Source organism: Diospyros lotus, chromosome 7, assembly GCF_014633365.1.
Source record: "Diospyros lotus cultivar Yz01 chromosome 7, ASM1463336v1, whole genome shotgun sequence".
In the NCBI taxonomy this organism is placed as follows: Eukaryota; Viridiplantae; Streptophyta; class Magnoliopsida; order Ericales; family Ebenaceae; genus Diospyros; species Diospyros lotus.
The window spans coordinates 19,064,243-19,184,157 of record NC_068344.1 but is presented as its reverse complement, the minus strand read 5'-3'; the positions used below and the strand labels follow the sequence as shown (position 1 = coordinate 19,184,157).

General features: G+C 36.9%; 3 protein-coding genes across 4 annotated transcripts; 2 read left to right on the top strand and 1 right to left on the bottom strand.

Moving 5' to 3' along the window:
* The first annotated feature begins 11,408 nt into the window (after positions 1 to 11,408).
* On the top strand, positions 11,409 to 91,170 carry LOC127806212 (protein GLUTELIN PRECURSOR ACCUMULATION 3). Its single transcript, XM_052343351.1, has 16 exons — positions 11,409 to 11,687; positions 11,787 to 11,884; positions 23,282 to 23,420; positions 23,522 to 23,550; positions 23,748 to 23,844; positions 23,933 to 23,988; positions 24,085 to 24,192; positions 24,719 to 24,775; positions 27,834 to 27,925; positions 47,035 to 47,119; positions 68,889 to 69,041; positions 69,639 to 69,736; positions 72,244 to 72,423; positions 72,494 to 72,606; positions 89,261 to 89,351; positions 90,839 to 91,170. The coding sequence occupies exons 1-16, from the start codon at positions 11,626 to 11,628 to the stop codon at positions 90,896 to 90,898; spliced, it is 1,518 nt and encodes a 505-aa protein (XP_052199311.1). The 5' UTR covers positions 11,409 to 11,625; the 3' UTR covers positions 90,899 to 91,170.
* On the top strand, positions 47,126 to 49,675 carry LOC127806213 (uncharacterized). The gene is made up of 2 exons (XM_052343352.1): positions 47,126 to 48,938; positions 49,099 to 49,675. The coding sequence occupies exons 1-2, from the start codon at positions 48,545 to 48,547 to the stop codon at positions 49,209 to 49,211; spliced, it is 507 nt and encodes a 168-aa protein (XP_052199312.1). The 5' UTR covers positions 47,126 to 48,544; the 3' UTR covers positions 49,212 to 49,675.
* Positions 91,171 to 91,228: 58 nt separating the features above from the next.
* On the bottom strand, positions 91,229 to 93,519 carry LOC127806214 (uncharacterized). 2 transcript variants are annotated; one of them, XM_052343353.1, is made up of 4 exons: positions 93,275 to 93,519; positions 92,768 to 92,878; positions 92,243 to 92,323; positions 91,229 to 91,901 (listed from the first exon to the last, which is right to left on the bottom strand). In XM_052343353.1, exons 1-4 carry the CDS (start codon positions 93,467 to 93,469, stop codon positions 91,827 to 91,829), a joined length of 462 nt encoding a protein of 153 aa, XP_052199313.1. In that variant the 5' UTR covers positions 93,470 to 93,519; the 3' UTR covers positions 91,229 to 91,826. The 2 variants fall into 2 exon arrangements, with proteins under 2 accessions (XP_052199313.1, XP_052199314.1); XM_052343354.1 differs by lacking the exon at positions 92,243 to 92,323.
* Positions 93,520 to 119,915: the final 26,396 nt, after the last annotated feature.

Here is a 119,915-nt window from a genome sequence, read left to right as displayed (position 1 = left end):
TTATATATTCATAGCAAAATTGAATATTAAGAAATGTAAAAAGAGAGCTCACTTAAAAATTTAAAGTGTAAATTATTAAGCAAGTAAATGATATGCAAAGAATGAAGAAGAATGAACACACGAATTTTAAAATGGTTTGGTGCCAATTGCTTACGTCCACTATCTTGACTTCTTGTCAAGGATTTGAACACTTATCATTGAGTACCTATTTAAAAAGTCGAGCGTTATCCTCAATTATACGATAGCTTTTACTTGGCTCAGCTTATAACCACATATGTCTTTTTCTAGGGCTTAAGTGCTAATCCTTACAGCAAACGATTAGAGATTAAGAATAGCTTGGAGGCTAAGCTCACAATACAATCACTGTTTTCAAATATATACATGAAAATACAATGTAAGTGAGAACACTTTAGGATAACACAAAGAAAAGAATGAGGAAGATAAAGACAAATTGTTTTGTATGTTCTTTTTTACAAGGAATGTTTTGAATTGATAATCTCTTCTCTTTTTGAATTCACTTAGGCTCTATTCTCTCTTTTTCTTGTCTTCTTCTATGTTTTGAGGTCCACACAATATATATATATATATATAACTTACCTTGAGTTTCAAGTGGAGACAATTAGTACTCAAACTTTTCTCTGCCTCTTTGAAAATAGACAAATTCTTTTCTATAATACAGATTAGGTTAGAGCGAATAATCATAGGTAAAGCAAGTATATTTCCATATAATATTATATATAAAGATGTTTTATAGCATTTATTACTATTCAGGTAGCATTAAATGTATTTTTGATAGCATTAATGGTAGTCCAACGACTATAAATTTTGAATTTTAAGTTTTTTAAGCTATCTTACTAAAGTATTGAGAGAGGATTACTTGAGTAATGCACATAATAAATTTGACTTTCTCATTTGGAGCCAAAGTTACTTAAATAGTATGTCTGGGTTACTCGAGTGAGATTTTAAGCATATTTTGAACATTTTTAGGTTACTCGAGTAATATATATATGTTAGTTAAGTAATATTTCAAACCTTTTGATTTCTCGATGGGTTACTCGAGTAATATATACCTGTTACACGACTAAATCTTTGAGACTCAATTGCTTTGCAGGTTACTCAAGTAACAAATACTTGTTACTTGACTAATTCTTTGAGATTCTTAGTTTCTTTGCAAGTTACTCGAATAACTAAGTTTGGTACTCAAGTAATGTTCTGAGTGTAATATTAATCTAACTTTTTATGTGCAATACTTGACTAACACATTGCCAAACACTTAAAACTTCTATTTTTATTCAAGTATACTTCGACACATTTATTTATTTTGACTCAAGGATACAAGTGTAAACACTTATCGTGGGTTTTGTTGAGCATTAAAATATTGATTCGCAAATCATGCAATGAATTCAACAAAATGTCCTGATACTTTTGGATAGCACTTTTACTGCAACAAACATCCTGATACCTTTGGATAGTACTTTTACTACAATTTCTAATGTTCTTATCAACAAATTTCTTATGCGCACGAGGAATGAATATTACTAGAATAGTCACTAACACCCATGGTGTAGGAGAGAGAGAGAGTTGTACGTTAAACTTACGGGATGAGACCTTTATTTATAACCAATAAGTGATAGAGATTAATAACTTTTTCACTTATCCCAGATAAGTGAGCATGTAATACCTCAAATCAAAATAAGTAATATCACATATTCTATGATGTTAGAAGAGTCAAGTTCAAAGATCTATAAGGTAGTTTAATAATTTTAAACAGCCGAATCAATGGAATAGAGTACCCAAAACGTAAATGTCTAAAGAAAATGATATATCATTAACAAATGCCTTGAAATAAAATTTATGACGCTGAAAACAATCAAAACGAGGATAATTTTTGGTACAACTAAGATACAGCCTGAAAAAACTAAATGGTTGTAAGAGATTTCTGGAAATTCAACAGAACCTTGAAGGGGCTCTGATTTTATTTAAATATTAACCCTGAAGTAGTTTCGAGATGAAACAAAGATCCTGTGAGGGTGTACAGACGACACTGTACTTATCGAGTAACTCGGAGTTATCAATCTTGAATTTTAAGTATCTCGATGATTATTAATTCGATATTTGAAGATTGTGCAAAGCCTAAAATGGGATTATGAAGTTAATTAAGGTTAATTTTGAGGGTATAATCTTGGTTAATTATGAGAGGTAATGAGGTGAGGTGTTATAAATGGAAAAAAGTAAGAGGTATGGTGAGAAGTAATGAGGTAAGGTGTTAGGAATGAGAAAAAAAGTAAATTAGTACAAGTAATCACTACAAGAATTTTGAGTTTTAACAACGAAAATATTCCATCGCTAAACCAATTTAGTGACGGACTTTGTTCATCACGAAAGTCATCGTCGCTAAATTTTTTTGCGGCGGATCCGTTGCCAAATTTTTTGCGACAGAGCCATCACCATTTAGCGACGAATTAGTGACGAAAATATTTTCGTCGTTAAATGTAATTTTTAAAATTTAGCAACGAAACTATTTTCGTCGCTAATACTATAATTCTTTTAAAATTTAACGACGAAAATTTTCGTCGTTAAAAATATTAAAAAATAAAAATAATTATTTTATTAAAAAATTAAAAATTATTTAGCGACGAAAATTTTCTTCCCTAAAATATATAAAAAATAATTATTTTATTAAAAAATAAAAAAATATTTTAACAACAAAAATTATTAAAAAATAAAACATTGAGACTATTGAATTTAACTTTACCTACAAAAAAACTAATAAAAACTTAAAAAAAAATCTAAATTATGAATATTTCTTAGTCAAGAATACTTACTTGCAAAGATTAAGACCGGACCAAATAATCTCAAAATTAATTATATATGAATTGCACAGTAATAATACAAGAAAAATAAACCATTCTTTTTTATTCTTTCTTTTTCTCACCACTTTCCACTTACACACAAATTATATATGAACTGCAAAGTAATAATACAAGAAAAATAAATCAAACAATGGGGTGGAGCTAATTGGAAATAGCATTTCCTTTGAGTCGGTACCTTACTTAAAGAAATCATTGAACTCATTTATTTGGAATTGAAAAAAAAAAAAAACTTTGCCTCTATCCTCTCATTTTAAGAATTGATAGAATTCATCTAACTTGTTCCATGTCACCTTAAGGGAAATAATAGACCTATTCCACCTAGGAGTGTTCAAAAAAACCGTTGAACTACGGTTTCCGTCCGAATCGAATTGAACCAGCCGATTTTTTGAATTAGCGGTTCGGTTTGGTTTGAAAAACTGCCAAACCGCGCGGTTCGCGGTTTGGCAAACCGGCAGTTCGGTTCAAAACCGAACCGCCTGCATAAAATATATAATTAAAAAAATAAAAATTATAAATATAAAACCCGCCTCTCTTCGTCTTTAGCTATGAGCTACCTCTCATCTTTCTCTTCATTTCCCCCCAACCAAACCCTAACCCACCCACCTGCTGCATCGTCTTTCTCTCCCCCATCCCTCGGACATCGTCGATCGACACCAACCCATTGGCAGCCCCCACGTCGCAAGCTTTAGTCATGGCTGACGCACCTCAAACTGAGCGTTCCACTCGCCTTCTTCCTCCTCCCATTCCGATCACCGGTTGCGGGTATGTCGAGTCTCTCTCTCTCTCTCACAATTAATGTTTCTGTTGTTTACTTATTTTGAGTCACAAAATGATTTTGAGGAAAAACTTTCAGCGGCTGTCGATCCTTCCTTTCAGCAACGTCTTGTATTTTCTGCATTTTTACTTATTTTTCAAAAAATGCTATAGCGTGTATATCTGTATTAGCTTGGATTTTTGATTTGTTTTGTTAACATTATATTGTTCTGGTTATTTGTGTGTCTGTTAAGTGCCTTGATCTAAATAAAGTAGTCTAAATCTGTTGTATTGAGAATGCATTTTGCAGTGACTTTGTTCAGTGAGTTGATCCTTGTGCTGAAATCGCTGAAACCAAACCGAACCGAACCGCAAAATGCAGTGCGGTTCGGTTCGTTTTTTCACACCAAATCAAACCGCTCGATTTGATTTGGTAGCAAACCGAGCCTACGATTCGGTGCATTAAACCAGCTCAAAACCGGCTAAACCAAACCGCGAACACCCCTGATTCCACCTCACACCAAGTTTCACCATCTTCGCTTTCTTCCACCCAACACCACAATTGCTTGGGAAGCAATACCACATTCTTATTAATAATTATGTCATTCTCATCTTTCACGGTCTCTCGCACGCTGTCATCTACAAGTTCTTGATGAATAATGTTCCGCTTCTAGCAGGCATGCATAAATAATTCAAAAAATTTCAGTTTGCTTCACAGATCACACAATCATAAAAATCAAACCACTTCAACTGCGCCTAGCTACCTACACAATAAACTAAATTAATACTTGAATGTGTGAATATATATGCTTATATTTAAACAGTAGGATATATAGTAAATTCTAAGTTGAGGCTAAGGCTACTGGGGGTGGTGTTGTAATATGGAGATTCTAACTCATTTGTCATGCAAACAAGCTTGGTTTAGCCTCTTTACTTTGCCCTTTTCTTTATGTTTTTTTGGCAGTAGCAACAGAATTGTTACCTAGCCAAACCTTTATGCATAGTGTGACCTAAAATACTAACAAAAATGAAAATTATCCTTGCACCAATACCATTCATGGCCCTCGCCCCACCTTACAAAAATGAAGAAGCCTCTCTCCCCTTTCCATTCTTCAATCAGCCATCATTCAATTATTTACAAGTTTGGTTTTCGGGATTTGACAACCTCCCCTTTCGAGATTAAGTTTACAGTTTCACTATTATGAAAAATCTCTACTTTTTAATAGAATCTAAGTAACATTAATACAATTTGTACCTTTTATATTAAATTAACAGCCTTATTTATATCCGGCTAACAACCTAATCCAACTCTTTACTTTACAAGAACTTAAACTTGTGATTAAAAAAAATAATAAAAATATCCCTAACTGTAATTGTGACTAAATACAACTAAAATAAATTACTTACAACACTTCTTTAATAAATTAAAGATGAATATAGAAAAGCTTTTGAGCACCAATACTTCTCCTATTTTCTTTAACAATGAGATAACTAGTAAGCCAAAAATCTCACTTACTTCTATTAGTTTGATTTTGATAGTGTTTTGATGATAAATGTTTCAACACAAAACTTTAATAAATGATGACTAAATCTTAAATTACTCTAAATGATATTTAAAAATGGCTTTTAAAAATAATGAGCCAAGGATTAATATATTTAAACAATACTTAAAATTGATAAATTACAAAATGTAGCCGAAGTTTAAAATGCAAAGGAAAAACTGTCAACTACTCATCAATAATTGAGACATAACTCACTTGCCCAGCTCCTTCTGCCACACAAACAACAGCTGATTCCTTTATCTCAATTAAGTACTTCATATGCCTCAAGACACCATGGGGTCCATGTAAATTAAAAGGTACTTGAAGTGCATGCAAACATCAAGTAAATATCTAAGCTCAGGTAAAAGAAATTTTATTAAATATCCTGATTAAGTACTTCTGGGATCAAACATATATCAATTTGTCCACTAGCAAACATGGTATGCATGGCTATAAATCCACTACTACACCCCATCAATTTGACTATGCCAATACCATGATAAGCACTATGGCCGTTGGAAGATTGAAAGAAAACTCAGAAATTAAGGTACTAATACTAGGAAGGATTGTAAACTACAGGTACATAACTCCAAGAAATGAAGGATGATTTAACAATTACACCAAATTCACAACAAACAAAATAAGGGCAACAGTAAGAATTAAAAGCAACTTGCACCAATTCACAACAAACAAAATAAGAACTAAATGAAACTTGCACCTCAATGTATGTTGAATTTATTACACGCTGTGCTTCTTCAACAGCAGTATCAAAACCAAAAGTTTTATCCATCAGCAGAATATCATTATCTATGGTTTTTGGCACACCAACTACTACCACTTTCAGTCGTCTTTCCCGACACTAAAAATCATAATGAAGAAATTAGATTATGCAAACAAAACAAATAATGAAAAATGTAATACTGGCAGTGGCGAATAGAGGCAGAAACGACGACGAGGCCTGAGGGCGAGCAAGTGAGCGAGAACGAGGGCGATGGCGAGGCAACAGACGAGCCGCGAGAGGCAAGAGCGAGGGCGAGGATGAGCCACAAGAGGCGAGAGCGAGGGCGATGTAGCGGGCGAGGGTAAGGGCGAATGGTGGGAAAGAGGGAGATCGAGAGAGATGCAGAGAGGATGAGGGTTTTTTGGGGGAGTGGGAAATGGGGGGAGGGAAAGAGGCAGTGTGATTCCCGCCTCTTTAATTTAATATTTAATATTTAAATAAAAATAATTTAAATTAGGACAACTATTAAATAATTTAAATATTAATTTATTGTAATAGTTTAAAATGTCATAATAAAACAATTTATTATAATTGTTTATAAATAATATTTACATTAAACAAAGTAAAATTAATGAGACAAAACTTATAAAAAAACATCTATAGATTAAGGATAGATCTCGAGTCTCACAAAAAAAAATGAGACAAAACTTGTAAAAAACAAAAATAAAATTAAACACTGAAAAAAGAATAAATTTCAAAAACTAATAATGTACCACATTACAAAGAAGTCAAACAATTATCAACAAAACAACGAAGAGCCCGACGCACAAATATGAACATTTAGAGAGTTTAGAAATTGTTTTAATAATACTTCCATAAAAAATAAGAAGACATTTCTTGAATTTATTCTTAAAAATAATTTATCTCTAATAAAAATTGCATGTTCGAGTTAAGTTTTAAGAATCATTATTATAAGTTGAATTTACACTATTATTGTTAAGATATAATAATGATTTTTTTTTTTTTGAGATAATGGCTCGATCAAGATACAAGAGAATTATCCCTTGGCACATCCAAAAGGCTTGCAAAGAGAAAATTAAATTAATGGCAAAACTCATTTGATCAACACGATGGGTTCAAGATTGTTGAATTTCATCTAATTGTTTATTATGAATGACTTAATTGTGTTACAATGTCTACATATTAGATAGTGACATATGATATTGTTATAAAATATAAAACACAACGTCATCCATCATATATTATGGTTTTTAAACTTTTTAACTTTGCAAAAAATTCTCCTATTTATAGAGGGAAAGAGATTGGCAAAATAGCTTTTAGACTCATTTCCATATAATGTAATCCCTCGATATTGTTTCATTCTTATGATTCTTAAAATTTAAAATAATGAAAATTTTAATAATATTATGGTTTAATATTGTTAAAATTAAACCATTTAATAAATATTACAGATAATTAATATTACAAATATTTATTTAATATATTTAATAAATATTATACATTTATTAAATTTTTATTTCATGCACTTGAAATATATTAATTATTATACACATTTAATAATTAATTATTATACATTTTGCACACATTTAATAAATATTACAAATAATTAATTATTATACATTTATTATATTTTTTATTTTATGCACATGAAATATATTAATTGATATATTTAGAATTTAACAATATTATGGTTTTTAAACTTAATATATTTATTTAAATTTTATAAATTAATTTTTTTATATTCATCTCAACTTTAAATGTATATTTAATTTTTAAATATATATTAATATATTACATTCTTTATAAAATTTAAATATTTAAATATTAAATATTTAAATATTCATCTCAAATTTAAATATTTATAAATTAATTGAATAAAAAATAAAAAATAAAAATGTTAAAAATTACAGATTGAATATTTTGTCGCTAAATCAGCAATGGATTTTCAAAATCCGTCACTAATTTTAATTTTTAAATTTAAATTTTTTTGTTATTTAAATTAATATTAAATTTAAATTTAAATTTTTTTATTATTAAAATTTAGTGACGGAAATAACTTTACGTCTCTAAATTTATTTACATCGCTAAATTTTAATAATAAAAGAATTTAAATTTAAATTTTATTTTTTAGTGATAGAAATAATTTTTCGTCGCTAAAATTAGCGATAGAATATTAAATTCGTCGCTAAAATTAATTTTTATTTTTTGTTATTTAAGCTAATATTTAAATTAACTTTTTTATTTTAAAATTTAATGACTGAATTTATTTTCCATCGCCAATATTTGCGACGGAATTTATATTCTATCGCTAAAATTAGTGACAAAAAATAAATTTTGTTGCTATATAAAAAATTAATTTTTATTATTAAAATTTAGCGAAGGAAATAATTATCTGTCACTAATTTTAGCGATGGATTATTTTTTTCCGTCACAAAAAAAGTATAGATATATTTTTTTTTAGAGACGAAATTTTTTTCTGTCGCTAAATTCCATTGCTAATCCTCACCAAAAAAAAAAAAAAAATTCACAATCCGTCACAATTTCGTCACAAAATAGTAAGGGAAATTTTTGTCTCTAAAAATTCGTTGTTAAATTTAGAATTTCTTGTAGTGAATGATGGCATGAATGTATGGTGAGGAGGTGAGGTGTTAGGATTGGGAAAAAAGTAAGAAGTATGATTGCGGATTTGAAAAGTTATTCAATTCTAGTTTTGAATCATTTTGGGGTCCAAGCTTATAAATACGGTCATGGGGTTGTTCTCAAGACCATTCCATTTGAGATCCACTTGAGAGATTGAGATGAGAGATTTGTACTTGAGAAAAATGAGAGAAATCTGCAAAAAGGAAGAGGAAGGTTAAAGCAAGATCGAGGAAGAACGAGCCTCGTTGGAGTTTTCGAAGTATCGCCGGAGTTAGTGCCAAATAATCAAAAAAATACAAGGTAAGTTCTTTTTTTGTTATATTCCTGTAGAGGGGGAAGAGGTGGATCTGTAGATTCAAACGAGGGTCAAATCAAAGTTAAAACGAGAGAGTTATGATCGAAATACAAAAAATACGCAAAGTTGTGCATTTTTAAGGGAGGGGCGTGTAGTTCACGAGTCAGGAAAAAGGTTGCGTGTAAAGGCATCTGGGCCACTTTCCCAAGGCGAGTGAGGCACGTGTGGGGCCCCCTTGCCCTATAATTTTTCAGTTATGCCCCTTATTTAATGTCATTCAACTCTATGTAAAAATATTAGAGGTTTGGTTTACCGAAACTAGTGTTTTTTTGTAGAAATCTAGGCCCACTTGCAGTGAAATAGTAACTTCCAATGGTAAACCTTCAAGATAAGTGGTTCGACCTTAAACTCGATTTTTATGTAAATGGTTTTATCATGTTGACATGCCTTGTTATGTTATACATCATGCATAATGCATTCACATGTATTGATGATGAAATACACATATGTACACGATGATATTAATGGTTATGCATCGCATGGGTTTGAGATTAGTGATTGGCATCGCTATTCTACCAATTGTGCTTTCATACCCCTCGACTTAGTAAGGAGATCGTAAAAATGGAGAGTAGTTGTTCTGGTGCGATCGATTCAAACGAAAGAAATGAGGACATTTTACATTTTGCATCCATGCACAAAATAGTAGAGATTTTGTTCCTTTACTTAGATGATTCATCATCTAACTTGGACTTTGTCCCTAAAATATTTAAACGTTGCAGATGGAGATTGTAATAGAAACGAACATGAAAGAGGCATATAATGACATTTAACAAAGTGCATGATGTATTGGCTGTATGTGTTATGTAGTCTATGTATTTAAGTTTTACTACTTTGAATTCTGAACATTTTGAAGAATGATGTATAATCTCATTATTGGTTAATATTAAAGTTAAGCTTCGATTCTTGCTTCTGCTATCGTTTAAGTACCTAGTCTAACTTATATATTGTATGACTTTTCATGCTAGCTGGGTAGATGAAAATTTTGGAGAGTTTTGTATTATGTTGAGATTGTTTCTCAAAAAAAAAAAAAAGTCTATAATTTCTTAAGTTATGATACACCTAGAAAGTGAGGTGTTGTAGAGTAGGTGAATCATATTTTAGATAAAATATAACATAAATAATAATTTTCAAATATCCTAGATAAGAGAGAGAATTCAATAATTTATCTAATCTCTATTTATTTGGTACAAATATAAGATAATTATCACTAATAGATAATTAAATCCATATGGACTTATTATGTCTTTCTAACATTAACAATATGATAAGAAGTTGAAGGATTTGTGTAAACAATGACACTTCACACTCAAGAGAGAGGGTGAATTGAGTATTTTAAAAATTTATCGAAATTTACAAAAAATTTTTAAAATGAGATTTTAGTGTAGTAGAACAATAAGTATAAAATAATGTTTGCAAAACTTGAAAAACTAGAAATCAAGATATAATAGACACAACAAATTGGCTGACAATTTTGAAAAATTAACATAATGAAGTTGATGAAACAAATAATCAAGAAGAAACTCAAAGTTTGATTAAAAATGATGACTCTATTTTTGAGCTAAAGATATTAGACAAATTATTATTTAATCATGTAAAATGATGCTCGCATATGATAATGGAGAAAAAGAGAAATACTCTATTTTCTATAGTATTTTTGCATGGTTTTGGCCTTTTTTAATCAACATAATTTTTGTCTTAAATTATAATTATGTTATTCTTAGATGTCTTTTTAATGTTTACATTTAATTTTTTAAACTCCAATAAAAATGAAAATCGAGTATTAAATACTAAGATTGCGTTCTCTTTCCTGTTTTCAAGTCATTTTTAGTTTTCAAATTTCTAAAATAATGAAAACGCGTTCTCTTTACTGTTTTTAAAAATACATTTTTGAAAATAAAAAAAAAATTATAAAGAAAACTCAAAACAACAAAAAGTTATTTTGAGTGTTTTCATTCAAAACAAACTTAAAACTCAAAACACATTTATTTATTTATTCATATTTTATTATTATAATGAAAAAAATATTACGAAATTTATTAACTTTAAAATGTAGATATTTTTTTAATAATTTATAAACATTAAATATTTTTAATTTACTGAATAATCAAATTTATTGAATAAAATATCATTAAAAAATTATTTTCAAAATTTCAAAGAGAACGCGTTTTCTAATTTTCTGTTTTAAGAAATAGTTTTTCAAAATGATAAATAGAATGCGTTTTCAATTTTCTAAAAATAGACTATCAAAATAAAAAACTAAAAATGAATTCAAAACTCAAAATTAAAAATTAAAAAGTAAAGAGAACGTGGTCTAAGTTTGCCAGAGAAGATTCTTACCTTTGAATATTATTTTTTCATTCATAAATAATACAAAGTTGGTGACCTCTTTTTCAAAGAAACCCTTCAATTTTTATTTTAATTTCTCTATTAACCCCTTACCCCACATCATTATACACGCTTCTATAATATTTATTGAAGGGGTGTCTACGGTATTGTACGAAACCACATAAGGTTAAGGTGCCATCGTGGGTTTTGGGTCGGGTTCGGTTTGAGCTACGGCCGCCCCATTTGAAGTTTGCGGGATCTCTGAAATCATGATCTCGACGGCAATGCCTCCATGGGATCACTGATCAGTAAGGAAGAGAAACAGGTCCCATTCTAGAGAGAGAGAGAGAGAGAGAGAGAGGGAGACAGAGAAGCGAAGAGGAAAAAGAAAAAGAAATGCATTGCTGGATTCAAGCTTCGTCTTCTGATTTCAGCGGAACACTTCCCAAGCCTCGAAGGTAATAGCAATTCCATCTCTCTATATCCGAATCACTAGTTTTCTTTGGTTAATTTCTTCGTAATCTGATCTGCTTAGACCGTGTTTACTTGAATTTCAGCGGCCACACCACTGTGAATATTGGGAAGTCTAAAGTCGTCGTTTTCGGTGGCCTTGTCGACAAGAAGTTCCTCAACGACATCGCTGTTTACGATATCGGTACTCTCTTTTCTGTTTTTTATTTTATTTTTTTCCTTTTATCCTCAAGTCACCGAGTCACTATCAGATTAAGGGAACCTTCTCGCTTGTTCTTGTTTCATCTGCTTGGTGTCTGTTGAATTCAGGTTTCTTCGATTTTAGAGTACTTTTTTTACGGCTTAGCCTTTCTATCCTTCTCTGTTTGGAACTTGTGGAAGTGAAGGAGAAGGAAGAGACAAATATAGAAAGCGATTATTTTCCTCTCTTTTGACCATAAAAAAACGCATACAGAGAGTATTGTTGGATTTATTTGTCTGAAATCCTGGTTCTAATTGACGAAAGAAGGTGCCTAGAAAGTGATACTGGTTAATGATCATAAGAGGACTCTTGAAAAGTTTTGAACCTTGAACTTGTTATTAGCTACATACATTGCCTTCACTATGTTAGAAGGTGGAAATATTTTGTTTCTGTAGCAGTTTGGATGCCAATTGCCAAATGCATTATCAATTTTGCTATTTACTTTTTGTAGATCCACTTTCCATTGCTATATTTGTTCAGTTATTACAGCAGAGCATGCTAGAATTTCACAATGAATTTGAAATATAGACTCGTTTAAAAGAAAGATTCAGACAATAAAACTTATAATTTTTTTAGAAGTATAGCAACATGTACTATAGGACATTAGATTTAGTGATTTGCAATTATGGATATGGAAAAACTTGAACAAAGGAAAAACTACTCCATTGGATTCCTTAAAACCATCAGAAAAAATTACATCAATTTTTCACACACTTCTGCTTGAGAAAATTATTTAAGATGTTATATGCAATTTGGTAATACATGTCCAAATCCACTCAAGAAAGTGAGTATCTTAAGAAAGAAGTAATTTGTTCCTTCTCTATTCTCATCCAAGTGTGCACACAATCATGATGATGTGCTTTGAAAAATTTAAACTTATGTTGTTTCCAACCTATGTGGAGGGTATGACTTGCCATGTCTTCAGGCAAAGAAAATTTGCGATGCTATGTTAGCATTCAATAAACACAACAAGCAGAACCTCTCTGCACTCGCAATATAAAATAATAAGGGTACTAGGTACTCTAAGATATTGGATGAGAACAATGTAGAGCATGAGAATCCATGACATCTTATTCTAAGTTCTTAAGAGATTTGAAGATGACTTGATGCATCTATTTTTTTTTTCTTCCTCTACTTATCATCTCACCCAATCGATCCCATAACCTTGTTCATATGCATTTTACTTGCATTTTATTAGTTACCTCTTTCTCTATTTCATGCTTATTGAATATGACATCCTAGCAGAAAATAGAGGAAGTTTCAATTGCTCCAGTTCCTTCTAAAGACCAGTTTATCAAGAATATATGCAGAAGACACCGTGTGGTAGTACTTACAAGCAGTGTTGACTACTCCTTGTTGCAACATATAAAAAACCACACTTATCAAATTATTGATTGATCAAATATTTTATTTTTTGCATTGCTTGATCTTATCCAACACATGATTTGATGCTATTCTAAATACGTAAATCCATCTAGTTTGACAGGTCAACTAGAAAGGTGGACTCGTTTTTTTTTTACCCTCCTAGATGGTTCACTCATTTTCTTATCTTTTTTCTCCCTTTTCAAATGATAATGATGGTGCTGCTTATTGGTCCCTTATAATCTTCATTTTTTGAACTTTTCTCTTGAAAACAATTGTTGTCTTGACGTTTCAGTTAAGTAAATAATAAACTATGATAGAGAATTCTATTGAGAGCAATTAGTGGTGCATTGAAATGTTGCCTTGACCTTTTGTGACAGTATAGTACAATAATCTAGTAAATCGTTCTAAGAATTTGATGATACCGATCTTCTAAAAGTAGATTTTGGCCACCAACTCATGTGAATGTAGCAACTGGCTGTTTAGTTCACATATAACTATTGTGGATCCCAGCTGGAAAATATTGGATGCTAGTGCCCTCTATCTGGTACATGAAGTTGGCAAGCACTGTGTGCAAATTACATACATTTGAAGTAGATAGGTAGTAAGAATGATTGCTCTTGCCAGTTTATGGAGATAGACTAGTTCAAATATTAACTATAGTTTTCTGGAATCATTGTATCTCATTTAGAGACCTGATAATGACAGCATGAATGGTACAAAATCCAAGCAGAGGTTGAACATAGGGTCTTGAGAAGGGACACGAGGGAGCCAAGGGTCTATAGTTTTCTTTCTTTCTCAGCATATTTAAAAGCTTTTTGCTACCGCCACCTCTTGTTTCCATTGATTGGCTGTGTCTATAGTTTCCTTTTTCTCTCGGTATATTTAACAGCTTTTGGCTACCTCTTGTTTCCACTGATTGGCTGTGAAAGAGCAATATTCCCTGTGCATTTCCTGTGGGACCTATGGATGTTTGAACTATTGAAGCACAAATTTGCATATAAAACAGGCCATGGAAATTGTTATTAGGATATTTGATAGGGCTGGAGTTTGATAAAGGCTAGAAGAGCCTAGAGATGCATTCACAAGTGGCCCCAATGCTTGATTTAAGCTCCAAAACTAACCTTTATGGATGGAGTAGAAGGTATATGGATGAGCAAACAAACTTCCCCTGGTTGGTTGGAAAATTATCTCAAGAAGCTGCAGACTAGAGTTGTTCAAAAAAATATCCATTCATCTTTGGAGCCTTAATCTACTCATCCTAGAGCTCACAGTCCACTTCAGTCTTAGCCTTTCAGTTTGTTAGAATTATTAGTATAATTGTATATATTGTAACTATTATATGTGTGTTTTATTTGTAATTAGATTAAGCCCATAGGTTAAGCCCGTAGGTGTTTAAGGCTCGTTATGCCTATTATAAATAACAAGTTTAGAGAGTCTAATCTCTTAGGTTTTTCTCTTATAATTATTTTCTCACATGGAATCAGAGCCACCGGTGAGAAAAACCTTAGTCGTCTTGTGTATCTTTTTCCAGCAATCTTCAAACCCTAGCCATCACTGTCACCGTCACTGCCCATACCGGAACCCCACTATTCGGCCACCACTTGCTAACATCGCCAACATCCTAGGGTTCGCCACCATCAGATTGCCCCCATGCGCTGCCTCCGCCTCCACGCGCCGGCGCATCCGCCAGTCAATTCTCTTCCGACTTTCGTCCCTGCTCGACGGGTGGGTCTTGCAGTCAAGCTCCCTTCTGCCTTTGCACTCGAGGGCCAATCTCCGTCCGGCCCGAGGAAACCTTTGCACGCCTCCGTTACCTTTTGGGAGGCCTACGCCCCGTAGAAATTGTCTACCTGAGACTGTGGCTTCTCCAGATTTGATCCCCGACGACCCCTCAAGCTATTTCCGATGTCAAAGTCCTCGCCATGTCTGATCTTAGTGACGCTGTTTCTGCCGGTGCTACTCCTGCTCCGGCATCTGTTGTCCCTGCTGCCTCTCAATCCTTCACTATCTCCAATCTTGGGACAACCAATATTACCACTGTGAAGTTGATAGGGTCTGCCAATTATCTCTCATGGGTAGCCTCTGTCAAAATGTGATTCAAAGGGTAAGGCCAACCGGATCATCTTACCACAAAGGCTAAAAGCATGCCAGAAGCTAATTGGGCTAGATGAGAACAAGTTAATGCCCGGTTATGTAGCCTCCTATGGCAGTCTATTGATCCGTCCATCATGTAACTCTTTCGCCCCTTTGAAACTTGTGTTGATGTGTGGAAGGAAGCTGAAGAGTGTTATACATATGACATCCAATGTTTGTACATTGTGGTCTCTAATATCAAGAATCTCAAGCAGGTGAAAGCATATTGTATTAGCAGTAGTTATTTGCTTTATTTTACTTTGCTGTATTTTTTTTTTATTAATTCATTAAGCTCAGTAAGTTGCTAAGTCAGTGTAAGAGGCTTGCTGTTATAAATATACAACAACGCGCTCCATTTGGGTTGGTTGTTCAGTTTTAATGAATTACGAAGTTAGTTCCTCATTCGAATTCTCTCTCTGCTCTGTTTGTAGTTTGCCCTAGAGTTTCTTAAGATCTTTTCATGGTATCAGAGCAATAAACGAGAGTCATGGCATCCAATCCTTCTCACAGTACCTCTTATTCTCTTCCTCCTCCTTGATCCTCCTCCTCTCTTTCTACCACTTCGCAATCTGATTTTGGTGCAATTGCGAAGGCTCTAAATTTCGTTCCGATTAAGCTCGATTCAGGAAATTATATTTTTTGGAAAGCTCAAGTGTTGGCTACCATTTGATTGTTTGATCTAGTACCGTTATTGCACAAATTGACTCCTTCTCCTAAGTCTATTGTTGATCCGGAAAGCAGTAATGCTAAGGCTACGAAATTGAACGAGGATTATATGAGTTGGTTGAGATCTGATCAACTTTTACTTGGCTGGCTATTTTCAACTATTGAACGAAAAGTTTTGGCTCAAGTAATTTAGTGCGAATCAGTTGTAGAGGTATGGTCTACACTAGAAAATTTATATTCTAGACAGATAATTGCAAAATCTTTTCAATTAAAGCAATAGTTACGTTCCATCAAGAAATCAGATCTCTCCATTAATGACTACATATTAAAGATCAAGACAATAGGTCATTCTTTAGCAAACAAGGTGTGGTCTCCTTGACTTTGTCGATATCCCATTGACAACATTGCTTTTGTAAATCTATTAAATCAAGCTCTGGGGGATTGTTTTAACCCATCAAGTGCCTTTTTGAATCGACATACCTTTTTGTTTGTATCAATGTCAAATCCCAAAAAGCAGACCATGTAAATTTCTTCCTCTAGATCCCTATGTAGGAAGGCATTCTTCACATCAAACTGATACAAATTCCCGTCGAAATTTGTTGCCAATGATAGCAAGAGCCTCACGGTGTTCATTTTAGTTGTTGGTGCAAATGTGTCTTGGTAGTTAACACCATGTGTTTGAGTGCAACCCTTTGCAACTAGTCGAGCTTTGTATCTCTCCAAAGACCCATCTACCTTGTATTTCATAGAGGACACCCATTTGCATCTAACTAGTTTTTTTTCTCTCGGTAGATCAACCACATTTTATTTTTTTCTAGTGTATCCATTTCCACTTTCGTGGCATGTCTCCACTCCTTACTTTCTAGTGCCTAAAACAAAACACAGTTCATGGTATCTTGATTGAGTTAAGATGGGTGAGGAAACTTTTATGTGAAGGTGACATTCTATCAGTGTTCTAAAACACAGCTTGATGTGAATGGTAAAGAAGCAAAGGCAAGGGTTGTCCAAGAGCGTGTAAGTCTTGGGCCAATTACTCGTTCGAGGGTTAAAGAATTTCAAAAAGAACTTGAGTTATTTATTGGAAAGACTCTAGCCCATTTAGAAGAATTGGAATTCAAAGTGAAAGAGTTAAAGCTCAAATTAATCACATTGCTTGTTTGCTTGGAAGCCTAGGACCAAAATGCAATCTAGACACTCCATGATCGAGCCCAAGTAATCTGCCCATCTGCCAGGCCCAAGTCTTTCCAACAAGCCCAAGTCTCATAACTGATGTCACCCTTCATTTATCTTTATGTTTGAGAGTGTTTTGTCTTGTTTGTATCATTGTGTTTTATCATCATGACTCCATTTGTCAAAAGTGGCATGATGATGTTTTTCTTTATGCTTTTGGTTTGTCTTTTATCATCATTAGCCCCATTTTGTCAAAAGAGGCAATCATGATTCCCTTTGTCAAAAGTGGCATGATGATGTTTTACTTTATGCTTTTGGTTTATCTTCTATCATCATTAACCCTCTTTTGTCAAAAGAGGCAATGATGTTATTTGTCTTTAATTATTAGGTTTGTCTTTAAGATTAGTATTTATATGTGTGATCTTGTAATGTTTTGGTATGAACATTTTTATGAAGAAAGTGCAGAGAGCATTTTTATCCTAATTCTTATATAAGCAATTCATTTGTTTAGTGGCGAATTTACTTGATTCTTATCACTCTTCCTTCTTCTATCTTAGAGTGTGGCGAATCGAAACTAGTATTTTCTTATTTGTGTCGAACTTTCATATCAAACAAGGGGTGCTAGTATTTCTTTTGTATTTTGGGCACATCACAACCTAAGCCTCGCCGAGGCGTTAGGCGTCCCCTGGCCGCCGTGATTACATGCAAATTGGCACCCCTAGGCACCGAGCTCGATTAATCGGGCCCAATTGGCGCCTAGTCGCCTTGGTCGCCTAGACGTGCGTTTGGATTTCTCTCTCGTGGACTTGTCAATTTCTTTCTGTTGTTGTTGCCACCGCCGCTAATCGTCTCATCGCCGCTGTTGCCAATCGTTTCTTCGTGCGTTTGGATCCAATGCCTATCTCCTTGCTGGTTCTCGATCTTCTTCCTTTGGTACGATTCGAGAGCTAGCTTCGCTTTTCAGCTCTTTCATCTTTTGTTTAGCTTCTTTCATCGAGAAGCTTCGATTTTTAGCTCTCTCTGGGTTTGAAGCTTCTTTCATCATTTTTGCAACTCTTCTCAAGAAGCTTTGATTTTCAGCTCTCGCCCTAGAAATTTGTGTTTTGATAGGATTCTAGGGTTTGTAGCTAGTTGTTGTATATGTGCACAACTGAACTTGCAATTGGATTCAGCTGGGTGTAAATAATTAAGCATTGTTTGAGATTCTTAAAGTTAAAAAAGGGCAGTTTTCGTAGGCCCCACCTAGGTGCTAGGTCCCAATCTGGCGCCTAGCGTGTTTTAGAACATTACATTCTATCAAAGGTCACAAAATGAGACAAGGGGTGGCTTGTGCATTTCTGGTTGCCTTTTATAAGAGCAATGGGAAGATCAAGATTACTCTCATTGCTGTGTGGCTCTACGAGGGCAAAACATGGTTAGAATCAATAATAGGAGGAGGAGAAGTCCTAACTTCTGTGTTTATCCCAAGGTCGGAATTCGATTCAGATAGTTGAGTGGGCTTTGGTGAAGTCATGACACTCTTTCTTCTTGAATAGACTGACTCAATAGGTGACCTTTGTTTCGGTTTCAAGAGAGTTGATGGTTGGGGATCAGACTCGAAGTCGGTCTGGGTTTCAATGCGAGTAGGTTTTGGAGAGGCTAATGCTAGTGATTCAGGTTGTTGGGTTGCCAAACTGGGTAAGGACAAGAAATTAATCCTATCGTGGTCTTCCACAGGTAGAGGCTCCCCCTAAAGACCACGATTGTCAAAGAATCGCTCATGTTCAACAAAAGTAACATCAGCGAGACAAAGGTTTTCCCAGAGGAAGGGTGGTAACTGTTATGGTCCATTGCAAGGTATGGGACTTGTCCCACATTGGAAGTTCAAGCTTCTGGTGTAGGGTTTATAATCTCTTGGGCACCCTCCCCTTAACAGTTAGCTTTTGAGGATGAGTTCTACCCGAGAGTTGTAATAGTAACATTTGTAGCCCTTATGAGTAGAAGAATACCCAATGAAGACACATTTGAGAGCTTAGGGGTCAAGTTTGCTACGATTATGGGAGTGAATATTGACGAACATAACGCAACCAAAAACTTGAGTGGGTAAGAAGGTAGAAGCAGTGAAATGGGGATAGAACTGGGAGAACACTTGCCAAGGACTCTAAAAACTGATAGTATGAGAGGGTGTGTAGTTGATTGAGTAGAAGTAAGTACAGCTTCCCTCCATAGATAGTTGGGGACTTTGTTTTGGAACATCAGGGCATGTGTGGTGGATAGCAGATGGCCATTTTTTTGTTCGACCATGCCGTTTTGTTGAGGGGTATCAACACACGAAGATTCATGGATGATGCCTTTGGTGTGAAGTATGAAGATAAAGTTTGATTGAAATAATCTCGTGCATTATCCAACCTTATCTTTTTGATTTTCACCCCAAACTAATTTTGAATTGTATTGTGAAAGATTGGAAAAATAACACCCATATCAGATTTTCTCTTTAAAAGATAAACCCAAGTTACATGAGTGCAATCGTCAATAAAGGTAACGAACTAAGTAGCGGTGGAAATATTGTGCAAATGAGAGGGTTTCCAAATATTTGTATGGATTAGAAAGAAAGGTAGGGATGTTCTTTTATGACTAAGAGGAAAATGCACACGTTCGTGCTTGGCAAGCTCACAAGTATCGCAATGAAGTGTGTCGACATCAACACTTTTAAACAAAGATGGAGACATGACTGGAAAAATCTTGAATGAAGGGTGATCTAAACGATGATGTTGCAGTCAGATTTGACTTAGAGTGGAACTATTGGACATCAAAGAAATAGAATAGTGAACTATATTGAACCCACTGATTTTATCTGCCTCTTCAAGATAGTAGAGCTCATTTCTTTCCTTAGCATGCCCAATCGTCCTCCCTGAATTTTGATCTTGGAAAACATAACAATTGGGAAGAAAGGGTTGCAATTAGAGTTATGAAGCAGGTGGTGAACGAAGATGAGATTGGTAGTGAGTTTTGGAACATGTAATTCATTTTTTAAGATGAGGGAAGGACTAAGATGAATGTCACCAATCCTTGTCACGGTGATGGAAGATCCATCATGTTATGGTCTACTGCAAGATATTGGACTTGTCTCACATCGGAAGTTTAGGCTTTTGGTGTGGGGTTTATAACATCTTAGGCACCCTCCCCTTGACAACTAGCTTTTGAGGGTGAGTTCTACTCAAGGGGTGTAACAGTGGTATCAGAACCGGTCCCATGTTTCTCAGTTGCAATCGTGCGGCGACGGAGGTGACGTTGGCATTGCAGTGTTTGTCCGGAACTAGCCGTGGCTAGTGCACAACCTGCCGTCGTGGGCGTTGGACTGCGGAGCGTGGTGGTATGTAGGTATAGGATTTGCCCAACATCGGAAGTTTAGGCTCTTGGTGTGGGCTTTATAACCTCTTGGGCACCCTTTCCTTGACAACTAGCTTTTGAGGGTGAGTTCTACCCAAGGGGCGTAACACATCAATTGAAATAATTTTCTGTGAGCTGGAACAGGGAGTGTAAGTGGAGGAGTAGGACGAAAAAGTCACATGATTGGTCATGTCGTAATCAATTATCCATGAAGAGGATTGACTTTTGTTTGAAGCTCTGTAACCATGAGAGGCAAGAGACATACCTAATTGTGCAAATGAGCAAACATCGGGGTTGGTGGAGGATGTACCTAGGGTCTTGAGAAAGGCCTTCAGCCTCTCAATGTCCTGTTTGTCGAGCCCATTGTGCTAGAGGATTCCGGGGATTCCAGCTCCTCCTTTGGCTGAGACAGCTCCTTTGACTGGGACAGGTTTACCTGCCCCTTCCGTTGGCTGCCATATCCTATATCAGCTTCTTGGGGTCTACCATGAAGCTTGTAGCATTCATCCTTAACATGCCCCTTCATCTTGCAGTAGTTGCACACAGGATTATACCTATTATTCTACTTGGATTCAGACTTTTTACCTATTGGCAGCGAAGCAATTTGCTTGGCTGCAGGATTATCCTTGTAGCCCCATATGGTTAACGTTGATCCTTCCACTGCTTGGTCTTTAAGCATCACCTCCCTCTACTCTCCTCTGCTCGGATAATGGCAACAGTCTCATTCGGTGGTGGTAATTCTTCCTTGCCAAAGATCTTAATCTGAGCTCGATCATATTTAGGTCAGCGCCCAGCCAAGAAGTCATAGATGTGATCCTTTTCTATAAACTGCTGTAAAGTGGAAGCATCATCTTGGTCTTTCATTAGAAGGGATCGATAGTAATCCATCTCCTACCATAGGTTCTTCAGCATATTTGTATACTTGGTGACAGAAAGGTTACCTTGCTTGGCAGACATCAACTTGATCTTAATTTCGTAAATCTAGGCTGAGTCATTCTTCTTGAAGTATGTTTGTTGGATGGTCTCCCAAAGCTCCTTAGCCATGGATAGGAACATACATGTATCACTGATTTTCGGATCCATTGCGTTCCAAAGCCACACCATAACCATCGAGTCATGTTTGTCCCATGCTGTGAACTTAGAGTCATAGGATTTTGGTCCCGTACCAAGGAGATGGCTGAACTTTCCTTTTCCTTTGAGGAATGTGCGAACCAGTTGTGACCACTTCAAGTAGTTCTTTCCATTCAATCTGTAAGAAGAGTAGAGATTTTGTAACTCTCCCGAAGATGTGTTGCTGATTGGGTCGTCAGTCAGAATTGGGTTCACGGGACTGCTAGTGGCTGAGTGGTCAGTCATAGTGGCATAGGGAGGTTGAGCAATCAGGTTTGACTATTGAGGTTACGACAGCAACAAACACCGTTGTCGACCAGCGGCTTGGACGAGGATGGTATCCTGCGACAGCAATGGCGACAAGGCCCAGTGATGGGATGGAGTGCTCCGCAGGACTTCACGTGGATTGAACTTTGGACTGTGGCTGTGGTGGTCAAAGTTGACAGGGAGAACACTAAGAAGTCCTACAACTGATGAGGGTAGGATGGCCGGCCTGCGATAAAGGCTGGAGAGGCAGAACAAGCCGAGATGTAGGGTGGTGGAAAACTGAAACAAACTCCCTAGGAATGTGGCTCCGATACCATGTGAAGAAAGATGATTTCTCACTTGATTGATTAAAAGACTGTACCTGCATTGAATATATACACAAAGGAGATGTAAACATATCTCTAAACTAGGTAACTCCTAAGAATCTGCAATCAGCCTAATCAAAGAAATTTGGAAACTATATATTCTTCTAACTCTACATTGCCTAAAATAGGAGGATCTTGGAATATTATAACAGTTTGTTATTCCCATCTTGGAGGAATGTCGTCCCTGTGATGCAAGGCTAATCTAATGTTATCTTAATGAGAATTTCACCACAGGCATGCCAATGGGCTTCATGAAATAGAGATAGACAAAATGGATGAAAGTGAGAGAAGATAGAAATCGTAAAAGCTAGGGACCAAAGACGAGAGATTTGGATAGAAGGAAGATAAGACAAGACCCTTCAGTATTTAACTTCTATGCATCCTGAAAGAATATAAGACGTGTGGAGTTGAGAGGAAATTACCTTTTCATATTTAATTTCTATCTGTCCTGAAAGAATACGTTCATTTTACATCAAGACCTTTTCATAGGCATTGCAAGACTTACAAGTAGATATTCTCTAAAACTGAGCCTACTTATATTTCTGACTTAATCTTCTAAGAGATAATAACAAAGTATAATATGATTAAACCAAATACCTCTTGTATGAGATTTATCACCAATACTGCTCATCTTCTTCCAGGTCCCACATTGTTTGGACCATATTGAGTATTCACCTGGAATAGCACCATATAAGTGAGAAGCTGCTTAAATTTTAAATGTCTGATTGCTTAATTGTTTGCTTGGCCAACTGTCATCCACCTGCACAGGTTGCTCTTGAAATTTAGGGTTGTGCAGAGACAGCAGAATACAAGAAGTTGTGTTCATTCTACTTGCACCATGATTTTTCTGGAAGATGCGTAATGGTTATGAATTTGAGCTTTTTGAATGTTTCAGAAAACAAATTATGGTTTCAACCAGAGTGCACTGGCAGTGAGGCAGATGGGGAGGTGGGACCCAGCCCACGAGCATTTCACATTGCTGTTGCAATTGATTGCCACATGTTTATTTTTGGTGGGAGGTCTGGTAGTAAAAGGTCTGTGTATGTCTACAAAATATGTGTCCTTGCAATTGCAAATCAATGTTTCATTGGCAATACCGGATGTGTGCCACGTTGCTGACAAACTCTATTTTCAGGTTGGGTGATTTTTGGGTCCTGGATACTGGTAAGAATCTATATCCTTTATGTATTAACTACTTCCATGTGATGTCAAAGAAATATGACTAAAATTTTTATGATTAGATATATATGTATCTTTGAAATATGACGTATGTTGTTATGATTGGATATTTTGTATATATGTGTGTACCGTTTTTCATCTTCTGCTCTTGTTGAAGAATAACTAAACTTATATATGTTTAGATATATGGCAATGGTCTGAACTTACCAGTTTTGGTGACTTGCCTTCACCACGAGATTTTGCTGCTGCTTCTTCTGTTGGAAACCGCAAGATTGTGATGTGAGTATTGATAGATTTTGCATATTCGATGACATCCTTGATACAGGTTTGTTTAGCTTGCGAATCTTAAAGGTTAAATTATATGCAGGTATGGAGGCTGGGATGGTAAAAAATGGTTGTCAGATATCTATGTCTTGGACACAAGTAAATTTCTTTCCTCAAAAGTGCTAGGGATATTTTCAATTTAATGTCATATTATAATTCTATCTCTGTGTTAAACCCTTCTTTTGTTCTAAGTAGTATCACTTGAGTGGACGGAGCTATCAGTTTCTGGAACCTTTCCGCCACCTAGATGTGGGCACACTGCTACTATGGTTGAGAAGCGGTTACTGGTTTATGGTGGCAGAGGTGAGATACTTACCTCCAATTTTCTTCTGCTGATGTCCCAATGTTTCTTCACTTGAAGAAGTCTTAATATATCTACAAAGCACCTTTTCCTAGTTGCATAAAAACGCGGTAGTGTCAAAAAATGTGGGGGTAAAAATTGAAGATGGTTGATATTTCGCAGTTAAACCCCCCTCCCCCCCCCCCCAAAAAAAAAAAAAAAAAAAACACACACACACACACACACAAAAAGAAGCAAAAAATAATTCCAGTTCAGTTTTGATGGTGTCTTTTTCTAAGGTTTTGTTTTGAGGAGGAAATGACAAGTAGGTGGCATTCTGTATCCTTATATAATGCTTGGTATCTGCTTACAGATCTTATTGGCTGATATGCTTCTTTCTTACCCTGTAATTCAGATTCAATTCTAATCAATCACGTAGGGGGGTTCTATCACAGGGAAAAGATTGCTAGTATCATAGGCATGAAGTAGTCCCACCACCATGCAATGTTTGTTTGCTACATTGACACATCAGTTTTTTGACTCGTGTAGGAGGTGGAGGGCCCATCATGGGCGATTTATGGGCTTTAAAGGGTCTGGTTGAAGGAGGTATCATATTTCTATCCTTCTACTTCTAGATTCAAATCTGCTGTTCCTGTTTCTAGATACTGAGCATGATATATATATATATATATATTCTGTCATTGTATGGCTTTATATGTGCCATGTCTTGAAAAGTTCTCTTCAGTCTCAAGATTGTTCTCTACTTAAGCTGTATGCCATGCCTTCATTAAGTATGAAGTTATATTTCCTTCATGGAAATGCAATATGATACATCATTTCCATTCAAGCACTTACAATGCACTCATGATTTGTTCATATGCTTGAAAATAGGTGATTGCCACTAGGACATCTTGTGTATTCTTTTTCTTTTTATTAGTCTAATTTAGATGCAAGAATAATTAGTCAAGTTGAGAATTGAGCATAGCATATTGTTCTCCTAGCCTTAGAATGAAGTTTCCTTAAATGTTCTCAATCTTCAAGATCAACTGCTAGGATGTGCTCTATGTAGCACTTGCTCTTGAAGGTAAATCTCCAATAGCATGAATGAGCTTTTAAATAGTATGGCTGCCTCAATCAAATAATAATTCTAAAAGATTGAACTGGAAGTAATTTGTGATTGAAATAAGACCCATTACCAGCTATTAGGACTAGTATATTGACTTTTTTCCAGCTTTCTTTAACTTGTTCCAGAGCTATCTTTTGATAGAGCATGGGAGGACAGAAGGTTATTAACAAGTTTATTAATCCCTTCACAAAGTGGGACATCTACTATTTGTTCATTTTTGTGCCTTCATGATTAAGGCCTTCTTATTTTCCTTGGAAAGTCTTATGGAAAATGAGCACCCCTCCTGAAATTTCCTTCTTTGCCTAGACAACTGTGAGCTTCCCTTGATTCCATTAAATTGACAATTTGAGAATGCATTGGTGGGTGGTGTTGGGTTAGTGTTATCTTTGTTGGAGCGTTGGTGAGTCCATGGACCTATTCTTCTACATTGCCCTGTGATATGTGAAGTTTTGAGCTTTATGTTTTCTATCTTGGGTTTATAGTGGGTTATACTGGAAAGCATCCATCAACAACAGTAACAATAGCAACAACAACAATCACAAACATACTTCAATCCCACTAGGTGTTTAAGGTGTTTCTTCATAAATCAAGTTTGTTATCATGCCTTCCTTTGTCTCATCCATTAAGACAATGTTATGTCTGCAAATGACATACACCAATGCACTTCTTCTTGGATGTGCTTTGTGAGCTCATCCATCACAGGAGCAAAGAGACAAGGGCTCAATGCAGATCCCTAGTGTAATCCAATTGTTGTGGGAAATGTCTCAGTATCTCCTCCACAAGTCCTAAGTTATGTTTTTGCTTATATAAACAATCTGAACTCCTTTCTTCTCCAACACCCTTCCCAAGACTTCTTTGCAGACTGTCATAGGCTTTTTCCAAGTTTATAAATACCATATGTAGATTATTATATATTTCATCTTTGGGCCTTATAAAGTGTGAGCAAGTAAATAACTTCCATTTTTATTCGACCAGGCATAAAACCAATTTGGTTTGAGAGACCTTGGTTTCTCTCCTTAACCTTTGTTTAGTTATCCTATCCTGAAGTTTCATAGTGTGGCTTATTAGCTTGATCCCTCAATTAACTTTCACAACTTCACACCTCCTATATTCTTATAAATATGCACTAAATTACTATTACTATTTATCCTCTTGGATGACATCCTTTTTGATGTAAAGATCTCATCAAATAATTTTGTTAATCCAAAAATGCCCTCTTCTCCCATGAATTTCCATATTTTTTTGGGATCTAGTTCGAGTAGTTTACTATTTTTCATCTTTTTCAATGCTTGTTTTATTTTGTTTGGACAAATAAATCTATGGAAGGTGTAATTTCCTGTCTTCAGAGTTACTAAGATGACCTAACATACCACTGGTTTCTCCACCTTCGTTGAATAACTTTGAGAAATAGTTCTTCCATCTTTCTTTGATCACTCCCTCATTTAGAGAAATTTCTCTAAATGGGGGAGCATAACCATTGGTCACATCTGCGATTCTGTGATGGTATAAAACTGCTGGTTTGACCAGCGATTCTGCTTCACAGATGCCAAGCATGATCCCCTCTTGTGTGGCTGGTAAGATGTGAGGGAGGATGCTAGATTGGTTAAAAATTTGAAATGGCTCCTATTTTGGCAATTTTTTTAGAACAGGTGTTATTCTGGTAAAAAATTCCCCAACACACACATGTATATGCCCCCCAATGCACCCAAACCTGATATCCCCGAGGCACAGGGAAAGAGGTAGATAGAGATGTGTAAATGCATTTTGGGCCAATGTGATACAACTTTTGTAAAGGAAACTGTAATTTCCAGGATGTGGGGGGTAGCACTTGTAATTAAACCAAACTTCAGGAGTGCTGAGTGCAATTTACTCGTTTTTTTTTGTTACTTGTTTAGCTTATGGATTTCTTAGCAAGTAGTCATGAGACTAGCATAGCATGTGACTTTTTAATATAGTTGGTATCTTATTCATACTTAAAAATATAGATACTTGTGGTTCATTTAATTAATTTAATACTGATTTTTTTGAATTATTTAATTGTAAACTTAATATAGGAAGATTTATACATCTCAAAACTATTCAATGGTTCAATGTATTAAGCTCATATATACATTTATACAACTATCAGCTTTTGTTCCCAAATATTGTTACACTTTTCAATTCTTTTTACTGTTTTCCTTTTTTAGAAACATTTCCAGAACATTTCTGGTTCCCAGCTAATCAGCACTGCATATAGAAATATTTCTTGATCCTTGGTCACACCTAAGACTTCTCATCTATGTAGAGGCAAATTTCCTTTTTTGCTTCCTGTTTCCAACATGTTTCTTTATGGTTCTCAGTGTGCAACGTGTCTCTGTATGTTTGTGTTATTCCTTTTGCCCAACTTTATCACTTCCTATTTCTTAATATCCTAGTATCAGGTAGCTAAGTTTGGTTTGTTTTCTCGTCAAGAAGATTATGCTGTGGACATCCTTAACCTTTTTGTGGTTTTGTTGATCTCTCCTTACTGAATTATGTTATGTTTGTTGGGGAAGGAAGAAAATGAAACTCCTGGATGGACCCAACTGAAGCTTCCTGGTCAAGCTCCTTCACCTCGCTGCGGTCATACTGTCACATCTGGAGGACACTATGTAAGTACCTCCATTAACCTTTTACATTTACTGGGAGGCCTATTTTACTTGCTAATCTCAAATTATAAAATAGCTTCATGTCAACATTTGATGATGTAGTTGGCACTTGGTTTTTGATCCATTAGCATAAGCCCTTAGTATGCAAACATTGAGACCACTAATTTCTGATATGTTGCAAATCTTATCTATGTGCTAGTGGGGCATGTCCCATCCTGTCCTGTCCATTAAAATGCGGCATTAAATTTTTTGGATGTGGGTTCATGATTCTATCAAATATCAATGTCAATCCCATAGTACATCTTCATCTCTAACTTAAAATGTTATGTGACAAGGACAAAGGAAAAATTACATGACACAGTCAAGGAAACTGCTTATGCTTGTACTTAGGACATGAGAGCTTGCTTTCAACACATTGGGAATGTCTAGAAATATTCATTTCCTTGAAGCTATTAGAGTTTTTCTCTAGAACTAGTTGCATTACAAACTACTTGTGCAAGTTAGGGAGAGAGAGAGAGAGAGGTTGAAATCTCTATTCACTGTTAGGTATATATACAGCTCTAGAAAACTAATTAACTCGGTACAACGAGGTGAAACACAACACTATGTACAACACAGCAAAGCTGCATTCTTCTAACACTCCCCCCTCAAGGAGGTGCATATATATGATATGTGCCTACATTTGAGAGAGAGAGAGAGAGAGGTTGAAATCTCTATTCACAGTTAGGTGTATATACAGCTCTAGAAAGCTAATTAACTCAGTACAACTAGGTGAAACACAACACTATGTACAACACAATAAAGCTGCATTCTTCTAACACTCCCCCTCAAGGGGGTGCATATATATCATATGTGCTTAGCTTGGTACAAATGTAGTCAAGTTGTGGACAACATAATGCCTTTGAAAGAAGATCTGCCAACTGGTCATTAGAGTGCCAACAAATGAGGGTGCTAATTTCCCTAGAAACCAGCGTCAGTCTCACCCAATGATAGTCGATTTCTATGTGTTCAGTTTGCTCATTGAAAACAGGATTAAAGGCGATATGTAGGGTTGCCTCATTATCACAATCAAGCTGCAAAGGCCTGAATCTTCAAATCTTAACTCCTTAAGGAGTTGCTTAAGCCAAACCAGCTCACATGTAGCTAAAACCACGGCTGATACTCAGCTTTAACACTTGATCTAGCCACAACATTTTGCTTCTTACTCTTCCAAGACACCAAATTACCTCCAACCAGGATGATGCAGTAGCTTGAGGTAGAGTGTCTATCTATGGGACAACTGACCCAAGATACACACTAAGGCATTCTAATGGCTCTCACAAGAAGTGTCCAATAGCAAACTCACCACACTAACAACAAAAGAGATGTTTGGCCATGTGATGGTGAGGTAATCAAGTTTCCCAACTACTCTCCTATATTGCCAATGATCCTCCAATGGCTCCCCCTATCTTGGTACAAGCCTAACGTTAGGATCCATTGGAGTATCTATAGGCCGGGTGATGTAGATCCCAAACCAAGAAACAAGAGTAATCCTGATTACTCAAAACCAATATCAATATTTAGTAATATTATTCATCAAAGTCTGTTTTTCAATATATCACTTGTTGAAAGATAAAGACGCACAACCAATCCTAAAGGATTGAGGAGATGATCTGTGGATGAGATGAGAGGAATAAGAAGCTGATCTAATATATCTTGTGTATTATTTGTAGATTAGCTAGAATTATTTTATCTTGTTATCTTGTACTAGAATTTAGGAGTTTGTCTAGTTGCTAAAGTTTAGGAGATAAGTTTGTATCAAACTAGGAGTCTTGTATATTTAATCCTAGATGCTAACGGAGAAGAGCACGATAGTTTTCATTATTCTATCGGATTTCTTCATGGTATTAGAGCTTGGTTTCGAGTTTCTGTGGCCACCAATTATTTAGAGTTCTAATTGTAAAAGAACTCTTTAACTTGTGCCATGGCTGATGATCAAACAACCAGTACGGGGACTTCTATTCCTCTTCCAACAAAGAGCAATCCAGTCTCTGCAACCTCGTCACATTCTTTCTCAGCCTTCGATGGATCTTCCCTCCAGATTACTTTACACAAGCTGAATGGAACCAACTTCTGAGAGTGGTCCCAATCAGTTATGCTTGTGATTAAAGGAAAAGGGAAGGTAGGCTATCTAACCGGAGAAATTGCAAAGCCTAGCCAAGATTCAACAGCATATGGAGTATGGAAGCTGAGAATGCCATTGTCATGGCATGGCTAGTGGACTCAATGGAGCCAAATGTAGGAAGAACTTACCTCTTCTACAAAACAGCAAGCCAGATTTGGAATGCGATTCGAGAGATCTATTCAGATCTTGAAAATACTGCCCAAAGCTTCCAAATTCGATCCACCATTCGCTCAACAAAGCAAGGTAACAACACGATAACTAAGTACTACAATACCTTGACTGAATTATGGCAAGAGGTTGATCTCTTTCATGAGATCACATGGGAATGCTCGACTGATGGAAGGAAGTATAACAAGATGGTAGAGAAAGAAAGGATATTTGACTTCTTGCAAGGTCTAAATTCAGATTTGGATGAGGTAAGAGGGCGATTGCTTGGAACTAAGCCCTTTCCCTCTATGAGAGAAGTATTTGCCGAAGTAAGAAGGGCGGAGAGTATAAAGAAAGTGATGCTATCTAGTGGTTCAACAAACGAAGGCATGTTACAGAGTTCTGCCTTAAACATATCCCGTGGCCGGTCATCTATTACGGCTAAGGGGAGAGATGCATCGAGATAGGCAATGGTGTGACCATTGTAACAAGCCCTATCATACTAGGGACACCTGCTGGAAGCTGCACGGGAAACCAGCCAATTGGAAACCAAGGAACCAGCAAAAAGGTGTGCAGTCCGCCTATATGGTGGAATCTGAAAAAGGGAATTCAGCACCAGCACAAATCTCTTTAACCTCAGATCAACTAGAAGCCCTCCAGCAGTTGCTGAATCAACCCAAGGTGCAGAAGACAACCGAAAGTATGGACAACAACAACAATCATGTGGTATCCTTAGCTAAATAAGGTAAGATCAGTCATTCTTTGTTCTCCAAAAGGCTGACCACAGGTGTTTGGATTATAGATACCGGTGCATCAGATCACATGACAGGTGATCTTGAAATTCTATCCAATTTTAAATCTTGTGATCAGAATATTACTGTATTTATGGTTGATGGAACTAATACTTTAGTCCAAGGAAGGGGCACAGCTTATGTAGCAGGGCTAAAATTAGAGTCAGTTCTTTATGTGCCAAATTTGAGATGTAACTTGCTGTCAGTAAGCAAGATTACTCAAGATAAGGACGGTTCAATGATATTCTCTTCTTACTATTGTGTTTTTTAGGACAAACTTCGGGGAGGACGATTGACAAAGCTGAAGAGAAGGGAGGTTTATATCAAATCGTCAATCTTGATTACCAAAGGAGTGTAGGTCATTTGTTCAATCCTCTTTAGCTGCAGTTTTAGATTCTGATTTAATGTTATGGCATCAAAGATTAGGACACCCTAGCTTCGAGTATCTCAGAGTCTTGTATCCTTCAATTTCTATCAATAAAATTTAGGATTTCTACTGTGAACATTGCATTCTTGCAAAACAAACTAAGAGCTCTCATCCGAAACACTCCTACAAACCATCTCATCCATTTCATTTAGTCCACAGTGATATTTGGGGACTAGCCAGACTTTCAAATCTAACAAACACTCCGTGGTTCATCACCTTCATTGATGATCACACACGAGTTTGCTGGGTCTTCCTCATGAAAGATAAATCTGAAACCTATATGGTTTTCAAACGGTTTCATCTCATGGTTAAGAATATTTTCCAAACTTCCATTCATATTTTAAGAAGTGACAATGGTCGAGAATACTTCTCAAATGACTTTAACCATTATCTAAATGAGCATGGTATTGTTCACCAAAGCTCTTGCCCATACAACCCTCAACAAAATGGGGTAGCTGAGAGGAAGAACTGGCACTTGCTTGAGACAGTTAGGGCTCTTATGTTCACTCAATTAGTTCCTCATTCTTATTGGGGAGAGGCTGTTCTTATAGCATCCTATCTCATCAATCGCCTTCCTTCAAAAACCTTAAACTATAAAACTCCGTTAAATGTCTTCCTTGAAGCTTTCCCTCATTATTCCAAGGCCTTAAACACTCTTGCTCCTAAGGTCTTCGGGTGTACCTCCTTCGTACATCAGAACCAGTTAAATCCATCCAAGCTTGACCCAAAAGCACTTAAATGTGTGTTTGTTGGATAGTCTCCTACCCAACAAGGCTATAAGTGTTATAACCCAACAACCCGCAAGTTCATTATTTCTTGTGATGTCACCTTTCTCGAGAACCAACCATTCTTCCATAATAATACTACTCAAAATGAAGATCCAGTCCACAATTGGAGTACAGTCATCTCCGTGCCTCTCGATCCCCTTACTAGTCTTCCTCCTATTGAAAATCATCAAGGGGAGGAGAAAGAGGAGACTGAAATCCAGTAGGGTGATCAAGACCTGACTAAACCTCTAAAGGTTTATTCCAGAAGACCTAAAGCTGCTACTCTTCAGCCACCCAATCTGTCCAATTTGGAGGTAAGTCCGAACAAGACAGTTGATACTGATATCAATATACAACAACAACTTGTTGATGACCTAAGTGTCCCAATTGCATTGAGGAAAGGTAGAAGGATGTGCACCAAGCATCCTATTAATGATTTCATCGGGTACTCAAAACTATCTCCCTTCTTTAAGGCATTTACTATCAGTTTAGACAATGTAGCTATCCCTAGAAACGTTTATCAAGCATTGCAGGATGAAAACTGGAATATGGCAATTATGGAAGAAATGGCAGCCTTGGAGAAAAATAGTACATGGGAAATTATGGATCTTCCGGAGGGAAAGAAGGCAGTTGGCAGCAAGTGGGTATTCACTCTAAAGTATAAATCAGATGGAAGTCTGGAAAGGTATAAAGCAAGGCTTGTAGCTTAAGGATTTACTCAAACTCAAGGTTTGGATTATGAAGAAACGTTTGCTCCCGTGGCCAAACTCAATTCAATTTGGATTCTACTGTCCTTAGCCGCAAACTTGGACTGGAAACTGCATCAATTGGACATCAAAAACGCCTTCCTAAACGGAGATTTAGAGGAGATTTACATGAGGATACCACTAGGGTTTGAGAAAGACAATACAAGAGATAAGGTATGCAAATTAAAAAAATCTCTATACGACTTAAAGCAATCACCTAGAGCATGGTTTAAAAGATTTAGTGATACTCTATACAAGCTGGGATATAAGCAGGGACAAGCGGATCACACACTCTTTACAAAGATCAAGGAGGATGGTAGGAGAACAATTCTAATAGTCTATGTGGATGATATCATTATCACGGGAGATGATAACCAAGAGATTGAGAAGCTAAAAGAACAACTAAGGTAGGCCTTTGAAGTAAAAGAGCTGGGGGAACTGCTATATTTTCTAAGAATGGCATTTTTGTATCCCAAAGAAAGTATACTCTTGACTTGCTAAAAGAGACGGGCAAATTGGGGTGTAAACCAGTAAGGACACCTCTAGAACCTAACTGGAAGAACAGAGAAGAAAAAGAAGAGCATCCAGTGGACAAAGGCATGTACCAACGATTGGTAGGAAAACTAATTTATTTGTCTCACACAAGACCGGATATTACCTATGTTGTGGGTATTGTTAATCAATTCATGCATTCACCGACTGTGAGACACTTGGAAGCAGCTTATCACATCCTTAAATATCTTAAAGGAACACCAGGTAGGGGTATACTATTTACAAAAAGCCGAGACAGAGGGATAATAGGCTATGCAGATTCTGATTGGGCAGGTGCTGTGGAAGATAGCAAATCCACATCAGGCTATTGTACAAAATTATGGGGTAATTTGGTGACTTGGCGGAGCAAGAAACAACAAGTGGTAGCTCGCAGCAGTGCTGAAGCAAAGTATAGCTCAATTGCTCAAGCAATTTGTGAAATGGTATGGGTGGAAAGACTGTTGAATGACTTGTCTATGCCGATATTATCTCCTAAATTTCTTTATAGTGATAGCAAATCAGCTATCAATATTGTCAACAATCCGGTGCAGCATGACCGGATGAAGCATGTCCGAATTGATCGCCATTTTGTCAAACAAGAGCTTGAGGATGGCAACATTAAGCTGACTTATGTTCCAACAAAAGAACAACATGCAGACATTTTGACCAAAGCAATGGGAAAACAAGGTTTTGAATATATAAGAAGCAAGCTGGGAATATTTGACATATATTCCTCAGCTTGAGGGGGGGTGTTGAAAGATAAAGATGCACAACCAATCCTAAAGGATTGAGGAGATGATCTGTGGATGAGATGAGAGGAATAAGAGGAGGATAGCTCTCCCAAGTTATCCTCAAGCTGATCTAATATATCTTGCGTATTATTTGTAGATTAGTTAGAATTATTTTATCTTGTTATCTTGTACTAGAATTTAGGAGTTTATCTAGTAGCTAAAGTTTAGGAGATAAGTTTGTATCAAACTAGGAGTCTTGTATATTTAATCCTAGCTGCTAATGGAGAAGAGCACGATAGTTTCCATTATTCTATCGGATTTCTTCATCACTAAAGGATTATTTATGGATAACTAATGGATAAAAACCTATTCTAACTAGGATTACTTGATATAATCTAATTAAGATTATAAAGATAATTCCAATCTAATTAGGATTCTAGAAAATAAAAGAAATTAAAATAAACTAGGAAACAAATTAAAGTAAATAAACTAATAAAACAATATCAGTTTCTACTTTATTCCTAAAATATTATTTCCCAAAACAATGCTCAACGACAAAGGTGTGCTCACTAAGGAATTCTATGCACTTAGCATGGCTAGAGTTCAACTTCCTTTGAGATTGTAAGTATGCTAATGCTTGATGATTAGAATATGGAACAAATTTTTGTGGCAATAGATAGTACCTCGAATAGCAAAGAGACTGAACAATAATATAGAACCCTTTGTCATAATTGAAATATTTTTGTTTAGCTTCATTGAGTTTCTCACTAAAGAATGCTATTGGTTGACCCTCTTGAATAAGAACACCTCCAATACTAATGTCAAATGCATCACAGGCAACCTAAAAATTTTTACTAAAATCATGCTGTCATAAGACAAGTGTTGTGGCCATCCTTTATTTGATTTCCTTAAAGGTTTTATCGGTTGAACTAGGCCACAAAAACTCTCATTTCTTCAAACAATCTGTAATTGGAGCCATGATAGTATTGAATCCTTTAATGAATTTCCTATTACAAGTGGCTAGACCATGGAAACTATGAATCTCTGACTACTATCCTAGGTTCAGGCCACTCTCTAATAGCTTGAACTTTCTCAGGAGCAACAACTACACACTAGGTAGAGATAATAAAGCCTAAGAAGAGCACTCAAGGTTGTAGAAAGGAACACTTTTTAAGATTAACATACAATTTGACAACCCTAAGAGTAGGAAAACTTGTTTGAGGTGGGTTAGATGCTCATCTTGGGACTTGCTAAAGATCAAGATGTCTTCAAAGTAGACAACCAAGACTTTTGCTATGAAAGGTTTGAGTACTTGTGTCATAACTCTCATGAAGGTACTAGGAGCATTGGATAGGCCAAAGGGCATAACTAACCGTTCATAAAGCCCATCCTAGATCTTAATGGAAGTTTTCCAACTCATTTCTAGGCCAGATACAAATTTGATGATGCCCACTAACTAATTAGAACCAGCCAACATATCTAACATATCTTTCAATCTTGTAATGGGAAATCTATACTTATGGTGATTTTATTAATGGTTTTACTATCCACACACGTTCTCCAAGATCCATCTTTATTTGGGGTTAAAAGGTTAGGTACAACACAAGGGCTAAGGCTATGTCGGACAAATCCTTTAGTCAAAAGGTCTTCCACTTGCCTATTCAATTCAGCTCCTTTTGGGTTCATTCTATAATGGGGCAAATTAGGTAATTGAGACTCGAGAATTAGATCAATGGCATGTTGGATATCCCTCATAAGTGGTAGGTCTCTAGGGAGCTCATTGGGCTAGATATTAGGAAATTCTTCTAACACTGGCTTCATCTTAGATGGAAACTCCAAACTCACAAAGGAACTCAAAATAGGACTCCTTAGCTATGATGGCTAACCCCTATCCACTTTTCTGACAATCTTTTTCAAATGCCTTATGAGCTATAAGATGAATGTGCTTTTTACTAGGAACTAGTGGTGCTTGCTTGTGCTTGGTCCTGGTCCTAGTGCTGCTACTAGAAGGTTTAACAGGGATCAATGTGAGTTTCTTACCCTTATAGTAAAAGACATGTATTTTCTCGCCCATAATGAACTACACTCATATCATAAAGCCAAGGGTGACCTAGAAGGATATGGGTAACATCCTTACGCAAAACATCATAGAAAATTTCATTGTTGTAACCACCCAATAGAATAGGTACAAGTCATCTCTTGGTGATTGGCAAAGTTGTGTTTTTCACCCATACAACTTTAAATGGTTTTGGATGTGGTTCTACCTTAAGGCTGAGTTGAGTAATTGCAGACTTAGAAACCATGTTCATGGTACTACCCCATCAATTACTAGTATACAAGTTCTCTCACCACTTGTAATGCATATTTGAAAAATACTAATGTGTTTCCATTCATCATCATGGACACTCTCAGTACACATCTCACAATGTTAACCTGTTCTACCAAATCAAGATTGTCATCAACCTCTTCCTTTCTTTCGAAAAATCTAGTGGATTAACCATTCCATCTTCATCAAGTTGATCGGCATGTTCAGGACAACGAGCAGCTATGTGACCTTTCTTATGACAATCATGCCATTAAATGGAAAGGTTACGAGGACGGGAAGTAGTAGGTTGGGAATTATTGAAAGGAAAATTTCTATTTCTAGCAATACTTTCCCTAGAGGCTGAATAAGAGACTGCCTTACTAACATTAGTATCTCTAAGGGAAGGCAGAGAGAAGGATCTTAATGGATGGGGGTTAGAGAATTGTGTGGGCACTCGATGAAGAGGATGGGCTTTAAGGTATTTTTCTATCTATAAGGCTTTAAGATAGGCTTCCTTTGCATAATCTCTTTTTGGAGTCATCCTCAATCCATTTATAAACCTTTGCAATGTAAATAAAGAATCCTCATTTAAATCACATTGAATGAGAAGATTTTCAAATTTAGTCAAGTATTCAGTTACACTTAAATTTAACTGTTTTAGATTTAGGAGTTATTGTTGTAATTGATCCTTATGGAAGAAGGGTATGTATTTCTCTTTTAACTTTTGCTTCATGATGGCCCATTGGTGATGGGAGGCTCATGTAATCTCTCAAAATTATGTTGAACAAATATTTCTTTGTAGAATCAATCAATCTCATTCTTGTGAAACGAAGCCCTCTCAATATTAGTCATGTTATACCAAGTGAAGTAATCTTCCATGTTATCCAACCCATCTAAAAACAGATTGGGGTCTAACCTATCGTCATACTCCTAAATATCTACTTTCACATTCCTATTGTTTTCTCTATTGTCTTCATGTCTATTCCTATGGGGCCGAGGTGTTTGCTTATATTCTTTTTCTAGATTCCTCTCATGATGTGTGTTGATTCTCGGGTTGCTACCAATAGGTTCTTCAAAGTTTAGACACTTGCAATCATACATAGGTGCTTCATGACTTGTATTTCTATCATGGGGTTGCCTTGGTTTGAAAGGAGGCAATGTCTTATGTGAGTGAGGAACCTTATTGGAAGCAATGTGTATCCCTGGGGTATTGAGTGTGCCATGTACAAACTCATTTGAATAGGGGGACTCTACAAGATTGTCCCCTATCTTTTGCTTACCTAGATTTTTTAGGACTTGTGCCATATGTTCAGTAAGTGTTTGTCAAGACCCTAGGTTTCGAATCTAGGGTTTTCAGTTGCAGCCATGGAAGAAGAGAGAGAGAGAGGGAGAAATGAGAGAAATTAAGGAGAAAACAGAGAGAAAAATAGAGGGAAATAGATAATGGATAGAGAGAAAATCAGAGAACTTGAAATCAATTCATTCATAATGTCTCGGTATAAGATGGTAGCTTTATATATAGCTATCCTCAATAGTTAATTGGTTACATTTGTAACTGATTCTAGCTTGTAACAGTTGCAGTGGTTTGTTGCCAACTACTGTAACTATAATGATTGTAGTTGAAACAACTTGTTGCCACAATTTCCGCTTCACACACTCGCACTCAACTCTCAAGAAAGACACCAATCCTCACACGGTTTTAACAGAATTGAATAGAACAAGAAACTCACACAATCACACCCATTACACCAAGGATTTATCCTGGTTCGGATCTCCTCTTAACTAGGAAGACCCTACATCCAGACTGACGAGGCTTTGGTTTCCACTATCTTGAAATCAGAAAGAACTTACACGCAGTGCCCTCACAACTGTATGAACCGAGTTGTCCTCCCTCGAGATTACAAAGACTTAGGCTTTTCTCTCTAGCAGTATACAATCTCACAAGATACAAATGAAAGACAGCGTTTTAAAAGACTCACCTCGAACCTCTATTTATAGACTATAGAGGCGCTAGTTACAAGGAAACAGTTACAAAAGGCTATCTAACCGGTAGTTGCCTTATGTGGCAGTTACCGTTACAAACTCCTGAATGCTTCTAGAAACCAGCCTTTATGCACTTCCTTTCTTGTATTCTTTCTATCTTCCAGGCCTTAAGGCTAATCTTAGGCAAACATTTTAACATAACTTAACCTGTTTTCTTCCATCTCCTATCTATAGCTACTCCTTATACAGTTTTTCAGTTATAACAAAAATAAATGCTAACTGTTATTCCCTCGACAACTAATCTGCTACAACCATTACTCTCTTGTAAGTATACACCCAAGGTCTTGACAGTGTTCCCTCTATATTTGAATGACTCTTGAATTGTTCATTTTGGTTGCAATGGATTTTATGGAAGTTTGTTTTGACTAAAGATCAGATGGTGCATTGGAAGAAGGTTGTTAATGTTTGTTGGGGACCATGCCAATGGTAAGGTGGAAGGCCAAGGTTTACATTTTATACATGCAAAAGTTGGCATGCTTAAAATGTTCTATATAGAAATTCTTATAGAATTTTATTAAGGCTTGTTTTCTCCAAAATTTGGTTGTATCATTTTTCTACAAAATCTGGTTGTGTAATTTTTTTTTGTATAAAAAAATTGCTTACTATAAAATTTGTTTTCTTGTCAATTATTTTTTTCATATTTTTTTCTTTTTACAACTTTGTTAAGTTTTTCTTCTATAAAATCTTTATACACAATTGTAATAGAAGTGTTTGGTTATATAAAAATTTTTACTTGTATGAAATTTGGTTTATTAAAGTTTACTTTTATAAAGTTTTTATATTCGCAACTTTGCCAAAGTTCCCTTGCATAATTTTTTTTTTGTATGAAAATTTTTATACAACTGTTTAGAAGTTTACTTGTACAATTTTTTTGGGCATAAAATACTCATAGAGATTTGTCAATTTTTTCATATAAAAATGTGGTTTGGCTATGAGAAAATAGGATGGATATGGATCATACGATTGTCAAAAAGATTATTCTGTCCCTTTTAGTAAGACTATATAGTTTTTGAATAAATTAAAATTATGTATTTAATGGGAAAAATGATAATTTAATTTAGTCATTAACATTCATTAGGAGAAAAATGTTAATGAGGGTGGTCTTTATAATTTTTAAAAAGAGAGGGGTATCATCTAGTTTTGCACCAACTCTTATGTGTAAATGTAACCCTAGGGTTTATGCACAGATAGAAATGATACTGGATAGAGACACAAGAAAGATTGTAATATGAACTTCTGAATTCGAAAATTGGAAATGAGAAAGAGTGCATGAGCTGCTTAATTAGGCAGCTTAGCACATTCGAAGGAGGCACCGCCTCATTACAACAATAACTAATTAAACAATAGCAACACATAACAACTAAAAACATAAGATATAAAACAGAAATAGCAAGCACTCATTACAAAAAGACTTTAGATGCTTCCACACTCTCCATGAAGATTGAGTATTTATTCTTAGACAGTCTTGTATCACCACTTGAACCAGCATATACAGGAGACACCTTCATTCCAAGTTTTTGACACAAATATATGAACCAGTCTTTAGACAATCCTTTAGTGAGAACATCAGCTAGTTGATCTGCTGTTGGAACATATCTAACTTCCACTTCACCATTTCTACCTTCTCGCGAACAAAATGTACATCAATCTCGACATGCTTGGTTCTAGAATGAAAAACCGGATTTTTAGCCATGCTCTTAGCAGCCAAATTGTCACTTTATGCTATAGGAGTAGCAGCACATGGATAACCTAATTCCAGAAATAGTGATTTCAGCCATATCAACTCAATTAGTCCAAAGGCAATTGCTCGGTACTCAGCCTCCCCAATTGATCTAGCAACAACCAACTGTTTCTTTGATCCCCATACAATAAGATTGCTTCCAAGATAAACACAAATTCCATTAGTAGATCGTCGAGTCACCTTGCAGCCAGCATGGTCTGCATCTGTATAAACTTGTAAAGACATATCATTCAATGAAGGAGAGAAGAACAACCCTAAGCCCATAGTCCCTTTAAGATACCGAAGTAATCTCTTATAAGCTAACCAATGTTGAGCCTTAGGATTGGACAGAAATTGACTCAACTTATTAACTGTAAATGCTATGTCAGGGCGGGTATATGTTAAGTACTGCAATGAGCCAATAAGGGTTCTGTATAAGTACGGATTAGAAAAGGACTTTCCTTCATCAGTTAAAGAATTTCTAGCAGCCATAAAAGTTGCACAAGGCTTGCAATCTTGCATAGAAGCCTTTTTCAACAAATCACCAACATATTTTGTTTGAGTTAGATATATACCACTGCTGTCCTTGTATGCTTCAAACCCTAGAAAGTAATTCACCAAGCCAAGAGTCTTAAGAGCAAAATCTGTGTCCAAGTCACAAATACAAGATCTAGGGGCTGTGGAATCCGAGCTTGTGATGAGTATATCATCAACATATACCAAAACAAATAGAACATAATCAACTGTCTTTTTGATGTATAAAGAAGCATCCGAAACAGCCCTAACAAATCCCCAACTCTGTAATGTTGTTTTCAGTTTAAGATTCCATGCTCGAGGGGCTTGTTTAAGCCCATACAATGATTTCTTCAACTGACACACATGACTAGGAAATTGAGAACATATGAAACCTTCCGGTTGAGCCATAAAAACTGTCTCAGTCAAATCACCATTGAGAAAAGCATTATTAACATCAACTTGTTGGATTTCCCAACCAAAAGTGACTGCTAAAGAAAAGAGAACTCTAATGGTTAGAGCTTTAATTACCGGGCTAAATGTTTAGCATAATCCACACTCAGAGTTTGAAGAAATCTCTTGGCAACCTAGCCTAGCTTTGTACTTAAGTATAAATCCATCAGCATTATACTTTACCCGGAAAACCCACTTACAACCAATTAAGTTCATATTTGGAGAAAAGGGAATCAACTCCCAGGTATCATTCTTCTGTAGAGCAGTATACTCTTGTTCCATAACCTTAACCCATCCTGAGTCTAAAAGAGCCTCACGAACGGAACTAGGTTCAATAGAACTCATTAAGGCATTTTGTGAATGGGAAACTAGTAGTTTGGATTTAGATCTTGTGATCATAGGGTGAACAAAGGGTGTTGGAATAGGTTTAGCTTTTGGTAAGGAAACTGAAGGTGCTAGTAATTGACTAATAGATGGGGAAAGATCTAGTGAGACATTAGGTGATGAGGCCAAACTGTTACATGTATCATTGGAAACAACACGAGACTATACTTGAACTGGTAATTGTGCTACTTGAGGACATCTTGAAGAATTAGAAACTGAAGAAAACGATTCTAAAAGGGCAGTAGAATATCCATTTAATTTTGAAGACTGTGATAAAGAAGGAGGAGGAGAAGAAGTAGAAAACAGAGTATGATAAGGAAACTCATTAGGATTGAACTGAACATGCCTAGATACATACAATCTCCCTGACGGATGCAAGCGCTTGTAACCAGATTGGGTGTGGCTATAATCAGGAAAAATACACTTGGTAGAATGGAAGTCAAATTTATGCTTGTTATAGGGACGAAGGTAAGGAAAGCAATCACAACCAAAGGGTTGAAGAATTGAATAGTTAGGCTGTTTGTGGTATAACAATTCAAATAGTATACCAGACTTTAAAGCCAAGGAAGGGAGCAGATTAATAAGATGCACTGCTGTTTGGAATGATTCATCCCAAAATTTAAGAGGAATATTAGCATGAGATAGCAATGTTAAACCTATCTCAGCTATATGTCTATGTTTCCTTTCTGCTACACCATTCCGTTGATGTGTATGTGGACAAGTAAACCGAGGTTGAATACCATTTTCTTGAAGATAAGGCAAGAAAGCTTTAAATTCCCCTCCATTATCAGTTTGTAATGCTTTGAGTTTAGTTTGATACTGAAGTTCAACAAACTTGTGGAAAGTGATAAAGACCCTCAGGGCATTTGATTTAAGTTTAAGGGGATAGAACCAAGTGTATCTAGTGTATGCATCCATACAAATTATGTAGTATCTAAATCCTTTTAACGGATACAACAAGGGCAGGACCGCATAGATCAGAATAATCCAACTCTAGAGGTTTAACAACAGTGATTTCATGTCTAAGAAAAGGAAGCTGACACAACTTTCCAATCTTACAAGAATCACAAAAAGATAAATTTGAAACAGACCAAGAAATACCAATTTTTTGTAACAAAAATTTGAGTACATTCAATGAAGGATGTCCAAGTTTATTATGCCACTGCTGAAAAATACTAACATTCTGGACTACATTTACATCTCTTGGCAGCTCATGACAAAATGAGTTTTGCTAGTTACACGAATCATGTTTATTACATGTAGTTAACGAAGGAAAAGCTGAAGAAACACACGAAGATCCTAGGGATTGAGCAGAGGTGTTGCCAACAACAGAACAAGTTGCTGGTGTCAGCCTATAGAGCTCATCCTTAAGATGTCCCCAAAGTAGCACCCGTCCGGAAGCTTTGTCTTTAATCAAACAAACATCCAAATAAAATTCAGTCACAACATTATGATCATGAGTAAGTTGTGACACTAATTAAATTTTTCTTCATACTTGGGACATGAAGAACTTTAGGTAAGGAAAGAATGAAATTTGAATGAGGCTTGGCTTGTAAATAACTAGTACCAATATGTGTAATAAGCAGTTGCTTACCATTGCCTATCGCAACTTTGTCTCCACCAGTATAAGGAGAATGCAAGGAAAGGTTGTTTAAGTTTGAGGTAATGTGATTAGTTGCCCCAGAATCAACAAACCAAGCTGGATCTGAAAAATTAGGCTAAGAAACATAGTTATCTGGTATGTAAGGGTTAGGATTAGAAGGACTACCATAGTGAAATCCTTGTATTGAACCCGTATAATTCATGTAGGCTCCATTAGAATCACTAAAGGAGGCCACGTAAGCTCTAGATTTTGACTGATTTCCATTACCTGCTATGCCAAAACCTTGATTAGGCATACGCTGAAAATTCCTATCAAATCGATGATAACATCGATCCACAAAATGTCTTAGTTTTCCACATAACTGACAATAAACTCTCTTGTTAGATGCTCTCTCGCGACCTCTGCCTCCTCTATTAACAAATCCACTCCCTCTTTGATTATATCCTCCTCTATTATTATTTCTAAAGCTGTTATTCTGTGTAGTAGGAATTGATGCCACATTTACATGCATAGTAGACACAATCAAAATTTACAGCATAATTAAGTGAATTCTTGACCAATAATCTTTGTTCATGCATCAATAGTAAGAATTGCACCTTTTCTAGATCTATATCATCCATTTGGTAGGTTTTAAGACTCGCAATTGTATCATACTCCTGATCTAGTCCATTGAGGATAGCAAGTAATAAATCCTTTTCATTTAACGATTCTCCAATGGCTTCCAAAGCATGTCCTACCGTTTTAATCTTTAGGATGTAGTCATTAACAAAAAGTGAATCCTTCTTTATAGATCTTAATTGTTATTTCAACTGGAACAATTTAATCGTTGTTCGACGAGAATACAAACTTTCTAAAGAAATCCATACATCGGTAGATGACTCACAGTGAATCACCTGCGCAAGCACTTCTTTATCAATTGTGGAAAAGAGCCATCCTAGCAGAAGCTGGTTTGATCGAATCCAATTTAGATATTTTGGATTGACTGCAACTTCTTCTCCTTCAGAATTAGGCAGAAATTTTAATGGAGGAGATGACTTATTGTGAAATGGTACAAGATCAAAAGCTTGAACTGTGGCGAGAATTTGAGCTTTCCAAAAGATGTAATTACTGGAATCAAGCTTGATCAGGATGTAATTAAAAGCTTTGGCTACCGCTGAAAATTCTGACTGAGTAGAGGTTGACAAGGAGGAGGAAGATCGAGGAGGAGAGGAGGAAGATGAGGCCATTAGGTTAGAGCAATCAGGCTCTGATACCATGTAAATGTAACCCTAGGGTTTACGCACAGATAGAAATGATATTGGATAGAGAGACACAAGAAAGATTGTAATATGAACTTCAGAATTCGAAAACTGAAAATGAGAAAGAGTGCATGAGCTGCTTAAATAGGCAGCTTAGCACATTCGAAGGAGGCACTACCTCATTACGACAATAACTAATTAAACAACAGCAACACATAACAACTGAAAACATAAGATATAAAACAGAAACAAGAAGCACTTATTACAACAAGACTTTAGATGCTTCCACATTATGGATGGTCATTGTTATTTATTCTCCTTTTGTGTCCCCATGTCTAGAATTCATGATGAAAAGATTCAACAATAGTGATGCCAACTATTAACTACTTAATGTAACACCTCTTTTATTTGTACTTGGGTCCAGTCGTGATAAGTGGTAGTACCTTTAATAGTGGAAGTGATAAGGGGATTACTTAATCTACAAGTTAGATTGAGGGAAAAGATACAAGCAAAATTTTAAAAAGATTTAGAGGGTTAGTTGCAATGAATACCCAGAGGAGAAAAAATCTTTATAGGGGATGACTTGAATAGTCACGTGAGTAGAGAAGTAGATCAATGTAGAGATGTGCATGGGGGTAATGACTTTGGAGACAGAAGGGAAAAGGTATTTTAGATTTTGCAATAGCATATGATCTCACTAGAGCTAATACCATTTTCAAGAAACAAGATGAACATTTGAGCATGTACAAAAGTGACTTATCAACTACTCAAATGATTTTTTTTCTTATGAGACAAAAAGATTGTTTTTGTAATGGATGTAAACTTATATTAGAAGAGTGTACACAACATGGATATATGGTCCTTGACTTTCAGATTAGAAAATGGAGGAGGAAGGATGGTAAAAGGTGAAGCCCAAGAATCAAATTTTAGAATTTAAAAGGCAAAAAATAAGTTATTTTCAAGGAAATAATGTGGTGAGAGAGATTGGATTAGGGAATGCAAGGCAAATCCAATGTGAAATGAGATGACTACTACAATTCTAAACATTGATAGAAACTGTTCTAGGTGAGTCAAAGAAGAAATGGACGGAGAATTTTTCCAAGCTGTTCAGTGAAACTGGATAAACAATTATTATGTTGGATATCTTGGTAATTTCAAAAAAGAAGGGGACTATATGTTCTATACACATGTTCCTTGAAAAAATTATAAAGTAATTGGACTAGATAATATTTCAATGGAAGCATGAAAATGCATGTAATAAGAAGGTATGCTACAGTTAATGAAATTATTCAATGTGATTCTTAAATGTGCCAGTTTATAGGAACTAAAAACTTCAAAATTGTGAAAATTACAAAGGAATCGAGTTAATGAACCAGACTATGAAACTTTTGAACAGGGTTATTGAGCAAAGGTTAGGAAAACAAATTAAGATCTATTAAATCCAATTTGGTTCTTTATCTCTACTGGGTTAACAATGGAAGCTATATACTTGCTAAGATGCTTGATGAAAAAGTCTAGGTATAAACAAAAGAGATATATGTAGAGTGTTTATAGACTTGGAAAAAAGTATAGCAAATTCTTCGTAGAAGTCTTATAGAGATTTTAGAGAAGAAGGGAATCTAAGTTGCTTACATATATTAAAAACATATCTTGGAGCATAAATATGTGCTAGAGAACACATGAAAAGAATACTAAGTTTTTTTTTTTTTTTTTAATTATAGTTTGATTACATCAAGGATCTGTTCGTAGTCCTTATTTTCTTTTCTTTAGAGATGGAACTCACAGGGAAGGAATATCTTAGAATCCAAGGGCTTCTTGTAGCTGTGTAGAAATGAATATGAGGAATGTACGTTTAGTAAAAATTGAACTGTGGATGATGTTATAGTGAAACTTAAAGATTAAGTTATTCTAACAAAAGATTAGTTCATATATCTCATTAATTTTGAAAAATATGAGGAGATTATGGACGGTGTTACTCACAAAATTATGTCTTGATGGTTAAAATGGAGAGGTGCTTTTGCAATTTATGTGATTGTTAATCCTTAAAAGAAAAAGTTTTATAGACAACAATAAGACCAACTCTGCTGTATAGGCACTAACATGTGTACAATATAAGCATAATTGAGATGAGAAAGTTATTACAGATATATGTCAAGAAAATGACAATAAAAAATGAGGTTGGTAACAAAGTTGGAGTGGCGCCAATTGAAGACAAGATGCTGAACATACAATTATGATAGTTTATTCATGTGGGAAGAAGACCAATATATCTCTTGCGAGGAGAGTGGATGAACTAGAAGATCTTTGTAACAAAAAAGGTGAGGAAGATTAAGAAAAACTTGGTGAAAAGCTCCTTGTTATGACATGAGATATAATGCTTTTGAGAAGATATTATTATTAATAAAAATGACCGGTTATAATTAGATGCATGTACTTGTGATTGTTCAAATTATTGGTTAACCTCATTACCTCTAGCAACCAGCAGGTGACTTTATGAAGTTTGGTTTCCAATTCAGTACCTATATTTCTTATTGTCCTTATTTTTGCAGCTTTTGTTATTTGGAGGGCATGGGACTGGTGGTTGGTTGAGTCGTTATGACATTTATCACAATGACTGCATTGTCTTAGACAGAGGTGAGTGCTTCTCTTGTTGTATGGTATAGTTGTTGGGACAGGAATTTGTTCTCCTGCAGGTGGCTCCAAGATGATTAAGTTTCAAGGTATACAAACTGAAGGACATTAAAAACAAATTGTTCAATTCCTCATTTATTGTCTCCAACAGTCCAAAGATATTTTTATCTGAATACTGGGGGTTTTGGGGTTGAATTGAAACCTCCCTTTGATTATATATCATGCTGTGTGAGGAATGACATAAACCAGGTATGAACAAACAAACAGAAACAGGAATGCCACCGTGGTGGTAGCCCAATGGTTTGAGAGTTTTCCTGTCTCTTGGGTTTGGGGTTCGAACCTTAAACCCATTTTGCTTTTGGGATGACCCAAACCCATGATGCTAAAATGAGCAGTGGATGTGCGGCATGACCCTGTGCATTGTGGTGGGGCTTGGGTGACGGTGTCATCTTCTTGACAGTAGCTATTGATTAAAATTGAGCATTCACTAACGAGCAAGGGCCTTCATGGTCACACCCAGGGGGTGCTACACCTATTGCCCCACCTTCCTCTATTACTTAGCAAATAAAAATAAAAAACTAAAAAGAACAGAAAAAGTCACACAAATACACATATGTTTTATTGTGGTTTGGCGCCCCCCATTCCTGTGTCCACTCTACAAGGTCCAACTTGACCTTGTGTTCCACTAATCACCTCCCTGAGGTTTTTCTCACCAACTTCACATCATGAACTTGGGCAAATAATCCCCTCATTTTCAGGTTCTAAGTAGCCACTACACAACTTTAGCGAGCCTTTGCCTACCTAAACATTACAACAAAAATAGCGTTTAAAGAGTTGTGCCCAACACCCATAGGTTGGACAAAATGGATACAATAAAGCTTAAAACTAAAATAGTAGAAGAGAATTTACAACCCTTTGAAGAACCAAGACTTTGTTCTTTCAAATCTGATTTCTCAACATGTTAGAAATCCCTAGAATGTTTCTATGTTTAAATGTGAATATTGATTCCTTTGATCCCTTCTTTTTATTCAGGATCAGATTATTCCCTCCTTTTATTTAGGATCTGATTTTGATCCTTTCCTTCTATTTAGGATCTGATTTCCCTGTTAATTGTTAGTTTTGCTTTCCATCTAGGGATCAGCTCTGTATACATGTATCAGAATTCTGTATATGCACAATACATAAGAATTATCATATATATATTTTTTTTCATTCTACATGGTATCAGAGCCCCACGCTTTTAGGTTCACCTATTACTCCACCGTTGCAATTACCGGGCTTCATTGCTGGTCCTCTTCTAACCGTTCAGGCCTTCATCACCGATCAGTAAAACAACATTCATTGCTGATTTGTTCTTTTACCTTGAATCTTCACGTTCTGTCAAAGCATGGTAGATCCGGGCCTTCATCCACACTCTGAAGAGCGAAGATGTCAGAAATCTCACGAACGAAACCTGTTGCATTACTGGTTGAAGCTTCTACGCTGCACTCAAATGGGGAACTCCAAAATATGAATCCTTTGTATCAGCTGGACGGAAGGAACTATCTACAATGGTCACAAATTGTGAAGACTTTCTTAAAAGGACGAGGGAAAATTAGTCATCTCAATGGTAGCGATCCAAGCAATGAGGATTTGAAGTTCCAGGCATGGGATGAAGAAGATTCAATGATAATGTCATGGTTTTGGAATTCAATGCAACCAGAAATAAGCAAATATTATATGTTCCTCACTACTGCCAAGGCAGGTTGGGACACCGTTCAAAAAACTTACTCAAAGATGCAAGATGCAGTGGGTTTGTATGAGATCAAGACTAAGATTTCAGGTATGAAACTATGCAATCTTTCAGTTACTGATTACTGTAATATGATGAATGGTATATGGCTAGAGTTAGATCATCATGACAATTTGAAAATGAAATGTAGTGAAGATACTTAGATCCTCCTAGAAGCTATGAAAAGTGATTGAATTTTCCAATTTTTTAGCTGGATTGAATGTAGAGTTTGATCAAATCTGGGTCCAAATCCTTGGAAAGGAGAAACTGCCTTCTCTCAGCGAGGTATACTCAATGGCCAAGGAGAGGAAAGCTAAAGAATAGTCATGGTGGATTCTTAGTTGACTTCTGGATCAGCTATGGTTTCTATCAAGAATTATGATGGACGCAGATCTCCCAATGGAATGAATGAGAAGGGCTATGAAGGGAAGCAGGAATCCACAAAATCCAACAGGGAAGGATCATGGTATACTCACTGTAAGAAGTCAAGATACGCTAAGGAGGCATGCTTCAAATTACATGGCAAGGAGCAAGTTCTGAACTGAATTAAGGACCAAAGGGATTAGGAAAACTGTACTATCAAACAAGGAGAGATGCCCTCAAAAAGGGAAATTGAATTCAAGGGATTCAACAAGGAGGAGATAGAAAAGTTGAAAAGTTTTCTTGACACCCGTTCCCCTAGTTCTTGCTCTCTTGCTCAATCAATCCGGTAAGTGCTTACTTAGTATCAATGCTAATGGAAATCCTCACTCTTTAACTTTTGGGTCATTGACTTAGAGGTGGCGGATCATATGACCTACAATACTGCTACTAGGGATGGCAATTGCAACCGAAACCGGGGGGAATTGAATCGAAATCGAACCAGTCAAAGCGGTTAAAAACTGTTTGACTTGGTAATAGTTTGGTTTGGGGAAAAACTGAATACTGTTTCAATGGGTATGTTTTGGTTATGGTTTTCACTAAATTCAAACCAAAACCTGAACCCAAACCGAACCAAATGTGTTGGTAATTGAACCAAACCAAACTGAATATACATATATATGATATATATTTATTTATTTAATATATTATATATACACATAATATATATATTGACTAATGCATTTTTTTACAAGTATTTTAACTAATGCATTACAAATATATAAAATATTTAACATTTATAAAGTAATTAACAAATAAAAATAAAACCTAATCTTAAATCATTTTATTTTTATCAGTCAAATAATTATATCTAAGAAGTTTGAAGTTAATTTGTAACTTTATGCAAGAAGAAGGTAACTTTATTAGAGTTTGTCTTTGTTTGTTGTGGAGTTATCAAAAAGTTTTATGAATGATATTTGCAAGAGTTTGTCCTTGTTTGTTGGTATGGATCAAACTAAAAAAACTATGGTTAAAACCGAAACTGAACCGAAATCGAATGGTTTGGTTATGGTTTTTAATTTTTAAAACCAATGGGTAATGGTTTGGTTTTGGTTTTAGTAATTTAAGTTTGGTTTGGTTATGGTTTTGGCAAAAATTGAAACCAAACCGAACAATTGCCAACCCTAACTGCTACCCTTGATTCCTATCAACCATGGTCTGGAGACAGGAATATCACAGTTGTAGATGGCAGTCCCATTGCAATTACAGGTCTTGGCCATACATGCCTAACACCTTCTCTCTCCCCTTAATAATGGTTTACATGTCCCAAGACTTTTCATGAATCTCATATCCATCCATCCACTAACTGAGTCTTTGAATTGTTTGATTATTTTTTACTCTACTCATTGTGTATTTCAAGAATGAGATTTGGGGAAGATGATTAGATATGGTAAGGAGCGGGATGGGTTGTACTACCTTGAGAAGACATGTTGGATCCATGGATAGTGGTGTTTGGTTCTCTCTTAGTTGCTCTTCTCAAAGTTCTACTGGAGGTCATGTTGTTTCAAACTTGTCAAAAATTCGATTAGAGCATTGTAGGCTCAGTCACCCCCCCTTTGCCTTTCTTAAATAGATGTTTTCATTTCTCTTTAAAGATCTTGATGTTAGTTCCCTTCATTGTGACTCTTGTGCACTTGCCAAACACCACAAGGTATCATTTCCAATAAGAAATAAAGTGGTCTCCTAACCTTAGGATGATGAAATTCCTTAACTGGATCTTCCAAACTCGCTGACTTACCTGACCATATTGATGCAGCCAAACCTTAACCTAGCTAGGTTGACTCACCCAATAGGTTAATTTGTGCATATTTCTAGACTTGACCACGATCCTTCAGCTGCAAAACTAGGTGAGCAACCAGAATCTGATCACTAGTTGACTTAGCCTCCAAAGAAGAAATTTACAAGTCCAACACATGTTTACTCGAGTCAATTCAGCTCCAATGCGAGTTCCCTCATTTGACCAAGACCCACGATTGAGGTAGGTTAGCAAACTCACTGACACTTCCTCTCTTCATGATATAGTTGAACCTTCCACAGATAAACTCATTGATACATCTTCTCTTCATGATACTTGTATTGAACTTGATCTTCCTATTGCTTTGAGAAAAGGAAACCAAAGTTGTACATAGCACACTATTTCACATTTTATTTCCTATGACAAACTCTATCTTCAACATAAAAACCTTTTTCACTAGTCTCAATTCTAATCGATATCCCAAGAAGTGTGCAAGAGGAATTGAAAGACAAGAATTTGGATCCAAGCCATGAAAGAAGAAATAAATGCTTTGGAGAAAAAATAAAACACGGGATATTGTCATGAGACCAAAGGGAGCAGTCCTAGTAGGGTGTAAATGGGTGTATACTTTAAAGCATAAGGCTGATGGTTCCCTGGAAAGGTACAAGGCAATATTAGTGGCTAGAGGATATACTTAGAAGCATGGGATTGACTACCTAGAAACCTTTGCCCCTTTGCAAAGATGAATACAATCCGTGTTTTGATATCCTTGGCTGCTTGTTTTGGTTGGAGTTTACAATAATTTGATGTAAAAAATGCCTTTTTACATGGAGACCTTGGGGAAGTGGTGTACATGGAACTACCACCTGGGTTCAATTAGAATGTTGAACAAAAAGGCACTTTATGGCTTAAAGCAATCTCCAAGGGTGTGGTTTGAGAGATTTGCACAAGTAATGAAGAAGATGGAGTACAAACAAAGTTGGGGGGATTATACTTGAAGGGGGGCGAGGCCCAAAAAACCAATGCTTGGTGGATCAACGCAAGGGACACCGGTTTTTAAATCTTTTCATAAACCTAACAAGCAACGGAAGCAAAAACTACCCTTGCGAGACCTGGTATAAATCATCCATATGCTCAAAACATAAAACCAACCATAGGGGGATTTCAGAAATACCTATAGGATGATCTTCCACCTCGGTTGTCCACAAAAGAAGCTCTAAGCTCCTCCCACGAACTTGTAAGCCGGGTGACAAACCTGCCTCCTCGAGCGAAGAGGTCCTAGTTCGTCTATGCCCGAGCTGCCACTGAACCCTTCTTAGAGCACGACTAACACCCTCTTGAAGAAGGTAATGCAAGGCTGGAGAGATTCCTCAAGGGTTGCCTTGGTTATCTAATAGCAAGTAGATCTTAGAAGGAGAAGAAGAAGCCACACCAAAGATAAAGATGAAGAGAAACCTACGTGAGAGAGCCTCTAGATATTTTTCTCAACTTCTCCAACCTTCTATGCGTGCAAGCTGGCTTCTACTTTCTTCTACCACCTTCCAAGATATTTATGCACGACATAGGGAGTTAGGTCCGGCTCAAAACATTCGATAACTTATAAGGCACGGTTGACGGTCTCACAAGAAACTGTTGACCGCCTCACAAGCAACAATCAACCAGTCCAATCGGTCAATAGCCACAAGGCTACCGGTCGACTGACCATAACTGCCACCATGCAATGTTGTACTTTGCCTTGCTATTAACACTTAATAGCCTTTTCACTAATCTTAGTGAAACCAAGGTGTTGTTAACTCTTAGCAGTGTGCCCCGCTAACACTTAGTGGTCTCCCATAAAGTTGGATCTCTTTGGTTAACAATTAACTGCAACCATCAACATTAACTCTTTAATAAGGAGGAACACACTTATAGCAATGGATCCCTAATCGGCGCAACACTCGTTGTGCGTGTGACTTTCTAGTTCCATAGCCATATAGCAATCAAGACATGTCAACTCTTTAATGCCGGTCAAACACTTCGACTTACTAAGAGAATCTTTCCAAATCCCCAAAGCATCCTGAAAGATCTTGAGTATCCCCTTGCCAGGACTCAGGATGATCCTAAGGGTAATGAAGTCTGAACTTCAAATGAACCCATTAAGGTTCTTCGATTATCGTGCACTTTAATCCTTCCATTGACTAACATCCTGACTGAATGAGAGTCACGGACTGATTAAACTCACAAGGCTTGATAACTATGACAGATCTAGTACGGTGTGATCAAAGTAACATTTTGGAACAATTTTCGACATCGGAAACACTTTCCGATTAGGCTCATCCTGGCCAGGAGTGTATCAACCACTACCAATTAAGACTACATAGGATGTTCACCCCCATCTGTTGGAGGACAATGGATCCCATTAGCGAACATCTGCCTCCATACACCACTGCTTGAAGACCACATAGAGAACATTCTCACCTCTTACTCCTGATGGTTCTGTTCAACGGTAAATCTTCGACACCAATGCACAAGACAACGCTGTCGCCTCCGGTTAAAGGATCAAATACACAATTGAGAACCAGCAACAGATCATTAATCATAAAAGCCATGTGATTTGTCGCAGGCATCACATTTAGTAGATGTTCAACTAACACCCTACCTACATGTCTATTATCTGCATCTCATGCAAGATGGCATATGACTAACCACCCATACTCATTAGCATCTTATGCTAAATAATAGTAGTAGCACATGTGCTAGTCCATAATAGATAAATCATATTCCCCTTCTGATAAATCTTAGGACCAGGAATTCCTTTAAGAAATCTTGAACTAGAAATCTGTGTCATATCATTCTTAACACTTAAGAATCAAATCTTTACTAGGAAATCTAAGGACTGATTCATAAATTAAAACGGAGAGTATGAATGAAGATATGTCCTTATATATATGAAACATATATTATACAAGATAACATCATTAGTGCCATTCACATACATCACATGTAGTGTAAATATAGCATTTAGGGCACTAACACTAACACTCGGTTTATCAAGAACTCACCTAAAGGGGAGGTTACTGCATTTTTGGTGTACATGGATGACATTATAGTGACAGGGAATGACATGGTTGAGAAAAGTTGTTTAAAGGACCAATTGGCTAGGGAATTTGAAATCAAGAATCTTGGAAGATTAAAATACTTCCTTGGGATACAGGTAGCTTATTTTAAGGAAGGTATCTTCTTATCTCAGAAAAAGTATGTGTTAGATCTATTGAAAGATATTGGAACTCTAGGACGAAAAGTTGCAAGTATTCCAATTGACTAGATCACACACAAGGCCAAACATATCCTTTGCTATTAGTACAGTTAGCTAGTTTATGAATGATCCAAGAGAGGAGCATATGCAAGTTGTTCAAAAGATCCTTCACCATTTGAAATCAACCCCATAAGAGGTATTTTGTTTCATAATCCTGTACCAATAAGTCAATCTTTCCAAAATAAGCAAAGTTGTTCATTTACTGCTGTAAATGTATGTCACGGGACTATAATGTAAATAAGGAGATTACGAAGGTAGAGGGATAATATGGAGTAGATTGGTAGTTACAGCACATGGGTCTAATTCAAATGTAATCCAAATGTTGGCACTAAGGCTTGGTAAATATAAACCAACCTTAGTGGTTAGGAGAATCATCCATTGAGAATTCAATTGATTCATCTCTCTCTCTCTCTCTATTTCTTTCTCTCTATCTCCCTGTTCTTCCTTCTTTCCTTCTGATCTATCAATTCCTGCTCATTGAATTGCGAGAGAATTCTCATTGAATTGCGCAATTTGGTATCAGAGTATCATCTTGGGCGATCGAAGTAGGAGATGGCGGACGAAACTAGGATGAAGCAGATGGAGTCGTAGTTGCACCAGGTGTCGATGACGATGGAGGAAAGGCAAAGTAGGATGGAGGTGTTGGAAAATTCTGTGGATCGGAGAATTGAAGGTGCGGTGAATGTGTGGCACGAGGAAAGGAGTTTGCAGATGGCAAGGCTGGAGGATCAAATGAGGGAGCAGGGTCAAGCCCTTAGAGATCAGATGCAATAGTTTGTTCTGATGCTTACTCGCTAGACTTTGGTAAGTATTTCACCTGAATTTCCCCCGAGAGAAAGATCTGAGTCGATCTTACATGGCCAGGAGGTAACTTTTGATCAGAGGGATCGGCAGAGTTGCAGGTTGAACCGTAGGTGATGGAGGAGAATGTAAGAGTCAGGAGGCAAGGCAACGGAATCGGATTGCACCAGCTCCCTACGCCTAAGATGGAGATATCTCTATTTGATGGCCAAAACCCGAGGTGTTGTGAAAGGGTGTTTAGCCTGTACAATGTAGTTGAAACCCAAAAGGTGACACTGGCAAACGCTTATCTAAATGACATGGGAGGCGCATGGTATCAAGGCTGGAGTGGGGTGAAGGAAGAGTACACCTTGGGGCGGGGGGGGGGAGGGGATTTGTGGAAGGGTTATGTGAGCGGTTTGGTGAGAAGAGAATGCTGGATGTGGTTGAAGGGTTCAATAAGATGAGACGAAAGGGATCGGTGCAAGCCTATCAACAAAGGTTTGAAGAGTTGAAGGCCCTCATGTTACTCTCAAATCCTACCCTCACAGAAGGGTACTTTGTGTCAAGCTTCATTAGCAGCTTGAATGAAGAAATCCATCCCACAATCAAGATGTTTCAACCCAAGACTGTCCAACAAGCCGTTGAGTGTGCCAAACTTCAGGAATTGACAGTGGAGGCACTGGTTAATAAGCAAAAGGGTGTAAATAAAGGGTGGCAGATGGTCCCCTTGCAAGAAAGTAGTAGAGGATAGGGTAGGAATGGAGGAACCATGCACTAAGGCAGCAAGGGGTTGGCAACCCTACCAACACCCCCTCAACCATTTCTAGGAAACTTGGTGGAGTAGAGGTGATTGGTAGGTCTCTGCTTTAGGTGTGGAGACAAATACACACCAGGCCACCAATATAAAAGGTAGTTGTTGCTGCTAGAGGGGACAAAAGAAGATGTGGGAGAAGAAGAGGATAAATACAATCAAGAAAAGGATGAGGAAGAGGAGAAGGTGGAGATCTCCTTACATGCTCTAAGAGGAGTGTGATAGAAACTCACTCTTTTGATTGAATTTTGTACTAAAACAGTAGAAATTCAGTGTTTACAAGGATTATAGCAATTGCTAGAACGTGTATAAGCTAAAACTACAAATCGGCCTATTCGAGAGGGCCTTCTCTCTCCCACAACTGTTGTTCAGAATTTTCCTCCCCTTTTATACCTTCTCTTCATTTCGTTGTAGCCACGTGAATGAATATTCTTCCCCTAACCGACTTTGGACTCTTTTGCCCTTGAGTCAATTTCCATGGCTGCCCTTGATTTCCCCTTGATTCCCCCCCCCCCCCCTTCCTTTTACGCCTCTGATAGGTATGAATAACGGGGGTCCTAACATTACCCCCGCCCAAAAGACACACCTTGTCCTCAAGATGGAATTCAGGGAATTGTTGTTGTATCTAATGGTAGGGCTCTCAAGTTTCTTCCAAGGGTGGCAGCCCCTTCCATTGGATAAGAACATCAAGGCTCCTCAAATTCTTCCCTGTGCCTAGCCTTACTCCCAATAGAAATTCTGGCTCCACCCTCATCTCCAACTTAGTAGTGAGCTGGTCTGGAATTTTTGTCGTCTCCTACATTGCTCCTTTCGCCTTGCGAAGCTAGGAGACATGGAATATGGGGTGGATCACGCAGGAAGGTGGTAGGGACAGCTTGTATGCCACCTTCTCGATCTTCTTCTTCACAACAAAGGGCCCATAAAATTTCGGTGACAGTTTCTCGTTCACCCTAGTAGCCAACGTCTTCTGTCTATAGGGGCGGATTTTCACATAAACCAATTCGTTAACCTCAAAGTGCACGTCTCGTCGCCTTTTATCTGTTATATCCTTCATTCTTGCTTGTGCTCGCTGACCATCAGACTAAGAGTGGTAGGAGGTGCTTAAATTCAACTGAGTGCCTTGCAACTTGAATAGTTCTTCCCAAAAATGGCTGACAAATATTTTATCTTTATTGGAAACGATAGAGTTTGGAACTCCATGCAATCGAACAATCTCCTTCACAAAAACCCCTGCTATGCTGGTTGCTGTAAATGGGTGCCTTAGAGTAATAAAATGTTCGTATTTACTGAGTCAATCCACCACCACCAAGATAGAATCCATCCCCTGCTGATTTGGGCAACCCTTCGATGAAATCCATGGATGCATCTTCCCAAATTTGACGAGGGGCTTGAAGTGGCTACAGCAAACCTCCTGGCGACAGTGCCACATATTTATTTTGCTGGCACACAGGGCAATGTCTAACAAATCGCTGAATATCTCGCTCCATCCCTGCCCAATACACGTTGGCTAATATCCTATTATAAGTCTTGAGAAACCCGGAGTGGGCCCCAATTTGTCCATCGTGTCCTTCCTTTAACACCAGAGGAATGAGAGTGGAGCTCTTAGGAAGATATAATTTCCCTTTGTACAACAACTGTCCATCCACCCATGCAAACTTGGGTTTGTTAGTGGGATCTTCTAGCACTTCCCTAATAATTTCCTAAAGTGTCTCTTCTTCCTCAAACCTCCTTTTTGAGTTGGTCTAGTTGCAATACTCGGGGAATGATGAGGGTCATAAGCATAACAGGTGAATAGAGGCAGGAGAGGGCATCCACAGCTCGATTCTCCAACCTTGGGCGATATTGAATCTCAAAGTCATATCCCATCAATTTCACAACCCACTTTTGGCACTCCGAATTAACTACCTGCTGTTCCATCAAGAATTTAAGGCTTCGCTGATCTGTTCGTATAACGAACCTTCGCCCCAATAAATAATGTCTCCACTTCCTCATCGCGAAGACTATTGCCATCAACTCCTTTTCATACACTGACTTGTTTCGACCATTGGGATTTAAGGCATGATTGAGGAAAGCGATAGGCCGCTGCTCCTGCATCAGGACTTCCCCTAATCCATGTCCCGACGCGTCTTATCTCCACAATGAATTCCTTTGAAAAGTCCAGTAAAGCCAACACCGATAGTTCTATCATCGCCCTTTTAAGAGATTGGAAAGCCTTCTCCGTTACCTCATCCCAAGAGAAATTATCCTTCCAAAGGCGATCTGTTAGCAGCCATGCAAGCTTGTCGTAATTCCTTACGATCCTCCGATAATACCTTGTAAGGCCAAAAAATCCTTGGAGTTCTCGTAATGACTTGGGGCTGGGCTATTCCAAAATCGCTTTAACTTTAGCACTATCGGCAGGCACACCTTCTTGTGAGATGACGTGCCCTAAATATTCAACCTCTCGTTGCCCAAACTTACACTTTTGGGCATTAGCATACAGCTAGTGAGCGGTTAGGACCCCTAATACACACCTCAGATGTTCCTTTGTTCACCCATATTCTTACTGTAGACCAAAATGTCATCAAAAAACACCAAAACGAACTGTTTCAAGTGTTCCTTAAAAATCTCATTCATCAGTGATTGGAATGTGGTGGGTGTATTTGTTAATCCAAACGGCATGACTAAAAATTCATAATGACCCTCGTGGGTGTGAAAAGCAGTATTCGGGATGTCATCAGGTGCGATTCGTATTTGATGATATCCCAATTTCAAGTCTAGCTTAGAAAAAACAGCAGCCCCATGTAATCTGTCCAATAACTTTTCAATGACAGGAATAGGAAATTTATCAGGAATTGTTACCTTGTTTAAAGCCCTGTAATCCACACAAAATCTCCAACCATCATCCTTCTTCTTGACTAGCAACACAGGGATGGAAAATGGGCTGATACTCGGCCTGATAAGACCTACTGCCAACATTTCTCGAACCAGCTTCTCAATCTTATTTTTTCTGGAGATGGGGGTAATGATAAGGTTGTACGCTTATCGGAGGGACTCCGAATTGCAACATAATCATGTGATCCCTCCTCCTGTGCGGGGGCAGCCCACACGACTCCTCAAACACCTCCTTGAATTCTGCCAGCAGCTCCTGCAAATCTGCAGGAATTGACTCTTTCGCCATTTTGTCCTCAGCTGTCAAACTCCCGAACTCCAACAACACTCCTCCATTTTCTCAGAATGCCTTCATCATCGACTTCAAGGTTACCAATGTTTTGCTAAGTCTGGGGTCCCCATGCAGTGTTACCATCATACCCCCCTGATCTAAACTTCATAACTAATGAGCCCCAATCTACTTGGGTCTTCCCAAGCATGGCTAACCACTTCATTCTGAGGATTACATCTGCGCTTCCCAACTCTAATGGTAGGAAATCCTCGACTACCTCAACATTTTGCAACGTTAGTGTAACCCCCTTACACACTCTAGCCCCTTGTACAACCATGCCTGACCCCATGATCACTCCATAACCTCTCATTTGAGTCCAAAGTAGCCCCAACTTCTATACCAGTTCAACAGCTATGAAGTTATGGGAAGCCCCACTATCGATTAAGACCACCACTTCTTGCCCTTCAATTTCTCCCTTGATCTTCATGGTCTGTGGAGGTGTTAACCCCACTACAGAATTTAGGGATAGTTCCACCACTTCCCCCATTTTAATTATGTCTCCTATTTCCCCTAAATTCTCCCCTGTTTTAGCCCCCTTTGTTTCTTTTTCTCCTTTTTCTATTTCCTCCTCATAGATTACCATCACCTGCAGCTCTTTGTTCTTGCACTTGTGCCCCACCGAGTACTTCTTATTGCAACGAAAACATAAACCCTTCGCCCGTTTGGTTTGCAACTCACTCTCACTCAGCCGTTTAAAAGGAGGGTTGCTCTACTTACCGACCGTTGGTGGTTGGTGTGAGGAAGTTAGGCTGGGTGTCGCCGACTTCGGCGATGCCGACAGAGGGGGCCGAATCACCGTCGGCTGGGGGTTTGTTGTTGGGGTGGAAGGGGCTAGTGCCTGAGATGGGCCTGATCCAAAATAACCTCCACGAACCACCTGATTCCTTTCCTCAATCCATTGGGCCAGATCCATCATCTATTCCAGTCTCGTTGGCCGCAGAACCCTCATCTCCGCTCAGATATCTGGCCTCATGCCATTTATAAAAGGGCCTTCCATAAATGCTTCTGGCAGCTCTTCAAGCGGTGAGGCTAGAGTCTCGAAACAAAGGCTGTAGTCCTTGATGGATCCCAACTGCCTAAGCATGAGGAATCTCTCCTCCATGGTGCCTTCTTGAGTCGATCGGAAATGACTTACCAGCATCGCCTTGAGCTCCTCCCAACTCTTTACACGCTGTCGCCATTGCTCCCGTTAAAACCAGGTGAGAGCAGCCCCTTCAAAACAGAGCGTTGCCGAATCTAATTTCTCTGCTTCGGTCAATCGGTCCACGGTGAAGTAACGCTCTGCCCTAAAGACCCAACCATCGAGGTCGTCTCCCTCAAATATGGGCATCTCCAAGTGTCGATTGCTCACCTCCGATCTTTCAAAGCCCGCCGCCTTCATCCCTCGCCCTTTCTCCCAACACCAGTGTCTCGTCCACTATAAAAGAGGAACCCATGGGTACGTTCTCTTCACCTCGTTTCCCCTTCTTATCCTTCCCCTGCACTTCCCACTACTCTATTAGTAAGTTGAATTGGTCCAACATCATCGTCATGTTCTTCTCTATTTTTGCACCCTCTGGAATTCATTTCTTATGGAATCCAACCTGACTTGCAATCCCTTCATTCGTCCTTCTATTTGTTGTTGATACATCTTCAATCTTCCCTCTAGCTCCTCGACTCTCTCAAAAACGGATACCCCCATGGATTAGTGCTCTGATACTAGAATGATAGAAACTCACTCTTTTGATTGAATTTAGTACTAGAACAGTAGAAAAGGCAGTGTTTACAAGGATTACGGCAATTGCTAGAACGTTTATAAGCTAAAACAACAAATCAACCTATTCGAGAGGGCCTTCTCTCTCTCACAACTGTTGTCCAGAATTTTCCTCCCTTCTCTCTCTCCTTTCTCCTCCCCTTTTATACCTTCTCTTCATTCCATTACAGCCTCGTGAATGAATATTCTTCCCTTAATCGACTTTGGACTCTTTTTCCCCTGAGTCAATTTCCTTGGCTGCCCCTGATTTCCCCCCTTCACTTGCGCCTCTGATAGGTATGAATAACGGGGGTCCTAATAGAGTGGTTACCAATAAAATTATCAAGGTGGAGGGAAAGGCAAGAGATAGCCGTTTGATGATTCTGATTGATAGCGGAAGCACTCACAGCTTCTTGGACAAGGGGATAGCTAAGAGATTGAAATGCAACCTCATGAGGACTCAGCCGCTGTCAATCACCATAGCTAACGGCCATAAGGTTTTGTGTTTTCAGCATGTGTTGGGTTCTGTTGGCAGATGTAAGGGGAAGACTTTGAGGCTGACCTACGCCTATTGAAGTTGGGGGGATGTGATATGGTCCTAGGGGTTGATTGGATGAGGGAAGTCAGCCCCATCTGTTTTGACTTTAACAAGATGAAGGTGACATTCGAGATGGGGGGAAGGAGGATGAACTTAACCGGCAATGTGGAGACAGGAACATGTAAGATGATTTCCGGCAAATGGCTACACAAATTGTTTAAGAGCAAGTGGACACAAGTAGCCCAACTATTCTTTGTACATGCCGTGGAGTGGAAGGATGACACAGAAGGTGAAGGGCATTACATGCTAAATTCAGTGGATACCACACAGGCTCCTTGGGAGGTAACTCAATTAGATTCTCTTGATTTACTCTTAAATGAATTTGAGGACTTGTTTGAGGAATCTAAGTCTCTACCACCCCCAAGACCAATAGACCACTGACCACACTATTAACCTCAAACCCAATGTTGAGCCAATTAACATCCGCTCATATAGATACCCCCTAAAACAAAAGGTTGAAATTGAATGCATGATCAAAGACATGCTAAATACCTTTGTTATACATCCAAGTACCATCCCCTATGCCTCTCCCTTGCTATTAGTCAAAAAGAAAGATGGTAGTTGGCGATTTTGTATTGAATGGAGAATAGCTATGCCACTAGGGAGAACTTGCTTTTGAACATCCTTTGCAACCTTTTCCCCAAAATCATCTTACAAACCCCTGATTCATGGCTACCCGTTAGGCTCCTTCTTCTTCCATCTTTCTCAAAAGTCACCTCCATCTTATTGAAATTAACACTACGAGGACTTAGGCCTTTCATCTAGTCCACCCCAAGCACAACATCACACCCCCTTAACTTCAATAGTCTCAAATCAACCACAAAGTCTTCCCCATTCATCTCCTAACAGAATCCCATGCAAGCTGTCTGACTTAGGACCTTACTTCCATTTGCCATAGTTGCTGAAAGGGGATGAGTGCTAGTGACATCACACTTTAGCTTCCTTGCCATGGCCTCATCCAAAAAACTATGGGTACTCCCACTATCAATGAGTACCATTAGTGGCTAATTGTGTGCTCTTCCCTCTACCTTGATGATTTTGTTGTTGGCTAACCCCTTGAGTGCATGTAAGGATATCTCTCCTTTATCCTCTCTCGTAGCCTTGGAGGGTTCTCCTCCTTCCACTTCTTCATCCTCTTCTCCTTCCAGCAAGAGCAATTGTCTTTTGCACCTATGCCTCAAGAAGTACTTATCCCCACATCAGTAGCATAACATGGCCTAACGTCTCAATTCTACTAACTTCCCTCCTTGTGTGGGAATAGGGGTAGCGGCTACTAATGCTAACATACCTTTGTTACCTTGCCCTGTCTTCTTTCCCATTACTTTGTTCCCTACCTACCAAACACTTGAGCTAACTCCTCTCATTTGAACCTTCTGCTTCTTCATCAAAGTCTCTATGGTCAGCTCTTGTAGCTAGGCACTTTCAGCCGCTTGTTTGACAGTTTAGGGTTGCATCATTTTCACCATTGGCCTCACCTCATTACCTAGACCACTAATGAAACTTGACACAAAATAATCTTCGGTTAAGTGGAGGTTATGTATCATCATCAATGACCTTAGCTCTTCAAACTTGAGCTGGTAGGTCTACATTGTCCCTTCTTGTTTGAGTTTATTTATCTCTTCAATCACTTCCATCATACTCCTATCTCCAAATCTTTCACACAAATCATCTGCAAATTCATTCCAGGTGCTACCCTCCTTCACCTTGATCCATCCTTGGAACTAGGCATCTCCTATGTCATTAAGGTAGACAGAAGTTATTCTGTTGTTCAGGCACATGGTATGGGGCTAAACATCCTCTTACAACATCTCACCCACCACCTAGGATTCTCCCCTTCAAAGAGTGGTATCTCCAACTTTGGTACCAGAAAACTCGGCTAATTACGATTATCCTGAGTTCGTGGCTTCCTTTCTAATGTATTTTCCCCTACAATCTCTGGTTCCAACTCAAACTCTGATGATCCTACTAGTTGGAGTTCCATTCCTACTCCAGGAAGGATTGGCTTTGATCGCTCCTTAGGAGGAAATTCGACAGAGAGTCTTATCGGTTGTTAACTCGAAAACATCCTCATGAATTGATGCATCTGCTCGATCATCTGATCACACATTTGTTCTCGTAAGACAGTGCTCTGATTCTGATTCTCTTCCCGCCATCTTTCCATTGCTCTATTAATCCTGGTCTCCACCCTTGTTTCGACCGAGGATTCCAAAGTCCCGATCTGCATTTGCATATCCGCCATTGCGGCCGTGACTTGCTGCAGCTGGGACTCCATCTGCTTCATCCTTGTTCCATTGGCCATGGCGATGAATTTTCAAAGAACTGAACGCCACCGAAGAGTGTTGCTCTGATACCAAATTGTCAGCTCCCGAAGGATCTGACTTAGAATTCCCAATCAAGTAAGAAAGATCGAGAGAGAGAGATATAATTGGTATTTCCCCCCTACATCGCTAGTCCATGACATCCTCTTATTTATATAATTGGTATTTACAAACAAGGAGTCTAGAAAAGGAAACTATATATAAGGAAATAAAGTTCTAATTACAGCCTATATACAAGATATAACTTCCAATTAATAATTGTTGTCTTCCCTGATTTCTTCCATAAAAGCAGTCTTCCATAATCCTGTACCAATAAGTCAATCTTTTCAAAATAAGCACACAGCTGTTCATTTACAGTTGTAACACCTGTATGGCTGTAACAGCTGTATGTAGTATTATGAGACTTCCAACAAGCATCAACTGGCAAGCACTTTCACTAATGCATTACACAACAAGGACTTCCTTTCCATAATTTACAAGATGGACATGAAGGACATTCATATACTACCTTGAGGGGGAGTGTTGGAAGTTTTGTATTACTGCATACAGCTGTTACACAGCTATGCTTATTTTGGAAAGATTTGACTTATTGGTACAGGATTATGGAAGACTGATTCTATGGAGGAAATCAGGGAAGACAACAATTATTGATTGGAGGTTATATCTTGTAGATAGGCTGTAATTAAAAGATTATTTCCTTGTATAGAGTTTTCTTTTCTAGACTCCTAATCTGCAAATACCAATGATATAAATAAGAGGGTTGCGGAGAGGTAGGGTGTCTTTTGCCCCTTTCAAATTAGCCTAATTGCCTGCTATTGCAACAAAACTGGCCAATACTTGTCCTTAACAGCCTATACTGATGCAGATTATGCAGGCTCACTATCTGACAGAAGATCTATCTCAGGCTATTGCACCTTTATAGGAAATAATTTGGTAACGTGGAGAAGTAAAAAAGAAGAATGTGGTAGTAAGGTCAAGTGCCGAAGCAGAATTTAGGGCAATGGCATTGGGTATTTGTGAATTACTGTGGCTTCAAATCTTCTTAGATGATTTGAGAATTAAATGAAATATGAATATGAAGCTGTACTATGATAATAAATCTGCCATTAGCATTGCACATAATTCGGTACAACATGACTGAACAAAATGTGTGGAGATAGACAGACACTTCATCAAAGAGAAGATAGAAGCAGTGCTTATATTAGCATACTGTAAGTACCGTCCAGAGAACAGATTGCAGCTGTTTTAACTAAAGGACTTCCCATATGCAGATTCCAGGAACTAACAAGAAAGCTAGGAATGTGTGATATCCAGTCAGCAGCTTGAGGGAGAGTGTTAGAAATCCCTAGAATGTCTTTATGTTTAAATGTGAATATTGATTCCTTTGATCCCTTCCTTTTATTCAGGATTGGATTTTTCCTTCCTTGTATTCATGATCTGATTTTGATCCTTCTATTTAAGATCTGATTTCCCTGTTAGCTGCTAACTGGCTTATCCATCTAGGGATCAGCTCTGTAGATATGTATCAGAATCTGTATATGTACAATACATAAGAATTATCGTATTTTTTCTCATTCTACACAACACTTCAAACTTAGTTCTATTGTTCACCTCCAGTACCATTTAGTGCTTTCACAACTTCGTCTTAAAAAATGGTACTTCAAGCCAAACTTGTATTCATTGGGAAGAATCTGGAAATCCAACCCAGAAGAGTGAACCTCAACACCTTGTCCTTTGTGTGAAGGCAAGTATAAAGTCCATAATACCATGGGCAATATAAACACTGTTTTGCTCTCCTTCATGCAAAAAGTTATATTAGTAGTTGTCATTTTGTGAAAATTTTTTGTATTCTTCGAGGAAAATCAACATAAATCAACCTGGACATTTTTTTTTCAGCTGAACTCTTATGATACTATAAGTCTCTCATGCCATCTTTTCTTTTCCATTCTATTAAGTTTATCTTACACAAAAGGGCCCTTGCCTTTCCTTGAGATCGCACAACTTTGTCTCCTAGTAAAGTCCATCCAATTCTAAAACTAATTTTGCCAACCACTTTACTCCACTTCTTGTAAATACTCCTTTAACCAGTTATCCTTACTAGCATTTCAAAAACTAAGGAACCAACCAACTTTGTGATTATTCACCAACTACTACAAACACAACAGAACACTCCTCTCTAAGCTACATATTTTTTAGACTTAAAAAGTGGGAAGGGCTTGACCTAAGACCACCACTGTAAATAATAATAGGGGATATGGTCAGAATTGTCAAACACCACACTAGGCAAACACAACTAGAAGACATTGGTCAAGTGCTCCTCTCAATAAGAAGAGACCACGTAACAGTCTGGATGAGATGAAGATGTAATGAGGATGTAAGCCATGTATAGGGACCTTCAAATGCAGATATATGAGCTCATAGGCTACTATGAAATTTGGAAAATACCTTATAATCCTAAAAATTATTGCACCTCTTAACCTGTTATAGGGACCTGAAAGTCATCACCAATAAACCACGTCCCATTCAATATGACTTTCATTCTTGATAACCCCACCCCTAATCTTCCAAAAGATTGACAAAATACCTTAAAGACAAAGCAAGACCCCTTCCTTCCCTTATTCCTTAAGATACTACTAGAACCCTTTTCATAGTTGATGAAGCATGCTAATTTCTAAAGCTTTCTCTCATGTTTGGTGCTACTTGCAGAAGTTGTTTTTAATAGGTTTCTCTTCTCCTGAGGTTTCTTTTGTTTGTCAATCTAATAAAATAATTTAAGAACATGCAGTTCAAAGCCTTAAAATTAGACATGCCTAAAGTACTCTGGTTCAACCAAGAAACTCCTACTAGGCACATGATTCCATACATTTATGCTTACTACGTTCTCAGGTTCAGCTACAGCTGAAGAAAGTCAAACCAAGGTATCAACTTTGTTTTTCCTAGGGCTTTCTAAACAGAAGTCACAGATTTAACCCAGTTGTCTAACCACCCAACTCTACCCCTAACCCACAATGTATCTTTGTTCTGACTCTATTATTAACATATACAGATACATAAACACCATCCCCCAACCACTCCCTTTTTCTATGACTAGAAAAATGGATTATACAATTCAGGGGTTGTTTAGTTGTGAAAAAAAAGGCCTGTTTTCTGGAAAATTTTCACAGAAAATAAAAAAACTGGAAAACGTGTTCAAATGAGAAAATTTTCTCCTTTGTCAATTAGCAAAAGGAAAAAAAGGGCAGAGAGAGAGAGATGGGGAAATTTTCCAAATAGGAAAACAGAAAACAAAAATTAAAAACTCGTTTTCCAGTTTCCTAAACTTATACTAACTGCTAGTAAACATCTTTAGGTTGTTTTCTTCTGTTTTCGTCACAAAAGAGTGAGAGATTTCTCTTATTCTCCAAATAGAAAGCATGATATTCTAGCTCAATCAAAATCAATGTTAATTTTATTTACTCTAATATCAATAAAAACCATAAATATATGAATTTTAAATTTTAACAATAATATTATAATAGAAAATATCATCATGATCAATAAATAGTAAAATTGATTAACGATAAATAATTTATATTCTATAATATTATAATTTCAAAATTGATTACTAATTAATAATATTATATTTTTATAATATTGAAATATTAGTATAAATCATGAAAATATTAATAAATAGTAAATCTAGTAATAATTAATTGTCAAAATATTGGTGACAACAAAATAAAGGAAAATTTCCACCTCTGCTAGGCTAGAGCCATTAGACTGCCACATAGCTGGAAGTTGGGGAGCTCATAGGTTAACTGTCCGCATGTCCACCCTCACCAAATGTAGACAAACACATTGGTCAGTGAAAAACAATGGTGTCTGATAAAGCCATAGAAGAAGAGAAATCAGGTTTTCTTACTTTGATGTCCTGCTGTAGGAGGTCTGATGCCAAGGGAAAAAAGAGACTGCAGAGAAAAAGGGAAAAAAAAAACTCACTCCCATTGAAGGCCTTCTTTGTGAGGTTTCCTGAATACAGTACAAAACCATTTGAACGAAAAATTGATAAATAAAAGTTAAGTCGAACCTAGGGCTAAATGCAGTAAGGTAGAAATTCAGTAAAGAGAGGGGTCTTCCCAAAGTTGTGATTGAATGATCAAGTCTCGTCTCACCGACGCTGCTACAAAACCAGCTGTGTTGTCCCAGAGGAGTAATTTTACATTGTGCTTTTTGAGCACCCACTCCATTTTCTTTTTTCTATCAGCTCTTCGTTGAGTGTAGGAAAACAGCAACCAGGAACCACACAAATCTTTCATGTAATGGCTATGGGGAATCCCTATTTCTGGTTAGTCCAAACATTCAATATGGAAGCATCTGGGAAGAACTTGCACCAATCTGACAGGTTCCTACCAAACAGGATTGGAAGAAATCTGTGTACTTCTGGATTCATTGGCTTCAACTTGAAATCATACTCTTCATTTTCAGACTTTGTGCAGAACTTCCAACTAATACTCCAGCCAAGTTGGAAATGATAATGCTTGAAGGTAGGAGTTAACATCAACCACCCCCTTGGTTGCTACTTTAGGAATGAAAGACTTTGCTAAGACAGCAGGAACACCAGCCTAACCACCATCAATGAGCTGTTGAATGTACAGATGCTGCACTGCTCTGAAGACTGAAATCAGAGAGGACTTCCTTTTATTTCTGTGGAGTCATCTCATTTCAACCCTCCCTACTTGCTTACAGAGTATTACCTCCATTGCTATTACAGCCAATCTCCATGGTGACCGCAAAATTGCAACCAAGGAGTTGACCCAAGAATAACAGAACCTGTCAAAACAATAGACCTTTCAGGGCCTCTACTGCATTCAATGGCAATAAACAAGCCATGTCCTTCCCTAGAAATCACAAAAGAGGTCCTATGCATCTGCAGAAACTTCCAGCATCCCCACTACATATGCCCTCCCTCCCTCCCTCTATGCACACACACACATATATAAAAGACAGATGATAATTCCACACATTATTGGTTGCAAATTGTTCCTAACCCCATTTTTACTTCTTATTTAACTTTTATGGAGTTGTAGTGGATCTTGGTTTGGCATTCCTCATGTCATTTCATTTGTAGTTTCTGTGCAGTGGAAGCGTCTTCCTACAAGCAATGAACCCCCTGCTGCACGAGCTTACCATTCCATGACGTGTATTGGTTCACGTTATTTGTTATTTGGTGGCTTTGATGGAAAAACAACATTTGGTGATTTATGGTGGCTGGTTGCTGAAGGTGCTTGATTTCAACTAGTGTGCTAGTATTTTTTTCAGTTTGACTCCTGGCCTTTTTGGGACTTAATTGGGATGACTATTACAACTTCTACATGACCTTAATTCCAGTCATTTGAAGGAGAAATGTCAATCAATAAATATTGCATATTTTATTTGCTGCTAAAAATTTTGTTTCAAGCGTCATGTAGGATCATGTGGTTTTGCTTTATGTTACCTCTTTTGTCATATTCAGCTTAGAGTCTTTTAGCATGCCAGTGAGATGTGCTATGAGCTTACTCATATTCTAGAGTGAAATCTTGAAATGTTGGTTTATTGAAAGGAATGAGGACTAAAGGGATTGGATCATGGACAAAAGGATGCTTAAAACAGAAAGAAAATGATGAGAATTACTGTGAGTCGATAGTAATATTTTAGGTACAAATTGATGTATTAAAATTCACTTACCATTTGATTTTTATACAGAAATTGTGTGCTACGTACAGATGCTGCTGTTTGCGTATCTACTTATTAATAGTTTATCTTTGTGTTCTGTCCAGATTTAGATCTGAACCCCTGAAATTTGATCCTTTTCCAAAACTGATTACCATATGTTTTGTAGAGGACCCTATTGCAAAAAGATTATCAGCATTGCCACCAAGAATTCCTGAAAATAAGGATGTTTCCCCAGAAATTGATGCCTTGCAACCTGCAGTTAAGGTAAGCTTGTAAAAATTTTAATGTGACAGTCCATATCTGACTTTCTTTTCTTTCCTTATTTTGCCTTCTCATTTTCCTTTCTGAGCACATTTTTTCTCTAGTACTCTTTGTCCATGATACATAATACATAATTACATTTAAGTGGAAAAATCTGTCTTCAACATTAAGCAAGCTTGTGCATTGAGGGGCCGTTATTTACCAGTCAAGGGTATCTAGACAATATAGATATTCTGATTGAAAAAAAAAATTGTGTTGTATTATTATATAATTAGCATTATTAAAATTATTAGTTTTATTCAACTAGGGAGAATGCTTGTGGATGATTACAAGACAATTCTCAAGTCTGAAAATGCTTTTGTTTCACCACAATATAACATGTTCTGTAAACATCTATATACAAACTTAAGACATTTGCTACAATAAATTCTCACCATGTATATAAACACACATATATAGGAAAGGTATTAATATACTTGCTTAAGCAATCCAATTTGGTGCTTCCAATTAAGCATATCTTTCTTATGCATATAACTAAAATACCCTAAGGACATATTGTGTAATACCCTGTATTACATGCTCCTCTCAATCAAGGAGGGATGAGGGGTAAAAGGTGAAATTCGAGGAGCTTGAGTGGGCACAAGTGGACCCCATAGGGTGAATCCAGTAATATTTCAAGAATTCCCAAGGGCTCAAGGAAATTTAAGATTTAAAGTTTGGGGCCTGAATGAGGAAATTAATAAATGTCAGGATATGTGACAAGGGCATTTATGGAAGTTTGGGAAAGTAGAATTTAAAGAACCAAAGGGGGTTTATGTGAGAATTTTTAGAACCTTATGAAATAAGTTGGAACTTGGGGGTGAATGTGCAATAAACCCAAAAAGTTGGATATATTTGTGTGTGTTAGCACATTGTTGGCTATTCCACTGAGAGGAAGAAAGAAAAGAAAGGAAGAGAAAAAGGAAAGAGGAGGAGGAAACCACCGGACAAGCTGTTAGAAAAGTCATGGTGGAAGCCGAAGGGTTGCCGGAAACATAGTAGGCACATGCGGCAGCTTGTCAGTAAGTTTAAACTCACCGTTTCTCCATTTCTCCTGCAGTTCGAAGCTATAATATTCTTCCTTACACCTCTTGAGGCCTTCAGGTTGGCCTTGCATGTGTCGATCTGAGCTAAAACAGGTTAGAAATCAAGGTTTAAAGTTGAAGAGGGTGTGATTGGGGCTGAACTGTAATTTCTGAAAGTTTTGGGATTGGCTGCAATGAGCTATAATTTGGCATTCTCCCAGATGATTGAGTTGTTGCTCCCTGTAGCACCCTGGGACAGGGTGGGGTGTTGCATATTGCAAACACAATATTTTTCCAAATACCATGTGTAAGTATCATGGTTTTGTTAATGACAGCGTCTGTAAAAGTGATCTTGACAATGTTGCGGTTGCATTGTAACTGGCATGATGTAGTGGTACTCAACTGAATGTATGGAAGTCTTTCTTCTTTGCACAACTCCTTAAATTATTGATATGCACTCCTTTTTTTTTTTTTATTACATTCAATGTGATTTAAATGGTTTTGGAGAATTTTACCTATTTGTCTTTTTATAATTAATAATTTCATGTAGCCAAGTGAAGCAAGGATTTTAGAGAGAATGAAATCAGAGGACAACAACGTACCAAGCCTTACAGAGAAAAAAAAATTAAATAGGGAAAAAGGAAAAACCAAGAAAACAAAACTTAAATATTCCAATCATGAGAGGCCTAGCATCAAGTTTAAACCCCCCATCCTGATCAGGAATGCACCATGCTAAAAGAAAAGTCTGGTCTTCCGCTTCCTAACTTCATAATCCCACTTGAGATATAGAAGGCAAAGTTCAATATACTGGCCCCGCGCGTGGGGGGGGGGGGGGGGGGGGGGGGAAGAAATAAAGAACCTTGGATTTATTTATTTGTTATTTTTTAGTAAAAGAACTTATCATTGTTGGAGCAATTTTGCAAAGTAGCCTAAAACAACAGGTACTGTGAAGGTGGCCATAACTGGCTGTTACACCCATTACAACAGCCTATGGAATTTGCAGAGACTGTAGAGGCTGTGAACTTTATTCATACTGCTAAATCAGAGTGCAATATGAATAAAGTTCAGTATGAATAAAGTTCACAGCCTCTACAGTCTCTGCAAATTCCATAGGCTGTTGTAATGGGTGTAACAGCCAGTTATGGCCACCTTCACAGTACCTGTTGTTTTAGGCTACTTTGCAAAATTGCTCCAACAAAGATAAGTTCTTTTACTAAAAAATAACAAATAAATAAATCCAAGGTTCTTTATTTCTCACCCCCCCCCCCCCCCCCCCCCCCCCCTGCTAAATCAGAGTGCAATAGAATTGGTAAAATGCCAAATTAGGGTCTGAAATTTTTATGTAATGGTGTTCTATAATGAGTGTGACCGTTTTTACCATGATATGTACATGTTTGTCAATTTTGCATATGTAATCAAATACAAATAATTCTCCATGTTTCACAGGAAAGCAAAAAGATAGTGTCTCCAGTCTCAGAACTACAGAAAAGGTTGAAGATTTGTGTCTCACTTCCTGGCTCCAAGCTTCAAATCATAGAAGAAGCAGAAGACAAGGAATTTCTGGAACTGGCATCACAATTGGTTGCAGATAAATTTGCCTCCAAGGGACATATTTCACACAATCAGGTAAGTTTTCTGTATTTATGATATATCCTTCAGTGTATATAACTAACTTTTCCAATGTGGTTATCCAAAGGCAATTGAGGCTGTTCGTGACCATTGGAGAAAATCCACACCGCAGTTAATACAACTAAAGGAGTTGGGCCCCTTGCTTCGTGACTATCAACGCTTGATTGCACGTCATCATATGTAAGGATGGATTTTTCTACATCTTTTTTTTTTTAATACTTGGCCTGTAAGGTTATAGAAGATTGGTGTGTAGTTCTTTTTACTTGTCATTTTGGTTTTACTTCTAGAGCCAGATCAGTATGCTTCTGGCAAGTTCAAAAGTTCTAACAAATCATACCTCGAGGTCAGGACAGATATAAATATAGGCTTTGGCCTTTACTGCTTGAAAATACATGATCATTAAGAAGAAAGAACTCACAGTAATGCACATGAGGAAAAATAAAGACCCTCAGCTTTTAAATTGAGTGCCTTATCTTTCTCCTGTGTACTACACTAAATATATGAGGAAAAGGATCTTTCCAGCTATGTCATGTTTGGTCTCTACGTGAACAGCACAATCACAGGAAAGTAAAGAGAGAGCTTTTACAATTTACTCAATGTTTATCCTTTTGACTGGTAAAAGGGAGGATAGTTGGATATGGCACCCTTTTATAAGGGGAAAATGTTACTGTCTGTTCATTCTATTATAATTTTTTGTAACAAAGGGAGAACTGATTTTCCTTGGAAAGCTATATGGAGCATGTTTGTTTCTCCTAAAGTTGTCCTCTTCATTCAGCAGTTGCTGGATGCTATCCTTCTCACAATCTGAGAAAGAAAAACCAAGCAGTCATTCATTGGTGCATCATGTAAAAAAAAAAGGCTTGGAGAGTCTGTGAAACCATGTTTTCCTACACTGTTCATTGGTGCTTTACTTACATGATTTTGGGGTGTACTGTGGCTTATACCAGTCCTTGTGCTTCAGTTTTTGTGTGTTTGGAGGAGTTGCTTGTCGTTTATGTAAAATTTTGGCATCGCGTTTGTTATTCTTGTATATGTGGCATGAAAAACAAAGGAGAGATTTTGAGGGTGTAGAGAGTTTTATATTTTCTTTTAAGGGTTACAAACCTACACCGTTTCATTCTGTAGATTTATGGTCATTTTAGTCTTCATTTACACCATTTAGGAAATGATATATTAGGAATATACAACAATGATATGTTAGGAATGTACAGTTAAGTTTCCTTCTCTATTGATAGATGATTGTATGAGATTGATTGGAGATTAGTAGGAGATTAGAATTTGTTAGGGATTTCTTTTTCTGTATAAATGTATCCCTGATGAACAACAATGATGTATGAAAAATTATCGTTTCTTTTTCATGGTATCAGAGCAAGTTTAGGGTTCTTGTTCATTAGCCTTTCCCAACTCTCATCGTCGGCATTCCTTCCATCTCCGACATCCCTTTCAGCAGTTCCTCAGTCTGATAGTCATCTTGTGTGTCGTCCATCATCAAGAGGTATATATGGAGCAACCAACCACCTGGTTTTGTTGCTCAGGGGGAGTCCAATGTAGTCTGCAAACTCAAGAAGTCTCTCTATGGTCTGAAACAATCTCCACAGGCGTGGTTTGACAGGTTCAGTACTGTGGTTCAAACCTTTGGTCTCACTCGAAGTGAAGCTAATCATTCAGTTTTCTATTCTCATTCTTCTTCTTTATGTATCTACCTTGTTTATGTAGATGATATTGTTATCACAGGGAGTGATCAGGTTGGAATACAGAAGCTGAAGGAACATCTACATCAGCACTTTCAGACCAAAGACCTAGGTCGACTTCGGTATTTCTTGGGTATTGAAGTTGCTCAATCAGGAAGTGGTATCTCAGTTTCTCAGAGGAAGTATGCCCTTGACATCTTGAAAGAAACTAGTATGGTGAACTACAAACCAGTTAACACCCCAATCGATTCAAATGTCCGACTCTTGTTGGGACAGGGGGAGCTTTATTCAGATCCTAGAAGGTATAGGAGATTGGTAGGTAAGTTAAACTATCTCACAGTCACTTGTCCCGACATTGCTTTTTCTATGAGTGTAGTTATTCAGTTTCTCAGTTCTCCATGTGATTCTCACTGGGATCCTGTTATCCGGATTCTGAGATATATCAAAAGAGCGCCAAATAAAGGGCTACTCTATGAGGATAAGGGACACACATATTTGTTGTTATGTAGATGCAGATTGGGTAGGATCTTCTTCTGATCGTCAGTCAACCTCTGGGTATTGTGTTCTTGTGGGAGGAAATCTGGTTTCTTGGAAAAGTAAGAAACATAATACAGTAGCTAAATCTAGTGCAGAGGCAAAGTATCGGGCTATGGCTAATGCAACTTGTGAGCTCATGTAGCTTAAAAAACTCCTACAAGAACTCAAGGTTTGTTAAATGTCCTCTATGAAGCTTGTTTGTGATAGTCAGGTTGTCTTATACATTGCTTCCAATCTAGTGTTCCATGAGCGGACTAAGCATATTAAAATCGACTGTCACTTTATTAAAGAAAAACTAGTTGAAAGTGTTATTTTTACAGAATTTGTTAACTCCAATGATCAATTTGCAGATGTCTTCACCAAGTCTCTAAAAGGTCTTTGAGTGGAATATATTTGTAACAAGCTTGGTGCATATGATATCTATGCTCCAACTTGAGGGAAAGTGTTAGAATTATTAGTATAATTATATATATTGTAATTATTGTATGTGTGTATTTTATTTGTAATTAGATTAAGCCCATAAGTGTTTAAGGCCCATTATACATATTATAAATAACAAGCTAAGAGAGGCTAATCTCTTAGATTTTTCTCTTATAATTATTTTCTCACAGAATTTACTACAAGTTTTGTGTTGTAGTAAATGCGTTGTCTACTCTTGGGTTATTTTCTGCCAGTAGCTAGTCCAAGATATGCAGAGTTTTGAAATTGAACAAGTTTAAGGTCAGATAACCAAAGATAATGTTCCATTATTGTCAACAAATTTAGCTATGTGGCGTGGTTTATGTGGAAGCACCTAATATCTTGTTGTGATGGTTATGGTTGTTGTATTGCTGAGTGTTATGATTGTTGTATTACATTTGACTATGTGTTTAGTTGTTATTGTTAGTTGGTAGCTAGTAGCCTTTGCATTAGTACTTAAGTTGTGAGGCGGTTCTTTCTATTTTGTTATGAGCTGTATATATAACAGCTCACTGCTCTTGTAATGATTATTCTTGATCCTTAATACATTTTGCTCGAGGTATTCTTCTTCTCCTCGTGTCCTGTTTATTCTTTGTACCTAGGGTTTCATTACATGGTATCAAAGCCAATCATTCGTCCCGATAGCCTCAAATCAAGATCGCAATTCATTCTCCTCTCCCTCTCCTCATTCTTCCTCGTCCTTATCTTTTGCTTCTCAGGCCGATTTTGCAACAGTAGCGAAGGCCTTCAGCTTTATTCCTATAAAGCTTGACTCTAGTAATTACATATTTTAGAAGGCTCAAATACTCACCACAGTGAGGGCATTCGACCCGGTCTTGTTCCTCAATAAGGTGCCACCTCCACCAAAGAGTTTGCTTGATTCGGTTGGAGGCGAGTCTGTTGTCAATCCTGAGTGCCTAAGCGATGCATTCAAATCAACTCCTACTTGGATGGTTGTTCTCTACAATTGACGAAGAAGTTTTAGCGCAGGTGATTCATTGTGAATCATCTGACAAGGTATGGCTTTCTTTAGAGAATCTTTATGCTCGCCAAACGATAGCTAAGTCCTTTCAATTGAAATAAAAATTACAGTCAATTAGAAAGGATGATCTCTCTATAAATGATTATATTCTTAAGATCAAGACAATTAGTCATGCTCTGGTGGCAATAAGCGAGCCACTAACTGATAAGGACTTACTACTTGCCATATTAAACAAACTAGATTAGGAATATGAAACTGTTGTGAGCCTAGTGACTTATCAAATGGTCGAGATTGATTTGGAAAAATTCAATACTTTTAATGCATGAGCAAAGACTGTCTGTTAAGAATTCATCATCTATGGCTACCTTTTGATTCACTGAATTCTGGTATGCATGCACATGTTGTAAATCTTGCTAATGTTCCTACACAGAATAGTATTGGTTTTGGTAATAGCAGTAGAGGAGGTAACACTATGAGAGGGACTAGTTATATGAATAGAGGAGGACGAGGTAACATACGTGTTTACTGTCAACTCTGTGGGAAACCAAGACACTTTGTGGATAAGTGTTACCATCGTTTTGACAAAAACTTTCAGCGAGTTCCTAACCAGAGCTTTGGTGGTTTTGGTCAGGTCCAATGGTGATAATCAACTTAATTCAAGGGCTTATATGGCTGCTTTTAGTGACTCTAATGGTGCCTACATGAGTGAGACTAGTTCTATATTAGGTTCTCCCTATGGACATCCTCCTAAACCTTCTTCCTCTAATAATCTTGTTGCTCAATCTTCCTTTTCAGATCTCTCCTGGTTTGTTGACTCTGGGACAACCAATCATATTACCTTGAATCTGAACAACATGTCTCTGCATACTCCTTATAATGGTGGAGACAGAGTTACTGTATGCCATGGTAAGAAGGTGCCTATTACTCATGTTGGTACTAGTCGTTTATGTACTCATCTTAAACTTGCTACCTTTCTTTCTATTCCTAATGTTCTCCATGTACCTAGTATGAAGAAAAATTTACTTAGTGTCTCTCAGTTAACTCGAGACCATAATACTGTGGCTGAATTTCACTCGAATGTTTGCTTGATTAAGGACAAAGCTACAAGACAAGTGTTGCTTCGGGGACACCTTAAGGATGGGCTCTATCAGCTGCGACCAGCATCTTGGCCTGCTACTAATAGTGTTTCAGCCCAACCTCTAGCGTCCTTACCTGTTTCTTCCGTTGTGTTTCCTTTTAGTACATGTAATATTAGAAAAAAATGTAATAGACAAAACTCATTTAGTCATGAGCTGTCTAATGTTGTAAACGTTGCTCAAAGCACCAATGTTTATTAGGAATGGCATAATAAATTGGGCCATCCTTCTTTCCCTGTTCTCAATCGTGTGTTGAATAAAATTGGTGTATCATGTCCTTCTTCTAATTTGGTCTTTTGTGATTCTTATAAGATTGGCAAGCTTAGCCAACTTCCTTTCTCCAGTCATGATATCACAATTACTACACCGTTAGAATTGGTTTATTCTGATCTTTGGGGGCCTCCACCTATTGTTTCTGTTCAAGGGTTTAGGTGCTACATCATCTTTGTGGATGCATACACTAGATACACTTTGATTTATTCGTTAAAACTCAAATCTGATGCTCTATCTGTTTTCACTACCTTTCATAAATTTGCTGAAATTCAATTTCAATCTAAGCTTAGAGCTCTACAAACAGACAATGGGGGTGAATTTAAAGCCTTCCTGCCTTATCTTCATGCTAACGACATTTAGCCTAGGTTTACCTGCTCCCACACTCATCAACAAAATGGTGTGGCCGAGCGAAAACATAGACATGTGGCAGAGATGGGATTAACCTTGTTGTCTCATGCCCAAATGCCTTTGAAATTCTGGGTAGAAGCCTTTCAAACTTCTATTCATTTGATAAATCTGCTACCAGCTGCATCAATTAAGTTTTCCATTCCTTTTGAATTGATCTATCACAAGAGACCTAACTATCAGACCCTGCAACCCTTTGGTTGTGCTTGCTTTCCTTAATTTCATCCTTACAACAAGCATAAATTTGCCTTTCATTCTACCAAGTGTGTCTTCATCGGTTATACCTAAGTTGACTACAAGTGTTTGCATCCATCAGGGAGAGTGTATGTATCTCATCATGTGAAGTTCAATGCCAATGACTTTTTATTTCCTCTCTTGTTTCCTACTCCTATCTTGTCTAAGTCTCTGTATCCTTCTTTGGGTTCTTCTACTGGTTTTCTTCACTCAGTAGTTTATGCTTCTTCTTCAAAGTGTCATTGGACAGTACAATCTTCTGTAGCTCCAACATTGACCGACTCTCGGTCAATTTCTTTAGATCCTTCAACCACATCTACATCTCCACCTTCTTTAGTCCCACCTTTGTTTATTCCTTCTTCTGGTCCTGTTTCCAACCTTCCTAAGCCTAATGCAGCCCCAACTCCTTCTATCCATCCTATGCTTACTCGATTAAAGGCCAAACGACTTGTGACCTCTTCTCCTCATGTCCTAGTGAGTAACCTAGAACTTAACTCAATTCATGAGGCACTCTTAGATTCATGATGGGTTAAGGCCATGGAGGAGGAGGAGTTCACTGTCCTACAACGGAATCATACTTGGACCTTGGTTCCCATTTCATCACACATGAATTTAGTAGGCTACAAGTGGGTTTACCAAGTTAAATATAATGCTAATGGCTCTATCCTCAAATATAAGGCTCAGTTTGTGGCCAAGGGGTTTCATCAAACCCCTAGTGTGGACTATGAAGAAACCTTCAGTCCAGTGATTAAGGCACCCACAATTTGTGTTCTATTCTCTTTGGTTGTTACCTATGGTTGAGACATTCAACAGGTGGATGTAAATAATGCCTTTCTTAATGGGGACCTAACTGAATCAGTGTACATAGCTTAGCCTGAGGGCTTTATTGATCAGCGATTTCCTCATCATGTCTGTCGGCTAAATAAGTCTCTTTATGGGCTCAAGTAAGCCCCCAGGTCTTGGTACTCTAAGTTGGGAAAAGCCTTACAAAATTGGGGTTTTGTGAGGTCTACTTCTGATGCCTCCTTGCTTATTAAACAGACAACTAGTTATGTGCTTTTTGTTCTGGTTTATGTTGATGATATCCTCCTTACAAGCTCAAATTCCACAGCTCTTAACTCTTGTATTTGTAATTTGGACACTCAATTTGCTCTTAAGACCCTAGGCTTAGTGAATTATTTCCTAGGGTTTGAAGCCTATAGAGATACCAATGGTTTATATCTCACTCAATCCAAATATGTGGTTGATCTGTTGAAGAAGGTTGTTGTGCCAGATTGCAAGCTGTGTAGCACCCCTATGGCTGCTGGTGTTTCATTAACTGATGATGGGGAGACCTTTCCTAATCCTGCCCTATATCGGACTTTAGTTGGCTCACTACAATATCTTACATACACACGCCCAGACATAGCCTTTACAATTAATAAATTGAGCCAGTTTTTGTCTAATCGTAAGATCCAACACTAGTTGGCTTGCAAGAGGCTGTTGCGATGCCTCAAAGGTACTATAGGTATGGAGTTGGTTTTTACACCGTCACTAGATGACTTAACTCTAGCAGTGTTCGCTGATGCCGACCATACTGGTTGCAAGGTCACTAGGCGCTCCATCAGTGGGTTTTGTGTCTACTTTGGTCGAAATCTTATTGTTTGGGGATCCAAAAAGCAGTCAGTTGTTGTTCGCTCAGTTGGCGAGGCAGAATATCGGGTTGTTGTCCTTGCAGTAACTGAACTCATGTGGCTAAAATCTCTATTCTCTAAGCTAGGGTATCCTTGTTTGTCTACTCTTATTGTTTGGAGTGATAATCTTGTTGTCAAGAGCATGGCTGAAAATCCAGTTTTCCATTCCAGAACTAAACATGTTGAGATTGATGTTCACTTTGTGCGTGAAAAGGTTGAAAAGGGTGACGTGGAAATTAGATATGTTCCTACCTCCGATTAAGTGGCTAACATTCTCACTAAAGGGCTACCTAAGGCTCAATTTGAGTTCTTATGTGCTAAGCTTGGTATTCGGATGTCCCCTGTGTATACCAGTTCCTCTACGGCTACTTTGGCATTTGTGGAGTCTGATTTGAAGGGGGCGTGCGGAAGCACTTGTGAAGACCAAAATTCCTGATGTCTACGGAGTCTGATTTGAAGGGGAGTGTGGAAGCACCTAATGTCTTGTTGTGGTGGTTATGGTTGCTTTATTGCTGAGTGTTATGATTGTTGTTATGATTGCTGTATTACATTTGACTGTGTGTTTGGTTGTTATTATTAGTTGGTAGCCGGTAGCCTTTGCATTGGTACTTAAGTTGTGAGGCAGGTTCTTTCTGTTTTGTTATGAGCTATATACATAACAGCTCACTGCTCTTGTAATGATTATTCTTGATCCTTAATACATTTTGCTCGAGGTATTCTTCTTCTCGTGTCCTGTTTGTTCTATGTACCTAGGGTTTCATTACAATTTAATAGGTGGCTTTTGTTTATGTAGAATAGAGACAAATGTAGGACAAGTACACGACAAGATATGATTATATGAGCACACTGATACAGATGGTTCAGGAAAAAGAAAGAGTGAATAGATATAGTAGGGATGCAATCATGTATATGATAAGGTTTAATATCCTATGCTATGTTATTATGTAGGTAGTATAATTTCATAGAGGCATTCTTAAACTCAGTCCATTTTGAACTTATTTCCCAAACCCAACTTCTATATTAATGCACAACTTTATAGACCCAAAAATTATCATTATACTAAATTCTTGGGTGCTTCATATGCATTGTGAACTTATGGGTGGATTTGGGAAATAACTGGCTTTGAGAAGCTAGGTCTAAAAGGGATAGAGCTTTGGGAAGTCCTGGATTATATCAACTAGGGGTTGGTTAAAAGAAGAAAAAGAATTCATTGTCAGGTTCAGATCTTGACAAATGTTTCTCTTCTGAAATGGAGGAGAATTAGAGAGGTTTAGGAGGGAAATTTGAGAACAGAAAGGGAGGATATAGAAGAATTGAGAGAGAGAATGAGAGAGGCGGGAATTGAATTTTTGTATTGATCGATGTCCCCCTCTGAGCGGGAACAGGGCTTTATATATAGCCCTTTGCCAAAACTAAGCAAATCAATGTAACTGCCTACTTCAGGGTTATTACATTTAGGTCCTCTAAAAACAAACTACTTATAGTATTACCCCCCATAACCCTTATAACTTTCGGGCACATAACATTCATTTATCCCGTGAAGTCATGAGTACTCTTGGATTGGAAAAGAAGTTGATAGGTCGCTGGTGCACTAGACCTACCAAAGACGTCACAAGCAGCAGCATGCATGAAGATTAGAATAAGGGGTCAACACATGCAGGTGTAACAACCAGCATGTGCGCATGGGAGGGGTAGAATTGTAATCCACATGCTGAGGGAATAATTAGCATGTGCAGGGGAATTCAGTTAGAAGGGAGGTGAGGAGAGGTATAATTAGAGGGAAGGAAGAGAGTGAGGGGGTCAGTTTTGGCTGGGTAAAGAGAATTCTGGAGAGAAAGGGCCTCTTGAATGCCCTGGGTGGTTCTTGTTCTTGACTGCAATTCCTAATAGCTATTAATATTAGATTACTGTTTGGATTTTCTATCTGGAAACCTATCAATTTGGTATCAGAGCCATTCCGATCCTGATGGTGAACTTAACGGAGAGAGTGGGTGAATTGGAGTCGAAGACATTAGAGGCGATATCCAGGTGATGGAACGAAATGTGGTGGTGATGCTCGAACAGTTCGCTTTCATGCGAACGAAGTGGGATGAATAGGAGCGAGAGAGGAAAAGCAAGTCCAAGGAGCGAGAAGGACCTTCGGAATTCACCATGGATTCCGAAGTAACCCCTGGGGTTGTGGGAGGTCGCGACTTGGAAGGAGGAGTCGGGGGTGGGTACCGATCGGACATACGGGAAGGAGATTGGAGATGCCCATTTTCGAAGGAGAGAATCCAGATGAGTGGATTTTTTGAGCTGAGAGGTATTTTGTGGTCAATCAACTGACGGACTAGGATAAGATAGAGTCCGTTGCACTGTGTTTCGAAGCCGCGGCTCTGTCTTTTAGTTTGAATGGGAGACAAGGTGAAGAGGAATTTGGAGTTGGGAAGGCTTAAGCAAGGAATTCTGGGCAGGTTTCGCCCCACTCAAGAAGGGTTGTTGGAGGAGCGTTTCTTGGCTCTTCGGCAGGAGAGGACTATTAAGGAGTATCGGTTGTTGTTTGAGACGTTGGTCGTGGCTGTGCATGAGGTTCCTGAGGTGTTTTTGGAAGGCCAATTCCTAAACGGCCTCAAACTGGAGATAAGAGCTGAGATCAGGGTACTGCAACCACGGGGGCTCGATCGGATCATGGTGGTGGCTCAAAATATTGAGGACAAGAATGCGGCTCTTCAGAATTGCCATCGGGCAACCGTACCACCCAAGAGTGGGTACTCTATAGCACCAACGGTCACTAGTTGGATGTCCCCAGTACCAGCGAAGAGTTTGGGTTCCTCCCAAAAGTCCATGACCCAACCAGGGCCCCAATTTCACACCGCTAGAAATGGTGGAAGCTTCCCTTTTAAGCAGGTTTAGTGAGGCGGAGTGGAAGGCCAAGCAGGAGAAGGGCCTTTGCTTCCGTTGTGATGAAAAATATTCGACAGGCCATAGGTACAAAAACAAGGAACTCCAAGTTTTGATGATCTATGATGAAGAAATAGGCGAGGCGATAGGAGAGGAAGAAACAGTACAGGGGGGACGATGAAGAGTTGGGATATGGGGGGGGAAGTGATCGAGTTATCCATGAACTTGGTTGTGGGATTGAATACGCCACAAACGATGAAGCTAAGGGGACATAGAAGGGCAACCAGTGGTGGTTCTTGTGGATGGAGGAGCAACTCACAACTTCATAGCGTCCGAGTTGGTGCAACGTTTGAGTTTGCCTACGACAGAAATGGCTAGATATGGGGTGATAATGGGAATCGGGATGGCTGTACAAGGAGCGGGAATTTGCAAGGGGGTGCAACTGATCCTTGATAAGCTGCAGATAGTGGAAGATTTCCTTCCACTTGAGTTAGGGAGTTCGATGTCATTCTTGGCATGAAGTGTCTGGCATCGGTGGGGAAAATGAGTGTGGATTGGAGGAATCTGACCATGATGTTCCAGGTGGGGGGAATGGCCGTGTCTTTGCAGGGTGACCCTAGTCTAAGTAAGACATTAGTCTCCCTAAAAGCTATGATGAAGGTGTTTAAAGAAAATGGGGAGGGAGTACTGCTAGAAATAGGAAAGGCGGCTGTCGAGTTAAACGAATTGCAAGTGGAACTACCCTGGAGTTTAGAGGAATTATTGGCTGAGTTCGAAGGGGTTTTTTCCAACCCGAAGGGATTGCCACCCATTAGAAACAAGGACCATGCCATCAACCTTCTACCCGACACTCCTCCTGTTAGTGTTCGGCCTTACCGCTACCCTTATCTTCAAAAAAACGAGATCAAGAAGATGGTACGTGAGATGTTGGCAACTGGAATTATAAAGCCAAGTGTTAGCCCCTATTCCAGCCCGGTGCTGCTCGTTAAAAAGGACAGGGGATGGAGGTTGTGTAGATTATCGGGCCCTAAAAAAAGTAACAGTCCCCGACAAGTTTCCAATCCTAGTCATTGACAAGTTGCTAGATGAATTACATGGGGTTAAGGTTTTTTCGAAGCTGGATCTCAAATCTGGTTATCATCATATTTGAGTCAAGGCTGGGGATGAACCTAAAACTGCATTTCGATCACACGAGGGCCACTATGAATTCCTCGTCATGCCCTTCGAATTAACGAATGCATCAGCCACCTTCTAATCTTTAATGAATGATGTATTTAGGGAGTATTTGAGACGATTTGTGTTAGTATTTTTTGATGATATATTAATTTACAGCCAAGATTTTGAACAACATGCGCAACACTTGCGCTATGTTCTACAAGTGCTGGTTGAAAATCAGTTGTTTGCAAACAAGAAAAAATGCTCCTTCGAGCAGTTGGAAGTTGAGTATCTTGGCCACATCATCTCTCAGCAAGGCATGTCAACTGATCGCTGCAAGGTGCAAGCCATGGTGGATTGGCCCACACCTACATATTTGAAGGAATTGGGGGGATTCCTCAGTCTCACGGGGTACTATCGGAGGTTTGTAAGAGATTATGACAAGATGGCGTGGCCCCTCACAGAGAGACTAAGGAAGAATATTTTTTTCTGAGATGGGGAAGCTAAGCGCGCCTTCCAGCGGCTCAAGACAACGATGGTGTCACTTCCGGTTCTAGCACTACCAGATTTTGATCAACCATTTATCATTGAGTTTGATGCTTTAGCGCAAGGATTGGGGGCGATGTTGATGTAGAATTACAGGTCGATTACATACTTCAGCCACGCTCTTAAGCCATCGGAGAGAAAAAAATCGATTTACGAAAGGGAGCTAATGGCCATGGTGTTTGCAGTTCAAAAATAGAGGCATTACCTCTTAGGAAGAAAGTTCATTGTAAGGACGAATCAGAAAAGCTTGAAGTTTTTATTGGAGCAGCGAATGGTGAGCCCGGAATATCAAAGATGGATGATGAAGTTGATGGGGTTTCACTTCGAGATACACTACCACCCTGGATTAGAAAATAAGGCAGCGAATAGCCTTTCGAGAATCAGTCACCCGGCAACCCTATTAGCTCTAACGGTTCCAAAGGTGGTTTAACTAGATCAGCTCGCCCGAGAGGTGGAGAAAGATGCCTACTTACAAGGAATTATAAGGGAGTTACAACAGGATCCGACTTCCCGATCAGATTTCCAACTGGTGGGTGACCAGCTCCTTCACAAAGGGCGGTTGTTCCTGCCTAAGGGTTCTTCCCTAATTCCATTATTACTCCATGAGGGTCACGACGAAAGTGTAGGAGGTCATTCAGGGTTCTCAAAAATGTATAAACGAATTGCAGCGAGTGTGTATTGGGCTAGTATGAAGCGTGACATACGCCAATATGTGAGAAATGGTGACGTTTGCCAGCAAAATAAGTATGAATCTTTAACGCTGGGGGGTCTTCTACAACCTCTTCCTATTCTCGATCAGATTTGGGATGATATAGCTATGGATTTTATTAAGGGTTTACCAAGTCAGGCCATATGAATTCTATACTGGTGGTGGTGGACAGACTCAGCAAATATGGACACTTCATTGGTCTCAAACATCCGTTCACAGCAAGAGTAGTGGCTGGGATTTTCGTCAAAGAGATAGTGAGGCTTCACGGCATGCCTTGGTCTATTGTTTCGGATAGAGACAAGGTATTCATGAGTCGTTTTTGGGAGGAGTTGTTTCAGCTTCAAGGTACTAAACTTAATCGTAGCACGGCCTACCACCCGCAAACGGATAGGCAAACAAAGGTTCTCAATCGGACCCTAGGGACGTACTTGCGCTGTTTTGCATCAGCAAGACCTATGGGATGGTATGTATGGCTGTCATGGGCTGAATTGTGGTATAACACATCATACCACACTGCTTCAAAAGTAACTCCTTTTCATGGGAGGGAACCGCCAACCTTGATAAGATTTGACAAGGGAACTACCCTCGTGTTTGTAGTAGAACAGCAACTGATGGAGCGAGATTAAGCGTTGGAAGAACTCAAGGACTAACTGGAAAGAGCTTAAGCGATCATGAAAAGGGGGGCTGACCAGAAAAGAAGGGATGTGCAGTTTGTTGTGGGTGACTTCGTCTACTTGAAAATAAGGCCCTATCGAAGGAAGACCCTGGATGCCCGCTAATGAGAAGTTGGCTCCTAGGTACTATGGGCCATTTGCAATTGAGCAGAGGGTGAGGCCAATGGCTTATAAACTGGCGCTACCAGCACACTGCCATGTGCACCTTGTTTTTCATGTGTCACAGCTAAGAGAGGCCAAAGGAGAGGTGGGAGCAAGAGTGGAGATTCCCCACCAGCTGAATGCAGACTTAGAGATGAAGGTTGAACCAGAAGCGATGCTGGGAGTTCGACCTGGAAGGGGTTCTAACTTGCATGGGCTGGATGTCTTGGTATAATGGAAGGGTTTACCACCATTAGAGGCACTTGGGAGCCCTACAACATCATTCAGCAATAGTTTCCAACTTTTCACCTTGAGGACAAGGTGAAAGTGCGGGAGGGGAGTAATGATAGACCGCCGGTGCATTAGACCTACCAAAGACGCCACAAGCAGCAGCATGCGTGAAGATTAGAATAAGGGGTCATCACATGCAGGTGTAACAACCAGCATGTGTGCATGGGAGGGGTAAAATTGTAATCCACATGCTGAGGGAATAATCAGCATGTGCAGGGGAATTCAGTTAGAAGGGAGGTGCGGAGAGGTATAATTAGAGGGAAGGAAGAGAGAGAGGGGGGTCGGTTTTGGCTAGGTAAAGAGAATTCTGGAGAGAGAGAGGGCCTCTCGAATGCCTTGGGTGGTTCTTGTTCTTGACTGATAGCTATTGATATTAGATTACTGTTTGGATTTTCTATCTGGAAACCTATCAGAAGTTTAAAAGAAATATAATTTAGGAAATCCTGAGATTATACCAACTGGAGTTTGGTTTTAAAAAACTCATTGACCCCTGATTATGGAGCTTAGAATAGGTTCCCTGCTCCAGTTAAATCACTGTTGGCTATAGAAAATGAACTTTGATAAAGTCATGTAAATATCTCTTGAAATGCCTAAAAATGAATATTATAAAAAATGGATTTTGAAAATCAAATTACTAAATTATGGCACATGCCTACGGTTCTCTTTCTTTCTCTCCTTCTATTCCCTTGAAGGTGTATTGAGTGTGCATCACACCTTAACTTGTATCAGCCAACCCCCCCTCCCCCCCCCTTCAACCCCCCCAGGCAGGCCTGCCTAAGAGTCCATAGAAGGTGCACTACGTTTCCATGGCACCCCAAGTGCAGGGCCTGAATAATGTACAGTTTGTGACAAAACAATTATCCTCTCTCTCTCTCTCTCTCTATAAATACATATACACACACCAAAATATTCATCATTCACCCCTGCTACCGTCATCAGCAGCACCAAAATTCATCACATGTTAATCCTTTGTCCTTTATGATGACCTCTATGATCATTATGAACTGTAAACCTGCTATCACCAGTCTCCCTTTGTCGTAACAACCATGATACTTACCATTGTTCTCCTTTTCCAACTATACCACTCCGTCACCCCAAACCACAACCTCTTGGATCCACTGTCTTTGTGATCAACTTTATATACACAATATATATATATGTGTGTGTGTGTGTAGGAAATATCAACGCATGTGCATACTCCTATAATGTAGTATATGTATCAACAAGGATCTTCAAGCATTTGATGTGTCTTCTTGGAAATGTTTGGAGATATGTTTGAGGTGTGTGCCATTTTGGGTGGAGATACTCATTCAAACTATACCACTCCCGTCACCCCAAACCACAACCTCTTGGATCCAGAGTCTCTATGATCAACTTTATATACGCAATATATATATATATATGTATGTGTAGGAAATATGGATGTATGTGCATTCTCCTATAATGTAGTATATGTATCAACAAGGATCTTCAAGCATTTGATGTGTCTTCTTCTTGGAAATGTTTGGAGATATGTTTGAGGTGTGTGCCATTTTGGGTGGAGATACTCATTCCCACCACCCAACTTAAATCCAATAAAGTTTATACCTCCCCCTTTCTGAACATGCAAAAACTGAATTTCTACAACCTAAAAAAGTGAAAACTTCGTATACTCAAATTAAGCTCTCTTAGATGTCATATCATGGATGCTATGCATTTTTGCTATCCCCAACTCTTATTGCCCCATTACAGTATCATATTTATGGTGACGTTGCTGCCTCATATTTCTTTCTTACAAGTACAATTTTAATTCAATTATTCTCTTCAGAAAGAAGCTAAATCTTTCATATTCCTTTTGCACTGGCTTACTGAGATTGAAACATAGCCTTAAGTAGTCCCAATACTCCATGAATGAGACTTTAGTGAAAACAATGGACTGGACTATATCTATCTGTTTTGCATGTGAAACCTAAGTGACTTTTTCTGTACTTGTTTTCTGTCCTGGTTATTAATCAGTGAACTCAAGTTAATTGGACTGTGATAGTGTGTTTGATTTCATAGCCAAAAAATGACATCCCTAGTGCACTAGGTTCCCAAATTTGCGAGGTTTGGGGGAGGATTTATTTATATGCAGCCTTCCCCTTCCTTTTCTCTCAAGAGGCTATTTCCATGGCTTCAGCCCATGACCTGGTCACAAAGGAGCAACTTCACTGTTGCCACCAATGGTCACCCTCGTTTGATTCTCATAGTTCCAATTTTAAATTGCAAGAAATAATTGTGAACCAGGAATCATTTTTTTGAAAGAAGATTAGATTATATTATATTATATTAATGCATAATAGCAAGGCCTCTAATATGAACAAACCCAAAAAACCTGAACTAGACAGATTAGGTATACATATGAACAACCCCAAAAAGCCTGAACTAGACAGAGAATGAGATACTGAAATCAAAACCCCTGCGACGACAGAATGGCTACCAAGATACATCTAGAAATCATCTACCCTGGACAATGGAAATAGCCAGGAGAGACTGATGCCAGACAAATTTGAGCTGAAGCTTGATTGCACTGAATATTCAAAAACAGAAACATGACCTCGGAGGCCCATTGCTTCCAAGTTAACCACATTTGCCCATGAAAAGATGAAAAAACAAACTGCTTCTGCTCAACTAAAACCACTCATCCTTTAGGAATGCCTTCAAAATATCAAAGACACAGCAAAGAGAAGCTGAAGAAGACAAGGATTACCGTATTTCCAACCCCACCATAAACTGACTTCAATAAATGAAGACCCACGAAATCTGACCAGAAGTAGAACTCATTAAAACAGAAGATAGTTTGATTCTTCCAATCTGCTCAAGGCAAACATGCATCATTTCCTGACCCCTAACACCATAAGCCTTATCTATGATAGAATAAAAGTAAAATGAGAAACTTTGCATTCCCAACTTTTGTTGGTCACTCAAGGAGGTCATATTCTTGTTGTTTCCTGTCAATATTGTTTGGTTTACTGTGAACTTGAACCTGGTTTAGCTCAATCATTTTGTTGGTTGTCACGTTTTTGACAGAATGAAGGTTGAATCTGATATGCAGTCTGTACTATCTGATTTTCTTGGAAAGGAGAGACATAATTTCTACCACATAAAAAATGTTTCCCAGGTACGATTCTTGCAATAAGAGATTCTCAGCTTTTTCTTTAAACTGATTCCTTATTTTGTTACTGATGGCTAGCAAAAAGTTATCATGTTTGTAAGAGAACCCCCTCTCTCTCTCTCTGAGAAAACTGTAAGTATCTTTTCAGGTGAATTCTACAGAGAGACAAAGCAATGTTAAATTTAGTACAAGTGTTAGCAATCTACTCAAATCATGTGCATCCATAGAGCTATCTTGTATAGAGAGGACAATCAGTATCTTGGCTCCTGATCCAAACATTTATATCATGGAAGATGGGTTGCAGTGGTTTTTTTTTTTTTTTTTTTTTGAAGGTTTTAATTTTATATGAAAAGGAGGGATCTGTTCAGATCCTGATGCATTCTTCATTGGGCTTTGCCCAAATAATATACTCAACTAGGCCTCTTTCCCAACTACTGCAGTTCGCTGTGGTTATTTTTCTCCATCCTGTCAAAGCGATAATTTTGGTTAGACTGCAATATCTGTCATGCTTGTTCTTTTAGTTACTTAAACCTAATTTAATTTTTGCCTCCCACATCCACTAACATTATAACACTTGATATTGTCACCTTTTCTGACTGGAGCATCTTTGAGGTTCCACTTTGCATGCCCAAACTGACATTTCCTTTTATCTTCAATGGACAGTATCCTTATCACCTTATGGTGTCATTTAGTTCTTTCACACTGCTTGACATTTTCATCTTAGTTATATTCTGTTAGTAACTCGTTTATTTTTTCATCATTCCCCCCTGAAGTTTCTTCAATTCATTCTCTAATCATTGTTTAACTACACTAGTCTCATCCATTTCTTATATTTTACTGCACTTTATTTATAAAGGAGCCTTTCTTGAAAATGTTATCTGTGACACCTTACTAAGAATTTTCTTGTTATTTTTGTTTTCAAAAAGGAAAAAGAATATTTGCTAAATTAAGTGCAACGTAATTATGTTGTCTGACTTATCCACTATAGAATTTATATTGCTTCTATTTTAGAGTATTACTGTCTAGCATGGTTCTCTATGGAAAGTGATAACATCAAATGCATGCTGTGATTTTAATTTTTCAATAAGATTATCCCCCAAATTCACTTAGTATAAGAACTGGTGTTCACAGTCTTGTTCTGACCAGAATGGTATACAATGGAACATAAACAAATCATCCGGGGATAATTATAGGTTCTAGGATTACTCCCGAGTGGTCTCTGATCACGTATGGTCATGGATTCAGCTTTTGTCTCACGGACTCATATTCTAGGGACTTGGGATTCACTTGCACTATGTGGGTTGTGATCAAGCAATGATTGAAACCTATAAAGGCCACATATTCTGATTTCCCAGTGTGTGTAAATATTAATTTCTTTCAACATACCACGTAACCCCTATATTTTTCACTCATTTGGTGATTTTATATTTCCTTTTTTTTCAGTCATTTCTCTTGTGCTTTCCCCATATTAATTACATTTTTATTTCTTCCAGTTGCGTATGGATGATATCCCGAAACTGTTGGCGGAGTACAAACGGCTTCCATCTGATTGAATAACAACCTAGAGATCTTCTGTACGGACGTTATCATTAAACTCTCTCTTATAGAAAGTAAATAGAAATTTGGCATAGCATCCTGTGAGTTTTCTCCTGAACTAGTTGTCGTTGATTTTCTCTTTTCTCTGGTGTTGATTTAAATTGTGTGGTCTTGTTGTCAACTCAGATCAGGAAGCAAGTATAGGTTGTAATCTCATCCATAATGGAATGAAAGGGAAACAGCTTGTTGTATAACCTTTATGAAATAAAAATTGCTTGTTAGCTGTCAACTGAATGTGTGTTCATTTGATTGTGTTGAATTGTAAACCCACCATCTCATCTAAAAGTTTAAACTAGTAAATAGAGAGTTAATGTATCTCTTGTATGTGACTAGACTTCACCTGCATAATTGGTCTAAACACATGCCACCTCGACATGAAGCCTATGGCATTATTACTCACTAGCCAATGCCCATCCAACCTTTGCATAACCACACAACACCTTCACAGACAATTGACTATCGTTCGTTGCTTGTTAAATCTATTTGGTTGCATACCATTCTAAGTGACCTCTTAACGTGTAGCACATGCTATATAATAGCTCCTTCCTTGAAGTGTTCATAATACTTAGTATGCTTCCACTTCTATTGCTTATTAATCTATCTGAAATATTTATATTAGTTTTTTTTTTTTTGGATTTTAAAAATTCAGTTTTTGTACGACAACAAAAATAGTATTCAAAGCATTGGTGTTTGCCGAAATTTTTAATATTTTCAAATCATAAACAATTGAACCCAGAGCAGACCCAAACAAAATATTGGGTCTTCTTGGTTACAATTTCCATGTTTTTATTTTCTTTATTTGACTATTTGTAAAACAACTCATGTGGAGGGGCCATAATCCCTTGTACAACTTAAATTATACAATTTTATATACGGTAACAAAGCTCAATGAGTTGGATCAATAATCTTGCTGATCTCCTCCAGTTTCTCCATCCTCAATTTCTTACTTTCATCCACCAGCTGTAGAACACCATAGCAGAGAAAGCAAAGCTACTACATTCAAAAGATGTAAATGCAAATTGTTTCTTGGCAGGAAAATGGGCAGAAACAAAGGCAGAAGAAATTTTAGGGTTCCTTTGTTTGTGGGTTTTATGCTTTTGCTTACTCTTTGTTCATTATTTTTAGGTTTTTAAAAACTCGTTTTTATTTTCAGATGATTAGAACTTGTAGAATAAAAGAAAATATCTTTGCTGTTTCCTAAGTTTAAAAGTATTTTGTTATCAATTTTTTGAAACTTGTTACAGTTCATCAAGATGGAAGCATGCATGAAGCTATGTGATATAATGGCTCAGAATTTTTACCTCCATTAATGTGGCCGTGAGTTGAGCTTTTTCAGTGCTTTTTTCGTGGAAAGCTTCCAATGCTTCTTTGTATTCCTTCTCCTGTCCCCAGTTTGCAACACAAAAGTTTCTCTCTTATGATCAAATAATGATGTTTCTCATCCCCTTTATTTTAAAGGTTTTCTTCTTCACTTTAAACTGTTGACGTCCAGAGAAAATCAAAAAGAAAAATATATATTCTTAAAAGATCATGTTATAGGTACATCATTGTGTACACTTTAGGCCGCACGCATTATAAATGATAAAAATACCTTTCCGTACTTCATCGTCTAGCTTCACCATGCCTCAATGCCTTACCGCCTTAGGTGAGGGATATTTTACTCATGCGTCTTACCACCTCATGCTGTCTCACTTTATCGCTTTGAGTGAAGAGTATTTTAGTATCATTGTGTAGTTTAAAGTATACATAATAATATACCAATAATATTTTTCATTCTTAAAAAGGGTAGTAGTAGTAGTAGTAGTAGTAGTAGTAGTAGTAGGTACCTTCCTTTGGCAGGTGTGGCCAAGTGATCTTAGGTCTCTGTTAGCCGTGTCTATCCTCTTCCGAACTATTGCAGCTTCTTTCCTGGTGGGATCTCCCAATACTTGAAGCTCCTAACAAATCCAAGGATTTAGTTTGAATTAATCTTATTCTTGTCAAAGAAAGTTTGGGAAGAGATTTAAACAAGCTATAGCTGTGGGTTGTCCATTTAATTCTAATTAAAAGATATAAATGGGACACTTTCATCAAATTTATCTATCCAATGAGGGAGAGAGGGACAGCTCATATTTGAAGAGGTGATAAAATCCCATTTCACCAAGGCCCCAAGGCCACCTTCAATGCTCTACTTTGAGCCTATTCTAATACTATTTCAAATCAGTGCTCTACTTACTTCCATCTGTTCTAAAATTATTTTAAATTATCAGTTATGTTATGTCAAGTCTTAAGTAAATATGTGAGAGTCTATGGTTATAATTAAACAAAAATTAAAAGTTGGATCTTAGTCTTACTTCCCAAATTTGGGCTAAGCGCCTGGACTCTTGCTCGGCGCGGCCCAACTGGAGCTCAACCTTCTGCCGGACCTCCATCTTCCTCCTCTCGATCTCTTCTTCCCGAGCTTCAAACCCCGCCATCTGTTCCTCGCCTTCCGTCGACAGCCTCCCGCTATCGCCATTGCTTCCGGCCGATGGGTGGTTCATTTTCATGCTTTTCTTCCTGATCTGTTTCTTATCGCCGGCTGGCTAGCAAGCCGGTTTTATAATTTTATAGTCTACCGACTGTATAGATGTCCAAATGAAACTTTTCGTCATCTTCCCTCTCATTTTGCTTTTGCTTCAAATCTCTCTTTGCCCGCCACATGTTTGCTTCGTTGCCAAGGAATAAATTAGGCCCAAGAACTTACAGATCACAATTCTATCAGTTTTGGGACTAAATCGAAGCCACCCGCGAAGACTAATGATTTCTTCTTTTGTTTTTAATTTATGGACATCAATAATAAACCACATATTAATGAATTCGTATAATCGTCGTACGCATTGTAGCTTGCTTATTTTTCCTCAGTTAGTGTTGATACATAGATGCCAGTTGCTTGAAGGATGAGCAAAGCCAGGACCGGTTTACTTGTGGCCCACTTCTATTTCCTTCCCTTCTCTCTTTGGGTTCTCATATTCTAAGTCTCAGTTGTTTCATTGCTGTTCCAATCATTCTCATCACACCATTTGTGAGCTTGAAATGGTGATACTAATGGTATTACTAAATAAAGTTCCTAGTACAAATATTAAAAATGGTCTTTTTTTTCATTAACAATCGAGAGTCATCGCAAAATGAGTCTTGATAATGTGACAGTTCTTCCGTATCCCTCTCACCTACAAAATAAAAATAAAAGAGGATGATAAGCTTAGGATATGAATTTTTGCTGCTCAGTGGTCATTGCCATTCTCTATATATATACTTTGTTAGGATTGTATATGTTTGATCGCGACGTCTTTCTCTGAATTTAAATCTTTGGACATTATCATGGGAGATTACGTAAGTTATTAAGGTAAGATTAGGATTCATATTCATGAACTCAAAACCTGCAAGTCCCAATTTTTTTATTAATTAACTGCTCAAATCTTATATGTGAATACATGATGAGGAGGGGGGTGGGATTAGGGGCAGCAGAGCAAAGAGGCAGTCCACTTTCTCTTTAAGTTTAGGGTTTTTTGGGTCTTGCTGATATATGTATGTATATTATTATGTATGAATAATAATAATAATAATAATATATAATGTAGATCATAAAGATAAATATAAAAGCGATTTTCAGTCTTGGACTGAGATTGGACCAATTTATATCGAATCAAAAACCAGTCTAATAAATTAGTGGTCCACCGAGAAGATCAACTAAACCTATTATATATATGTTCCATCAGGAACTGGACCAATTAACTATTCCAACTCAGTCCAGACCAAGACTTCAATATCCCTAGTAAATAGTTTCTAACTTAGAAAATAGCAGTCATATGCATGCCTTGGATTTTACAACTAGAAATTGTAGGAATTTGTAATATAATTTGAAAACAACAAAGGGAATTGTGGATTCTTGTCTACTAATAACGTCAATCATCTTTACCTAATTTTTGAGGAGAAGAATGAGATGGAGATATTGTTGGAATATTTGTGTTTATCAGTTTGTCACTAATTAAAATTTTTGAATTGTGAAAAACCAAGTTAATTAGACCAGTAAAGTCTCACTTATAGTCATTTGTTTAGGTTTCGGGACCTAAGTCCATTTTAGTATTATTTTGTGTGTGATGTGGAGGTGTAGAGGTTGTTTATTATTGGGTTGCTTGATGGGATGGGGCTAGGTCGCTCTCTCCCATCCTGAATATAATTTTGTATATATAAATAGAAAAAATTGGATGATTTGCCCCATTGATAGCCACCATATAGTTATAAGAGAGGGAGACGGAGCACCCAGTCTATATACGTAAACCAAGTGTTGCCTCTATCTATTAATAATCAAATTTGTTTTATTAAGACTTTGGTTGGGAATAACTACAAGACATGGAAGAGTAATGTTAAATTTGCTCTTAGATTTTTTGATCTTAACTTAGCCATTTGTGAGGATAAGCCCTCTAAGCCCACATATACTAATACTGTTAAGGAAAGACCCTTTACTAGAAATGGCATAAGGAAAATCGGCTTAGTTTGATAGTTGTGAAGAAATCTATATGTGTCCTTTTAGAGTCTGCCTATAGAGGTTAATGCTGAATAGTTTCTTGAGGGCATATGACAACGCTTTAAAGAATTTGCGAAGGTCGATGGGATTAATGCCCTTATTCTTCATATACAAGGCATAGTCAATCATCTTACAAACCTTAAAGTTTCCACTGCTGATGAAACTTCATTTGTCCATCAAGCCTTGAATTCTCTTCTTATCCCTTTCTGTAGCCTCAAGATCATTTATAAGACCTAAAAGGATACATGCAGTGTTAACCAACTTATTGGGGATTGCACTCCACTCAAGAGGAAGACAAGATGAAAAGGGATAAAAGAGAGTGTGAATTTGGTGCATCAACCACACCAAAATAAAGGGCATACTTTAAACCTTTCCACCATTAGAGGGAATGATTTAATGACAAAATAAAAGTTAATGGCACAATCAAGCAAAATGTAAAAACAATAACAATCCTAAGGGTCCTAAACTTAACATCAAGAAAGAGTTTAAATGTTGATTTTGTGTATGTAAGTTTATTGTTATATACTAGATGATGGCTAGTCAATTTTCTATAAATTAAGTTTAAGTTGTAAACCATATATGTAGGGTTTGAGATTTATTGGTATCACGGGTGGATCCAAAGAGTAGGTAGACAGTGGATTGTGTGGGGTTGGCAGAGACACATGGCATGGCCACATGATTGTATAGAAATAATGTAACACTGACAGTTTTGTGTACATATATATATATATATATTTAGGGGCAGAGCCAGGATTTTGGTTCAGTGGGGGCGAACTTAAAAACCAAAAATATAATTTTAAAAATATAATAATAATAATAATAATTTTTTATAATTGGTCCTTACAACTTTTCATACTATAAATTGCAATTGTTCAAAAAAATTACATTGATTATTTGAATCTTTAGACTCATCATTATCACGAAAGGTTAATTCTTGTCGTAGAAGAAATCGAACACAATCAATTGATGCATTTAGATGAATTCAATAATCACACAGTGTTTATTCTAACTATCTGAAGAAAATTATCTCAATATTTTGCTCTTGATTCATTAAAGTTTCATAGTTGTTTCGAGTTTAATTGTGTACACTATTAACATCTCCAACATGAACTTAAAGTTTTTTTTTTTTTTAAATTATTGAACCATTCTTTCATGAAAGAATCACATCTCCTTGTTCCCCATTATTTGTTTTAAAAAGATAACAATATAAGCAAAATACGACATCTTTGCTTATACTATATTCCAATCAATCACCAAATTTATTGAACCAAACTAGAATGAATCGTCTTGATTTTGAGGCTGACACAGACCTTTTTGCAAGTAGGCTTTTCTAATTTAATTCTAAAAATTAACATTGTAATTCATTATTGTAGTTCTTAGCCTAAAATTTACAGGAATTTGTGCAACATCAATTTGCTCAATTCTTACTTTGTTAATTTATTTATTTTCTTTAGTATAAATTTCCTCTATACTTGATTTTTTTTTCTTCATAATTTTCTTTAATACTTAATTTTATTTACATCATCATTATAAAAAAATAAAATTATGAGCAAATTATAAAAAATATTGTGATGGTTACTACTAGGCCATTATATATATACTTACTTTTTTTAATATTTATTTTTTTTATTTCTAGTAATAAAATATAATATAATATTTTTATTTTAGTAATAAATTATTGTTAAAAACAATTTTTTTGAAAAAAAATTTGGCCCAGTGGGGGCAACTGCCCCACTGGGCCTCAGGTGGCTCCGCCCCTGTATATTGATGTCTGATATGAGACTGGCATGAGTTGAAGTCCAATCCAACCCTCCTTTAGATCCACCCCTAATTGGTATGTTATAAATTATATGTTTGTTGGTATTATAAATGTTGTGTTCTGTTGGCAAGTTCAAATATTATAATATGCATGCATAGGGTGGAATCCCACATTATTGATGAATGTAAAACAACAAATAAGTTCATTTTGCCCAATGACGGAGCTTGAACAAAATCTTTGGGGGGTGCCAAACTAAAATTGTCTATATGAATTTTATTTTTTTTTACACTAACTTATCTTATATGAAACATATTTTTTAAAAGAAACTAGCACGGAATAATACATCCAAAAGAGTTAAATAAATCTAAAGAAAAAGTGAGTAAAAGACTTACAAATAATTCATATAAAAGTAGCTCTCTTCTTCAAAGTGGTACTCGACCCTCTTTCAAAGACTCAAAGCCATCAATGATAGAACTAAAATAAAAAAATTCAGCAATATATCTTTCAATATGGAGAATTAAATTGCTATTAGAAACTCACCTTCCATTCTATTATGAAGCCCAATTAATTTTAACTAGTTTCATTGTCAAAAGGGGTCATTCTATAGCAGTTGTTAATATTGGAAGAGTTAAAATGAGACGAACCAATCTATCAAGCAAAAAATAGACATTTGATTTTTTTTTTCACCGAAATTTGTGAAATTTAAATATTGTAGAAAGATCCTTCAATTAAACTTGGATCTTGCGGTGCCTCAAGAATAAAATGAAATCTCAAATTGATTGTCAAATGCATGCATGGCATTAACAATGTCTTGATGAGATTGTTGTTGCAGAGCCAAACAAAGAACATTTGTGATCTGCATTATTATTTAATTGCCTGAGGATGAATACAACAAATTCAAATGGAGTCAACCAATTGTAAGCAGCATCAACATCTCTCCACGTATATATAATTAAGCATTGGATGATCCATCTTCAATAATGCTTTGAAGAAGTGTACGTAGAAGTTGCACTAAACATTTGCCAATAACTTTGAACATACATATATATATAGCTATTTACAATGAATGTTAAGAATACGTGGAGATTGATTCAATAGATCTTCGCAACATCTCATTGCAGTATTATTGTGTGGTGAAGAAGGAATAGGATCTTAATTAATTCTCCAACATGCATGATGATTAAGAAAAGCAAGCAGCATTAATTCATGACCACCACTAGGCTTTTTTTTGCTAACTAACATGGAAAGCAATATGCAAACATCCTTTTTTTCTTAATTTGGAGTATATATATATATATGTATCTTAACCAACAAGGAAACAGTTTAAACCAAGTAGCTGAAAAAAATATATATATACAAGGATTCTTTTCTAAACCAGAAAGAGGATAATTTTGAAGACGTACAAATTTGATAGAATCCCATTTTCAAATGGGCTCATCTAATTAAATTTCATCTCTTTCATTGACAGGATATTCCCAAATCTAAAGATGTAAACCCAAGGTCATGTTCCAATGCATTGACATCAATCTCAATTTCCTTGGATTCAATTCTTTGAAATTTAGGAGGATAATGGTCTTATTTTTTTTTTTTTTAGATTATGTGTTATCACTCGCGCCCCCGCCGAACTCACCCCAGAGTCATCACGAGATAAATCAGGGATATATCTAGATGATCAATATTTTTTTTTTTATATATTTTTTGAATTAAGTTGGGTCCATTAACACTTACCAATAACCATTATCAAAAAGATGCAAATTAATTGCTTCCCCTAAGGATTAATCTCGCACTAGCAGCTTTCAACATGACTTTACAACCCTCTCCTTTGCCACCCAGCTATGCCTCTGGAGGTAGGATAATTGTCTTTTGAATTGATGTTGAAAGGGTTATATTATCAAGCTTAACAATAACTTTTCTCTTAAAATGACCGTCCTTGCACGACGACTAAATAATAATTTTTCTCTTCAAGATGCATAAATAGTTTTAGACTTTGACCATAATAACTTATCAATTAACATAAAAAAACTAACTTTTAAATTAGCATAGAATGATATACGCTGATTCTTTAAATTCATACGACACTCAAATTAAAAGAAACTCATAACCCCACTTAAATTCAGAAAATGCACAAATTAAACCACTAAATTATTAAGATAAAGGCATATAAATAAAATAAAAAAGTGTTAGTACATATCTTGCAAGTCAGAAAAAGAAGTCTACTGTCCACAAAAAATTTCAATGAAAGTTCCCTGCTAATCAAAACTTAGATGTTGGACACTTTTGATCTTCTTGTTCTCCTTCTCTCTTGTTTTTGCGGTGCTTTTGGCTTTTGCTTTTTGCCTTTTGGTGCTTTGATTTTTTTGGTTGCTGCCGTACAAACACTTGACTTTTGGTGTTTTTTATTGTCACATCGTTGTCACTTTTAATGGGTAAAAGTCTTGTAAATTTTTTTTTATCACGAACATGTCACCAAAGAGCAAGTCTCAATCTTGGAGCGGGAAGGGGTGGTTCAAGTCACATCCTTGTCACTTTTTATAGGTGAAGTCTTGTAAAAATTTCCCTCACCAACATGTAACCAAAGCAAATCCCGATATCCTCCTCCTGTTCAAAACTCTACCCTATCTTTCGCCTAAGGCAATCTCCAATCGGAGCTCTACCCTATCTTTCACCTAAGGCAATCTCCAATCGGGGCGTGGTTTGCTTGCTAAGCCAAATTTTAGAGAGACAATTGTTAGAATCGAGCTCCAACAGTGTTCTCTATAGCTATTATCCCTCGTCAAATATTTGTTCAACTTCAAAATGTTTGCTATAATTAGAGAGCCAAATATTTGTTACCTTCTTCGCCATCTCTCTCCCCCACCCAATGGCCATCAATGCAAATCCAAATTTGGTAGAAGACAGTCAGAGATGAGCAGCGGTAGTGACGACGAAAACCAGCGGCAATGGCAAAACCAGCAATAGCGACGAAGAAGAACAAGTGTTGCAGGCATGCAGACGAGTTGTAAACACCAGATCCAACAGCGACGACAACCAATAGCGCCAATGCCAAGCAGCAACAGCGGCGATAAAGAAGAACGAACGTTGCAAGCACGTGAACGAGTTGCAGACACTAAATCCAGCGAGGGCAACGAGTAGCAGCAACACTATCTTCTTCTTGGGAAAAATCAGCCTGGTTTCTAATTCAATATATATTTTGTATTTATTTTCATATTGGATTATTGATATTTTATTTATTTGGTTATTGATTATTAATTTTGTATGTGCATGGATTTGATTATTTTGTGTATTAAGTGTTTAAAGATAATCCCATACTTAAATTAAATGAATACGCAATCCAAAATGTGACCAGTTATCTAAATTAGAGACAACTTTGTTAAATATATTTATAATTTTTTTATATAAGTGTTAAATATATTTATAGTTTTTTTACACAAAATTATACACTAGTGAATAATCTCACTGTAGAGCCAAATCACATAAAATTTGTAGCATATTTTCTCTAAATTTTTCAATGTTATGTTTTGTAACCGTTACAATATGACTGTTGTTGGAATTTTAATTTTAACATATTAAAATCTTAAATTTTGAATTATGGAAATATTTCAAACAATGTTGTTAAATAATTGTTTCTAAAAAATATTGGTAAATTTATTTACAAATATATTAAATATTATAAAAATCTAATACCATCATATTTATTATTAAAATATCAAATAAATAATAAATTTTTATAGCAATGAAAATTATAAGTAAGGCAAAATAAATAGAATTGAAGTTTATTACTAAATAAATAAAATATGGAGTGAAATACAGAAAAAAATAAGGACTATGGTTAAAGCATGCACAATTTTTTAGACAAAATCATAATAGGGAGTGAATTATTCATAATATAATATGGAGTGAATTAGGGAAGTGGGTTGGAGATAGTGGTGATACATGAAAAAGGAGTACTCACGATGGAAGATCTTATCTTGTTGCATGAATGGTATTTTAATGATAAATCATTTACAAAATACTTTAATAAATAAACATTCTTTATGATGCATGAAAAATCTATAAACGTTGATGGAGCACGTTAAAACTATCAACTAGGTGGTAATACTTGTTGACCAGTTCTCTTATTATCTTTCTAACAAAACTTTCAGAGTTAAAACAATCGATCAACAATTATAAATTATCGATAGATTCTCAGAATTGTCAACTGGTTATTTCAACTATTAACCATGCATTTTATAGGTTTTTGGTTGTTTGCTATCGATCGCTTCTGTAAATAATTCAATTGAAAAGTTTTCATACACTATCAACTGATTTGTCAAGTCAATTGATCACTAACTTGTTAAAAAATTCAAAAAATTCGTCAACCAATTCCTAAAATCAGTCAACCCCTTTTATCGCAAAATTTTAAACTGTTGTTTTGATGATGAAAAATTTTATATCTTTGGAATTTGAAAATGAGATATATTTTATCTTTGAAAATAAAAAATGCAAAATCCAAATAATTTCAAAGGATAAATGAGATTTTCATAGTTAAAAATTATTAACAGTTTTTACAAATCGTCGATCATTTTAAAAAAGATCAACCATTTTTAGCCTTAGGTAAAGGAGTTATGAAAAAACAGTTGACCATTCTCTTAAACTGTCGTCAGGGCGAATTTTGACTCTCTGTTCTTTTCACATAAGTTTAAAAAATGTCGACCGTCACTATATAATATTAACTTCTTGTCAAAATATTAGACTATTTTTTCTAAACAAATCAACTATTTTCCCAAAGTCGTGAATATGTTTCAATTTTCTCAAAGAAAACTGTCAATTGGTTTGGTAAATTGTCAATCGTTTCTTCACTGACATGTTAAACGACTAGTTTTTACAAGCACTAAAAGCTCCCAACAGCTCTTGCAACAGTTAGTTAATTCAATGCACAAGAGAAACCTATAAATATTAGCCCAAGAATGCACTAAAGAGGTTGATTAAGTGATAAGAGCTTATAAGTGTTGTTATTCTTCTCAATAGTGCTTATACTTTTACTATTACGAATTCTAAACACCAATAGGGTCACAGGCCCAAACTTTTTCTAACAGGTTCCAAAATTTAAAAATAATTCTCAGTATGGAAAAGATAAATGATATCTTGTACTATACTCCACTTATGAAAATCCCTAAGGGAGTGACCAAGGAGGACATGATAACTTGGGAGAATTTGAGGGAACACGAGTTGAGAGTCTAGAACTATATACTCGCATCCATGTCCAATGACTTACAGCGACAACATAAGAATTTTTTAAGTGTTGCAAGCATGATTCAGAATCTAAGGGACTTGTGAGCATAGTAGAACAACTCGATATGAGATATCGAAAAAGATGTTACGGGTGTGGATGGTTGAGAGGGCCGATATGGGAGACCATGTTATCAACATGATCAACTCGGTTGGTCAATTGAATATCCTGCAATTCCTTATAGATCCTCATCTCCATATCGACTTGATCCTACAATCATTATCAGAGTCTTTTTCTTTCTTCATCATTTATTTCTATATGAATAAGATTGAGTGTACCCTCCCTGAGTTGTTAAACATGTTGACAACTACCCAGTCACAGATGAAGGGTAAAGACAGAGAATGAGTTCTTGTTGTTGCCTCATGTTCTTCTCAGAAGAAACCAAAATTTAAGGAGAGAAAGAGAAATGTTCTCAGGGTAAGGAAAGGTGGAGGACAAACTAAATTTAAGGTCAAAGAGGTCATAAGCAAAGGTACTTGTTACTTTTGTGGTCAGAAAGGACACTGAAAGAGTAACTACCTAGATTATCTACAGAGTTTAAAGGGTAAGCGCCCCAGGTCAAGGCATATATTTTCTTCTTGGTGTGTTATTAAGAATAATCTTACGATTGGCCGATACCCTGCTTCTTGGATTATGGATTCTGGTGTTATTTATCATATTTATTTATTTGCATAGGATCTCAATCAAAATAGGGCGCTTAGGAAGCACGGAGTGGTTTTCAAAGTAGGCAATGGGGCAAGTGTTACTGCATTGGCTATAGGGACTATTTGTATATCTTTACCTTCTAGACATGTGCTAATTTTGTATGACTGTTTACATATTTTGAATGTTATACGGAATGTTATTTCAATTCCTAAGCTTGTACAACAAAATTATGAATTTTCTTTTGTCAACAATTGTTGTTATATACATTATAGTAATGTGTGTGTGGGCAATATTGTACTGGTGAACGGTTTATATTTTCAGGAAATACATGTATGTGAATATAGTCAACAAATAATTGTTAGACCTAATACAATGTTAAAAGAGAAATGTTCTCGAGATAATCACATAAATCCCAAACAATTGTGGCACCTTAGGCTGTGTCATATCAATGAGAATCAGCTTATAAAGTTGGCTCATTGAGGATTTATTACCGATTTAGGTTCTGAACCCAAGCCAACTTGTGAGTCATGTATTCTCTAAAAAATAACTAAGTCTCCTTTTGCTAGACAAGGGGGAAGGGCTACTAAATTGCTAGAGTTAATACATTCAGATGTATGTGGGCCAATAAATGTTATGGGTCAGGGTGGTTATATCTACTTTGTAACTTTTATTGATGATTTATCACAGTATGGTTACTTGTATTTAATGAAGTACAAGTCTAAAGTCTTTGAAAATTTCAAAGAGTTCAAGGCATAAGTAGAAAACCAAACAGAAAAGAGTATCAAGATTCTTCGATTAGATAGAGTAGGTGAATACTTGAGTACTGAATTTGTTGATTATCCTAAAACTTGTGGTATAGTTTCATAGTTGACGCCTCCATATACTCCACAGTTGAATGGCGTGGCTGAACGTAGAAATCAGATTTTGTTAGACATGGTTCGGTCTATGTTTAGATACACGGATTTGCCAATTTCATTATGGGGTTGTCTTTTTTTTTTGTAGTTTACTTTTTAAATCGCGCTTTAACTAAAGCTGTTCCAACCACACTATATGAAATATGAGTTGTGAAACCTTCAAGTCTTAAACATATTAGGATTTAGGGTTGTCATGTTCATGTTAAGAGGTTGAGGATAAAAAAGTTGGATCCTAGATCTGAGAATGGTCGTTTTGTGGGGTATCCGAAAGACAGTTTAGGATATTATATTTATTTTCTAGCTAACCCAATGATTGTAGTTGCAAGAGATGCCATTTTCTTAGAAGAAAAGTTCATCCAAGATGGTAGTATGGGAAAGAAAATAGATTTAGCGGAAGAAGAATCTTTTGTTCCACAAATGCCTACTCAAATTACTAAGTAAGGTGAATTAAGTTAGACAGATCATCCACAGGTTCCCCGTAGGTTTGGTAGAGCATCTCATCATCTAGATCGATGGTATGGTTTATCGATGGAGGAGATGCAAGAATTATTCTTATATGGGGATAGTGACAAATTAGTTGATCTTACCACCTATGAGGAGGCGATATCTGATATCGATACCTAGAAGTGACAGATAGCTATGAATTTAGAAATGGAGTCTATGTACTCCAACTAGGTCTGGGTCTTGGTAGATCCACCTAAGGGAATTGTTCTCATCGGGTGCAAATGGATCTTTAAGCGAAAAATCAAAATTGATGGTTAGGTTTCTACCTATAAAACACGATTGGTGGCTAAGGGTTATCGTTAGTGCCAAGAAATTGACTATGACAAGACTTTTTCACCAGTCATGATGCTTAAGTCCATCAGGATGATGTTAGCTATTGCTGAATACTATGACTATGAAATCTAGTAGATGGATGTCAAAACGAATTTTCTAAATGGGTTTCTTGAAGAAGAAATCTATATAGAACAGTTGCGTGGTTTTGAGTCAGTCGATCCACATTAGGTGTGTTCACTTAAGAGATCAATCTATGGTCTGAAGTAAGATTCAAGGAGTTGGAACATCAGCTTTGATTATAAGATCAAAGAGTTTGGTTGGATGAGAAATTCGGATGAACCATGTGTATATAAAAAAGCTAGTGGGAGCAATGTTGTGTTTCTAGTCTTGTATATGGATTATATTCTTATTGTGGGTAACAGTATGGAGATGATAATGTCTACTAAAGTCTGGTTCTCTAGAGTGTTCTCTATGAAGGATCTGGGATATGCTACCTATATTTTGGAGATTATACTTTAAAGATATAGTCAAGAGATTGATAGGTCTCTCCCATAGCTTTTACATATAAAAAATGTTAAAGTGGTTTAATATGCTGAATTCTAAGAAATGATAATTATCTGTTGATTAGTGGTTAATTTTGTAAAAATTATGTTATAATTACACCTTTCTTTTGATCTTAAAAATGGCTTAAATTAGATATTAATATATATTTTATGGTTATATGCAAGTTTAAATTGAAAGATGAATGAAATGAAGTTCTAAAGTAAAATTTAAAAATAATAATAATAATATATATAAAATTATATATAATACATATACATCATTATATGCATGCATGTAATATATATATATAATATAATCTAATATATATGTGTCATGTGTAATACATATATATATAATATATAATTTATTAATAATATTAAATTATTTTTTTTTTATAGACATAAAGAATTCGAGCCCATGAAAACTTAAAGTCCATGAAGAATTCAAGCTCAAAAATAATTCAAGTCCATGAAAAATTCAAGCTCAAAAAGAATTCAAGCCCATGAAAAACTCAAGCCCATGAAAAATTAAAGTCCATGAAGAATTCAAGCCCATAAAGAATAAAGGCCCAACTTGAGCAACCCATGAAATATATCATTTGGAAAAGGACCAAGAATTATTTTTAATCCTAATGAAAATTAAAAACCCAATTATAGAAATCTATTTTTATTTTTTTGTGAGTGCTTTATTAGGTGTGTTTTTTTAGCTAAAATCCATTTAACTATTAGGTGTGTATTATATCTAAAATCCATTTAACTTTATGAGTACTTTATTAGGTATGTATTTTAACTAAAATCCATTTAATATTAGGTGTGTATTATAGCTAAAATCCATTTAACTTTAAGTGTGTGAGTGCCCATTAGATATAATTATGTCTAGTTGAATAATTAAAATTGTGTGGTTTGTATTGTATCTTGTGGTCTATAAATAGCTCACTTGATTGCATTTGTATGTGTGATTATTATTCTTAAATTAAAGTTTAGTTGTTTCCTTAGAATTCTCTCTTTGAGAATTGCTTTTGTTTTCTCTCATTTTCTTTAGTATTTTCTCTTGTGATCTTACTTCATTTCTTTCTTCTTCTAAATTCTTATGTCATTTATTGTTACTTTATTATTCACCGCCTAAATGACCGGTTAGTTTATGCCTTTAAATTTCTGTAATTTTAATTCTTGTCATTTAATTGTTCACCGCCTAAATGGCCGGTTAGTTTCTACTATTTTAATTCCTGTCATTTCAATTCTGTTATTTAAATTATGTCATTTAAATTCCTGTCAATTAATTTTCAAATGGAGATGAGTAGCTAAATCTAATCTTGGGTTAAGGCAATGACAATGTTCAACGCCAATGATTTTCAAAGAAAGCTGCGCTTTAAATGAGTAATATTAATTTAAACTTCAGTATGAGTGTGTTTTGATTATTGAGAAATCACTAGGTTTGGATTGGAGCGTAAGCCTAACTTAGAGCTTTCATGTCACGCATAAGAGTTACTAGAACTGGAAACGCTATCATACCCAAACCCGGATGATTAATTTAGTTATTTTGTGTATTAATTGCAATTGAATTTATGGTAGTTGCTTAAATTAGAATCCCACATATCATGTATGGGGATTGCTTAAACTAGAACTATCATCATCTCTAATTGCATTTAATAACAAACCCTCATATCTGAAATTAAATTAATGTTGCTAATCTTTTCTGCTAAAATTTGGGAATCAACGGGTTGGCACTGAAATTGTCTTAACTCAAGTACTATCCAATTTCATATTCTCCCGTTCAGTATCTATTTCAATTTCTGTCTTACTTTATTTCCTAGTTACATTGTCTAAAAAAAATCATAAAAAAACCTTGTTACCAATTTGTCTAAATGCGTGTGCGTGTGTGTGACATTCTTTTTCTTTTGCCATAAATAAATCTCTCAGTGGACAATCTGGACTCATCCAGAAAGTATAAATTTAAATTTGGACTACAACTGCACTCGTACACTAATGAGTATAAATCTCTCACCAATATAAAGGGAAAAAATATAAAATTTTTATTGTGTTTTGTTTTGTGTTTTAATTGCAGGGTGAGAGTGCAGCCAAATTTTGACGCCGTTTCCAGGGAGATTGAGGCAAAAACAAAAAGAAAAAAAATATATAAGAAGCATCTCCTGATAAATTCGGTAACTCTGTTTCTTTTTACTTTATTTTTATTTGTGCATAGTGTATGATACTTAGGTCAGGTAAAACTATAGAATATCAATCACTCATGTCTCAACACAATGAGAACATGTCACTTGCACACAACATGTCTGCACATGGTAGTGACCACGGTGACCCTGATCCCATTGATCAAGATATGATCAGACCCCTTAGAGAGTATCTTCATCCTCTTAGGCAGACAACCCCCTCATGCATTATTCTTCCCATCAACCATCATAGGTTTAACTTCAAACCTGGCACAATCCAATTGTTGTCAACTTTTCATGGCATGGATTCTGAAAATCCATATACTCATATGAAAGAATTTGAGGAAGTATGTAGCACTTGCATGGACCATATAGCAAATGAGGATATCATAAGATTAAAACTCTTTCCATTCTCACTAAAAGATAAGGCAAAAATATGGTTAAGCACTCTCCCACCTAGATCTATAGAAACTTGGAGAGAAATGCAAACAACTTTCTTAAAAAAATACTTCCCTGGCAACAAAACTGTTACTCTTCAAAGACAAATCATTAATTTTGCCTGTAAACCAAATGAGAATTTTGCTCAAGCATGGGAAAGGTTTAAAGACCTTCACACTTGTCCGCACCATGCTTTTGAGCAATGGAGAGTGGTCAGTTTCTTTCATGATTCACTCACTCCCCAATTGAAAATGCTAGTTTCTACAATGTGCAATGGAGAATTCTATGAGAAGACTCCAGAAGAAGCTTTTCACTTCTTTGACACATTGGCTGAAAATGCAAGGAACTGGAAAGTTGGTCCAACATCTGCTCTTGATTCAAGAGAAAATCCACAACCTAGAGGGAGATACCAACTGAGTGAGGGTGACGATTTAAATGCAAGACTAACTGCTTTAACAAAGAAAGTTGAAAACATGCAATCCAAAAAGGTGCAATCTATTAATCAAGTGGAAGTAAAGTGTGTTGTGTGTGATGCAATAGATCATTCAATTGAAGAATGTCCTACCCTACCTGCTTTCAAGGAGGTATTGTATGGGCAGACTAATAACAATCATTCACACAACTTTGAGGGGAGACAAAATCAAAATCAGAGTGGAGCCTATTATGGGAATAATCAGAACTACAATTCATACCATCCCAATAATAGAAATCACCCCAATTTTTCTTGGAGAAATAATTTTGGAAATCATTCTCAATCTCTCTTCCCTGCACAACAACACACATTCCAACAAAATCAAGGTTCTTCATCCAATACTTACTAACCTCCTTATAGAAGATCTTTGGAAGATACCTTGCACCAGTTCATCCAAAGTCAAACAGGTATCAACAATCAGGTTGCTCAGCTTGTCAAAAATTAAGACCAAACAAACAGAGTCATAGAAGACATTAGGAGCCAGTTGACCAAGACAACACAAACATTGAGTGTGAGAGAACCCGGAAGGTTTCCATCCCAAACTAATCCTAACCTAATTAGGCAAACCAACCAAATAGAAGCTTCAAATAGTGAAATCAACACTCATGAACAAGTGCAAGCAGTGACTACCCTAAGAAGTGGAAGAATAATTGAGAAACCAACTAATCCTAGGATAAACCAACATGTTGATGAAGAAAAAGAACCAAAAGATCATGAATCCACAGAGGAGAAAAATGAAAAAAAAATGAGAAAAATGAAAAACAAAAAGAAGATGAGAAAGAAATTCAATACAGGCCCAAACCACCTTTTCCACAAAGGTTGAATCATTTGAAAAAAGAGAAACAAAATGCAGATATATATGAAGTGTTTAAGCAAGTGAGAATCAACATCCCGCTGTTGGATGCAATCAAACAAACACCTTCATATACAAAATTTTTGAAAGATCTGTGTACTGTCAAGAGAAAAACAAATGTGCATGAAAAGGCATTCTTGACTAAACAAGTCAGCGCCATTCTCCAATTAAAAACTCCTCCCAAATACAAAGACCCAGGCTGTCCAACCATTACATGCATCATAGGAAGTCAAAAGGTTGATCGGGCACTCTTGGATTTAGGAGCTAGTGTTAATTTGTTGCCATATAGTGTGTATCAATAGTTGCGATTAGGTGAGCTTAAACCCACTAGAGTGACCCTTCAGCTGGCTGATCGATCAGTCAAAGTTCCACGAGGAATTGTGGAGGATGTTCTGGTCCAAATCGATAAGTTCTACTTTCTAGTGGACTTCATCCTTTTGGACACCCAGTCGCATCAGGGGCCTCAACCTCCTATGCCAGTCATCTTAGGTCGATCATTCCTTGCCACATCAAATGCCATCATCAACTGTAGGAATGGTGTGTTAAAACTATCTTTTGGGAACATGATTGTAGAAATGAATATCTTTAGGGTAGCTAAACATCAAGACACTGAGAGTGAAGTGGAGGAGGTAGACTTGATCCAAACACTGACCAATGACTATTTTGAAGAGTTCATGAGAAGACCCAAAGAAAGAAATCAAGATCTTGAGGAAATAAGAGAAGTGGAAGTCATAGGCAAAGAAAGTGAGAAGCCTACATGGATGCCTGGTTTAGAGCCATTAAGGAACTTGGACAGTAAGCTCATGGCTCCTGATAGCCATCAATCCACGCCTGAGAGAAAGCCATTGCCCAGTGATTTGAAGTATGTCTTTCTAGGAGAAGGGGAAGCATTCCCAGTGGTGATCTCTTCAAATTTGACACCTCAGCAAGAGTAACAACTAATAGAAGTTCTAAAAGCACACAGGAAGTCATTAGGATGGACCATTTCAGATTTTCAAGGTATTAGCCATTTGATCTGTACTCATAAGATATTTTTGGAAGAAGGAGCAAAACCAGTTAGGTAAATGCAAAGGAGATTAAATCCCAACATGAAAGAAGTTGTCAGAAAAGAAGTGCTTAAGCTATTGGATGCTGGAGTAATTTACCCAATCTCTGATTCTAAGTGGGTAAGTCCAACACAGGTAGTACCCAAAAAGTCTGGAGTCACTGTTGTAAAAAATGAGAACAATGAACTGATTCCCACACGCATCCAGACAGGATGGCGTATGTGCATTGATTATAGAAAGCTCAATTCTGTGACAAGGAAAGATCATTTTCCTTTGCCTTTCTTGGATCAAGTTCTGGAGAGAAAAGCAGACTAAGCCTACTATTGTTTCTTAGATGGGTACTCAGGGTACAATCAGATAGAAATTGCACTAGAAGATCAAGAGAATACTACTTTCACATGTCCATTTGGGACATTTGCATACAGGCGCATGCCATTTGGGTTATGCAATGCTCCAGCCACCTTTCAAAGGTGTATGATGAGCATTTTCAGTGAAATGGTTGAGCAGATTGTTGAAGTATTTATGGATGACTTTTCTGTTTATGGAAGTAACTTTGAGGCCTGTTTGGAGAATCTGAAAAAAGTTTTAGCAAGATGTGAGGAAACAAATCTGATACTCAATTGGGAAAAATGTCACTTCATGATGAAACAGGGTATAGTCTTGGGGCACATCATTTCATCTAGGGGGATAGAGGTAGACATGTCAAAAATTGAAACAATTCAAAATCCCCCCACCCCTAGGAATGTGAAAGACATCAAAAGTTTTTTAGGACATGCAGGGTTTTATAGGAGATTCATTACTTCCTTTAGCACCATAACAAGGCCCTTGTGCCATTTGTTGTCTCAGGATGTTCCGTTTGAATGGAGTCCTACCTGTCAAAATGTTTTTGATAAATTGAAAAATGCACTCATTTCAGCACCTATCATTCAGTCCCCTGATTGGTCCCTCCCGTTTGAACTTATGTGTGATGCTAGTGATTACGCGGTAAGAGCTGTGTTAGGGTAAAGGAAGGATAAGAAACCTCATGTGATATACTATGCTAGCAAAACTCTTAATGAGGCACAAAAGAATTACACCACTATAGAGAAAGAGTTACTAGTAGTTGTCTTTGCCCTGGACAAGTTTCGATCTTACCTCGTAGGGTCACTAGTGATCATTTTTACTGATCACGCTGCCTGAAGTATTTGTTCACAAAACAAGATGCAAAACCCCGTCTCCCCCGATGGATCTTACTCCTGCAAGAGTTCAACATTGAAATCAGAGACAAGAAGTGAGTAGAAAATATGGTGGCTAACCATTTGTCAAGGATTCCAAGTCAAGATCTCACACAATTTGATGAACCAATTCATGACAATTTCCCTGATGAGCAACTGTTTGAAGTGAATGTTATTTGTGTATCATCTGTTGTCCCTTGGTATGCCGACATTACTAACTATCTGGCAACTGGTCTGATCCCAGACCATTGGAGTAAGCTAGATAGGCATAAATTCTTCAGAAAAGTCAAAACTTTCTTTTAGGATGAGCCCTACCTCTTCAAGTATTGTCCTGACCAAATCATCCGTAGATGCATACCCGATCATAAGCAACAAAGTGTCATTAATTTCTGTCACACTCTTGCATGTGGAGGCCATTTTTTTGTCAAGAAAATAGTTGCAAAAATTTTTCAAAGTGGATTTTATTGGCCGACATTATTCAAGGATGTGTACAAGTTCTGTTCAAGTTGCGATCGATGTCAAAGGTTAGGAAGTCTGTCAAGGAGAAACATGATGCCATTACATCCGATCCAAGTGTTAGAAGTTTTTGACTGTTGGGGTATGGATTTTATGGGCCCATTTGTCAATTCATTTGGTCATGAATACATCTTACTTGCTGTCGACTATGTGTCCAAATGGGTCGAAGCAATCCCGGCTAGAACAAATGACCATAAGACTGTTGTGAAATTTTTGAAAGAAAACATATTTAGTTGATTTGGGATGCCACGAGCAATCATCAATGATGGGGGTTCCCATTTTTGTAATAAAGTTGTGACAGGATTAATGAAGAAATATGGTGTACTGCATAAGGTTGTAACACCATACCATCCCCAAACCAATGGTCAAGCCAAGCTAGCCAGTAGGGAGATTAAACGAATATTGGAAAAGACTGTTGCTGCTAATCGTAAGGATTGGTCCTTAAGACTAGTAGACGCTCTTTAGGCGTACAGGACAGCTTACAAAACAATTTTGGGAATGTCTTCCTATAGGCTAGTATACGGTAAATCTTGTCATTTGCGGGTGGAAATTGAGCATAAAGCATATTGGGCAATTCATAAGATCAACAAGAGTCTAACTGAAGCAAGCTTATCTAGGAAGCTCCAATTGAATGAGCTTGAGGAAATTCAGAATGAGGCATTTGAAAATGCACGATTGGCCAAGGTTCGCATGAAAGAGTTACATGATTAGCACATCATTCGAAAAAGCTTTCAAGTAGGGCAACAGGTACTCTTGTACGATTCTCGATTGCATCTATTCCCAAGAAAATTGAAGTCTCGATGGGTCGGCCCATTTGTAATCAAGTCCATCTCAGGATATGGGGCATTTGAGATAGAAAATCCGGAGTCAGGACAGCTTCTAACAGTCAATGGTCATAGGTTGAAACCATACCAGGGTAGTGTTGAGGAGAATGAAGGAGTTGTGGATTTGGATGATCCACCATCATCTGATGAATAAGGGAAGTTTCATGTCATTTGGGAATCTGACATTAAAAGAACACCTTTTCATTTAGGTTAAATAGATGTTTATAGATTTGAAAAATTAAAAAAATAAAAATAAATAAATAAATAAATAAATAATAAAATAAAAATAATAAAAAAAAAGAAGAAAAGAAGTATATATATAAGTTGTTCATTTTCTGCATTACTTAATTAACTTTGATTCAAATAGTGTTTCTCTGTGTGCAGTCTAAATAAAATTTTTTGCATACGAGTTCATGCATTGAAGACCACCAGGTATGCCTATCTTCTATCCTTTTATTGCCGATTGAGGACAATGTGCAATTTAAGTTGAGGGGTAATGTGTACTTGATTTATTGGTGTTTGAAATTGATCCATTGTGCAAATAATTTTGTTGGACTTGATAATATTGTCTTGTGTGGTATGTATGATTTTATTGGGCCCCTAAAACAAAATATTTATTAAAAAAAATAAAAAAAAAATAAGAATAAAAAAATTAAAAAAAAAATTGAATTGAGAGAGACAGAATTGACGCTGGTGGTAGCCATTTTTCTCGGGCAGTGCAATCACACTGCCCTATAAAGGAAGAGATACACTGCCAAATGTTAAAAAATGAGGCACCAAACGTTGAAAAAGATATGCCAAGCCTGACCCTGTAATTATGGCATACCTCAAGCCGAGTGTAGAATAGTGATGGTCATTGCTCTATAAGAGACTCCATATCTGTATAAGGTAAGCCACCCTTCTTGAGCTCAGTTTTCTCTCCTTTATGTTATTCTCTGATCAGGTACTCTCATCCCTTTTGTAAAGTTTATAATTCTTTACTTTATTCTTAGTATAGTTATTTAAAAAAAAAAAATGGATCTTTATCTGTCAAAAATTCACAAGTATTATCCATCTCTCCCGCAGAATGATTTGAAAAATATTTATGCTGCTAGGTGTGAAAGACTTAGGCTATTGATGCGTAATAACATCCCTGAAGATATTCGTTGGCTGATCGAAGCAAAAGTTTGATTAGTTGGTGAAACTTCACCTAGTTTTAAGCACTTTCCAGGCTTAGAGAAGAGTAGTTTTGCAAAGAAAAGAAGAGCGAAAAGAGTGAATGGTTGTTACAAATGTGCTCGATGGACTTGTAACACACGATGCAAATCTGTGGGGTTTACGTCCATAAATCGAGAAGATAAAATTAGTTTCATAAAGGATGGACTGAGTAAGGAGTCTTTGGATGATATTCGATAGACTGTTGAGACGCATCCATGTGGAATAGTGCAAAGAGAACTTCTTGCTTTATGGACCCAATTCAGAAGTGACCACCAACGCTATAGTCTTGGGAATCTGACTAAAAACGACCATGTTTGCCAATCTATAAGAAAATTGGATGGGAAGCCTATCCCCACTTCATAGAAAGTGTTTAAGCCGTTACTGGACGTAAAATCAGAGGAAGATGTGAGCCACAATCACAACTACTTGTAAATACGCATGATTTTGGTTTGTGTTTATTTCTTATTGAATTCCTATATAGCTACTTTTGACCACCAAACTTCTTTCCAAGGCATACAAAAGGAATAAACATGGAAGGCCAGTTAGTTCGTCGAATCAACACCATATGTGTACTTTGTGGCTCTCAACTTGGGAGCGATATTTGTTACGCATTTACAGCGAGCGAACTTAGCCAAAAATTGGGAGAAAAAAAAAATTAATTTGGTATATGGAGAGGGAAGTCGTGGATTGAATGGTTATGTTTCACAAGCTACATATCTTGAAAAATCATATGTGGTAGGTGTAATGCCAATCCCTTTGGCTGAACCACATATTTCCGAGATTACACGCGGTCAACTTATAGAAACGACTTCTATGTTTGAGCGCATGGCTTGCAAGATTTTTCAGTCAGATGCCTTTATTGCTTTACCAGGAGGTTTTGGAACACTTGAAGAAATCTTTTGTATAATCTCCTGGGCCATGAGTAATCTCCATACCAAACCCATTGGACTTTTAAATGTTAACCATTTTTTCAATGGGTTGCTCTCTTTTCTTGATCAGGCTGTGGACAAAGAGTTCATTTCTCTTTCAGCAAGAAATATTCTCATTTCTGCATCCACCATTGATGAGCTGCTAGAGAAATTACACGCTTATGTTCCACAGTACGATCCTCATGAGTCTCGAATAGACTGGTCTAAGGTAATTAGTAACAAGCACTAAAGTGGTCTGATTAATTTAGATTTATCACTGTGAGAAATGCTCTTTATTAAGATGGCTGAGTAAGGAGTATTTTTTGTACTCTTGAGACGCATCTAGTTATTGTACAACTTGCAGAATTTTTCTTGGTTGTGTTCTTAAAAAAAAAAAAAAAAAATTGTGGAATGTTGTTGGGCAAAGTCTTTGATAAGATGGCTGAGTAAGGAGTGTTTTTTGTACTCTTGAGACGCATTTTGTTTATCTTATGACTTGCATCAATTTTTATTTTGGTATGAAAATATGAATATATATATATATATAGTGTGCTCATTCGTTGTTTAAGTTTTAGCAGTTCACAACAAATTTATGGACTTGTGGAGTTACAGATATTCCTAACAACCCTAATTTATTACTGTAATTCAAGTTGGGGGGTGTAAGGTCTAGTTATGAATTATCTGGTTCATATTTAACTGTGAGTTTGCTATTGCTAGTTTGTAGTCTTGTGTGAATTGATTATCTTTATCTGCTCTTATTAAAAAAAAAAAATTATGTGTTTTAAATAACGCTATTCCTAAAGCTTTGAAGTTATGCACTGATAGCCGGTTAAGTTTGCAATACGAAATATAAATGCATTGATTTCTTATTTGAAAACGTATATGCATTAGAACAAGTAATTTGCATTCATCGGGTATTCAAAATTTAAAAATTGGTTATCGGTCATAAAGTCAAAGGTAACAGTAATTAGCTGATTAGTACACTGTATGATCTCTCAACAGAAGTGAAGACTATTATCCAAGTGAGTGTTTGAGCCTAATAACTGTTAATTCTAAGTGAAATAACACTTACTCTAAATATGCTTTATTGTTTATCTTATCTTTTCAATGGCTTCAAAATATCAATTCGCTTTGAATGTCTAATATGATAGCGGATAAGTTTGACTGGTTTCAAACTCTGAATTAGATGACTGAGTAACATCGTTTTATAGAAACATGATAGAGGGATCAATTTCTTTCATTTTGGGCCTACTAACTTTTTTTTTTTTCTTTACATTAACCTCACTTGCTATCCCATTTTAGCCATTTGTAGTACAATTTCTTTCGTTACCCTCGTTTAACCCATAACCATATGAATTTTATCTAACTTGGTGTAATTTTGGGAATTAGTCTGTCTATCTATTTTCATATTTAAAGAGAAAAAGAAAAAAAAGTGAAAAAATGGGTAAATTCTCTTAGCTATTCAGCATAATTGTTTCAAAAATAAATGCTAAAAAAAAAAAAATCCCGACACACCCTTTGCACACTTTACCTTTTCTTTGACAACCCGTATTAACCTTATAGCCCCACTACAACCTAGTCTGGTCCCTCTTGATGTTATAAATCATGTGATCTTAGAATTCGAGTTTAGGGTAAAGAATTATGTTTAAATTCATATTAACCTTATAGCCCCATTACAACCTAGTCTGGTCCCTCTTGATGTTATAAATCATGTGATCTTAGAATTCGAGTTTAGGGTAGGGAATTATGTTTAAATTCAGAAGCTATTCATTTAGGGCATTATTCCAGTCATGAAGCTATGTCAATTTCCCTGTTCTTTCATGAAAATACGATCCTTATTTTTGGGATGGCACCGAGTTTTAAACTTGTTCTGCATTTACTCTTATAACGGTGCACCCTCTTGTGTATACACCTGAGGAATCTTTTTTATTGGAGGGAAAATCCATAGTAAGGTTTGAAGTCAAAATTTCGAGGGAGTAAGTCTGTGTGTTGGTTATCCTAATTGCTATTCCTGAGATTGTATGACCTTTAATCAAAAATCTGATTTAGAATGCTAAATTACTTATTTGACTTTATGCATTTTGGTTTCAAATTTGAAATTTTTACATTCATACAGTTATTGTGAATAAAGTTTGGCAGGTGTATAATCTGATTGCTAAGGGACTAGCAATGTTTAAGTTGGGGGTATGATTAGTGGTTAATTTTGTAAAAATTATGTTATAATTACACCTTTCTTTTGATCTTAAAAATGGCTTAAAGTAGATATTAATATATATTTTATGGTTATATGCAAGTTTAAATTGAAAGATGAATGAAATGAAGTTCTAAAGTAAAATTTAAAAAAAATAATAATAATATATAAAATTATATATAATACATATACATCATTATATGCATGCATGTAATATATATATATATATAATATAATCTAATATATATGTGCCATGTTTAATACATATATATAATATATAATTTATTAATAACGTTAAATTATTATTTTTTTTGTAGGCATGAAGAATTCAAGCCCATGAAGGCTTAAAGTCCATGAAAAATTCAAGCCCATGAAAAACTCAAGCCCATGAAGAATTAAAGTTCATGAAGAATTTAAGCCCATAAAGAATTAAGGCCCAACTTGAGCAACCCATGGAATATATCATTTGGAAAAGGCCCAAGGATTATTTTTAATCCTAATAAAGATTAAAAACCCAATTATAGAAATCTATTTTTATTTTTTTGTGAGTGTTTTATTAGGTGTGTTTTTTTAGCTAAAATCCATTCAACTATTAGGTGTGTATTATAGCTAAAATCCATTTAACTTTATGAGTGCTTTATTAGGTATGTATTTTAGCTAAAATTCATTTAATATTAGGTGTGTATTATAGCTAAAATCCATTTAACTTTAAGTGTGTGAGTGCCCATTAGATATAATTATGTCTAGTTGAATAATTGAAATTGTGTGGTTTATATTGCATCTTGTGGCCTATAAATAGTTCACTTGATTGCATTTGTAGGTGTGATTATTATTCTTGAATTAAAGTTTAGTTGTTTTCTTAGAATTCTCTCTTTGAGAATTTCTTTTGTTCTCTCTCATTTTCTTTAGTATTTTCTTTTGTGATCTTACTTCATTTCTTTCTTCTTCTAAATTCTTATGTCATTTATTGTTACTTTATTATTCACCGTCTAAATGGCTGGTTAATTTATGCCTTTAAATTTCTGTAATTTTAATTCTTGTCATTTAATTGTTCACCGCCTAAATGGCCGATTAGTTTCTACTATTTTAATTCATATCATTTAAATTCTGTTATTTAAATTATGTCATTTAAATTACTGTCAATTAATTTTCAAATGGAGATGAGTAGCTAAATCTAATCTTGGGTTAAGGCAAGGACAATGTCCAACGCCAATGATTTCCAAAGAAAGTTGCGCTTTAAATGAGTAGCATTAATTTAAACTTCAGTATGAGTGTGTTTTGATTATTGAGAAATCACTAGGTTTGGATTGGAGCGTAAGCCTAACTTAGAGCTTTTATGTCACACATGAGAGTTACTAGAACTGAAAACGCTATCATATCCAAACTCGGATGATTAATTTAGTTGTTTTGTGTATTAATTGCAATTAAATTTATGGTAGTTGCTTAAATTAGAATCCCGCATATCATGTATGGGGATTGCTTAAACTAGAACTATCACTATCTCTAATTGCATTTAATAAGAAACCCTCATATCTGAAATTAAATTAATGTTGCTAATCTTTTCTGCTAAAATTTGGGAACCAACGGGTTGGCACTGAAATTGTCTTAATTCAAGCACTATCCAATTTCATATTCTCACGTTCAGTATCTATTTCAATTTCTGTCTTACTTTATTTCCTAGTTACGTTGTCTAAAAAAAATCATAAAAAAACCTTGTTGTCAATTTATCCAAATGCGTGTGCGTGTGTGTGACATTCTTTTTCTTTTGCCATAAATAAATCTCTCAGTGGACGAGCTGGACTCATCCAGAAAGTATAAATTTAAATTTGGACTACAACTGCACTCGTACACTGATGAGTATAAACCTCTCACCAATATAAAGGGAAAAAATATAAAATTTTTATTGTGTTTTGTTTTGTGTTTTAATTGCAGGGTGAGAGTGCAGCCATCTGTCCAAACTGGAATTCATCTCTCTAAAGGAATGACCCCAAACACTCCTGAAGAGAGGGATCGTATGAGCAATGTACCTTGTGCTTTTGCAATTGAAAGCCTTATGTATACGACAATATGTACAAGGCTTGATATTACTTACACAGTTAGCGTTGTTGGCCATTATCAGTTTGATCCTGGTGAGAGTCATTAGATCGCAATAAAGTATATTCTAAAGTACTTCAGAAGAACCAAAGATATGCTTCTAATTTATGGAGATGGTGATATCCATGTTGACAGATTCACAGATTCAGATTTTTAATCAGATGTTTATGATCACAAATTGACGTCTGATTTTGTTTATCTCTTGAATAATGGTGTTGTGAGTTGGAAGAGTTCCAAGTAGAAAATCACAACGAATTTAACCACTGAAGTCGAATATGTGGCGACATGTGATGCTGCTAAGGAAGCTGTTTGGATCTAAAAATTTCTTTCCGAGATTGGTGCGATTCGTCCATTTTGTCACCAATATCTTTGTATTGTGACAATAATGGAGCCATTGCACAGGGAAAGGAACGTCAGTCTCATCAAAAGTCCAAACACATTGAACGTCAGTTTCATCTTATTTGAGAAATTATATCACATGGGGATATGCAATTGCAGAAGATGGATCTAGCAGATAATGTAGTTGATCCATTCACTAATGCTATGAATTAGTCACAGCTGGATCAGTTAGTTGTTCCGGTCCTTCCTATCGCTCGATGAG

Excerpts from the sequence above, each read along its gene's own strand:
- LOC127806214 (XM_052343353.1), bottom strand. The coding sequence starts at position 93,469 with ATGAAAATGAACCACCCATCGGCCGGAAGCAATGGCGATAGCGGGAGG. Across the intron at positions 92,879-93,274 it reads GCTTAGCCCAAATTTGGGAA|GAGCTTCAAGTATTGGGAGA; the intron begins GTAAGACTAAGA and ends TGGATTTGTTAG. Across the intron at positions 92,324-92,767 it reads GCCACACCTGCCAAAGGAAG|GAGAAGGAATACAAAGAAGC; the intron begins GTACCTACTACT and ends AACTGGGGACAG.
- LOC127806212 (XM_052343351.1), top strand. The coding sequence starts at position 11,626 with ATGCATTGCTGGATTCAAGCTTCGTCTTCTGATTTCAGCGGAACACTT. Across the intron at positions 23,551-23,747 it reads TTTTTGGGTCCTGGATACTG|ATATATGGCAATGGTCTGAA; the intron begins GTAAGAATCTAT and ends ATATATGTTTAG. Across the intron at positions 72,607-89,260 it reads TTGATTGCACGTCATCATAT|AATGAAGGTTGAATCTGATA; the intron begins GTAAGGATGGAT and ends CGTTTTTGACAG.
- LOC127806213 (XM_052343352.1), top strand. The coding sequence starts at position 48,545 with ATGTCAGAAATCTCACGAACGAAACCTGTTGCATTACTGGTTGAAGCT. Across the intron at positions 48,939-49,098 it reads GATCAAGACTAAGATTTCAG|CTGGATTGAATGTAGAGTTT; the intron begins GTATGAAACTAT and ends CCAATTTTTTAG.